General features: G+C 45.7%; 6 protein-coding genes and 1 long non-coding RNA gene across 12 annotated transcripts in view; 5 read left to right on the plus strand and 2 right to left on the minus strand.

Moving 5' to 3' along the window:
- The window catches only part of LOC114854776 (ephrin type-B receptor 1-like), a 52,764-nt gene extending 23,611 nt beyond the window's left edge, over window positions 1-29,153 (plus strand). Inside the window, exons 6-20 of the mRNA XM_029149465.3 lie at window positions 1,803-1,958; window positions 4,708-4,970; window positions 6,929-7,004; window positions 8,177-8,301; window positions 12,907-13,072; window positions 13,366-13,471; window positions 13,549-13,610; window positions 13,686-13,883; window positions 16,641-16,888; window positions 18,426-18,493; window positions 18,951-19,098; window positions 19,731-19,880; window positions 23,506-23,702; window positions 23,787-23,945; window positions 25,097-29,153. Coding sequence (XP_029005298.1) covers window positions 1,803-1,958; window positions 4,708-4,970; window positions 6,929-7,004; window positions 8,177-8,301; window positions 12,907-13,072; window positions 13,366-13,471; window positions 13,549-13,610; window positions 13,686-13,883; window positions 16,641-16,888; window positions 18,426-18,493; window positions 18,951-19,098; window positions 19,731-19,880; window positions 23,506-23,702; window positions 23,787-23,945; window positions 25,097-25,208 — 2,234 coding nt within the window. The 3' untranslated portion in view covers window positions 25,209-29,153. The remainder of the gene's footprint in view (window positions 1-1,802; window positions 1,959-4,707; window positions 4,971-6,928; window positions 7,005-8,176; window positions 8,302-12,906; window positions 13,073-13,365; window positions 13,472-13,548; window positions 13,611-13,685; window positions 13,884-16,640; window positions 16,889-18,425; window positions 18,494-18,950; window positions 19,099-19,730; window positions 19,881-23,505; window positions 23,703-23,786; window positions 23,946-25,096) is intronic.
- A 23,078-nt stretch (window positions 29,154-52,231) lies between these two features.
- Window positions 52,232-56,160, plus strand: si:ch211-262h13.5 (uncharacterized protein LOC571127 homolog). The gene is made up of 7 exons (XM_029149295.1): window positions 52,232-52,508; window positions 53,220-53,330; window positions 53,458-53,545; window positions 53,676-53,842; window positions 54,038-54,145; window positions 54,609-54,695; window positions 55,260-56,160. The coding sequence occupies exons 1-7, from the start codon at window positions 52,290-52,292 to the stop codon at window positions 55,725-55,727; spliced, it is 1,248 nt and encodes a 415-aa protein (XP_029005128.1). The 5' UTR covers window positions 52,232-52,289; the 3' UTR covers window positions 55,728-56,160.
- Window positions 56,161-56,914: 754 nt separating this feature from the next.
- On the plus strand, window positions 56,915-68,443 carry LOC114854268 (G-protein-signaling modulator 2-like). The gene is made up of 15 exons (XM_029148520.3): window positions 56,915-57,105; window positions 61,940-62,161; window positions 62,444-62,579; window positions 62,893-63,032; window positions 63,317-63,440; window positions 63,645-63,760; window positions 63,991-64,146; window positions 64,554-64,662; window positions 64,877-65,042; window positions 65,222-65,319; window positions 65,475-65,660; window positions 66,189-66,351; window positions 66,908-67,093; window positions 67,172-67,281; window positions 67,429-68,443. Exons 1-15 carry the CDS (start codon window positions 57,098-57,100, stop codon window positions 67,594-67,596), a joined length of 2,088 nt encoding a protein of 695 aa, XP_029004353.1. The 5' UTR covers window positions 56,915-57,097; the 3' UTR covers window positions 67,597-68,443.
- On the minus strand, window positions 68,068-81,129 carry mcoln3b (mucolipin TRP cation channel 3b). Its single transcript, XM_029148522.3, has 14 exons — window positions 80,995-81,129; window positions 79,759-79,952; window positions 79,521-79,688; window positions 79,160-79,313; window positions 79,006-79,081; window positions 78,833-78,929; window positions 70,351-70,450; window positions 70,081-70,193; window positions 69,629-69,778; window positions 69,412-69,513; window positions 69,067-69,189; window positions 68,771-68,977; window positions 68,570-68,700; window positions 68,068-68,494 (listed from the first exon to the last, which is right to left on the minus strand). Exons 1-14 carry the CDS (start codon window positions 81,005-81,007, stop codon window positions 68,455-68,457), a joined length of 1,668 nt encoding a protein of 555 aa, XP_029004355.1. The 5' UTR covers window positions 81,008-81,129; the 3' UTR covers window positions 68,068-68,454.
- Window positions 81,130-81,464: 335 nt separating this feature from the next.
- On the plus strand, window positions 81,465-93,970 carry dnai3 (dynein axonemal intermediate chain 3). Of its 6 annotated transcripts, none has more exons than XM_029149035.3 (23): window positions 81,465-81,572; window positions 82,395-82,471; window positions 82,539-82,577; window positions 83,900-84,084; window positions 84,516-84,620; window positions 84,964-85,092; window positions 85,192-85,391; window positions 85,683-85,799; window positions 85,982-86,178; window positions 86,716-86,834; window positions 87,385-87,474; window positions 87,547-87,627; window positions 88,704-88,823; window positions 89,800-89,873; window positions 89,978-90,110; window positions 90,230-90,326; window positions 91,699-91,820; window positions 91,920-91,980; window positions 92,278-92,408; window positions 92,632-92,839; window positions 92,961-93,052; window positions 93,269-93,358; window positions 93,793-93,970. In XM_029149035.3, the coding sequence occupies exons 2-23, from the start codon at window positions 82,417-82,419 to the stop codon at window positions 93,928-93,930; spliced, it is 2,583 nt and encodes an 860-aa protein (XP_029004868.1). In that variant the 5' UTR covers window positions 81,465-81,572; window positions 82,395-82,416; the 3' UTR covers window positions 93,931-93,970. The 6 variants fall into 6 exon arrangements, with proteins under 6 accessions (XP_029004868.1, XP_055364183.1, XP_029004870.1 ...); XM_029149037.3 differs by having other exon boundaries at window positions 81,491-81,572; window positions 82,400-82,471; XM_029149040.3 differs by having other exon boundaries at window positions 81,514-81,533; window positions 82,400-82,471.
- A 5,608-nt stretch (window positions 93,971-99,578) lies between these two features.
- Window positions 99,579-114,379, minus strand: syde2 (synapse defective 1, Rho GTPase, homolog 2 (C. elegans); the record flags this gene model as incomplete). The annotated part of the gene is made up of 5 exons (XM_029148133.2): window positions 99,579-102,729; window positions 104,563-104,794; window positions 105,064-105,245; window positions 110,524-110,650; window positions 113,216-114,379. Coding segments are annotated over 5 exons (2,361 nt in total), but the record flags the coding sequence as incomplete, so codon positions are not given.
- Window positions 114,380-118,879: 4,500 nt separating this feature from the next.
- On the plus strand, window positions 118,880-119,920 carry LOC114854641 (uncharacterized). Its single transcript, XR_003785807.2, has 2 exons — window positions 118,880-118,990; window positions 119,278-119,920. It is a non-coding gene; the product is annotated as an uncharacterized LOC114854641 (long non-coding RNA).
- The last annotated feature ends 5,240 nt before the right edge of the window (window positions 119,921-125,160 follow it).

Here is a 125,160-nt window from a genome sequence, read left to right on the forward strand (position 1 = left end):
TAGGCACATGGCACTGCAGCAATTTTAATAAGCACAGCTACACCACCTGACTGCTGGGATGCACTGCAGGATCCATTAACTTTCATTCAGAAACTCCTAAGGGTTTGCTTTTAAACAAGTACAACCACTGATTGTTGACAGGCGACATCATTTTAAAGGTTACTACTCCATATTTCTGCGAGGCCCAAATGCATTGACGTGCGTTTGTAGCGCAGCGTGAAAGAAAGAAAGAGAGCGAGAGATGACTGTACAGAAAGGTATTCATCCAGGGATAACTAAGATAAGTGATGGAGGGGTGAGCGAGAGGGGTTGCCATGGTGACACACCCCGTGTGTACGAGCAAGGTTGGTGAATAAATGACCTTGACGAGCCAGATGTCTATCCACCTATTCAGGACGCAAACACACAATCGAGCACAAAGAGGCGTAAGCCGCTGATGTGACTTCAAAGCGCCGAGACCGACAGGAGAGGAGGCCTTGTAATGTTTTATGAGTAAAGAAATGACTATAAAACAACAACATGGCTGTTTCTGATGCTTGTGGGACGCAGATCATCAGCCCCGTCCTGCATCTCTCAGCTCTGTTGACTGCTCCCTCTTGAGAATACGCAACCTGTCGCGGTGGAGCTGTGGAGGACGACCATTCACTCCCTTTTGAGTGTGAATCTCTTTGAAAAGAGCTTTTATAGATTTCTGCCATTTTCATACACATCTCATACACATCTGGCCTCCTGGTCTGGTTCCTGCACATCACACCTCATCTGTTCCTCCCTAGGTTTTAGTTTATCTAGTTCAGCCTGCAGCTAAATGATTTCTGTTAAGTGAATGAATAAATGGTGCTTTGCTTCCTCTCCCTATGACTCACTTTCACTCAGTAATATCATTCTGAAAAGTTTTCTTGTGTAATCTGCCGTACAGTACGTCTTCCCCCATAAATCTGTGGGACGTCTCCCAGCAACTAAAGCATGTAGGGGAAAGATAAGATAAAGAGATAAAGAGTTGCTTTTTAAGGCAATAAAACCCAATAGCGCCAAAAACTGCATGTTTTGTCTGTCTGTATTGCTGAATTAAACTCTTCTGGACCAGAACATGAAAGTTTCATCCTTCACAAATGTTGCATTCGTTGCTGGACTTAGTTTAAACCCAAACAGTAGCCACACTATTATGCAGGTCGCTGACATCATGTTCAGGCAAAGGTTGAGCTTTGCTGCTACTTATAAAAAATTCATGTCAAAATAAAAAATGCAGCACTACAGTACTTTAAAGCTGTAACAGCAGAGTTTTGAAGAGCTGAACGTGTTCGTTGGCTGTGGACCTGGCTGCATATTAACCAGAAGGTATCTCCATAGCAACAGATTGCTAATTCATCCTAATTTAATCTGCAACTGAGTGAACTGAGGCAAACGACACCAGGCGAAGTGTAACTGGACTGGATTTAACTGGTCCTGCTCCCGTCTGGATTCAGAACCCTCTCGGTTTTTACACACAGCAGATACAGAGAGCGAGAGGAGCGGCACCATAAGCTGCACCGCAGAGCGCGACAGGGAGTTGTGTGGACACGATAAATGTTTTGTGTATCCTGTCAGAACACGAAATCTCCGAAAATCCCCCTCTGGGCTTCTCCCGTCTCACAGCACCAATAATAACTCTAAAGCAAAGCTTACGAAATGTGTCCCGGTGAAGACGAAAGGCGGAGGGAAAAGACTGGAGCTTCTAAGTAAATTAGAGGTGGTTTGTGTGAGGAGGCAGTGACGTGTGAAGCGCCTTGTGCTTTAATGTGTTTCCCCTCTCTCTCTCTTTACAGCCTGTCCTCAGGGCACCTTTAAGTCCTCTCAGGGCGCAGGATTGTGTCAGCAGTGCCCTCCCAACAGCCGCTCCACCATCGAGGCCGCCACCCTCTGCGGCTGCCGCAACGGCTACTACCGCGGAGACATGGACCGGCCCGAGGACGTGTGCACCAGTGAGTCGGCCGCTAGCTTCACTTTCATACGCCCAGCTCCAACTGTCCAACACGGTCCCGTTCTCGCGTTCCATCGAAGTGAGCTTGTGTTTGGAGTGTAGAGGCCACATTGCTATGCAAGACGTGGCACAGACTTTGAGAAATGCTGCCTCTCAGTTCCACAGAGAAATTGTGTAAGTAGGTTGAGACATGAATCATTTTGGACCGTGTGTGTGTGTGTGTGTGTGTGTGTGTGTGTGTGTGTGTGTGTGTGTGTGGTGTGTGTGTGTCCTCGATACAAAATGTTTATGGAGGTTTACAAAGCTCTGGTTAATTCATAGGCAAAACAATATTTCAGCGCTTCCTTTTGTAGTGTGTAGTCGTGTTTGGGTCAGATTGGCGGCTGCTGTTTCCACAGGGAGGGAGGGCGGCGCGAGGATCTGCAGGAAGCACAGCTTTTCAAAAGATGCTCAGTTTAAAATGATTATCAGCGTTTCCTTGCCTTCCTACGCCCGTTTGCTGTGAACTCAGAGCGTCTGACTGTGTAAAATAATTTGTTTGTGCGAGTCAGATAGAAAGTAGGATTAAGTGAATATTTGTGTTTGTCTGTGTAATTATGAATGCACAGCGTCTGACAGGTCCTCTCTCTCCCAGTGGGGATGTTTATGCTACTTAGACTTTCAGCCCCCTACTGATTGTTAGCACTTTGATTGTGCAGCGTGGGTGTCTCTGAATGTCTCTTTGAGACACACACACACACACACACACACACACACACACACACACACACACACACACACACTCTCCACAGGGCCACCATGTCATCTCACATCACAAGTTGTGTGAATGTGTGTGAACAGTCACGAAGATGTGCACCCACAAGCTTTAACCTTGTGAAAACTGGGTGTACGTTAAAGGCTCACTACAGCGTCTAAAAAGCAGAGTTTCTCCTCACATCAAAGAGGTGACATGAGAGCAGAGAGGGTGAAGCAGCGAGAGAGGAACGGGCTGACTACAAAGAGGCCCGTCCTGTGGCTGCTGGTGAGCTGTTAGGTCACCTTTTGACTGAGAGAGACAGGGTTGGCTGGAGCTCAAAGTCCCACATCTGGACTAAAAATACTGCTTAGCAAGTGCATTTGGCAGCTTTGCTCTGTTTGATGACAGCGCGGCCTCGCAGACACGGTGGCAGGTGGGAGGCAGCGCTTCACCCTGCATCACAGGTAATGTTGATGAAACATGAATGTCCTGTCAGTGTGTCTGATTTTTCATTTCGGACCAAACACTCGCCATAGGTCCGTGATATTAACATTTCATTCAGCTTCTAATAAAACATGAGACGAGATGTGGTTGATTTGATGTTTCCTGTTCCACAGTCGATGAAAAAATGAAAACCCAGCTGCAGCTGCGCACTGGATAGAACCTGGATGAGAGAGAGAGCGAGAGAGAGAGAGATATTTGATTTTTCACAAGGCTTTATTAGTCAGTTTTAAATAAACCCATGACAAGAATAGTTTAAAAAATGACAATGACAGTGCAGGGTTAAAATGAAAAAAGATAGTCATTTTCAAAAAAGCTCAAAAAAAAACAAGAAAAAAAAACATAGCAGCATGGTGACAAACTTGTTAAAAAACGCCATCATTCAGTTCTCGGCTTATTTTGAGCAGTATTTTCTTTAACCTAAAAACTTCCTGGTTTGTGTAACCTCCTCCCGTCCGGCTGCACCTTCTCCACCCTCCTGTCCATCCTCTCCTCCATCCTGCTCCTCTCCTCCATAGGCGGCTGCACGGCCTCCTGCACCGGAGTGGAAGTCGCCCCCAGCTTTGTCTGGACAGGCTCTGACTAAATGTGCCTCTTTGCCACATCCAAAGCACTTCATAGTCTCTGACGTTATGAACAGAACGTAGTCGTAGTCATCAATTCTGAGCCTAAAGCCCAGATTCAGCTCTTCCTCCTTGTTGTTAAGGACCATGTAGACCTGACGCCTATGAGAAATTACGTGACGCAGTTCCCACTGTTTACAGCCCGATGGCAACTTTTTAATGGGAGACACTATTTTTCCGTGCCTGGACAGTTCTTTTCTCAACAGGTCGTCGCTGATGAAAGGAGGGACGTTGGACACCGTTACCTTTTTAGCAGGTTGCGTGAGAGGAGACACGGAGATGGAATCACCGTTGATAGTAATGCCGTGTTCGATGACTCTGTGGACTTTATCAACACTGTCCAGAAAAATCACCACCGCTCCGTTCATTCTCGCAGCTGATTTTAGGCTGAGCGGACCGACCACCGCAGCCACAGCAACCGCGCACTCGTCCACAGAAAAGCGAGAAGCAGCGGCGATCCTCAGGCCGTGCTTCCGCGTTAGCTCGGTTAGCATCATGCTAGCACCGGCCGGAAGTCTGCAGGAAAAAACCCTCAAAAACACCCCCGACCCTCGATATGTGCACACAAAAACAATAAACCAACCTTCACCGAGAACACCCTCATAAGCAAAAAGTAAATTATAACTCGAATGTACATCAAAAACCAGTTAATCGCCCTGTCGACACTCACGACTCTCACACGCCACCTCACTGAGAGAGAGAGAGAGAGAGAGAGAGAGAGAGGTGAGGTGTACGCTGCTGTACTGACTGTTATGGTTTCAAAGGCTGTTTTAGAGCCTTAACTCTGAGACCTGTTTGTGTTTCACATTGTGACCTGTTAAGTTCAGCTTTAGCCACAGCTGTGAGTCATGGTCCGCCTGCAGTCGCCTCCTCCTCTCGTCTCTCTCCAGGTGTCCCGTCGGCTCCTCGCAACGTGGTGTCGGTGGTCAACCAGACGTCGGTGCTGCTGGAGTGGCACTCGCCCCGTGACACCGGCCACCGCGAGGACCTGACGTACAACGTGCTGTGCCGCCGGTGCCACAGCAGCGAGCGGCGCGCGTGTCAGCCGTGCGACGACGGCGTGCTGTTCTTCCCTGGCAAGCGAGGACTGACGGAGACCCGCGTGGAGATCAGCAAGCTGCGGGCCCACACGTCCTACACCATCGACATCCAGGTTGGTCAGGGCCGTTCTGAAAGTGTGAGTGCTAGGAAAATAGATGTTTGCATTTTGAAAACTCTCTGATAGTTAATCACTAAAGGTTTCTAATGGAAATGCTGTGTGCGGAATAATAATTTAGCAGCTATGTCATCATTAATTAATAAACCACCCTGATGCAAGTTATTCAGTGAACTATTTCAATTATTAAAAGAATCAATTAATAAAGTTCAAATACAAATATGAGCAAGGCTCTAACGTCTCCCAGTCAGCAATTAGCAATCAAGCAAATCAGAAATATCAAAGACCAGGATCAGCCCATAAAAGATGAAAAATGTTGTCGTAATCAAGGAAACGGCCAAAACGTTCCATCAGGGCCTTCACATTGACTCTCAAATTAATCAATACGTCCTCGGAAAATATCACATCAGGTGATTAAAATCAGCGTTGAGTAAAACAAAGTGAGCGTGAGCTGATGAACAGCTCCTATAAAGGCACCTGATGAGGCTGGAAGGCGCCCTCGTCTCAGCAGCTGCTCCGTCGGAACCTGTCTTAATCTGCCGGCTCCGGGTTTCCGTCTGCGAAGCTGCTGACCACGACTCTGCCCGTCTCCTATTACAGGAGCCAGTGCTTCTGTCCAGGCCTCAGGCAGCTCCCTTTAGCCTCCGCTCAGTGCCCGTCCTGCTTATTCACCCTCACTGAGCTTCCTTCACGTTTCTCTTTGCCCGTATGTTCAGTAAACAACACGTGTTTGTGGTTCTAAACTGGGTCAGTGTCACACTTGCATGGCTCCGAAGCTGCACTGCATGTGGACATGTGCACTAGGACAGTATTTAGCCATTTGAAGTACGGCAGGAATACTTATGTGTATAAAACAGCTGTGTGATGTCAGCTTTGGTTTTAAATGCTGAAAAGTGCCTCATATTCAGGCTGTTGAACAGTTACGTAGTGTCTCCATCCATCATAAACCTTTTGTTTTAAAATCACAACAGTCCAAACAACAGTTTTTCTATTTCCATCAATTCAATTAACCCTGAACAAGACAAAATAATTCATAATTATGAATCATTTATTTATTTATTTATTTATTGTCTTTTCGACTTTGAAGAAAATATGAGAAAAGCAAAACCCCAAAACCAGCTAAAATACAGAAATCGAGTCTGGAGTATTCTGTGCTAATTAGCAGCTATTGTTTAATGATTTTGACTTTTAAGATGAATAAATGAGCTCATGACAAACAATGTGTGGCTGCTAATTGGCTGTTCTTTAAAGCACACTTACAAGGTCTACTTGGAAACGAAAACCTTTGTGAATGGTGTCTGGAAATGAACCTTCCCCTGAGCAGCATTTGCTCCAGTCCATAGTTCCCTCATATCGACACGTCGGCTGTGGATTCGTCCTCCTCCTTGAAGGCTGTGCACTTAAGCACAAGCCGTCTGATTCATTTCCTTTGGTTACGGGTGCGTTTTCTAAGCAGTCACACATGATTTTACTGTTCTACCTCATCATACTTACATCGGTGCCATTTCTTTAAGTTCCATTTGCAGACGCGTCTTTTAAAGCCAGTCGCCGAGGAACATTAATCTTAATCACCCTGCTACAGTACAGCAGCAACAGCTGCTCGTGACAGCTGTCACTGAAACAGACTTTTACTGCCCAGGAACGTGGCGCCCGCTTCACTTTCACCTTTAATTAATCACGAAACCTGCTCCGTAGAATCACCTGCAGTCGCTGAGCCGCTCGGAGCCGCAAAGTCACCAAAACAACGCTACTTATCTCACAGTTCATACTGCCAGACCAGGGATTGAACCAGCAACCTTCCCCTCGCCAGCTTCTTTACATGTGTTCGACCTGAGCACCCACTGCAATAGCAAATTACTCATGAGTGTCTATGATCTCATCCGTTTGAGGGGACGCGCGGCCCATGAGAATACCCATTAATGTTAACATAACGTGACATTTTATTTATCTCCCAGGCAATCAACGGAGTGTCCAACAAGAGCCCTTACCCCGCCCAGCAGCTGTCAATCAACATTACGACCAATCAGGCTGGTGAGTGAGCAGCGTCTCCAGGCTTCTGTGCATGTGTGCAGACAAACCCTGGGGTGCAGTGGATTATGTGAGGCAGGCATCACTTGGGGGCAAAGAAATTGAACCGTAGGCTTTTAATTCATAAAAGATGTCATGAGCCTGTCATCTCTTCTGCCTCTGCCTGCTTTTCCTTCTCTATTCCTGTTTATCCTGCACATCTATCCAGCTTTCATCCAGCGTTCCTCCTTCCTCCTACCTCTGTCTCCAGCAGTGTAATTCTTAGGGTCATAAAGTGAGCTGAGTTACTGCCATAACAATACTTTATAGACACAGACACTAGTAATATTTCCACCGCTTCCCAAATTTAAATTAAAATCTCTCATTTACTTCATCTATGAAGTGAAGCTCACTCCTATTTATTATTTTTGGTGCGACTGGGCGCAGAAACTCTGTTTTATGCTTGGAATTATTCTCAGGTTTACAACGCCGGCTGGGAGCAAAGGGGTTAAATTATGCAGCAGATGCTCAGTGCGTTTCATGGGGCCTGGTGATTTCAAACTCGCTGCACATACAGAGAAAATGTCAACTGTGGCAGGACTAAAAACACGGGCGGCGACGGCTGCAGTGGCTCAGGCTGTGGACTTGTGACTGCAGCTGAGGCGGGGTCACATGCTGAGGATTAGGGTCTCGGCGTTGTAGATATTGATTTGTCAAATAGGATCTCCATAAAATGACTATCGCCAGAATGAAACGGATCAGGAAAACATTAATATCCTTTAGCTTCCTTGCAAAACTCTCTCCTTTACATCAATTTCATCCCTATTACTGCTCAAGTATCAATCTTCCTGTCCTGATTCATTTCTCGGTCTCCGCTGTTCACAGCCAAGTTCAAGTATGATGAAAACCATCTCATAAAATGATCCCAGAAGCAAAAGCATGAAATACATTAGAGTCAAACATTTTTGCTTTCCTAAAAATATGGGTAAAACTCTATTGGAGACATAACTCTCGTCCCCCGTCACTGACAAGTACAGTAATTTGTTTTCATGAGCCTGGATGAGGAAACATTTTTCTCTTCTGGGTGTAAATAAACGTTGCCAATATGTCATTTCACACTTTATTTCCATATTTATGGTGCTTAAGCATGCTAGTGAATCTTTTAGCTGTGTAATTGATGGTGTGTGTTTTAACAGCTCCCTCGGCGGTACCCATAATGCACCAAGTGAGCTCCACCAGCCGCAGCTTCTCGTTGTCATGGCCGCCTCCTGAACAGCCCAACGGAATCATCCTGGACTACGAGATACGCTACTATGACAAGGTAGAGCGGGATGATGAATGTGTGCCTGTTTGCTGTTGTGGTCACGGACTGTAATACATTAGAGTTGGTAAAACCGGCAGATTTAATATCAACTACATCAAAGTCATCTGTTATGAGGACTGACACTGAAGAGCTGCTGCAGCTGCTTGACTTTCCTCGCTGAACTATCTCAAACACCGGCACCCAGTATTTCTTAGTATTTCTTAGTATTTCTTTGTATTTCTTAGTAATTCTAATTGCTATTTCTACAGCAGGTATATTTATGTCTAGTTTTACAAACCCTCCATTGAACACAGGGGTTTAGGTGAAAGTTGGATGTGTGTTATCAGCCACTCAATGAAACCTGAATCTTTTAAAATCACAAAACAAAAGCCAGTAATTGCGGCTCTGAAGCTCTGGGGAACCAGCAGCCGTGAGTCAGTGTGCGTGTTTAGAGTCAGTACTTTAATGTTCTGGCTGTGGTCCCTCCCGGCTACGAGGATCTCTCTGTGGACTTGATCGTGGCCTTGCTGCTGGTTGAGCGGCCCGTCTCTGGTGTCGCTGGTGCTAAGATTTGTAGACTGTCAGACACTGGGTTCTTCTTCTTGAAGAACTGGGTCGAAGGGCACCACAGAACATGATTAATGAGCATTATTGTTTAATTAAAATGACTCTGACTTAGTTACAAGTATTATCAATCTAGAAAAAAATGTCATTTGAATCTTTGTCCACGTTTTAAACATGAATGTTTTCTATCCTCTGATCGCCGTCAAATCAACTGCTAAACATTTAAGTGTGTCTAATTTTGTGCTGATCGTTCCTGTCGTTGTCTGAAGCTACACATAAAACTGTTGTGTTGTGGAGGAGTCACTTAATAAATGAGCCTAAAGTCGCATAAAATATAAAGTGTTCCTGCAGTGTCCATCAGGGCGTCGTGTCATAAATAAGCTTCATGGTAATGTTACTATATGTGCTATTGTTTATTATGGCTTATTAATTACGGTCACTGGTTTCATGTGTTGACATAAAGATCACATTCATTCTAGTTCATCAGCTGTGACATGGGGATTAATTGAAGAAAGAACCCTGTCAACGTGTTTCCTATTCGATTTTCTCTCGATCGTGCTTCACTACAGATTATTCATGTATTATTCGTTGTGCGACATTATTTCATAATGAGCTGAGATCGACCTTAGAACTGTGGTGCATATTTCATAGGACCTGCAGCGTCCTGACAGGGTTTTACTGTGATGGAGAGTCTCTCTTTATTCTAGCGAATATAAATTGTTCAGGTTATTTGTGCTCCATCTTTTTAGTGATTTAAGCAAATGCATATTAGCTGATATATTACGTTGACACAATGCAGAAGATGAGACCAGATATTTTATAGCTTTTTGACAGGAATGTAATCATAGCAGCAGTCCCAGTAATTTTCTTAATTATAATCGTGGCTGGTTGGTGCGGCTCTGACGTGTTCACTGCGGGGTCTTTATGAACATATTGTATGGATGAAAAATGCTAATATGCTCCTCTCCCTAAAGTCAGCATCTCTTCAATTCAATATTGTTTTAATTAGGAGACCAAATGACAACAACAATGCAACGCTGCACAGGCGACACACCCTTTAATGACAGGACCCTCCAGCAGAACCAGACCTGGGGCCCAATAGCTTCCAGCACAGACCGGTTCTGCAGGCGCTGACTGTAGCCGCACGCTCTATCTCGTCTTTGTAACACAATCAATGAGACGCAAAACACATTTCCAGAGTGAAATTTCAATTAAAAGCATATCTGTCACCCAAAGCTAAAGCTCTAAATGTGCTTCTCTCCTCTGGAGCAGAGCCAGCTGCTGGAGTTACAGATAGACTTTCACTGCAGACACATTTAACAACAAAGAACAAATCACCTACAAGGGATTTGTGTGAGATACTGTAAACCAAAGAGCCGACATGCCTCCCCGTCCACGGCCTACGCTCCGCTCACTACCCGCTTCCTGAGCTTTTTTTTAACAAAACTGAATAACGTGCTTTACCACAGCCAGTCTCCACCCCCTTTGTCTTTTTTAATACACACTGTCAGCGAGTCGTTGCAGAAACTCTCGACTACAAACTTTAAATGCTCTTATCTGTTCCCTTTGATGAAAACACTCAGGCTCTGTCCTATAGTCCACGACTCCAGAGGCTCTCACACATTCCAATTTTCCAGCACAGCGTACTATACTGTAATTGTCCTGTGCTGCACCAGGGGATGTGTGTTTATGTGTGTCATTTCTATAATTTTATTGTTTTATTTTGGCAGTCTTCTTTCTTTGCAGCGCCGGTGCAAAAACCTTGTCGCAGGTTACATAACATCTCGCCTTATGCCTGTGTTTTTCTTCTAAAATGGTCAGGACATGCATCCGGGGTCTAATGTGTTCAGTTTAATGAGCACTCGCATGTAACCATCCTCATTACTCTGCTCCTTTCATTCAGTCTGCTTCAAAGAAACCTTCCAGACTTCGATCCGCTCTCTATTAGCGAAGCGCATTCACACCATTGTTAGACTCGTACCTGAAAGCTTTTAGTCGTGCACTGAGACACGTCTGCGAGGTGTGACAATCACAGGGGTTCAGATTACACATTATAGGAAGCTGTCTGGGAAGCTGGATGCAGGATGCTGCATGTGACGGACGGAGGGCTGGGATTCGGCCGCCGCGTCTTGTTCCCGTGACTCTTAGTCATCGTGCATTTTCAGGAGAAGCCGAACAGACGGAACGGGGAGGAGGAAGTTAATGTAGAGGCTCTGGAGCAGTTAGAGCAGCTGGATGCGAGGACGGAGCGGGAAGCAGCTCACTCTGCTTCGCTGAGAGTCGTCCGGCCAAAGTCTGACAGTCACAGATAATGCACTTATCCAGTCAAACGCGGGGCAGCGCCGCCGCCGCCGCTCGGCCTTATTTGCTTCAACACTTGCTTTAATACGGTTAAACATGGAGGCCAATTAGGAGGCGCTATCATCAGCTGGCTATCCCCATTCTTCTCCTTTTATACGTGTTTTAAGGGGAGTCTGTATTTTACAGAGCAGTTAAGTGTCTAATTTTAGCCGCTGGCTTTAAGCGCGGACGTCCTCCAGGGGCAGTTTGATAAGAGTTTTTTTTACTAGCCAGCTGTGCTTCCCTCTCTGCTACTTTTTATTTCTCCTCCATGTATGGCTCCATCCTCTGCTTCACCCCCTCCCTCCCTTCCTCGACACTCTATAGATAATGAGGTTTTAATGTAGTAAATTTGATATGGTGCAGGGAGGCAGGATTTTCCCCATTACTTATCTCTTTCTACCAGACCTCCCCAGATAGACTGGCCCCTAACCTTTTCACTGTGGCGAGCATTGAGCCAATCCCCACCTCCACCCCCTCTCACACACACACACACACACACACACACATACACACACACACACACACACACACACACACACACACACACACACCTCCAGCTCTTAACCCACCCCCCAGCAAAACACCCCAGTGTGTGTGACCACTTCCAAATATATCTCTAATTGTCTTCCTGGTTTCAGTGCTGCAGACTCCATAGTTGTTGTCCATGTGGCATGTCCTAATTATCGCACAAGGATCAGCGGAGGCTGTCTCAGTTTTATGGTCATTATATTAACTGTAGTAAAAAAAGAGAGAGAGAGAGAGAGAGAGCGAGTGAGAGAGACTTCGAATGACACATAGTGCATCATAGTAACAAGCAGCAAAAGCAGAGCTTTAAAACCAGCAGGAGGGCGATGTGATGTTGGTGAGGCTCCTCATCTGACCCCCACTTTTCCCCCGTCCTCCCTCCTGAAGTCTCCACTTCATTACCGTCATCATCTCATCTTCTTTCCTCTATGCTCTGCCGCTGACCCCTGCACCCGCCCGCCCCTCCACCTTTCATCTTCACCGCGTGAGCCCCCCCCCTCCCTCCACCACCTCCACCTCCATGCCGTCCCCACGTCACGTCTGCTGTTCTCCCCGGTTCGTTTCATTTTTGCCACAGTGAAACCTTTTTTATCTGAAGAAAGCGGGGGATGAGGCAGCACAGAAGGGAGGTGTAGGAAGATAAAGGTAAAAGGTTGTAGCCCTGCGTTCGTAAGATAACGCTGCTCAGGAGGAGGACTAGACGGGTCTCGCGTAGATCTGTCTCTGTGGGCAATAGGTAATTAACTGCATTATCGCCGCATTTTAATTCCAGCCAAGGAATGAATGAGAAGAGGTGAGAAGGAAGAGCAAGGAGGCAAAGGCTGAGGTTGAGGCAGGAGAAATATGCTGGTGCTGGCGGCAAACAGGATGAATGGGGACTAGGAGACGGACGTCAGGGGGTCCAGGAAAAGACACATTTAAGGTGGAAATGGAGGCAGAGATTAAGGGGTGGTTCTTCTAATATAAGTCAAATCAAACTTAAGATGTCACAGTTACTCGGTCCTGTCAATGTGCCGGCGCCGTGACAGTCTGGAAATGGTAAATGTCTCCGTTTGGACGGGAAGTCTGGAGGAATTAATCTCGCCAACGCTGTGAACTAAAGAGTCCCTCTCTCTCCAGTCTCTGAACACGTCTCAGAGACTCTTGGACTAATGTGAAGCATATCCATCTCTCTTTGTGCCGTGCCCTCAGTCCCTGTCATCGGTGCTGAACAGCTCAGTGGTCCAAAGCGAGACGACCAACGTGGTTCTGGAGGCACTGAGGCCTGGAACCAGCTACGTGGTCCAGGTGAGAGCCCGCACCGTGGCCGGCTACGGCGCCTACAGCAAGGACATGCTCTTTCAAACGCTCACCGACGGTAAGTGTGCGAGTGGGCGGCTGGCGGGAGTGTGCAGAGGTGTGGGTGTGCGTTTTGTAGTAGAGAGGATGGAGAGAGCGAAAAATCTGGCTGTGCAGTAATTAATTTCTGTCCTACTTTATGTGTGTGTGAGTGCGTGCGGTTATGTAAAATGACTGTGTGTCTGCTGGAGACAGAGAGAATCTGTCAGGTGTACGTTTTCGCCTTTGACGGACGCCCAGTTGATGAAGGCCCAAAAATAAAAAGTAACACGTCTGCCTGGTTTCGCTTGGACCGCGTTTGTGTCTCTGCAGACGAGTACAAGTCCGAGCTGGGACAGCAGCTGTCTCTGATCGCAGGCTCCTTGGTGGGCGGGGTGTGCATCGTCTCACTGGTAGCCATCGCCATCATCTGCTCCAGGTGAGACGCGACGTCAAAGCTCACCTTCACCAAGCTGCAAATTAAATACTAAACTTGATTTTTTCCTGACGCTTTAGGAGAAGGCAGTTGAAGGAAAGCGTCTACGGGGACAAACTGCAGCAGTACAACGCAGGAGGAGGTACAACCCGCTAAGAACTTGTTTCCACGCTTAAAAACGTGATCTAAAACTGGTGACTTCCTGTTTTCTCCTCAGAGGTGACTTTGAGGCCCGACATGTTCAGCGGCCCCACGCCCACTGTGACGTTTCCCACCCTGTCCGAGGGTCACAGTTCGCCGGGGGTCAAGATCTACATCGACCCCTTCACCTACGAGGACCCGAACGAGGCCGTGCGAGAGTTCGCCAAGGAAATCGACCCGTCCTGCGTCAAAATAGAGGAAGTGATCGGATCGGGTGGGTGCCGTCACCAACAGAAAGCCTCCGACCCTCGCTTTGCCCTTTGTCTCTTGAGTTGTGAAGAACTCAAACACTGCTGTGCATTCAGCTCATAGTGTGTAACGCCTGCGCTGCTTCAAAAGGGAGCGCTGGAAAAGCAAACCTTGGTTTCTTTAATGAGACCAACTGTCACTTAAAGCGGCAGACACTCCACGATAAATTCATCAATGTCTTCAGCTGCGCCAGGCTTTTGTGTCAATGAGCGCGATCTGGAAACGCGCAATGCCAATTTATTATTTTTGCTTTATTTTCCCCCTTTGAAGTCAGGAGGGATGTTTTATTCATGCCGAAAACTTTCACAGGAATAAATTAAAAGTGTCTTCATGCATTCTCTTTGGCTAACGGAGCGCTGCACTGTAAAAATGCTGTGTGATGTTTGGCAAGTGGAGTCGGTTGGATCTGAAATAGTCCCAGGGCTTCCTCTGAGATTCTGTTTTTGGAGGGGAGGGGTTGCATTTCAGCTGTTGGATAAGAAAAAGGGGTATAGAGATGAATGCAAGGAAAGAAATAGGTCAAAGTTTTACATTCAACGTCATTTAACCTGCAACAGTTCAAATTTCAGAAGAAATTAGGTGATGGGACGCGTCTTTCAGCTGTTTCATGTTGATGGGTTACATTCCAGCCGTGAAGCGAGTCTATATTTCGCTGGGCTGCAGTCATAGTAATTGTCTTCTACCTCGGCTTGTATTTTGATGGCTCAGTGTATTTACTTTAGATTTTACAGCCTCGACAACCCACAACTTGTTTTCTTTGGACCGAAACCAATTAAACCCAAATGGCCGTGCAGCTCTGGGCGATAAAGGTCACGACCCAGATTCAGACACTCGCCCTGTGAGTGTGTGCTCTCGTCTTTGGTCTGTTGAGCCACTTTGAGCGGCTTTTCGTAATCCCTCTGTTTCTCGCTTTATTTCTCTCGAAGGAAGGTTTCTCACCTCAGCCAGAGGTGACAGAGGAGGGATGAAAATGAAGGAGAGAGAGAGAGAGAGAGACGGGAAATACGAGCCTGGGTGATATGAGGCGCTGTCAGACATTTCAGCCCTTAAACGCTCCAGTTCTCCTGCAATAAAAAGACAAAGTTTATCAGCAGCCTCTTCTATCTCTCCAACTTCAGAAGCTTCTGTCTTTGCTTCAGTCTACCGGCTTCACCTTTCTTAGTAATTCAGCCCCTCTGGAGCTTTAGACTGTTTGCATGTACTGTAGAGAAATGCTAAAACAAAGAACCAGGGGGGGGGGGGCGGTTGAACAACAGATTGAGGAAGGAAGATAAAAGAAGAGAGCCCCCTCCGGAGATCATAGAAATATCTCACCTTATTCTGCCTCTGTGAAGACGCCCCTCTCACACTGTAAGAAATGTCCTTTGTGCAACTGAAAATACGACCAGAATGAGCTGAGAAATGGATCATATTGTGTAGATTCGGGATTTGTATCATTATAGAATAACACCTTTACACACCGACCTCCTTTTCTGTACAATAATGTGATTCCATCTCGCCTTTCGTCCATTCATCCCTCCATCTTCTCCATCATCATTGACCCTTCTTCCATTCTACACCCTTACATCCCTCCTTCCTCCTCCTCTGCCCGCCGTCATCGCCTCCTCCTGCTCGGTCACATCACTGACACGTACGTGGTTTTTAATGAGCAGTGAGATGTGCAGCAGAGATCACAGTCAGACAGGACGCCGTACTCTGTCATCCAATTCCCCTCACTCATCCATTATTCACACTCGGGGGTGAGGACTTTTATTTTGATGTGATATTCGATTTTCATGTCCCAGGGCGGCGTATACAGTAGTTGCATTTATTCTGACAAAAGACAAGTGTCTTCAGAGGGACGGTGCTTTCTGTACATTAAACGGGTGAGTGAGATTGGAAGCAGTTCATTTTTCCGCCCTCGTCAGCAAATGCATAAAAAAACCAAGCAACTAAACGTAAGCAGTTTAGTTTAAAATGCTTTTACCTTCAGTCCTGCACTTTTTTTGATTTTCTGACCTCAGCTGTAGTTGACTGAGGAAAAAGCCATGCAGGAAGTGATGAAGTCACTGAGGTTTTGCCTGAGGACTGAACATTCCAAGCATTTAGTGCTGGACATGGACCTTGTTGAGGTGCCTGCGACGGAAGGAAGCAGGTTGTGGTGTGAGGGCTCAGTCCAGCCTTTTGCCAGGGGGCCGTTCTCTTCAGGGTGGGAGAGGTTGTCTGATCTCCCTGATCGCTTCAGGATCCCATTGACGTGCAGGTCCAGCAGCTATGGTAAATTGCTGCCAATCACCCTCTCAGCTGATGGAACGATATGTCTGTCTGCTGGTGACCTTGGTGGAGAACGCACCATTCCAAAGGGTGAAGGGTGCTGGGGGGGGGGGGGTCAACAGGTCCCGCCTGCCTTTTAAACAAGACTGTAACTAAGCGCTGGTTTGCAAAGTCAACTACATTAGCAACAATAATGACACGCTGCCTTTTGTCATGCATGTCACTGCCACCGCTGAGGGCCAGTATTGAGGGAAAACATTTTTGTTGTTGAGCCTTGGATCAGTGTGCCCTTGAGCAAAGCTTTTGGCCTCAATCTTCATCAGAGCTGCTCACAGACTATCAGTATGTGATTAATGTGCAGAGAGCAGCCACCAGAATTGTGTGTGTATGTGCTGGACACTCCCTGATCTGCTGCATCAAGTCCGCCATGCTTGTTTTTGTTCTAATCGGAGCCCTCGCTTCTTTGCAGGTGAGTTTGGGGAGGTGTACAAAGGCCGGCTGAAGCCCGTGGGGAAAAAAGAAATCCCTGTAGCAATCAAGACGCTGAAGGTGGGCTACTCTGAGAGACAAAGGCGGGACTTCCTGTCCGAGGCGTCGATCATGGGCCAGTTCGACCAACCCAACATCATCAGGCTGGAGGGCGTGGTCACCAAGAGCAGGCCGACGATGATCATCACAGAGTTCATGGAAAACGGAGCGCTCGACTCCTTTCTCAGGGTAAATAACACACAGCTCCATATGTTGTTGATTCTGCGCCAACTCTCATACCAATGCTGGTGTTTCCATGAGCGTCTGAGCACAGCTACCACCTATAGCCAGTTCTGGGAGAGAAACAGACTCCAGCTTCCTCCTTTCTTCTTCCTGTCTCCGCTCCTCCCTCCTCGTCCTCCAAGTCTGTCCGTCTGTCCGTCTCTTTTGATCCTGCCCTCCTTCCGAGGCGCCTCTAAAACAGAAGGAAAGGCTCTTTGATGTACAGTCCTTGCAGCGTGACCCCTTTGACTCACGCACGTGAACGCGGGGATCGATCTCGCGGTGTCGCTGTCCTGGCGTGACCATCTTGCAGGCACAAGATGCCAAGGATCAATGTGCGCTTGAGTGTCTGAGTGAGGGCTAGAAGCAGGTTCGCCTGCAGAGGATTAAGCCAGAGGAGCTTCAAACGCACGGTTTGATGCACAAAGTGAATTAAAAGGTACATGCACTCCTTCAGCTGCAAGTCTGTCAGCAGGGACGCTGGTGTTTGTATGAGGACGGTGTGAGATTACATAAAGGCAAATGTTTGGGTCTGATCATGACAGCGGGCCTCCAGCTCCTGTTTATGTGCTGTCGTACACATTAAGTGGTAACTGTGCATCCATTGTTCTGTAAATACAGCAGCTCCACTAATACGAGCCACTGCAGTTTGAGGATGAGATGTTTTTACTTCATGTGTTAGAGCTGAATCCATCGGAGACCATGACAAGATCAGATTAATCACTTCAGCATGGTTAACTATGCCGTTCTCTGAAGGGACCGGCATAATTAATTTTCCCGCTCGGTGCGAGGAAACAGTTTTTTTTTTACAGATCTGACTGGGCTCGATGTCAAAGTGACCTCTTGGCTCCAATAAACCTGCTCACACAGACTAAAAGACGTGGAGGTGCAGGCTCATACTGGCACTGATGTGACATTCACGGGCCTGTATTCACTTCAGGTGTATATAATATAAGTCTAAAGATGACAGCAGTTTACAGCTTCCTTCAAAAGACACTGTTTACTTCACATCCTGGACACAAGCCTCCGCTTGTTATATGGGAAAAGGAATGAGGTGAGACGTTCCACCCACAGTTCTGTGATTTTACAAGCATTTGGTCTGAAACGTAGTGATCCTTAAAACCGTTCACCCAGAGGCGCCTTAACACGGTAACGTTAGCGCTCTTTAAAGCGGTGGCTTGTAGTTTGTCACAACGTAGCAGTTTGAGGCTTGTCACACAGTGGAGGCAAGAACAAAATGTTCTCAGAAATCAAAAAAGGCCACTAAGAAATACAAAAACCTGTCCCTGGTTCTGTGGATTGGTGGATGCTGACAGTTTCGTTGCTTTGCAGATGTGAGTCGAAGCTAAAATCAGACCTTTGATGATCTAACGCTGCCTGAATGACTGCAGTTACAGCAGTGGGCTCTGATCTACAGCAGAACCCATTGACATTTATTGTTTGCCTTTGATTTACTCTCATGTGTTACATATTGGCCTCAACCCAAAGTGTCGCTCTGTTACAGCAGAATGACGGGCAGTTCCCTGTGATCCAGCTGGTTGGCATGCTGAGGGGCATCGCGTCTGGAATGAGGTACCGTCACACAAACACTGCACGTTTAGCATGAAAACACGCCAGAAGCTGTCTCGGACCTCATGGTGGTGGTGGAATCCAGCTGTTGAGCTGTAACGCCTGAACTTCCTCATCTCTTAACAACCTAATTTCTTGATAAATTCAACAAAACCTTACGCTCAGACAAACCTAAAGGTTTGTGGTGTTGTGTTTTGCAAATGTCCTCACAGACAGTTTCAAATAAAACTCATCCCTGCAACATGCAAACCCGATCCCATCACTTTATCGTCACAGGTATTTGATTGCGATGACGCACAGACGTGTTGATGCATCGTTTATCTTTTTAATCTTTTATCGGAGGCAGCTGCCGGTGATGATACAGCAGCGCACACACTAAACCCACTACTTTCTGCAGAGTCGATGCTGCTGGCGACACACAACGCCTGCATTCACACAATAAATCCTGCTGATGTTCCAGGTACCTGGCAGAGATGAGTTATGTGCACCGGGACCTGGCAGCTCGGAACATCTTGGTCAACAGCAACCTGGTGTGCAAGGTGTCTGACTTCGGCTTATCACGGTACCTGGAGGAGGACACCTCCGACCCCACTTACACCAGCTCACTGGTAGGAACACAACAAACTGCAAATGTGTGTAACCTGTCGCTGCTGTAGTCCTTGTGTTTGCAAAAGACGTCAAACTGACCCATGTAGAGGGAATTAATTAAATTTAATTAATTAAACATTCCCAGTGTTACATTTAAGTGTAGTAGCACTTAATGAGCCCAAAATAAAAGATGACCTGAAAACAATTTATCATGTTCGACTCGTCTTACTTGGATTATTGGTGTGATGTGGTTCATCCTCTGGGAACCATGAACAGGCATCAAGTCTGAGGTTGTTCACAAAGAACCCTTTTTACATCAAGTTTTGTTTTTCTCCTCATGAATGATCACGATACGTGAAACAGATGGACTGAACGCCGCCGTCTATTTAACCTGTCAAACATCTGTTCTCCCCCAACCTCCAGAGTGGAGTTTGGGAAAATTACTTATAACATTATCACTCTGGACGTTTCTACTACTGAAACAGGGTGATGCAGGAGATGATTCACTGACGTTAACATCTGTGTCCATAGTATAAAATGAAGCATAGACACAGTTATTGTGCCACTATGCTGTTAGTACGACCTTATTCTATTACTGCACTTACTGTACATTAAGAGAAAAAGAAAATCCATCTTTTCCTTTTTTAATCAGGGTGGTAAAATCCCAGTGCGGTGGACGGCTCCGGAGGCAATCGCCTACAGGAAGTTCACATCAGCTTCAGATGTGTGGAGCTATGGGATCGTCACCTGGGAGGTGATGTCATACGGAGAGAGGCCCTACTGGGACATGAGCAACCAAGACGTAAGTCAGCAGCAGGCTGTGGGGACGGTGACGGAGGAAGTGAAGGGAGGTCAATGAAAAGTCACTGCTGGTGCATACGTCAATAAGCGACTGTCTCATCGTCAAGGTTAAGCCCCTTCAAAATAAAATTAAGAATTAGAGAATTAATTAAAGGTGTAATTGCTGCTTGAGAGGAATAATTTTCAGCTGACAGGTTTCCGGAATGGGCTTTGATGAGTATGTTAGTTTCTTTAAGTCGCATGTTTGGACTTTTCTGCAGAGTGCGTGGGAGGATGTCTGTTTCATGTGTGTGGGGGTGTGGGTGTGTGTGTTCCTCACAGCGGGGAGCCTGCACATTGGAGGGGAAACACACAGGCAATGAGGACATCACTTTAAGTGTCAGAGACATGTTTGTTTCCTGGAATATCAGAACAAAGAGCATTAGGATGTTTTCCAGCTGACGTCTTCTCCAGGGATCGTTGTATTGTCTTGACAACTTTAATCCATTTACCTGCACAATACCATAAACTTGCTGCCACACTTCTATACCTCATTTATTCACATATATTGTCCTAGAGATGATATTGAAAACAAAAGTGCACAGTTTTCTGCTGTTGTTGTGTGTGTGACGCCCACTCCCTCATCCCTTCTTTAGGCTGAGGATTCAATTTTACTGTTTAAACCTAAAGGGGATCATGTACAGTACATGAAAAAGGAGGTTCCAGAAGATCGGATTTCTCAGTTTTATTTTTAGGTTTGCGTTCAGAGCAGGAATGTGATGCACAGATTATACTAAGTTTTGGCACTAAGTCCTACTTCAAAGCACAGAGACTCCAAATCCCAATTCTGGCTCCTCGAAACTATATATGTAACGGCTTTGACACTGAGCTGCAGAGAATTGTCTTCCCCTATTTTCAATTTGAACTTAAAACAAACAAAAAAAACCCCATTTTGTTGCAGCAGAGAATCTGACAATAAGCTGCTGATTGTGTTCAGCTGCGCTTCAGGTGAAATTAAAGTTATTATTCTTTCTGTAGGACTGCAGTGTTTTCCGACCAAAGCTGGTTTCCAGCAGCGTTAACCTGCTTAGGACCTCATTACCTTGAAATACGCGTGAGGTGCTCTCGGTCGTTGGCCGTTCCTCTGATGAGGAGTTAATCAGCGGTGGGACCACTCCCAGCTGTAGGACACGCTCACATTTAAAAGGAATAAAAGTAAAATATTTCCTCATTTTCATCTGCGAAACATCATTTCCCTGTCTCGCATTTGCATCACCTTTGCCAGTCTTCTCCCCAATTTTACGTTTCCCCCGTCTCCTCTATCGCCCCTGCTGTCTCTCTGCCCCCCCACCCCCACCCACACACACACACACACACCCCGCTCCTTAAAGTTGCTACCGAGCCACAGACGCAGCTTATGCAGCAGTAATGACAGAGACTCACTAAAACGACACCGACAGTTTTATAATGGCACAGACAACGTATAATGATGGTGAAAGTGTGTGTTACCACGGCAGCTAACGAGGGTCTGTTGGGGCATTAACTATGCATGAACCTCACACCTAATACGCGCACACACATGAACAGACACACGCACCGTTACAAAGAACATGGAATGGTGAAATTGTCAGCGGAGGCACCACAGGTGCCGCGTTCACCATGAATTAATCATGAAAGAGGCCTGTGATGTTTCACTACACTCGCTGCTGTTTTGATTGACAGCAATGCTTGGAAGGAATTTACGCTGCACAAAGCTGGAGAAGTGTGTCGGGGTCAAGTGGAGTTCAACCAGTGAACAGACGAGTCCCTAGCGCTGCATTAAAGCAGTGGAGGCATCGCAGCTTAGGTTGACTTATAAGTTCACTGACACAGTCTAAATGTAACAGAAATGGTCGCTTTGCTTTTCTTAGATTCACAGTCCTGTATTAAAATATATAATATATATCTATATTTTTAAAGTAAAATATTGTGAAAACGCTCAGTGAAGAAGTTCAGAATAAATCATGTTTTTTTTAGGTCGGTGATCTTTAAGCAAAGCATAATGGAAATAAAGGGGAGAGCAGATGGGAAAAGTCCAAAACCAGATGAAATTAAAACTGCAAAGGTGAAATGTGAAATCTATGACAGGAAGACACAATAGCAAATCTGATGGGTTGCAAAGTCAAGTAAAGGTGAGGTGGAGATGATGAGGAGCTGGTGTGAATGTTCGTAAAGGGCATGAAATGAGCCATTTGGACTCGAGGGGGAGAAACAGAATCTCCAGTGAAACAAGTGATATTAAAAGTATTATAAAAGTAAAGAACAAAAGCAGGAAGTCGCCTAGAGTTTGAAAAAATGAACTAAGTCAACGTAACATCAAGTTCAAATCTTAATATTGTATATCCACTTGGTTTAAATTAACCAAATGACAGACTAGTTATTAAAAATAAAAGGACAGGTACCATTTCATTAGGTGTGTAGTGAATACACAATACGTGGTTTTCAGGGTGGTGCCATAATGACGGCTGAGGAATCTTCTCTTATTGTAACCGTCATCATGTGTAACACTTGTTTGTTTTTTGAGGGACGTGTGTTGTTCACTAGTCAACCTCGACCAAGCTGCTTAAGATGGAGCATTGTTCAGCAGCTTCTTGTTGAGGGATCAGGGCAAACCAAACCACAATGTGGTTCCGAGCGGTCGTAATTGGACCTGGGGAGACATTAAGAAAACATCCAACTCATGGGGTGTTGGGGGTCATGAATAATTAGAAATAATGATCTCTGAACTCAGTGGCTCCATTCTTTGTTTATTCTTAAGGTGAAATAGAGGCTAGTTTTTCTTCAGGCGATGGAGTTTTTTATTCTGTGATGTTCAGGCTAATTACACTCGGCACCCGGAGGTATATCGCTGTGTTTAGTACAACCTGTCTGCAAAACAAAGTTCCCAAGTAAAAGTTTTCACAGGAAACAGCTGAGAAGCCTTTATCACACTCCAAACCTGCACCCACATAATCAGATCAAAGCAGTCGCTGTGTAAGACGACCTGCCTTGAACATCAGAGTCGGAGGCAGGCGTCGGAGGCGATGAGCATCTGCGTCTGAGCGACTGCGACGCCGGAGCCCTTAAATGGAATCATCCGCTAATCCAAGTTCTCATGTTTGTCTGCGGGTTTAAAAAAAGCTGAACGAGGCGCGGGGGTTTCTGCAGAAATGCATCAGGATCACAAAGGATCCGAAGAGAGGAACCGCCTGCCTGCAGGAAGCCACGCGTCAAACTGAACCGCAAACTGATCTGGACGCAGCTTTTGGCCTCATCACAGAAGCACCAGGTTGTGTTTAACAGGGTTTGGCCTCATTGTCAGATTAAATACTGAAGCCCCGTTCTCATTTCCTCCTGTGACTTGATGAAACAGTATCTCCTCCCCACTCTGTCGTACACGTGTAACTCTCTTATAGTTTTAGTCCATTATTTCATTGTGCGTTTGCCTGCTGTGAAGTCGTTGTCATCAGCGCTGGCAGTTTGCTTTGCGGTCCAAAATATAGGGCTTTAATTTAACCTGAGTGAACAGGCTACAGTAGTAAAGTAAAGTCAGTTCTACTCGATGCAAAGAAGTGGAGCTGGATCTTCGTCACCTCTTTACTAAACCTGATGTTCCTCCTCTGTCCCAGGTGATAAATGCTATAGAACAGGACTTCAGGCTGCCCGCGCCCATGGACTGCCCAGTGGTGCTGCACCAGCTGATGCTGGACTGTTGGCAGAAGGACAGGAACACTCGGCCAAAGTTCTCCGACATCGTCAGCATGTTGGACAAAATGATCCGCAACCCTGCGTCTCTCAAAGCCGGCATCAACAACGTGGCTCCCGGGTGAGCGCAGATTCCGGCGCCTCCTCCCTCTGCGTCGCGTCGGAGCCTCCCTTGTTTAAGGTGCTCTCTGTCCTCTGGCTGCAGGCCTTCCCACCACCCCCTGCTGGACCGAGGGGCTCCGGACCTGAGCAGGGTGAGCTCCGTGGAGGACTGGCTGGCGGCTCTGAAGATGACCCAGTACCGGGACTCGTTCCTGGGCTCCGGTTTCACCTCGCTGCCGCTCGTCACACAAATCACAGCTGAGTAAGTCTTCCCAATTAGCAGCTCCTCTCCTCCTTTGGTCCCTGTCTGCCTCTTCCTGTCTGCGTCTCACACAGCTCACCTGCCAAGTCTGCGTCCTGTTAGTTGGACGAGCGGCTCGGCAGCTGGTTTGTTGGCTGCTGGTCCGTGTGTACGCCTGTCTGGATCTCTGAATAATTTCTCTGGCCTCGTTACAGCTTTTCATTTTTATAAAATGATTTTACATGCTTGTCATCACTGAACATTATTATAAAAAAAAACAAAAAAACAATGTGATGTAAACAAATAAAGACACTGTTCTTCTGGCAGTGTTTGTGTTTTTCAAAACTTGGATCATATTTCCCACAATTCGTTGATCATGTGAATATAAAATACGAGCCCGGTGGCTCTGCTCATGGTCGGTTTCCTTTACTGTTAAATAAACCATCTGTCACTGTCAGGAAGACGTGCCTTCGTTTCTAATGAAGCCCGTAAAGCTGCTGCTGGATGAAAACTGTAAACTGACCGCCAGAGGTTTCCTGCCGTTACCCTTGAGCAAGGTACCAGCCTCCGTTTGGACGGGTCCCATGTGGACCCTCGCGGGCCTTTGGACTACTGAGCGGCTTCAGACGTTTTCACGCCATTCAATGGTTATTATGAGTGGTTTTCAGCCCATACGTATATGGCCAGTAGGTACCAACCTACCTATTGGCAACGGTGAATAGGTGCAGTAGGTCGTCGTCATTTATCCGTAAGGTTGATCACGGCTCGGATGATTTAACCAGCAGAGTCAGTGGGGGCGCTGTTGAGCGGTTTTTGTTCAGACAGTAGGATCGAAGTTTCTGATTTTGATTTATTAGCAAGCATAACTTCGCAAGTAGCTAGCTGTATTGTGTTAGCTAACCGGAACCGGAACCCCCACCCATTATCTAACCCTAACCACAATAACATCCATAGCCGGTGAACGTAGCAAATTAGCTAGCTGCTAGCTGTTAGCGAATAGGTAGAGCAGCCCCCTACTGGCCCGTACGAATGCGCTGATAAGTTCTGATCAGGCCATTCATTATGGGTGATAACATCCGAAGCAGGTGCACTATGCTGATGGTCCGTCATGTTGATGTGAGATGCGTTCTGATGATGCAGCCTCATACATGCGTCCCGTTCTGCTTTTCCAGGGATCTTCAGAGGATCGGAGTGTCTCTAGCCGGACACCAGAAGAAGATCCTCACCAGTGTTCAGTCCATGAGGCCCAACGTCGATGACCAGTCTCCTACCGAATCCGTGTAGTCACGCCAGCGTCAGTTCACTCTGCGTGTGAGCAGCCTTCAGTCTCCGGCCTCAGCACTCAGAACCACATTAGATGTTTGTGTAGTAGTCACACACATTTACCAAAAAGTAAACCCCAGAAGAAGAAACCGATAAAAGGCTAAAGAGGAAGATGTGACTGATGCAGAACTAGTGTCAGATCATGATAATTTCATGTGAGCGTAACTAATACAGATGCAGGAACGTGTCACACTCATGTGAATGGACTCAGACTGGACCCGAACCGCGACGAGCTGCAGAACCTCCCCAGCAGGTCGTGTTATTCTTCTCCACCACTCGAGTGTGTCGCTCCATTTGGTTCCAGTCGACGTTTTTGAATCCGTCTTCATATTGAAGAGTTTGTACATATTACAGGAGGTTTGTTTCCTGTTTCTTGATTTGCTTTCACTTGGACGACTGTCACTGGAGTATTTTGTGGTGTGATTCTCTTCCTCTGCCTGACTCATCACTGGAACTTTGAAGTTTCTGTGGACGGAAAAGATTTCCTAATTCATTTTTTTGTACTTTCCACCGTCTTACATATTTCATTCGGACAAAAGATCAGAACACTGCAACCAAGTGCCATCAAGAAGTCTTGTCCAGAGAAGAGGGAGCCTCACAGACTGAGTCTTCTGAATCAGCTGCTGAGACGCACCTGTTGTGGACGCACGGCGGCGGCCAGAGAATCTCAGAAGAAAGGAAAGGTATTCTGGTCCAATGTTCCTGTGATTTGGCTGCGACGCCTGAAGCCGCTGCCAGTCAGCCTCAGCGCGGAGCCTGAGCGAGGCTCCAGCCCACAGTTCTGTCTGTCCACAGCCTGCGTTCTGTCCACGGCTCGCGTTCTGTCCACAGCCTGCGTTCTGTCCACAGCTCGCGTTCTGTCCACAGCTCGCGTTCGTCCCAACAAACGCGTCCCATGTTCGTCAGGACTGCTGCCGTGGACGCTGCCGTCCAGACCCTGCAGCGCCGTCCTTTGTAATAATTCACGTTTCATCCGGACGTCATCGTTGTCAGCTCGTGTTTTGACAGTTGCATTTCCTGTTTGACATGAGCGATTAACGCTGCAGACGAGGCGGCGGCGTGACCTATGCAGTCACGTCTGCGGGACGCGACCTTTCCCGCGTCGGACCTTACGCAACCGCATCCATGATTGATGTCTCAGACAAGGAGAGACGCACATGCAGAAAAAGGCCTGATCTGCGAACTGTGGCACAAACGCTGGGATTTGTTTTATCCCAGTGCTGAGCAGATTATGAGCTGTGAAACAACAGCAGCTCAGACCTGCGCTCAGGCGCGTGCAGCCCGTTCTGAGGATTACCCGCCAGCGCCGCAATGAGATTGGATGCCGGGACTCTGATGTCCTCTGACGGCGCCGCGCCGCCGCTCTTCACTGCTGGGACGCCCCCAAAGTCTTTCCTTTATGAACGCTGAGACGTCCTGCAACTGTTTCCCACTTCCCACCTTTTTCTGGAATTGCATTCGTTGCCTGGCAACAATAGCTTATTGAGCATTTTATCAGGAAGCATTGAGATCAACTGGGAGCGCGTCAGTGGTTCCGAGGCATAATTCTTTTCTTGTAAATAGATTCTTGTGGAAAAGCTGCGCTGGCTGGAGGGTTTAATAACGAGTGTGCCTAAAAGCTCATATTCAATGTATGCAGAAGAAGTGAAATGCAGGCGGGCATCCCATAATGTTACGTAGCATCTCCAAGTGTGCTGTGTGTACTGTTTGCTGCACTTTGTCATTCTTCTGCTATTTAACCTGTTTCACGTGAGCTCAGACGTGTTGCTGTGAAGGCAGGAGCGAACCACAGCTCGTCTTGTATTTATACTGTGACGCCGTCCAAGCACAAATGGAGGGTCGGTCCCGACGGAGCGGGGCTTTCTCCACGTTAATGCGCAAAATTAGATCTTTTATTGGTAAATTATGCATTATATAAAAGCATTAATCCAAGATAAAGTGCTTTAAGAGTTCATGGAGCAAACAGCTTTTGATGTTGGTTTTTATCAAGTGCTTATTAAAGGTTTAATCCAGCCTAAATCCAGCTCCTCCACAGACACGCACTGCACTCGCAGAACCTCAACGAAGGAGATGATGTGTTGTGATTTTCATCCTTTTCTACTTGAAGTTTGTATATATATATAAGTATATATATTTGACTATGATGTTGAAACAGGACACTGTAGTTACTCCAGATGGAAAAAGCCTCTCAAAAAAATAGACGTCACATGCAATTGACCTGCATTGTAGAACAAAAATACTAAAAAATGAATACACAACTGATCTCAATACCCCAAAAATGCGAAGGGAGTCTTTGGATGCGTCTCCTCTGCTATAAAGTAAAATATTATTTCATTATTTCCCGGAAGACTCGACTCCTGTTGCTCTGCTGCGATTGATAGTGTAGAGGAAGTTGCAGATGAGGGCATGAGAAAGGGAATAGGTAATAAAAGGGCAGTAGGGGAAGGGGAGCGTGACGGAGGGCACGGAGGCAAAGCTTGACTCTGGTGTTTGCATTAAAATGAGGCTGGGTGTGGGGAGATTACGCTCTTTTTGTCTCTGTCCCCGCTGAACGCGTCTGTCCTCGTTCTGCAGATAATGCCGCTCTGCTTCCAGGCAGCGCATCCTCTCTCATCCTCTCTCTCCTCTGACTGAGGGGCGAGCGCGTCGGTCAGGCAGCTATTTTAGACGCTCGTCTCAGAAACCTTTCAGAAGTTGCATCTCTTACCGACACGCTGGCAACTCCTGCACGGCTCCACACAAAGGCCCAGTGTTGAGCTTGTTCACTGTGGGTTTTCAGCGCGTCGTGTCCAAAAGCGCTGAAAGAAACTGAACAGGCAGGGATGTGGTTTTAGCTGCTAGCCTCCGCTCCACTGAAAGAAACACACTCAAGCGTTTCTCGAGCTTCTCGTCTATTCATTTGCTTCCTCTTTAATTGCCTGCTTGTGTTGAGACGGACGCTTCTCAAATCACTGAATAGGTTTCTTTAAAAATATAGAGGTTCAAGGCGCCCAGATGCAGAAAGCAATTTACGATTTGTTGACTCTACTATTTTAGGCATCGCTGTGAAGCTAATGGTTAAGTGTGTGTGTGCTTGTGTTTTGGTTTGACAGTCGACGATGAGGTCACGGTTCCACATCGGGTCTCATCCTAAACGAGCAGGATGTTTTACAGTATTTAAACCTGATCTTTGGGTTCAGAGCAGCCCTCTTGTGTTTGTGCATAAAGTAAACGCCGTGAAACTGGTTCAGTGATGGATTCAACAGGCAGCTGCCGCCTTTCCCATGATGCGAGGGAGCGACACATGTGGAAGAAGCCAGTAGTTTGACCAGAGGTGGAATAGGAACGGACGTGTCCATGAGGTCACTGGTTACCTGTTACATTATATCCAGTGAGTGGAGTCACCACATACTGTACCTAAACTAAACATTGGCCTGAAAGCATCTGCATCGGGCTGAGAAGGAGCCCAGCATCATCTGTGTTTTTTATGTGAGTTTAAACTGATGCAAAAAGAGTTTCTTTTCAGTGTCTTGTCAAACAAGAATAAATGAAAAGGGTTTTCTTTTTTTAATTCCTTCCTTTCGTATTGCTTGCCATTCTTTGGGTATGTACTCTACGATTTCTCTTAAAAAAAACAATCAGTAATCAGTTGTCGTCTGCCTTTCTCTGTTAACTGCGATACTGTTATAGGTGTTACTGCTCGTATAGTCAGAGCACTGTAATGTATTATACTACTGTAACATAAAGGGAGTATGCGCACGCCTGTGCATTTTTGTGTGTGTGTGTGTAATATAGTGTGTGTGTGTGCGTGTGTGCTGTTCAGTGTACAGTAAAATGTTTGTACATGTGAGTTTGTAGCCGTTGACTTTCTGACTCTTACATTTACAATGCACACTGTTTGTCAATAAAGAAGACAAATCAATCAAAGTGATCTGTTTGTGTCAATCAATCGATGGACAGAACACCCACTTGTTACAGATCTGGAGCATCAGCAAATGTGGGTTTGACTACTAATAATAGCAGCAAACTCAGAGGTTTGTTGTGAAATGTTGCTGTGAGACATTAAAGAACTTCACATTCAATGCTGTTCTCAGAATAAGAGCCAAACTCTACACACTGAACTTGACAAATGCACAAACACAAACAAATCCATGAGTGTGAATGAACTGAATCCTCTGCAACAAAAGGAGCTGTCGGCCTGTGGCGTCTGCTGCACTGCATCATAACTGCAAGAGCTCAATTCATGCAAACAGACTAACAGAACAGGAGCCACCGCCAATGGCTAATGAGCGCCTTTAATACACAATGAGTGCAATAGGCACTCGTGGCAGCTAAGTGAGAATAAAAGCTGATTATGATGAACTGTGGCCTCGACTAATAGACGATGTGTCGTCTTCAGACTGAAGTAGTTGACGTTAACGTTCAGGTCACCTGTCGCTGCTCAGATTGAACAGGATGAAACTAAACACGATTCTCAGGACACAAAGAGATTGTATAAAAAAACCACGCTGAGGCCTCCAAACATTAAAACCAACTGTTTAAACCAAACCTTCATGTTCCTCCCGAAAGATCTTGTTTTGTCCAATGAACAGTCCAAGATTCAAACCAATATTGACTTCACCATCTTTGATAAATAATAAATCATTCGTTTCAGAAGCTGAAACCAGAATGTTTTGTGTAAAAAATGGATTTTACTGTTCAAAATAGTGCTCGCTTTTGTTTTCTGTCCGCTGTTTCAGCTCCAAATTACTCTTCCAAACAGTGGCAAATCATTGATGCCATGGAATTTAAAACAAATCTGTGCAGTTTCGTTGGTATTAACTACCAGTGAGTTGAGCTTCTGTCTGTGTCTCACTGTTCAGACTTTATAGAAGCATCAGATGAGGTAAAGTGAGCTGCGTGCGTGCGTGCGTGCGTGCGTGCGTGCGTGCGTGCGTGCGTGCGTGCCTCACCCTCTGCTTCGTGGGTTAATTACTGCACCCTTCCTAATAACAGGCAGGGTGGATGCTGGGTGTGGTGGCGTGAAGGAGTGAGTGACAGAAGGAGGTTAGGAGAGAGAGAGAGAGAAAGCCAGCATCCGGCATCATGTGTTTGTTACAGTGAGTCATCTTCACAACCTCAGCAACAAAAATCTGCCTTCCCTCCTCCTCCATCAACCCTCCCCTGGGTAAATAATCCACTGTCTGTTCTGAATGGACCACTGGTGTGAGGCCTTCTGCTTTTTGGACCCAGTTCTTTCTTTGCTTTTGTCTCATTTCATTAGAAGCCTCTGCACCACGTACTGTATCTGTACTTTTAGCGGGTGCTTATCTAATATGGAGCAGTCAGCAGCAGAGATCTCTGTCTGCCAGACTGCTAAAATAAATATGACACAGCGTTGGGAGATTTGCACAGATCGGAGCTAAGCCCTCTCGTGCTCTGAGCGTTCGGAGCTGCGCACACAGCAGCAGAAGAAGAAGAAGCGGCGAATGAGCTGCTCCTCCAGTAGCAAGAAGATCCCCCGCTCCTCAGCACCCCCCCCCCCCCCCCCCCCCCCCCCCCCCCCACACACACACACACACACACACACCTGTCGGTCAATGGGTCGGTACCCATGGCCTGGTTCCAGCATCTCTGCGGCTCCTCTCACTTGTCGTGGCTGCTTTTATTTCCATTTCGACCTTGTTTACTTGTTCTGTGAAGTGCCTGCTGATAAGCTGAAAGGTCTCATCACCTCGTTTGCTCTGCTCGGTCTCTTTTCTACCTGTCCTTAGTTTTGCTTACAGCGTCGTGGCATTGGATTCTCAGGAATAAAAGCTTTTTACTTTTGTCAGATGTGTTTTGTTAAGAGTTCTGATTCATGTTTTTAACGAGGAGAATGCAGCTGAAGACCGTGAGCCGTGCGTGGGCTTTTAGGGGTTATGACAGGCTTCTTCCGCCTTCTCTATAGACGTATCAGCCATTTTGTCAGAAACTGGTGGACAAAGAGATAAAAATTTTGGGACCATGAGGATGCACTCAAAGCACGAATGTCTGATAGTGTGTTGGTTGTAGCTCTGCAGGACTTCTACAGTAACTTAAGGAGTCACAGTAACAGGAAGAAAACAAGGAAGAAGTTCTAACATTCCAACGTCCTCAGAGCGGTGTCACATCTGAGGCAAAGGTTTGAGCTTTTATTCCGCCCTTTTAGGTACATTGCATTCATTTGTTCTGAATACAGGATGTGTGGTGTGAGGGGTCGTGAGCCTTTAACATCATACAAACAGGACAGGTCACCAGAAACCAGGAAGTTCCAGAGATGCCAGGGCTGTAAATGACTGCCTCGACCCAGGAGTCAGGACGTCAACGCGCTGTTTACGGAAAACCCGTGTCGTCCTTGACCTTTGAACTTTCATGAGACATAAATCACTCCTCGTTCAGCTCCATGTTAACAAGGCGGTTGATCATTATAAAACATGTTAAAGATGGATTTTCACGCTCGTTCCAGACGCTGAAGCAGGTTTTAGCTGAAGTTAATGGGACACAAAGTGTTGTGGCTCAGACGTGTGTGTTTGTGCAGCTCTGCAGGGGGCTTCGTGTCCATCTGAACAAAGCAGCACAGTTTGTGGGACGAGCCTTTAATGAGCACGTAGCGTTTTGTCTTGTGACTACAGTTCATGCGTTGATACTTTTTCAGGGCTTCGCTTCGAGCAGTGTCGTTTGAAGGAAATTGGGTCAAAAGTAACTTTCACAATCAACTGTTTTAACTTTTTCTGAACTTAAAATCCCCACAAAGTAGATTCAGAGATGAGACCGTTTTTAGCGTTGTGCAGATTCAATGCCGTTTGTTTAAAGACCTATCTAAATTTTTTTTTTTTATTTTAAAAGATGTACAGACTTTGTAGAGTCACAGCTCCTTGTTCACACGTCCGTCGTCCTCTTCTCGTTGCTCGTGTGCTGTTTACTTTCCTCTCCTACGTTTCCTTCAGCCCATTGTTCTTCCTGCCCTAAAGCCTCTGAGGTCTAAATTCAGCCAGTGCTTCTTGTGAAGGGATGACACCCTCAGAACTCTGTTTGGAGGAAGCAGCTTTGTCTAATCTTGTTTTTTATGGTCTGAAACCAACCGAAGCTGAGCAATGATACGATTCAAGTGCAGAAAACTATTTGACTGAAGGTTTAAATGTCAGCAAACTCACATCTCATCAGCCCAGCATCTCCACTAAAGGAAAGAAAACACTGATCCACCAACTTTGTTTTATTCTGTCTCATGGGTCCAAACAAATCTGAAGTCAAAATGAACCCTTTGAAGTGTTTAAAGAGTCAGTTCACTCAAATGCTTTTTCTCGCAGCCAAGCAGACAGTTTCAGTCTTGTTTTGAGAACTTATTATAAAGGAAGCTCATCAATATCTCATGAGACAAACACGATGAATGCTGAGGATTACAGTATGTACATATAAATTCCACAGAATCTGTGTATTGTGTTTCCAAAACCAAAAGAACACACAGGAAACATGATTAGCTTTAAGAACTTCATAATTGGAGCAGAATATTAAAATAAAATTAGACATAATTCTAGAGAAAAGACTAATTCTCTTTGAGCAGCGCTAGAAAACAGTGAAGATAATGAAGGCTTGCATCCATCCATCAGGAGCATTAAACGGCCCTTAGTTCATATGATAAGGTCTCTCTGTGTCGATGAGTGGCCTGTGAGAGACTTACATCCCTTCCCCTCCCCCGTTAGCATGTGTTAAACCCCCCCCCCCCCCCCCCCCCCCCCCCCCCAACCTTTGCCCCAGACCCTAAACCCTCAAACTAACGCTTAATTTTCAAAAAGCCCAATGAATTTGAAAGCTGACCTTGAACAGCACATCATAGGAAGAGACAGAGAGGCCGAAAAAAAGAGAGGGAGAGCCTTGATTTTGTATCGTCATAGCAACCGGGGACCGTAGCGAAATCTGGATCTCTCTTTTAATCTCTTTTTAAATCATCTTTGAAAAGACGGAATGGCTCTGTAACAATATCTGTGTGACAAGAGGAGAGAGACAGGCAGAAATTCAGAATATGAGACTGAATCTCCAACAACTGTGGCCTCATCTCACACACACACACACACACACACACACACACACACACACACACACACACACACACACACACTCAGCCTTCACTTCTCTCTGTAGTGTATAGATTTTTCCAGCGCTGTCCTTGTCTTCCGCTCTGCCACATTTCAGAATAGCAATCAGCCTGCCTCATTTGGCCCCTGTCTCCTCTCCTGCTCTCAAGTCAAAGCTCCCTCCCTGTTGATGCCGGAGCTTCCTCCACCGGCTAAATTAGATATTTAAGTGGTTATATGCATTGTTGCAACTCGACTGGTGAAAAGTCAAGAAAGAGGGAAAAATCCCTACAAGTTGAACTTGTAGGGATTGCATTTCACATCATCTCTTCTCCTCTCCCATGAATCCATCTCTCTCTCTCTCTCCCTCTCTCTCTCTCCCTCTCTCTCTCTCTCTCTCTCTCTCGTCATCTGTCTCTCTCTCTCTCTCTCTCTCTCTCTCTCTTCCTTCTCTCTCGTCTCTCTTCTTCTCCTTCTCCTTTTCTTTCCGCTCCTCGCCTCTCCGTCCTTCCAATACAATCTATCTCTCTCTCCTCTTGCTCTTCCTCTTTCCCACCGACCCTGCTCTCTCGTTCTCTGCCTTCCCTCTCGACCTCTGCTCTTCGTCGTCATGTTCTAACGGTCGATTCCGGGTCGTCTCGCGTCACTTCCACGGTGCGAAGCCGTACCATAGGTCGTCCTCCGTCGTCCTCTTCCTGCCTCTTCTAATCTTACTACTTTCAACGTCCCTCTCCCTCCTCTTCTTCCTCGTCTCTCTCTCTTTCTCCCGCTCGTCATTGTCCTTGTTCCTCCTTTTCTCTTCCCCCCCGTCTGCTCCCTGGCCAGACATGGGGGGGACTCTGCTCTTGTTTGGTGTCCCGGTTCTTTGTCTCTCTTTAAAGTTTCTCATCTTAGGCAGGGAGTCTCAGTCGAGCATCTCTCTCTCTCTCTCTCTCTATCTCTCGGCCTGTTTCCTATTTTTCTATAAACAGATGTCAAATCATCTTTGTGTTGTACAAATCTGGAATGTTTTTTTTTTCTTTTCGTTTTGCTGATATGAGCGTTGGTGTAACTTCTCCAGGGCACCGATACAGGAATGAATCGGTGTCTAATTCAACCAACATACGTACAATTTTGGGAAGTGATTAAAAATAGAAAAGCCGCATCTCTTTTCTGGCTGCGTATTTTTCTGGGGCGTCTCAGTTGCAGGACCGTTGCATCATGTAGGAGTGAGTTTTACTGCTGAGCTCACATTGACTCACGCGGCTGAGCTCAGGAGGCTGCTTTTAGTCATGTTCTGTCATAAACAGCTGATTGATTACTTGATTACCAGGAATTCTGTTGAATAGGACGCAGGCGTGAGTCAACAGGCTTCGCATTCAGGCTTTATCTCGTATCTGAGCTCCGCTGTCCCCTCGCTTCTGCTTCTTAGAACAAAGTCTCTCTCTACAGTGTCCTGATGTTATGCAGGCTGAGGCTGTGCAGCTGCCGTGCTGTCCCCAGCCTGGTTAATATTTCACACGGTTAGAAGCCAGAGCAGACGCCCCGTTTTCTCCCCTGAAAGGAAAGGCTTCTCCCCACTTAACCTCCAGCACTCAATCTCCATACTAACCAGCCCGGTCGCCGGTGACTCGATCAGACTGTGTCTGTCGTCGCTCCAATGCTTGTCTACACTTCACGAGGAACACATTGCGAATTACCTGCCACATTTTTCAGTGTCAACTTAGAGCTTCAGGACTGTTAAAGTAGATGTGGGGAGACGTATGTGTGATGGTTGACCTCCAACCAGACTGCTTTAAAAGCAGAGAATTCACACATTAAATAATCAAATAATCCGATTGTTAATCAGAAGCATGTGACATCCTGACAGGGTTTTATGGACCATGATACTGTAGGTCACAGTTTTTGTTTGCAGTTTTCTAAAACCCGTGAACCTGCAGCCGAATCATGAAGCCGTCAGAAGAAATGCCAGCGGTGGCAGGAAATGTGATTTTAGTCCAATTACAGTTTGTCATGAAACAAAGGTGTACGACAGGATGAGCTGGCCTTTAAACGACACCATGTTAAAGTCCAACTAATAGCACAATTAGAAAATAATATTAAAGTGACTTTTAAATGGAGACATGGGAGGAAAAGCTTAAATGTGGACGGCGGCTGCCAGGACAGAAATGATAAACTAAAGGAAATAAATCTGTGCATCACCTTTCATCAGGTTCTTACTCTGGGTTTGATGTGGACAACAAAACGTAATTAGACTGATGTAAATACAAACACAACGCAGCCCCGTAGCCGACAATGTCCTCAGGTCACCAGGCGCCAAACGACTCACACGCCTGAATGGCCCCAGCTTTGTCGGACCGAGCGAAGTCTAAGAGCTGCTAATTGGCGCCGTGTCTCAGCCCAGCGCCGCTCTACACCGCGTTCCACGCCCGCCAAGTCCAGCAGCCATGCATGGCCCAAAGCTGGCTCCCACTCACGCCTCCGATGCCAGAACCACCAACATTCACCCACAACTGGTCTGATGCTGGCAACGCAGCCAGGACTCAGGACGCTTGGCAGCCTCCACCGGAGGCGCCGCCCAGCGTGCCACAGGTTGAATTCAATCAGAGATCTGCTGAATGCTTTTATGACGCAAATCATTAACGACTGATGGATCGTCCTCCACGAACAAACCCCGTGCCTCCAGGTTTTCCTGCAAAGGCAGATGGTGGACGTGAAAGACAGATGGAAAATCACTTTCTCGCCGTTTATCACCTTCAGTGAAGCAGAGGATAAAATATCTGTGTGAAAAAGCAACATGTTCTTAATTGTTGTTCCCCATTAGAGAGATTTATGAGACGTAGCCTTCATGTACAGCAGCAGTAGCATTGGTACTGTAGACTTCAATTGTATTAGCAGTCATATCAGTCTGGAAATATTTAACTAGCAGCTCTAGTCCTGTATTCGAGAAGAAAAAATTTAAGTCATCATGATTCACACAATCCACTGAAATAAGCCTCTTATAAAACTAGGCCACATTAAATATAAATGTTTTTTGTCTTAATTAGGAGTCTGGGGACGTGGTGTGAAGGGTGAAGTAAGGTTCAGAGGTCAAACTAGAAGACAGCTCATCATCATAATCCTCTTCTTTGCTATTTATGATTTCTGGGATGGATTTGTGCGAGTCTCATTCAAATCTGAGAAGATAAACCATCAAAAACTAAAACGTGACTTAACACCTTTGAATTAGTTTCCATTAACTTTCCGTCCTGTTCCAGCTTTTATTTTTACCTTAATGCTTCACGTCCTTCTGTTGCTCCTGCTTTACTTGTGATTATTGGTTTGTGTTTTCACCCTCGTCCTTAAAAACAGTGCTACTGTGGAACACAGTGCTGGTGCCAGGTTTCCAGCCTCTGTGGAGCCACGTGCGTTCTTCTCAGTCTGTTCCACCCTGATCCGTGGGCTGTAACTGCTCTATTGTCGTACGTCTTGACCCTGAGCCTCGCTCCTTTTGCCTTGTGGGTAATGGGCGTCTGGGCCGCGCGTCATGTGCAGGGCTGCTTTGCAGCTGCTCACCCGTTCATCTCACCGCCTCAGCACCCGACCCCATGGTGCTCATCATTCACTATCAGCCCTCTTATCCTCACCCACTCTGTTCCCCACAGGCCCTGAGCCACTTCCTGTTGGAGCTCTGCTCCAGCCACTTGCTGGCAAATCCAAATATCCATCTAAATATTGTGCACATTAATTTTGAATTCTAAACAACCCGTTGTTTTTATCTGTGACAAGCGCCCACCCAGCGATGATGAACTCACTGATTCGATTACGTTGCTTAGATTAATACGCCGCCGCTGCAGACACGCACGTTATCGGCCGCAGGAATAATCAGCTGTCTCCAGCAATGTGGCAGATATATATGTGGATTTGTGCAGGATTTATGGCACTCATTTAGAGCCAGGTTTACAGTTGCAGGAGCTGGGGAGGAAAAGCAGAGCCCATGAAAAATAGCCTGTCAGTCTGTCTGCCCTGGGTGGAATCTGAAAAGCAGGAATCTGACAGTAAGAATGAAACATTAGGAGAAGTGTGAGATATTCTGCTCTGTCTCTCCTCATTATCGCTCCCTCTCTTTGCCTCTGTCTTTTGTCTCACTTTCTACCTTTCTCCACACCGGCTCTGCTCTCAGCCCTCTCAGTTTCTCTTTGTCTTGCTGTGACTGTGAGGCGAGGTTTTACTAATGCAGACGCAGGGGAGCGAGCGAAGCCTGCACAGACTGTGAACAGAGACGCCCTCCACTCGGAGCGCTGGTCATTCCCGCTCTCCTTGTCATTTCAAGTCTTTTTGTAAGTCTTTGAATATTTTGTAAGCACCTTTTTCTCTTTGTGCTCTTTTAGTGTCACAAGCTGTTTTGCATCTTTTTCTGATTGCTTGTCTTTTCGCAGTCGCTTTGAGTGTCTTTGCAGTCATTTGCATCTCTTTGTAGTCAATTTCTTTCTCTTGTTTGCAGCAGTTTTTATTTGGATATTTGTTTTGAGAGTCTTTGTCACCAGTTTGTGTCTCCTGGTTGTCATTTTGCATCTTTTTGTAGTCATTTGCATCCTATTGTGCAGCTTTTTTGTAGTTATTTCACTGAGTTTCCTGCAACTGGAAACCATAGCTCCAACACAGAGTTGCTTTAATAATGCACCTACAGAGTCAGGAGAAAACAGCATTTCACAGCCACACGTAGACACAGACAACTCATTCTCTATGACCCCCTTTATTTGAGTTCTAGTTAAATTTTCAGGGCATTCATATTGGCAAGGTGAGACTGAGATAATTTGACGGATCACAGCTGGACACAGTCTCAATCAGGATCAACTCATGCTCCTATTATTAGATTTCTATTCATATCTAACAGCCCCCGAGACAGAAGTTACCGGAAGGTGTGAACCATCCTGGGTCCTGCAGGAAGACGCATTTAACATTCATTTCTTTAATTAAACCTTTTTTATTCTTGAGTTTACTGCTCAGTAATAGATGAAACATATCACAGTAATCAGATGTGCAGCTGTAGCGAAGCGTGCGAGGTGCTGTCCATGGTGCTGACAGCTCCACAGCCTCGCTCGGCTGCCTTCATCCAGGTGTAGCACTCACAAAAGCACATTTTAACACCTTCTGCAAGCTTTTTGCTGATGTAATTGATCGTGTCATCTCTTGCCTCTCCCATCCCACTTTCTAAAACATGAGCTCTGCGCCTGCCAGCCTGACAGGGAGTCACGCCACGCAGCTAATTCAAAAGCCTGCTCCCGAACAAGATGAAAGATTGTATTTGTGCCAGTGACTTGAACCGATTGCCCCGATGCTGTGAGAACCGACGCTCCACAAGGCTTTTGTTGCAGTAAGATTTTGCAGGAAATTAGATGTGTGGTGCTCCTCTGCAAACCAGAAAGAACTGCAGCTTTTTAAGAAACCAAAATACTGCAAAGTGCACACACAAATACATGCATGCCTCGGTTTCTGCCTGTAGCACACACTCATCCATGTGTGCACATGCGCACACAAAACAGCACAGACAGAATAATAAAAATACCTCTGCACTCGTGCTGCGATGAGAGCTTGCAAGTGGAAAATAATGACATCTATTGGGAGTCAAGCATCTCTCTGTGCAACACACAGGAGTGCACATGTGCACAAAGACGTTGATAAATACACTAATTCTCCTGTGCAGATTATGAATATTAAACTGAATGGCTCCACCAGTCTTTTCAGCACAAGTAGGTTTATGCGTTTGGCAGGAGAATGACTGTTGCTGCAGTGGAAATTAACAGGAAGTCTCTGTATCACCTGTGGTACCTGATGCGCTGCCATGGCAGAGGCAGTTCTTGGCTCAGGATTCCAGTGTGGGATGAGTTGTACCAGTCTCTGAATCACGCGCCACGTCCACAAAAGGAATAAATCTGCCGTTATCACAAAGAAATACTGAATGTCAAAGCAGCCGAGTTGAGCGCAGGAGAAACATTCGATAATATGGTGTCGTGTATTTTTAATGGATTTTAATGGTCTCCATGTCAGCCTCCTCTCCCACAGGTGCCTTTAAAACAGCCAGGAAATAATCCCCACTGCAACGTAAAGATAAGCACTCACAGTGTGACATGTCATAGTCTCCTGATGCTGCGTGGAGCAGCAGAAGGTTGAGCAGTAAAGGCAGCATATGCTCGTCATTTACTGTAAAAGTCCTATTACCTGACAGGAAGACGGCACTTTTCGAGTTTGCAAATCATTGCACCTGAGAGACGAGGGCGTTTCCATTAATAGCGCGGTGGAAGGAAACTCAGTGCAGTGACTCAAGTGTTGAGATTCACTGGAGAATCTGATTATCGGCGCGAGCCGCGCATCGTGTGGCTTATAATTATTCAAGCTTTCCTCCCAAAAGGTCAAGAACAGGAGGAATTGCAGACATTAGGGATGTGAGTGAAAAACATCCCAGTGATGCATCTAGAGCAGTTCCAGCTCAGTGCAAACTGCGTGCAGCTAAGCTAAAGCAGCAGCAGACTGGAGCGCGAGGATCATGACAGTGGAAACAGCTGTTCAGAAGACGGTCGTCGTTCCAGTGATCCCATGAATGCGGGTTTAAATTTACATTCTTAGCGCTTTCTGCACTGCAGCATGTTTTTAACTGAGCCAACACAAAGGAGATGTGTTTGATGATGATATCATCACCTACAATTATGGGATGCGTCCATTAGCTACTGAATGGACACTGTGGAGAGATCGCTTCCTCACTAATTACACCACAAAGGGAAAAAGTTTGAAAAACAAGACTGAGAAAAAAACAATAACACAATTTGACTTCTGCGCCATGTTTTGCTCTTTTCTGACATATTTGTTTCTCCTGGACCACACATTTATTTACTGATTACTAATTAAGTAATCACACTTTGTGTTTATGAAGAAAATCACAACTGGGCTGCTTTTACCATATTAATTTTAGCAGCGGCTGCTGACATGCGAGGACGTTTCAAATTGTGACTTGTGAGGAGACGATCAAAGCGCTCTGTCGCGGTGGAGCTGTCCTTTAGCACTGACCTCAGTGATTGATGCAGCTGTTCCCGAGGGTCGTCTTATTCCAGTCGCCTTTCAAATCAAAGTAGCGGAGAACAGGACAGCGTTGAATGGTTGTAATCAGCTTCTCTTCCACTCTCTCCAAACCATTGTTTGAAACAGAATCACAGTGAAGGGGGAGACAGAGAGGAGCGCGGACCTGATTGGTTGTTAAAGCTGTGCCCAGCGTTTTGTTTGGCTTTGACAAGTTAGGACAGGACATGAATTGCTTTCCAGCTACTTGTTGATCGCGTTTCTTGCCGTGTAAATGCAGGATTGTGGACAGATTATAGCATTTATTGCAGCAGCGTTACCGACGCGTCCACTTACCTACTGTATGTTACTATTTACATCTGCTGCACTCTATCAGTCAGCTCCTACTGTTCCATTCACGCAGCAGAGCACAGACTGTGCTCTGACTCAGCAGACAGGAGCGGAACTGGATGTTAAAGTGACTAAACGCTAAATGCCAGCTCAGTAATGAGAAACTGTCTGAAGCTGTTGAAGGCGTCCATGGACCCAAGGCTCCGCTTTGATTAAGACACCTACCGGCTCCATCCAGCAAACACAAAACAGACTGTGCTCCAAAAACAGGTCCAGTTGTCAGGATGGGAGAACAATTCCTTCATGACGCCTTCGCTTTTAATCAGTTTACAAGTTTGTGAGTGACCACTTCTAACCATCACAATGACTGTTGATTCTGTTGTTCAAGACAGGGCAGGTTCAATGAACTCATCTGGACAACAGTTCAGTGTGAAGAATTAAACAGGAAACCCACTACACCACACAGGCAGGTTGGTGGAACTAGTAACAGGAAGTGTCACATTCATGCTTGTTTCCTGATCATTGACTCCACGTCTCGGGTTTTAGTAGATGAACTTGTCACTTGTCAGATTTGCATGTGTAAAGCACATTTCATGGTGTTTGGGTTCTGATTGGCTGCACCAGCTGCTTACGTGTATCCAGACACTGAGTAGATCTCTCCACTGTGGCTCCGACTGGCTCCCAGTTCACCTCAGACCAGTGCAAACACATCGCTGGCGGCTTCACAGCGACTGGGATTGAGCAGAACACGGTGCTGGCGCTGCAGCTGAGCTGTGCCGGGTCAGGTCGCACTCAGGCTGCAGATCATGTGCTGAAAGCGGGCGGACGCGGGTGAAGAGCTGCCTCCAGGACGCTGTCTGGGAATCTGTACGTGACCAAACACAGCAACTACTGTAGGTCTGTGCTCTCTCTCACTCATCATGCATCTTCATCAGCATCTCTGTTCTACTGTGTGTAGGCACTTACAAATCAGCTCCTCCGCTGGGGAATCTCCCAGTTGGACTTTTATATTTCTGTCAACATGTTTGTTTGTTTTTGTTTTGTTTTGGACGGTATTTGTAAATAAAGACTAAAACTGCCACAGGCTTCTATTGTCGCTCTGATTGGTCCCTTGTTTGTTGTTTGTATAATTCTTTTTTTACACATGAGCTTTTACAAACATAATCCACCTCTGGTCTCACACAACAAAGCTGGATGCTGTCGCGGACTTTGCTATTAACACCTGGGATGGGAAACACCGACGTCTTCGTGCCGCGTGGAGCGACCGCAGCTGACACTCAGTCATAAACAACGTTCTGCTGGTGCATCTAGTCTGCACTCAGTGAATGTGATGCTTTGTTCAGGATGATTCAACTGACTAAACTCAAAGTAATGTGTCCCTTGGTTTAATTATACATTGTGTCCTGTTTCGGTTTCAGTCCAATCAGAGCAGAATATTAAAGAGACACCGGTTGGCTTGTGGCGAACCCAGAGGCAAACTCCCACCCTGATCAGCACCAGGCGCTTTTATCAAAGCTGGTGGAGCTACTTTGATTCAGCAAACAACACAGACTCAGTAATGATGTTCTCAGTGGAGCACCCCCTCCAGAGTGATTGCGGGCCGTGTTTGTTGCTGTTGTTTTAGACGGATCAATCTCACCGCTGAATGGAGTGGACTCCTGCTGCCGCTGTTCAGCATTCCAATTATCCCCCAGTCAATTAGTCATGAACTCCAGAAGAAAACTCACGCCGAAAGATGCTTCTGCGTCAAATCTGCCTCTCCAGAGACGTGACGTGTAGCCTGTGACCCAGAGGCAAAAGGTCACGAGAGCGGACGATAGAGCTCCCGCTGGCGCCAGTGGGCTGGACTTCGCTCCTCTTCACAGAGGGTTGTTCTGGGAGACACGCACACACGCGGGCCTCGCACGGAGCTCGCATGCGACTGGAGTAGAAGAAGCTCATTAAGATCAAAGGCTGGTTGCTCTTAATTACTCAGTCGCTGCAGCGCCATCCTGCCCTCACGCACGCAAAGCAGAGAACTAATTAAACTGGTTATTTTTGAACCTGGGTTGCATTTTCCCTGTGTTTGTGTGAGCCTCCCTCACTGGTCACTGCAGCCTGTCTTCATACTGGGGAGCAAAGCTGCTGGATGATCCAGTGACTCACGAAACGTATGAAAACAAAGCAAGCAAGTCAGAAAACCCAGAGTCAGAAACTAGAGCTGTGACCCAGGAGGCGTGAGCTGATGCTGCAGTGTCGCTTTGCATCAATGAATATGAAAGCGGAGGCGTTTTCCTGTAAGACGGACGTTATTTGACCAGTCCTACGTGATCCAGACTTTGTTTTGCTTCTCTAAAGGCTGTGTGAAATGCATTGCGCGGCCTTTACGAAGCCAGCGCCCGTGCTCTTGGCTGAAACGGCGTTCATATCACTAGGCTGCAGGTTATTTCTGAGTGATTGCTTCTCACAGCGGTCGACTGCAACAATCTGCTCCAGACTGAGCTAGAAGCCCTGACAACTGAACAAATCCGCAGCTTTTGTTGGATTCCTTTAAATTAGCATGTGAAGCAACACCCCTGTGGTCCGGGGAGTCAGGTAAATGTCGCTCAGCTTGCGACGTGGTGTCACAGCACAGCTCCGGAGCAGAACTGGGCAAAGCCGGCTCTGCTGAGTAGCTTTAAAAGTCACCGATAGAGAGAGAAGGAGAGAGCAGAGGCTGTGGGGCCTCACATTAACCATGAATGGGAAAATAAATGAACTGCAAGACTTGGAAAGAGTTCCAGTGTCTCTAAATCACATCAGGTGCACAGGCTTCTTGAGACACTGTTTATCCTGCAGCTTTGGGAGGAGATTTGAATTCCGCCCGAGGAGAGAAACTGACAAGAGCCCGAGCAACTCGACGAAACTGGACCGGAGCCGGAGTAGAAAACAAGGAGGGCGTCAGAACACCTGTGGCCCAGAGAGAGCGGGACACGGCGCCAAGATATTAAAGAGTGTGTGTGGTGGGAACGCTTCACGTTGGCCTGTAGGTAGTCGTGTTACACAACGCTCACAGGACTCGTTCGTGAGAGAAAAGAGCAGCAACCGAAACACAGTGTCTTTAAAATGCAAGAAAAACGGCCTATTTACGCGTCACACACTGCTGATAAAATGTATCATGGGCAACACACTCATTCGTCCCCGGAGACGAGTAAAATCCTGTCTAAGCCCCAAGATTTGTCAAACTACTGCTAGAGACACGCCTGTGGATGTGTGACAACGAGTAACTGTGTGTGTGTGTGTGTGTGTGTGTGTGTGTGTGTGTGTGTGTGTGTGTGTGTGTGTGTGTGTGTGTGTGTGTGTGTGTGTGTGTGCGCACGTGTATAAAAAAAACACTTTTTTACATGAAATACAATCGTGAAGTGCCACTGGGAGGCGAAATCGTATTAGATCAGGTCTTTTGCACATGAATGGGACTGGAATCAAGTCATCGCTCATCCCGGGTGATTTGCCCCAAACAGCAGTGTGGATTTAAAGCCTGCTTCCTTTTGTTCATTAAAGCCTCTGTAACATAAGATGCGTGAATCTGATTATGCCGTATCAAAAACAGTCCCTCAACACCCAAACAAGCGCGTGTGTGTTTGTTCTCTCCAACAAAGGCCGTTCTCCGGCGCAGTCACCGCGCTGCGTGTGTGTGGCATGCAGATGACACACCTGCCACTTCAAAGCTCCAGCCAGATGTGGGAGCGCAGCGAGTGGCGACGCGGGGCCCGGTGGGAGGCCCCAACACCGCTCCGCCGCATTATTTACACCTGATTATGTGCAGATGAACCCAGCGCCGGCGTCTTCACCACTGGACTCGATTCCTTCCATTTTACCGCTGCTCATCAAACAAATCTTCATTCCTCCCCTCCTTCAGTCGTGTTTGCATTAGGTGGGAGGCTGTTTGGTTCAGCGGGGCTCCGGGCTCACACCCAGTCTCTGCTCACACAGTTGGGGGCTTTGTGCGCCCGCCATCCACCCCCCACCGCCTCCTGGCGGCGCCGCCGCTGCTAATAAAAGTAGCTTCATTCATTCAGTAAAACAACTAAATAGAAACGCTGCCTGTGAACATGAGCCAGGCTGTGATTACGCTGCCGTCGCAGCATGACTGGGCAGGCAGCTGATTAGTACAGCAGCGTATTTCTAGGATACGAGGTCGCATGTGCAGCGGTGCCGGCGCATTGGAAGCCGTGCACGTCTGCCGCCGCTGCAGCTCCTCATGAATTCACTTCGAGATTCTGGGTCACTTTTATTTGCACAGTATTGTGTTCCCATTTTGTGCAGGCGTCTGGCTCGCTCCTCAGCTCAGGCAGCGACAGCTGAGGGGGTTTTTGCTGCACAGCCGTTCTCTGCTGCGATTTGCTGCTTTGCAGCAGTTCTGGAAGGCGAAGCTCTGATGCAATGACTTCTTATATTTATGTGATCTCTTCCATTTCTGTGCAGGACTCATGTTGTGTTGCCGTGTTAATTAAGATTACAGGGAGCTGCTTCTTTGCCCACTGGACCATCTCGTCCCCCCTCTTCCTGACCAACACCCTTCTCATCCTGCTTCTCTGCCACAGTCACATATTCAGTTTTAATAGCACAAACCACTTCCCATTTCAGGGTTGATAAAGCTGCACCGTTCCCCTCATGAGCCACTGCAGTGTGTGTGTGTGTGTGTGTGTGTGTGTGTGTTTGTGTGTGTGTGTGTGTGTGTGTGTGTGTGTGTGTGTGTGTGTGTGTGTGTGTATGTGTGTGTGTGTGTGTGTGTGTGTGTGTGTGTGTGTGTGTGTGTGTGTGTGTGTGTGTGTGTGTGTGTGTGTGTGTGTGTGTGTGTTTTCTTTTATCCTTTTATTCCTACTATTATGGTTTGAGGGCATCACTCTGCATTTTCTCCCCTGCAGCATTTGAACAAAGTGTTGGAACATCTGTGATTAAAGTGTTGAGATGACAACATCAGCATGTTCCTCACGCCGTTCATGTGAACTGGAACAATGGTTTCAGTGATTTTGCAGCAGTGCTGAGCACAGACGAGCCACATGACGCTGTCACGCTTAAATGTAAATCTGTCATATCTGGGGTCTATGTGAGCGCGGCGGTGAAGGTGCACAGTCTCATTTGGACTCAAACAACAACAGTGTTTTCATTTCTGCTCCATGCATTATAATACTGTCAGCCAAAGGGTCTTATCCATTCAAGTGAAGGGAAGCAGACAGGTATTAACGTGGAGGAAAGGGAATGACATGAACCACATGCACAGAATAGCACACACACGCGCACACACACGCGCGCGCACACACACACACACACCCATACACACACACACACACACACACACACACTTGCTCACACATGCATGCACGCACGCACAAACACACACGCACACACACACACTCACACACACACACAAACACACGCTCGCTCGCTCACGCACGCACCCACACACACACTCACTCACGCACGCATGCGCGCACACACACACATGCACACACATGCACACACACACACGCACACACACACACACACACACACACACACACACACACACACACACACACACGTCGCCCAGACTTTCCTTGTTTCACTCATTCTTTGGCTGGCATTTCCTGGGGTTGCTCTCTCTGCAGGAGCTTTTCACACCTCCTCTCTCCCTGGCTGTGAGCAGCACTGATCTGATGGGCAGAGAGTGTGCAATCAGGCAGATAGTTGGTCAGAGGCAGCCAAGCAAAGAGTGGTAGTCAGACAAAGAGACAGACTGTGTGGGAGTGATGCCAGGACCTGAATTTTTATTTTACCCTAACCAGCCGTCCTCATTCAGACACAGAGCCACAATCAATCCGGCTGAAGTGAGGGAAACATCTTGGGTCTGATCTGGAATGGAACCAGCAAACCTTATGCGCACATGTGTTAAAAACACAATACTGCAGATCCAAAAACAACATGACAAAATAAAACCCATGCAAAAACAGGAAGAGAATTACTGGGTTCAGCCTGTTGCTGCACCGATTTAAAAACAGCTACTGGTTGTCAACATCAACTCATCTGTCAAAAACTATACACAGTAAATACAGGTACATGTTGTTTTTCCCCATGATGATCTCACTTCACACCTAGCTCCAAATGTGACCTTTTGACCCTCACACTGCCCCATCAGATGTCCCTCCAGCTCTCCTGCTTCCTCTGAACACTGATGGTTGCAGCAGTGTTTGTTCCGTGCTGGTTGGTCCCTCTTCAGCTCTTCCAGACAATTTGAAAGGTAAAAAATATTAAATCTTGTTACAGTAGCAGTAATAAAAAAATCATTCTCACAACAAGATCCTTCAAGCAACAGATGTCAACTTTCATCAGCCTGGTATAAGTTGAGTCGCTGGGGTGTCATATCAATTAGAGATAAATACCTGCAGAATTGTAATTCTTTAAAAAGAAAATGTCACAGAATATGACTATGAAGCACGCAACAGCCGTCTGCACAGCGGTTGGCTGCTGAGAGACACCCGTTCAGCATGAAAACAGAAAAAAGACTCAATATTTGATGGACATTAAAGAGCGGAAAAAGAAACCGGCTAAGTGATTTTCAAATACTGGGCTGAGACTACGGTGGATCGCAGCGAGATTAAAAGATTACCCAGGAAGTGAGAAAGGTAATTGAAATGGCAGCGTGCCAAGGGCGCCTCAAGTCTGAGGTACTGTATATAACCAAACGGAGAGCGATCAGTGGCTCGTTGAAAGACGAGGCGCGTTCAGCGATCGTACAGAATATCTGCAGCTTGCGACGCTATTGTGCAGCTTTAGTTGTTTAAACCACAGATGAAACAAGAACATTTACATGTGCGACTTAAAATAACTCTGCCTAAAACAAACCCTGCGTTTACTGGACACTGGAGCAGATGGACATGAAAGAAATAGAGGTGTTGATTCTAGAGATGTCAGCTGCTGAAAAACGCTTGTTCACCAGGAAGCTGAGCTCAGGTGGCGCACGCGCGCACACGCAGTACCATATATAAACTATACATCACCACGCACGCGTTGTCACACGCACCCACATGCACCCACACGGGCACTGAGGCCTCCGGCGTCCTCCGTGCGCAGGCGCCTCCTCCAGGTGAGGCCGTGCTGCTTTTAAGTGCTGACATCAAAGGCACCTGGATGAAGCGGCTTCAGTGCAGGAGAAGTTGGCACCAGTTTGAAACCCAGTCATTTAGACAAGGTCGCACACTGACTCCATGACTTCTCCACAACCTCAGTCTCTCATGCAAATGAACACACAAAGGAAAGTATGCTTATATATGGACAAACACAAGCTCCTCTCCGCCTCCACTTATTATGCATGTGTATTTTATCCTTTGAGCTCGACCTGGCGGCGGGCAGCAGGTGACTGGTTGTGACACGGCTCAGAGAGGCCCACGGAGGTGAAACGAGGAGTGGCGAATGCATCGTGATCGCCGGAGTTTGAAGTGCCCCACACTTCAATCACGTTCAGTGATTGAACCAGTCTCTCACACTGTGCATCATCATCGCAGCTCTGCGTCTCTATAATACACCCTGGCACGGCTGTTCCCCTGCATTTTCCCTCCCTCTCAAACTCGTGCATGCTCATATATGTTATTTGTTCCAAGTGTCCCTGTGAACGACAAACCCATTATTATTTATTTACCCGATATTTACTTGTGCGGCTGCATGTGTTTGTGGTGAATATGACTGGTGTGAAACCATCAATTGCATCTAGATTCTGCTACTGTGAAGCTTCCTAGCGACAGTATTCTGGTTTTCCAGCACACAGGGTGAGGATGATTAAATGGTTGGACCTCCAGACCAGCCTCCACCAACTCCAAGATGGGTAAAGTTGGAAATGCAGCAGCTACTAGAAAATCTGTTTTTTAAGCATTAGAGTAAATATTGGATTTGAAATATGGTCATCAAGAGGCCACCACAGGATTTCAGTGGTACCAATTAAAAATTAAATTAAAAGATTTGTATTTTCATTCATCTGACAGTAAAGCATGAATTTTACATTTTAAAATATTGACAGAATGAATGTGGAAGGATGTTATAATTGGATAATATTAACCATCAAATACATAGTAAGTTTTAAAATGTGTAATATTATAAAAAGAAGAAAAAACACTGGAGCATTTCTACATTAGTTTGACATGACAGAGTCTTAGACCATGGTATTGATCAGGGACTTACAGTTTTCAAGTTCATGAGTTTGCAGGTGCAGACTCTGAACCAGTTTTCAGCCAGTGAAGCGAGGCTAAATGTTCGAGGTGAGCGATCCACTCTCTCAGACCACTTCTTGTGACAGGACGTACTCTGATTGAAGCCCGGTGTATCTATTATGGGCTCTCACTGAACAAAGCCTGTAGTATTGATTTTCTCATGGTGTGGTCACATAGTTCCATACAATTGATCCAGTTCTCACAACTGTGTGTGTTACAGTGCCGTGCAAACATTCTGTCCTGGTTCCTTGCACCCTGGCGCACATCCTTCTCCTGCCTCCTGCTCTGTTTGCTGTCTCCCTCTGCTTCACATACTGGAAACTGGGACGATATCAGTGAAGCCCGTTATATTGTATCTGTGCTAAATATGGTGATTAAATTTTAGAGAGTCTGATTTCCTGTAGGGACGAACCCAAAAAAGTCAGACATTGCTGGAGAGCCTAGACATTCTGACATATTCACACTTATTGGATATATGCTGCTCTCTAATACGGCGTAACATGCTTTTTTTAGGCTTCAGGAAAGAGGAGAACGTTTGTAATTGAGGTCATAGTGGAGTGGAGTGTGCTATGAATGTTTCACTAGTAGTAATAGTCATATTGTAGTATAGCTGTGTAACTATATGCTGTATATGAGGCATTTTAAATATGAGCATTTGTTGTCGGCCTGTTACAAGAATAGTGAACATTAGTGTATTATTGTGCAGAAAAAGATTTTTTTATTCTTGTTAACAAAATACACACTTGCCCCTGAACTGTATGAATAATGTTTCAGTGTGGGTGTCCTGCTCCTGTTTACTCCCTGCAGCTGCAGAAGGAGAAGTGAATACTCATGAAATTACAGTTAGCGACTGACTCTGACTTATGACGGGTGTATGTGACAAGTACCACAGAACACAGCAATCGGCTGTGGCAGCGTTGCCAACATGAGCCCTCGGATCGACCGATTACAGGGTTTTGCGTCACTTTTCAAGTCTTAGTGTAGGAAGCAGGTTTTTGTGCAGCGAAGGAAAGGTTTGAAACCAAATACTGTAAATGCTGGAATGGAATGAATTCTCCCCTCTTTCACTTCCGTCTGTATCTCAGTGCCTCCACTTCTCTGTGCAGGCTGCGACCAACACGATAAGAAAGAACCCGAGCAGCATCACATGAGAGGAAGATAGTGACAAGACAGATGAAAAGCAAACAGGCGGACAAAGAAATTGTGCATATGTGAATGAAACCGCATGAGATGAAGATAAAGGGAGTCATTTGGTAAAGATAAAGGCTGTCTGCCATCTTGTAATTGTGTCCTATTCAGTCGCACGAATCTGCGAGTGATGCACAAAGTGATGATAAAAGACAAAATGTAAACAGAGACAAATCAGGTAGAATGTGGCGCGAGAGGAAAACGAGGAGAAATGGCTCCTTAAAAGTGCAGTGCAGCAAAGAGCCCAGCTTCTTCGCGCTCCCACTGACAGGCCGTGTTACACAGGGGGAGATTCCTGACACTAATTCTCCTAGAAATGTGTTCTCGCTCGTGGACGTTTCTGTAGAACAGCATTTATCCACACTGGGCTGAAATTCTCCACTTTAAACAATCCTAATGAACTTCCCTGAAAGAGATCTGGACGCTCAGAGTGGAACTGCCCCGTCCGGTCAAACCTTTCAAGACCATTTAAAGCGTGTTACACCGAAACCCGTCCCCTCAATCGCCGCCGCTGCACAAAGAGGCAGCGGACGCAGCGGAAGCCCCGGTGGCGGCGGCCTCATCCTATCTGGACCCGGGCATCGAGCTCTCTGCGAGCGAGCAGAAGGGGAGATTACTCTGTGCTCACATCAAAGGAGGTTTGTCTAACTTGGGTCTGGTGTTGTGCTGGTGGAGCGAGTCCTTGGAGCAGCCCCGGCGTTCTTATCTCTCCCCCACAGACTCTTTCTGCTGCAACACAACTGGCTGCTGGTAACGCTGACGCTGACACGCACGGTCAGACGCGCACACAGATGGACATTCTCATGTATGAAGACGCACGCAGTGACTCACACAGTCACATAATAACACACGGCATCCAAGCAGCTCCTTTTTTTCTGATATTAGCAAAATTTGTTCTGCTGAGTGAGTCTCTCTGCCTGCTCCATCCCCTGGTGAGAGCCGAACCTGGTTCTGTGAATAAAATGGATTAAATGATAATCCCCGACCAGATGCTTGCACAAGGATCCCACTGTACATGAATTCTGATTTGAACACCAAGTTTCATACCGCACCAAGGATCACAAGGATCAGCTGGTGCAGAGGTCAGAGTATAGAAACAGGTGTCATCAGCGATCAACAGGCATCAGATGGAGCAGTGGATCAGCCGCTGACAGGTCCGAGTGGAACGACGAAGGACGAGGACGAAGCACTGTCTGCAACAGTCTGAATTAAAGAGTGAATTCTGTCCGAATTATTATTTTCAGACTTTGGTTTTTGTGTGTTTTTGTGTCTGGATTAACAGGACAGTTCATGTTATTGAATGAGCCTTTTATTAGCTTTACACTTGTAGATTATTCATTATTTACTCACTGATGAGGACAGTTCTGAATGGTTTTCCTAATTAAGGATGTTGCTGTTCACTTCCATAATGACGTGTGTCTGTGATACACGGTCATAGAAAGCTGCTGTGTTTCCAACTGTGTGCTAGTCATTTGAGGTTGCAGATTGTTTTAATCTCATCACAGACAATGGAACAAATCTGCCTGCCTCCAAAGACTGTGAACACTGCCTACAACTCTCCTAGTTACGGTGTTTACTGGTTGAACGTCATAAAAACATATAATTGCATTTTAGTTACACCGGATTCATTGCTGTAACAAAAAAACTGCTGAATTAATACATTTACACATGCAAATTAAGTTAAAGTCTCCTGTATTTTCCAGTGAAATTAAGAAGCGTCCCAAAGCCCTAAAACAGCAGCAACACGACGCTGATAATAATTAGCCATATATCACAGAATCATTAACCCAGATCTGGTGGATGAGCAGTTCTAGCGGAGCTCCTCCAGTCCAGCTCACCAGACCCACAGCGACACGCTGTGGCGAGATGCTGATAATACAACTACAAACTGGTACAAAAGGTACTTAATGGGTTAATTCCATACATTACACCCGCACTTTGATCTGGATGAAAATCTCTTGTGGACTGAGAAACCTCCAGTCGAGTATATGAACAAAAAGGAATAATGTGGAACTGACTGGGTTTGTGTTTGACAGCCGACTGGGCCCTCAGTTCAGATCAATCACTGGGGCATTCATTCACAAATATCAGCTCTCCGATCCTCAAATAAACTTTGTCCTTGGCTCCATTTCAACATCTCTCTCTCCTGTTTTGATTCCAAAAGTCACGTCCTCAGCTAAAAGCAAACACAAGCCACAGGCGTCGCCTTAAAGCGGCTGTGTGTGAGGTTCTGCTGTGCCATGGAGAACGCGTGTGCTCTGCTGCTGCCGCTCTCCTTGCTGTCCGTGGTGCACGGCGAGGGCCTGGCGCCCGGGCCCATCGAACTGGCTCCGATCCCCTGCAACGACAAAGCCGTGGAGAAGCTGTCGCGTCTGGGCGTGACCTACATCAACGAAGACCGCTCGGACGGCTACAAGTTTGCCCTGAACCGCATCGCCAACGTGCACCTCCACGCGCAGGTCAGACATGAGGGCTGTTCTGCAGGTGGTTGTGGGAGAGCGCTTCATGTTTTATAGAAGAACTTCGTTCCTGACACACAAACGCTGTGAAAAGGAGTCACAGGGATAGACAGGGGAAGCTTTAAGGCCTGAAAGGAATAGGAATGATTAGGTTTGTGTATTATTGTTAGAAATTAAACTTCTAATCTGAAACACATTTTTACACATTAGAAATAATAATACAATTAATGATGTTATAATGGATCCCAGAGGCCAGTTTAGGAACCAGTGGACCAGAACACAGATAAAAACAACTAAATATGATCAGCTCATATCACTGAAGAGCATAGTTATGTTATGAGATGAGAAGTCGTCCTATTTCGCGCCTCGTGAAAAAGGCCTTTGGGTCCAGGTCATTTCAGTCTCAATCGCCTTTCGCACCAGGCTTCATGAACGTCATGCTGTTCGCCGCCGAAGGCCGTGAGATAGGACGGCGTTTAAGAGGCTCGGCTCAGTTTCATGACCTGAAAAGGCTGTAAGTGTTGACGTTCGTTTGTGCTCCGGCTCAAATCCATGTCGCACAAAAGGCACCGAGCAGTTTCTAAATGGCTCCTTAAAGGTTTAACTGAAATGAAGCTGAGTTACAGACTTAGTCTCAGGTGCAGGTTTCATCAGCGCTGGGTCACACGCATCCTCTCCTCATGTTTGTATGTTTGCCTTGTGCACGTACAGGGACCAGCAGGCAACGTGTATTACCTGGACCTGGACGTCCTGGAGACCAAGTGTCACATACGCAGCCCGAAACCATGGAAACGCTGTGACGTCAGGCCCTTCATGGAAACAGTAGGACACATGTTGTTTGCCTTGTTCCATAGATTAAACCTGCGACATGCTCTCACGTGGCGAGAATTGTTCTAAGTCTAAAACAGACAAGATCGACCTGCAGCAACCGCTCCTGTGCTCATTTCAGCAAATCTCTGGTAACTGCAACACCACCATTCTCCACACACCGGAGGGCTACTCCTACCTGTACAGCTACGAATGCACGCTGGTGCCAGGTACCAACACGATCAACAGCTTGACAGTAGTTACTGATGCAATAGCTCCTCAATACAGCACTTTTTTATTATTGTACATCAGGGCACTGAGGAAATGCTGATTGACTGTTTTCCACGCTGGTTCTCACAGATCCTCCAGAGAAGCTGCAGCAGACCTGTCCGACCTGCCCGCTGCTGCTGCCTGTAGACAACCCAGAGGCCGTGAACGCTGCTCAGGTCACGCTGGCATCCTATAAGAGGAAGTCCACACTAGGAGCAGGACTTGGAATCAACAGGATCACCAGAGCTGCAACGCAGGTGTCGCACAATGAACACCCTGACTTCATCTCACAATACGTTGAGCTATTTTATTCATCATTACACAGACCCTCTGGGTTTACATGTGCAGACTGCGTCAGTCCAGTGAGGGCCTTTTAGGTCCTGGGACATGTTTGTGCTCTACATCCCTCTGAACTAAGTATCACAGCCTGAAAATGTATGGTGTTTTTTCAGGCCGCGCCGGTGAGAGCCAGTTTTGTGGAGTACACGGTCCAGCAGTGTCCAGAGGGAGTGACAGAACGCGGCACCTGCCAGCGACTGACAGCCGACTCTGACACGGAGGTACTGCTGCTTTTAAACCGCACGGTATCCAGACACGTATCAGCTGTACCCACAACGTGGCCTCTGGGGTCCAAACAGTCCATTATGTACAGACTTGATGTTTTATTTTTTTTGAACAACAGTGTCTCATTTAGCAAATCAATCACTTCCAGAGAATGACACCAAATTTTTGTTGTTTAAAAGATTTCAATCAACATTGATGAACCACCACCTTGTTTACAGCCACTGCAGTATCTGATATGCTGTTTAATGTCACGACAGAGCAATTTTAGCAATTTTCTTTAAAGCAACTGCTTTTCCCATAAACTCGACAGACGACCTCTCCCTTCTTCATTAGACTGAATTAGTATTTCTTTCTGCTTTTCTATTTTTTCCTCTCTGCCTGCTCTGGTGTGTTGCTTCTTTCCCTTGCGTCTCCTCCGTATCCTAAAAGAAATGACTAAAGTGTGTCATCATCTCTCAGGTCGCAGGCTTCTGTACAGGATCAGTGCTTGGAGACAAGCGCGTACATCCTGAAGTGCAGGTGTCTTGTGAGATGTTCAAAGTCCAGGTATGGAAATCATATTTGTAAGGAAATAAGCCATAGCTATTAATTCTTAGCTGGCTGGAAGGATTTCTTTATTAGTACTAATACTGCAGATGTTTATTTTTAAGAGTTTTCTTGCTCTTTCATGCCAAATCGTACAAAATAACCTAGACATTTGAAATTAACAGTCACTAAAATGTAGAGTGGACTGCAAGTTGGCAACAACACGGCCGACATTGCGACCTCCATTGATGAATGTGTTTTTCTTCACATTTTACTGAAGAACCTCTAAAATGATAATTTAGCTTCCTGGCTGTGCACCACTGGCCATGTAATTATTTTGTCATATCTCTGTGATGTTGCATTTGTGTCTTCAAATGTCTGTTGCATCTGTGTACGTCTCGACTTTCTATATTTGTGTGATTCCAAATTGTACGGTTCTGTGCTATAATTATGTTGTCTTCTCAATCCTTTTCTCGAACTGTGGCATGTAATGTTATACTGCATGACTGATTCTCTATTTACTGCTGTTGGAGTGACTCCATAAAACAGCAGCTTTGCTGTGACTCTGTCTCCGTGTGACTCCAGAACGTTGACGTGCTCAGACCGGTTCAGCCGCAGGGTCACGACCTCCCTCTGAAGCCCGCGAGACCCACCTTCCCTCATCTGATCGACGACCCGGGAAACGCTCCGCGGCCGGTTCCTTCTGACCCCGCGCAGACCCCCGCCGTTCAGCCAGCGCCAGTTGACCCCGCACCCTTTCAACCTCGCCAGGTCGACCCACCCGTTGCAGTTAAACCCTCCAGGCCCCTCAGCTCCTCGTCCAGTGAGGAACAGCAGCCCGCGAGCGGCCTCGATTCATCATCAGAAGAAATTGGAGGCCCGGCGGCGCTGCGTCCCCCGTTTAACTTCCGCTACCAGAGGCGTGAGCGCAGGAAACGGCAGGCCTTGAACGAGACCGCACCCTCTCACAACCCTGTATTCCTGTCTGATTTTCCCGGTGGATCCTCTCCTTTCCGCTCCTGTCCGGGTCCTGCTCGATACACCACAGCTTAGCGGGTGCTGCTCGGGACTGCGTTTGTCAGCAAGAAGAAAAAGAACAGCAAGAAAAATCAGCAAGAATATTAGCTAATTAAAAGATGATGTGTATTTTCACTAGCCTAAATCATGACCTAATAACCTCTCTGGTGCAATGTCTCCTAAAGCAAGTGGCTTTAAATATTTAGGCAATGTGAATAAATCTTGAGTTTTCTCGTTTAACCTACTTAAAACATACATGCTTGAGTTGGTTTCAAACTTTTTGGTAGCGCATAGAGTTAGTATTAATGTTCAGTTCATTTTCAAAATATAAATTTGCTACTAACCTTTCAGCTTAAGTAAAATAGTTCTTTATATCATCAAATCTGTTTCTAGACATTTTGTGTTTTAGGGAATTAATAAAGAATCACTTCACAATTTCTTGACAATGAAATAAACTTCACAAATTGTGTGTAAGTGGTAAGTGCCTTCTTGAGATTAACTATAAGTGTTTGGGTCTGTGCTCCAAGGTAACACCATAGTCCTTAAGCCCACTCAAGGGGAATTCTTGGCTCGGGCTTTTATATAACTCAAATCTGTGTTTACATGATCCCGGAGTAATAATAATAAATCTAAATAGAAACTGACACTACAACAATAAACAGCGGCGATGTTAAAGGATAATCATCATTTACATGGTTTCAGGCTTTGCACAAAAAGCAGCCGCCGATCACAAGCAGAGCAGGTTCAGTTACTGATGTACAAACTGATAAATCCAGAGATGAACCACGTCTAGGACCCAGAAAACCCCACAGCAATATGTCTTCATTTAGAACAGTGAGGTTCCTCTGAGAACAGAGAAGACCGATGATATGAAAGATGAGTGCCTTAAAAATACTCCTGTTAGAAAAGAAACTGCTTACTACTGCACAGCTCACATATAGTGTAGAATAAGTACATTTTGATTTAGTTTATTTTGGGTGATATGTGAGAGGTGTGTGAATCTGCAGCATTAAAATGATGCTAATGCGCTTGCTTTGATTTTCGTTAGGAATTTCTGCAGAGGTTCCTGTGGCGACTCGTCCATACGCCAGGGGGCGGGAGACGCTTTCACGTGACGGCAGCAAAATCGCTGCTGCTGAATTAAATCAACTTGCTCACCACATAATGATGTGAAGCAAGACTTTAGTCCAAAGGTGGGAGCCCGCAACGTTACTCCGCCCCTCAAACGTCTCCTTTAAAGCTCCCTTAAAATGTTTTGTTTTCTTTCTGTTTCAGTCACACGCGTGCACGTAGGGGCGTCAACATTTCCGAAGACTCGTGAAGGCAGCAGCGGTTCAATCCCAACTGGAGTGAAGACGTTCAGCGCGAGCCGAGGAGTGGCTCCAGCCCGAGTCAACCTTTGACGGATGGACGAGTGAGTAGTCGATGAACTCTGCACAGCTGTCTGGAAACACAACTTAGGGAGAGTTAGTGAACTCAGCTCCTCCAGATGGAGCCCGGTTTGTGACGTTGTCGCGTACTGTACTTCGGGGTTTGAGGTAGGTGCAGTGATTGCTGGAAAAGTTTCGGGCTCGCGCTCCTGTGTTACCTGTTATCGTTCGTTAGCTAGCTGGCTAACTCGCTAGCTAAACGCGCCTAGTTTGCTCTGTGTAGAACCGTTTTGTCTTGTTTCGACGGCGTCTTTAACAGTAAAGTCTGGCTTAATTATCTGTCGCTTAGTCGCATAGACGAGCATGTGACGGCATGTTTGTGATCTAATGAGTCACTTCCAGCTGTGTGGGACACTAACGTTATTTCCCGAACAGCAGCATCACTCTGTCGATTGTGTCACAGTGTCTGAATGATGACTTGATAAAACACAACTCAAGTTTCCCTATTTTTCACTACTAACGGGGTCCTGGACACGAAAACCATACAGTAAGTAAACATAACTTTAACTGGACATTCATCTAGGTTAAGTTATCTGAAGGTTGAGTCAACTGGATTAATGCTTCTTTTTTCCAGTTGGCATGCCTTTAACTTAAGTTAACTTTAAGTGAAGGTTAACATCAGTTAAAGTTTACAAACAAACAAACAAACACAGAAGAGACTTTAAATCGAGTAAAATAGAAACTAAAGCCTAAAAAAAGATCAGATAAAGCAAGACAGAGGAATATTCCAGAGAGGTTGTTTTTTTGTTTAGGTACCTCAGATGAATTGAGACATATTCTGACCAATATCTATGTCTAAGTTAGTTTTTAAATGGTATCATTACAGTGAACTTTGTGTGTCTAAATCCTCACGCGAGGTGATTTCAGATTGGTATTACTCACTTTACTTGTTGGAGCACACTCTACTACGAGGGCAATAATTACAGGACACCACAGGGATGGCGTTGCAGCTTAGTTAAAACTGCTTGTGAGGCTCTTTTCCCATGCAGGGTTTGGGCTAAGTCTCTAATGATGGCTTCTCGTGAGCGCACTTCAAAGGAGAAGATGGTTATCACTTTAGAGAGCATCGTTTAATTGGAGAGGGACTGGTTGGGCATATTCATATTGGAATGCTTATGGTTGAGCAGCCACATATGACTAAGTATGTTTGTCTGTGCATAGAGCTGTTTATTACTTGTTCTTTTATGACCCTAGTTCCCATTAAGGTATATTTTCTTTTTTTGTAAAAACCAAGTAACAGTACTTAAAGTTCGACAGTGACTGTAAGAACCTACACACTTGTTCTCTCATTTTTGTGAACTTAGCACATTCCTACTGTGCCACTTACTGCCGTCGTGTTAAAGGGAAACAGAGCTCCCTCTTCTGCAGCTCAGACTTTTCAGGCAAGCTGAAACGCACTCCCTTGTTTTGGTCACAGCTCTGTTATTGCTATGTTAATTGCTATGTTAATTCAGGGCTTAGAGAAATTGTGAATGACACATAATTACTCCAGTATATTTCGCAAAAGTGCAACTCACCAGGTCTACACTACGAAGAGCCAGAAAAGATAGTTTTGTGACGCTCAAGCATTTAGATTTATACACATAAACCAAAGGTGAAAATGCAAATCTTCTTTTTTTTAAATACTCACATCTCCATTGTGCTTTACTGTCTTGTTGAGCTGTTACATAGTGCAACTAACAGTGAGGTGAAAACCTGATGAGTTTAAACATTGGAATGGTAAATAAATGTGCCAGTATTTCCCTTTAGTGGTGTAAGATCCTCAACTGTACTTTGTAAGTGCCTTGAGATGACTTTTATTGTGAAGTAGCAGCTCACCTTAAGCCTGTGTACAGAAGACAATAATCGTAAGTGTTGAGAGTGGATAAACGGTTGCATGGTCTGTTAAATCTCAGGTTTCTGTTGTAACCTCTTGTGGGGTTTTGGCACAGACGGTATACTGTAGGTCTTCCCTGTGCGGTTTAACAGTACTGGGTGTGTTTTCTTGGCACACAGCCTAAAGTTTTCGTCTGGTTGTGAGTACTTGGCATTTTTGGAATGGATGTAAGTCGATATCCTACTGAATACTGTCTATGTTTTGGACAAAGTTTATTAACTTATTAAAAAGTCACATACTGCTCCTTTACCCCGAAATGCTTGTGGACCTTTCTAACCTGAGGATACCAGAAATATAAAACTTTACTACAGTATAATTAAAAAAAATTCTTAAAAACATTTCTTAAATTTGTTTCAGCTCTTATTTAAATGTGTTTTATAATGCTAATCACATAATCAGTGTAATTACTAAAATATTTGAATATTTTTAGTGAACTGCCGAACAGCTACATCATCCCTAACACATAACAAGTGAGTGTCATTGTTTAATAGAATTCATGCATGGCAGTTTGGTTTCTAAAAGAGTTTTGCACATGGAATTGTCTATATTTCATGTTGGTCCACTGTGTTGACAGGGATGATCCACTGTCTCTGTTAAAACCTATTAGCTGATGTATGGTATGTATTGCATACAAGCCTAGTTAGGTCATTGTACCAACAGTCGCTTTCCTTGTGTAAATTTCACGCATTAACAGGTGGCCACATATTCTTATGCAGTAATGGAAATCTATTTTCTAAATGGGAGATAGCTGTATATATTTGTTTTTACAATGTTTGGATGGAAAAGCTGCACTTAGGACAATTTGAAACTTTGTCTGAGATTGTCTGAGAAAACGCACTCAAATATAATTATCCAATTTTTAAAAGGCTTGAACCACTTCCATGTGTGCTGAGGATGCTTTTTTCCACCATTTGTCTTGTTTTCTGTCATAGTTACAAAGCACTTTAGAGGTGGTGTGATGTGTTTTTTTTTTGTTTTTTTTAGTTTTCATCGTTCTGCTGTCAACGTTGGAGTTGACCCAAGAATTATGTAAATCTATGAATCCATAGACGGTCTTATAAAAATGAGATATTTATGATGCTCATATCATATGAATCATATGCCAAAAATAGCATAGTACCATTTTATAACTCATCAGTAAATTGTCTGAACTTTTAAGCATTTTCTAGGTACTCCAGTATTATTGATATGACAAAGTATCTGTCCATCTTGACTTCCTGTTGCTAAATGCTTATTTCATGGAGTGTTGCACAAATAGCCTTAGGGTTTACTAGAGCCACTTAAAGTGGCTATAATTACCACAGAGATCTGGCCTAATTGAAAGTGACAGACACCATCAGGTGGCTTAGACTTGCACGTTACAAATGACTAAGTGATAGAGAAATACAACAATGAGGTAAACATGACAGCAGAGCAAACTGCTTGTTTCAATCATTCGTGTTTGATAACCTGCTGCTAATCTGTCCTCACTGAAATAAAACGCATCACGCTGGCATCTGACCACTGAGGTCGATGTTAACACTGAGCGGATTAAATCCTTTGTTTTGCTGTTCCCACAAGTTAGCGCAATGCTGTGAGAGACGGTTGGATATCCAAGGGAACTGTGCCTTCTTCTATTTTTGTGTTTTTGTGGTTTGTAGTGGCTGCACACGTTATGTGTTTGCACGTGAAGGAAAAGAAGGGCGTTGTGCTGAAAGAGCTTTGTTTGCTCCAGGAAGTAATTGAGAATCTTGAAATGTCTGTCGTGTCAAACTGCCTTGAGTGCATCAGAATGGGAAGAGGCAACAGGTATGTTGTGAGTACCTTGACTGAAGCTAATGAATAGTTCTGCAGAACTAGAAAGATAGCAACCCTATTGGACCTGCTGTCCAGAGAATATAGGTTATGTTTAACTAAAAAGGACCTTAATCCCAACATTTAAGTAGCACTGGTGAAGGTTTAGAAAGAAAGACTGAGGAAGTTCTCTTTGTTGATGGTTGACAATGAAACGCAGATTAAATATAGAAATAAAATTTTTATTTTTCCTCAGTTTGGATAATATAAAAATTTAATATTTTAGGTTATCTTATTAAACCACTACAGTTCATCAAAAGTGACTCATTTCCAGCTGGAAGCAGCAGTAGACTGCTATCTACCAATTGCTCCTCATTGGGTTCTCGTATTCTAAATGACAAACACACTTCAGTGTGTGCTAGTATAGTCATTTGTTTCCAATATCTTTTTATTTTATCTAGAGATGGGCAGCATAAAACAATGCAGCATTCAGTGTCAGATGCCGTAAGTTCTTTGATGTCTGGTTTTGTGACACAGCCCTAAGAAAGTTAATCCTGTGCATCCATGCATAGCTGGATTTTCATTATGTAATCCTATGAACACTCTGGTGTAATCTTTTATTCTCTTTTGGTTTATGGTGTCAAAAAAGCATAATTCTTTTTTGCAGCGAGGGTGTGGCGGTTATAAAGTTGGAGTTCTTACCACAGACACATCTGAGTTTACTTTGCGTTCACGGTTAAATGTGAGGCACATATTTTCATTCCAGGGTAATTTTAGAGCTTTTTGGCCTCACTGCTCACAACAGAAAGGAAATGCTCCATCCTGTTTTAGATTTATAGTTCATGTGTCTGGTATCCCAGTGTCTGGATCACACTCTGATAGGCATTTTCCATGTGTATGTTTCTGTTGTGAGAATTTATCTTGAAAGAAGCAATGCAATCCTTATCAAGAGTCTTTGTTTAAGTGGTTTAATATACAAGAACACTCTTTGATACACTGGTTCGGTGATAGTGTTTTCCTACTAACTGTAAAAAAGGAAATAGACTTGTTATAGAATTTCAGTGTTTGTTTACAATGCATTGGTCAAATTCAGTCTGTGATTTCAATTGGAATTCTGATTTATATATTTGTTTATTGCCATTCTTCACATGTATTACTTTTCCCTGCAGGATGGAAGCATCATGTTTGGACTTGGCTCTGGAAGGCGAGCGTCTCTGTAAGGCTGGTGACTATCATGCTGGTGTCTCTTTCCTTGAGTCCGCCATTCAAGTTGGAACAGAGGATCTCCAGATCCTCAGTGCCATCTACAGCCAGCTGGGAAATGCCTATTTCCACCTTCAGGAGTATAACAAAGCCCTGGAGTACCATCGACATGACCTGACCCTTACCAGGTAATTACTTACAAAGCATTAGTATTAATCGACTGGGTGACCTTAGAGCATCTTCTGCACCTTACTGGTGTTAATATTTACCCGATTCAACACTAATCTCTCTACCAATATGTTCTGACCACATACTTAAATGTTCCCCATCACATTACATTACCAGACTTACCAAGACCACACTACAGCTATAAATCTCTTATTTGCCTCTTGGGTTTTTATGCTGATACTTAATAATCTACTAATATATTTTTTTAATTAATAAATTTATTTATTTATTTTAATTTTCAGAACAATCGGAGATGAACTGGGTGAGGCCAAAGCCAGTGGCAATCTTGGGAACACATTAAAACTTTTAGGACGCTATGATGAAGCTGTGGTTTGTTGCCAGAGACATTTGGATATTACAAGAGCTATATATGATAAGGTGGGTCAGATTAGTTTATTATCTTGCGTATATGTTTTTATTCTTTTAGATTCATTCAAAAAACGCCCCATTTAGTTCGATTAGAATTGTTGGTTCCAAATTAGTTTAAAGTCATGCCACATAACATGATCTGTTACCACAGAACAGCTCGGCTTGGCACGCTGACTGCAGAGCGTCGGTGTACCGTAATCTATAATTGTTAGCCAGCTTTCATGCAAACAAGCAAGTCTGGTGTCAGGGTATTTTAAGTGTGTAATTACAAATGTGGTGACTGTGATTTCCTCCTTCTGAAAATCTTGTGTGCGTGCTGTAGGTTGGGCAGGCTCGGGCACTGTATAATTTCGGGAATGTTTACCATGCCAAGGGCAAGAGCATCTGCTGGACTGGAGCAGAGCCAGGAGAGTTCCCTGAGGATGCCAGGATAGCCTTGAGGAAAGCTGCTCAGTACTATGAGTAAGTTGGTATCAATGGTTACCTGTGCAGTAACTATCAGTCCTGTTCTCTTTTAATTTGAAATACCTTGGAAATTACACAAATGGATATCTGACTATAGTGTCTGATCCTTAGCTGAAGGTTTACAGGTTTAACTCACTGATGTATGTGTGTTTTATAAGGTGCTAAACATAAGAAGACAAAATGTGCTAAATAAACTGGTTGGTGATGTAATATTTATAGTAATACCACAGTAAGGTTCTATTTGACCTCTATTAAATTGCTATTATAAAAACCCTTTCTAGAGCAAACCTGTGTCTGGTGAAGGATTTAGGAGATCGGGCAGCCCAGGGTCGGACCTATGGCAACCTTGGTAACACTTACTACTTGCTGGGTGACTTTGAACCCGCAGTAGCTGCTCATGATAAGGTAGGAGAAAGTCCAGTACAGTCATGCGCAAACTGTCCTAATATTTAAAAGCTCTGCCACAGTATATGCAGATACCCAACATGCAAGAAATATTTCTTACCCTAAACTTGTTTTGGGTGAAGGCTGTGTTCCCTACCCCAATTATCTCAAGATATTTCCTGTTAATCCTGACCTGACATTACTCTGCACCCTACTGTTTGGCAGCGTCTTCTCATTGCTAAAGAGTTTGGGGATAAGTCCGCTGAGAGGAGGGCACACTGTAATCTTGGCAATGCTCACATATTCCTCAGCCAGTTTGACGTGGCAGCTGGTCATTACAAGTGAGTAAACTTTATGTCCCTTTACCAGGGGTGGCTGAGATTGGGATTTTTGTGATGCTCATCAAGAAGTTGTGAAACATTTTTCTAACTGTTGTCAGTGAATTATTATTAGTGGTTTTAATGCATTTTCTTAATACTTAAGTCATTCAAATGGCAATGAAAGGGATAGGGAGTAGGTGATAATCATCCTCTTACACCCACACTAAACATTTTTCCATTTCTCCCCACAGGAGGACTCTGCAGCTGGCCAGACTTTTGAAGGACAGAGCAGTGGAAGCCCAAGCCTGTTACAGTCTTGGTAACACCTACACACTTCTGCAGGACTATGAGAGAGCCATTGATTATCACCTCAAACATCTGGTCATCGCTCAGGACCTCAATGACCGGTATCAGCCATTTGTTGACAGCTTTCCTTCTAAACTGTCTTTGCAGTTCATGTGGGTGGTCACTGAACAAATCACAAGCTAAAATGTAATGGTGTTAGTACCAACACTCCAAGCTGAAGTGAGTGTTCATCATTGGAGTGTTCAAGATCATTTACAGGATACAATACAAGCAACAATCACCAGTTGCAGATGCAATTGTAATTAGAAAATTGTGAAAATGCTTGTGTTCAGACATAAACTGTAAAATAAGCTCCAACTTGGAAGTGTTTGTCTGCATCGTTCCATACCAAATCTTTGGCATGGCAACACGTTAAAGTCTGTCAAGTCAAGGGTGATGAATGCCCCACATAGTCTTGCACAATCTCAACTGAAGTTGCTCAGCCTGTTTTTCCTCTGTATTACTACAGGGTTGGTGAAGGAAGAGCATACTGGAGTCTAGGAAATGCCCATACTGCCCTGGGGAATCATGAGCAAGCCATGTACTTTGCTGAGAGACATTTGGAAATTGCCAAAGAGGTGACTGTTTACTGTTTACCCTTCTCCTCAGAGTCCAATCAGTGGCTGCTCTCGCGCAACACCACCACCTACTGGTTGCATAGAGCATGACAATAGTTGGGTCTATTGATGTTGAGATTTTATATGTATTAATTTATGAAGAATGTGTGAAGTGTCATACTCACATTTCTTTCTTACTTTCTCTTCATTACTTTTTTTTTTGGCAACGATGCAGACTGGAGACAAAAGTGGCGAGGTCACAGCCAGAATGAACTTGTCAGACCTACGACTGGTGGTGGGCCTGAAATCCAACTCCAACATCTACCCTAACATCTTTCGCAACACAAACACTAATAGCTCACCTCTGCCAGGGACCTACCAGGGTTATACCAATTTCTCAGGTAAAGTCGATACCACAGGAAGAATTTTTAGCAAATGCAGTTGGACGTATGAATTTATTTAGTGCATTTGTATTGAAATATTTTTACACACAGGCAGTTGAAATATGTGCTTTTAAAAAGCTCTTTGTTGTTATAGTTTGTCATTTTAAATTTAGCCAAATTAAAAAATCTTCATGCAGGAGTCAAGACTACATTAAGATGGAAAAGCAGTGCAGAAAAACTAGAACCGAGTAAGAATCCTGAAAAAAATCAACCTGAAGAATCTTCAGCACATCCAGTAAGTTTACACACATTTAAAGGGTGCAGTGTGTGGGTTTGTTGGTCTCTCACTCCTCTCAGTAAATGAAATAAACCCAGTAAATGTTGCTCCTTCAATTTACAAAACTTGAATTAGCCCTGATATTCAGGTGACCAGTCTGCATTCATCTTTAGGACTGGGGAGGGGATGTATTCCCTGAGTCTTCTAAGAACAACACAATCAAAGCTTCTACTAAGCTGTTCCTCTTCCATCGGCTAAAAAGCAAAAAGCAGAAGAACAACAAGTCCTCTCTTAAAGATCAGCATGAAAACCACACAGAGCTCCCAACTGCTGGGTTGGATAGCCCAGTGTCTTCTAAGGTATTTACAGTTAATTGTCCTCATTCCTCATCAAAACTCAAAAGCCAATAACAGGCGATGCATCCTGAAACCCCTAAAACATAGGTACAACACTTTTCAGTCGTCCTTTTCCCCACAGCTTTCTTTTGTGTGTTTTAAAGAGTGGTCTCGCAGGTTGTTCAGGCTCAACTGATATTCAAGACTAAATAAACATGTCTGGATTTCAGAAGCTGACAGTTGAGTAAACTACAGTATGTAAATTTAAGCTGGTGTTTGCTTGTGTAGCCTCTGGAACCATCAGAACTGGCTGGTGCTCTGTTTTAGTCGTAGCTTAGAGGGGCCGGAGGGAAAGCACTTCAGAGGGCCAGCCAACAAAATGAACCACAGCTTCAGGAAAAGTGTTGAGCAAAACAATTTACACCAAAGATTAAATCTACTGTATGAAGCGGTGGTCTGGGTACAGGAAAGAAACTCAGGTCTTGATTATATACATTACACATATTGACCTTTTGACCTTTCTCTTTTTCTAATACTTTTTTTATACTTCAGACTGTACCACAGGACACTGTAGGAGAGGACAACTTTTTCGACCTCCTGTCTCGTTTCCAAGGCAGTAGGATGGACGACCAAAGGTGCTCCCTACAGCATGGTCATAGCCATGTCCCTGACAAATCCTCTCCCTCCTCAACCCCACCTGTAGCTGAAAAGAAATGTGAGTCAGCCCCTTGTTTGCATTCACACCAAAAGCTGTACCATTCTTTTTAACTTTTGAAAATTGGTGGAAATTTTAAAAAGAAATTGTACTTAAATGAGGTTTTTGTCCTTCTTTCATGCACAATAAGGCAGTTATTCATCATCCCTGACAATATGGTGGGATTATAAATCATTTTCCAATAGTACTAGTGGCACCAATGGCATCTTTTACTACTCATGGTGTGAATGCAGCATGTCCACACAGTTGTCCTGTACATGTTAAATGTTGTGATTAATCCTGCGTCGTTGGTATCTGTCAAAATCAGACATGTGAGCTTTTTATTTAAACACCTTGTTTCATCATTCACTTATCACAGCAGGTGCCGCAGACCTCCTTCATACTCTATCTATCGGTTTACGCCTGGATAGAAGTTTCAAGTTGTCAAATCCTGCATGACTGATAAAAGCTTATTTTTAACTGGAAATGTCCAAGTCTATACAACGATTGATTTCCTTTTCTGTGTGTGAAGTTAAAAGACAGACATGGTAAACTCAATAATCATACGTGTTTCTAGCCCTTGTGGAGTGCGAAGTACCATCCCAGGATCATGGTCATTTCCTGGAGCTGCTGGCCAGCTCCCAGGCCCGTCGCCTGGACGACCAACGAGTCAGCCTGAACCATTTTCCTGGCTTACGTCTCAGCACCTCCAACCCGCTTCATACACCCTCCACCTCCAGCCCCGATCAAGTTCCCACAAAAGGTGATGACATAAAACAAGTTTAATTCTCTTCTCCATTGTGATTGCTCACATGTTAACTAATGCTTTTTTTCACCCCAGCCCCCAGTGCAGATACACATCACACACCCTCCCTATACAAGCGCCTCGAAGCAAGCGCTGAGCAGCCAGAGGGGGATGAGGTCTTCTTTGACATGCTAGTTAAGTGCCAGGTGAGAGAAATAGTTGGTATATTTCATCATGCCAAATTACTGTAAATCCTGCCATCCAAAGGATTTTCTGCATTGATAGTATATCAGTGCTTATTTATTCAAAAATAAACAAAGTGTAAAATAAATTGTATTTCCCACATTGTTTAGGGCTCCAGACTTAATGACCAGAGATGTGCTGCTCCATCCTTAACAACAAAGGGACCAACCGTTCCAGATGAAGATTTTTTAAGTCTCATTTTGCGTTCCCAATCCAACAGGATGGAGGAGCAGCGAGTGTTGATGCCAAGTGGAGCTGCTCAAACCAAACCAGACTGACTATGCAGAACATCATTTGGTCATTTTGGCACCAAATAAACTAACAGAGGTTTCCTGTCCCTTAAAGGGATCTTTTTAGGCCACATGATCTTGGATTCCTGCCATATGCGTGATTATTGTGAGGCAGCCATAAATACAAAAGATGCTATAAGGAACTGACGTCTCAAAGCCGGACAGTGACTGTACCTTCTGAAGACATAAAGAATTGTATTCATTGTATTCAGCTTGTTGCCTGAGTCTCAGGGTACGCTACACTTGTTGTAGTGCCCCCTGCTGCCTATTTTTATCAGAGACCTCAATATCAGTGGCGTTCGCCTATCTGAGCTGAGTTTTAGTTATTGCTTGAACATGCAAACTTATGGGGCAAAGAGATGGACAAACATTCAAGTCTCATATTACAGGTTCTAAATTAAGTAAACTGGAACACCACATGACTTGTTTTGCTAATATATAACTTTAAATATTTGACTGGGGCATTTGTGTCTGGATTTATCCCAGACTCCTTGAACTAAATCTCATCAATGGATAAAACACAAAAACTCTGAAGGAAGATTTATTTTTTTTTTTGCTTCATAAATGGACTGTTACACCTTTTTACAAGATTTTACTATTGAGGTTTGAAAATGATTATATTATATTCTCCTGGTGTGGAGAAATAAAAGCTTTAACTTGTACTGTAGTTCATTGTCTCTAATATAAGACATGGTCCTCACAGGTGACAAGCATAAACACTATAGTTTTACATGTAAAGTCAAATGTATACACTTTCTATTCTAAATAATATAAAATCTGGAGATGTTTTAAAGAAAACGTCCTTCTTTCTAAATCCTTCCTGAGGATAACTTAAGTCTTCTCCTTTTATGACTCTGAAGTCACCGTCGTCTGATTATCCCTGCACCTGAAAGAGATACTGACTTAACTTGGATGCACGTTAGTGACACTTGTTCAGTAGCATCGAGTGGATCAGACCTACCTGCTGACACAGCAGTTTAAGAAACAGCTGCTGTTCCTGTCAGGTCTGTACGCCCAAGAGTTAGGGAGGTCCTTACACTCTAAATAGAATTTTTGCAGCTCTGATGTTGGTAATCCGCTGTCCTGTTGTTTCTAGATAAAAAAATTAGACATTATTCATTGTACAGATGAAAATCACCAGTAATATTCAGTCATATTTTACCTTAATTGTTTCGTAGGTGTCTGTGATGATGGTGATGAATAGGCTTAGTACCATGTATATGAAGAGTGAGACAAAGGAATAGAGGTAAATTCTGCTGAAGATCCACACCAGGCTGCTTTTCTGCTTCATGTCTTTAAAGGTGGGAAACATGTCGTCTCCATTGACCAAGGAGAACAAACACTCTGACACCGTGTTCAAGGTACGGAACTAAAACAACAGGAGTAACAGAACTGTGTTAAATAAACTTATGACTCAGTTCAATCCAGCACACTTGTTATTTACAGTACCATACTTACCTTCTCATGATATGGACCAAGGACTATCCAGCCACAAAAGCAGTAACTCAGATAAATGATTCCAGCGCAGCAGAGGAAACGGATAACGTTCGGGAAAGCTGCCCTCAGTGTGACGATGAGAATCTGAAAACAGACACAGAATATATTGTAATGAATCAGAAAGCTGTCCAGCATATGAAAATCACGAGTGAGTGAGTTCTCATAGCAGTAAAACTCCAAGCTAGCTGCACTTCTAACTGTACTGATCAAATACAAAGGAAATGCTACAGCTTCTAGCTTTTCTTCAAATCTGTATATCGCTCCACAAAAACAGTCTCAAGCCGCAGACACACATGATCGTCTTACATTATACTTCCTAAAGAAGCCCATGTAGCGGAGAACCCCGATCCAAAGAAACATGGTCCCAGTCCCAAGGAAGATGCTGCACACGTCATAGGTTGTTAACATCTAATACAAACAGGTAATATGTGTTAAACAGGGACTAAATAGTTCAATGTGCACACGGGTGCTTTGTAATCGCAGTGAAGTGAATGACAATGATTAGCCTGGGCCCTTCCAGTACCTTAGTTTGGATGCCGATCTTCAGGATGGAGCCAATGATGGTTAATGTGTCACTGAGTATGATTAGCATGTACCAACCGTTGACAAACTCCAGCCGGTCTGATGCAGGAACTTCCTTACTGCAGGAGGCTTCGCAGTAGTGTGTGTACTCCTGTTCAAAACAGAAGTAAAAATAAAAGAAGCAATCTGAAAAATCAGCCCAGTTCTGAGCTACAGTACAGTGGAGGGAGCATCGTGCTTTAGAGCCTCTAGCCAGCTTCTTTTTGTGACGAGTTCTAAAGTTACCAAGGTACAGTATCCTACAGGATAATGCCGGTCTTTCACTGAAGACAACTTAATGTCGCTGAGCCATTTCAGTTCTGTGGACACGGATGTGCAGGAAACCCGTTTCCTGCCACAGACATAATTACTACGTGGGGGAGCAGAAGAGCTTCCCGCATTTCAGTTACTTACAATCTGCAGCCGGATTCCGCTGATCACCGAGCGCATGCAGAGCACGAAGGAGGTGATGCACGCCACGATGATGAGACTGTCAAACATCACAGTCCAATATATGCCAATATAAGCTGGGGAGCAGAGAAAATAAAGTTACCCCTGTTGAAAAAGGCCTGATACAAGTCTCAGGCTTTGAAAATGGCTGTAATGAATCCTGCAAGTCATTTACAGCCTTAAAGCAATACAGGTGATTCATCTCCACTCTGGTAAACAAGGCAGCGGGCTTACATGCTCCAGTTACTTTCCATTCTCTGCATTCATTGATGTCAACATCATTTTCCAGGTCGATCTTTATCCTGCCGCTGTGAACTTGGTTGTTGTATGTGATCTACAGCATTAACCAGAAAAACACATTTCAGGAAAGGTAAAGGCATCATCAATGATCACGCTGCCCAACATTCATACTGCCAGGCCCTCGAGCTACACTTTAATTGGCTAAATAGCAGGGGATGTTTGCTCATTGTCCTTAATTAACCGTTATCATTAAATTAAGCTTCTAACTGTTATGGGAAAAATTGTCTCTTCCTTATTTCTATGTGTCTTCCTTACTTCTATGCAGTTATTATATGATTTATGACTTATGTTCTGCAATTAATATCTTATGTTTTGTCTTACTGTATGCATTTGACATTTCACCTAGATTGTTCAATGGTTGTCTCTGCCTGATAGACTCTCAACTCTAGCTCCCAAACCCAAGGTCGGGGAGTTGTGTCTCTGTCTGTTGAGACTTGGTGCTCCTTTCTCACAGATAGTTGGACGTCAGCGATGCAGGTGTGAGAATGTAAATATCTTCACACACACTGCGACAGGGAGGAGATGGTGCATGTAATTTGATTGGGTTAGAAAGACATTCCACCCTTGTCGGACAGAGAAGCTAAAAGGCAGAAGCAACTTTAGGATCGTGGGCTCTTTGCATCACACCTTCGTGGTGTGTGCACTGATCTCCCCAGCTGGTTTTTGGTTTGTTGATGTGCACGATCAACATCCATGCTTTTTATTTGCTTTCCCCATTATTTTTATTTTCTTTATTATTTCAATAAATTGCACAAAAGGACAACTCTCTCTCATCTACTTCTTTATGGAAAATTTCCACCACAGAAATTGGCGTTGTCGGCAGGATCCCGCGGCAGGTCGTCTGGACGGTGTGACCAGGGACGATAGTCCTGAGGACTAGGGTCGCTCAGCCTCCAAACCTCTACAGACATTCAGAGCTGGGAGGACTGCTCACCCGTCTGGATCGCCTCTGACGAGATCCACGAACTCAGATTCAAACTCAAATCCTAATTTGGCTCGGCTCGGTGAGAGAGATTCCTTTTGATTCGGGAAAAAACAAAAAGATTGGAACTTTTATTTTTAATTTAGCTGAAACATTTCAATTGGTTGAAAAAAAAAGAAAACGGGTTTGAAATTGGTTTCAGGTATTCGGGTAAAAAATTAATTAGGTCAAAGTCTGCCCTGGTGGTCGAGACGGTGGTTGCTAAGGGTTGGCTCGTGGGACCGAGCTTGTTTTGTCTGTACTGAGGATACAGACCAGTGTGCAGATCTGAGCGCAGTCCAAAGGGTGTGGACAAGGAAATAAAAGACGGCTTCTGTAAGACGGAGCGCGTTTGCAGGGGGAAGTGGTTTTGAGATACGAGGGACCCGGGTCTTAGAGGGGCCTGACGGTGAGGGACCACTTCCGAGAACCCTGTCGCTGATCTGAGCGGTTCCCTTTCTACGGAGACGTCCGTGGAAGAGAAATTTCGAAAAAAGGTTCCGGCCGGAACACATAAAAATCTAAGGCAGAAAACCGCTGGACTCTGAAAGATGGGTTCGGGGCGATCTAAGTCTCCACCACCAGACTGCAGCATTACAAAAGTAAAGGTAATTAAAAGTAAAAAGTAAATATGGTTATTAGTGCGTTTCATGTTTCCATGAGTGGGAAACTGGTTATGGGTTCAAAAGGAGAATCACTTAGTGTAAAAGACATATGCACCTTTAAAAGAAAAGTTAGATACAAAAGAAAAGATCTGAAAAAGCAAAACTATCAAAACTAAAGCCCTAAAAGAAACAAAAGAGAGATGAGAGTAACAGAAAAAAAAGGAGATAACAACTCTGGGGAAGAATTGTTTGCACTCTGCCACACACACACACCACACACACCACACACACACACCACACACACATACCACACACACACATATCATGTCAAGAGCAAATGCTCCCATTGTTTCTGCTCTCTATTCTAATGCAGAACTGAGCGCGATGAGGGTAAATCCGGATCTGGACTCCTTTCCCACCATCAGGAGAAGAACCGAAGGAGAAGAAGCGCCGACCAACAACCAGAACAGGGTGGAAGCTCTGACACCACAGCAGCTGGAGGACACAGACCACAGCATGAAGGCCTCAGCGACTCCCACAACGTCTGCAGCCATCACGTTCTGGGCTCATCAGATGAACCAGCTACTACAAGCCCTACACCAGCATGAAAGGACTGTGTCTGAAGCTTCTGAAGCCGTGAAAGTGTCATACACGCGTGTGTGTCTGACACAGACACCTGCTTATGACAATCAGCAAAGGAAAACAAGGACAGAGCAACAGCAGAGAAGACGTGCTCTGACACAGACACTGGTTGAAACAACAGGAGAGGCTTCAGACGTGATCGGCCCAAAAGAGCTGCATCTGAGGATCCAGGAAAGGTCTGTCATCGAGAAACAACTGTCCCATTGAAAGGCTTCACCCGCTGGCGCTCACATCAGACTGATGGTTGGGGAAGGAGGAAGGTGACGGTTCCTTTTCACGTGACGTACAAGACGGTACCGCAAACACAAACACACACATTCATACACGCAATGAAGAAACACGCTTACAGCTGATACACGCTCAAATTCATGTTCATGCTTATCTGCTTGCAATGAAGAATCGCTTTTTGCTCAAAAAAAAAAATCCCACAGAGTGATTTTAAAAATATGACAAACAGCTAAATGACAACTGCTGCATGACTTTACAGTCTGATGGGTTTAAACTATTTTAACTTGCAACAAATTCAGTAATAAAATCCTTCATGTTTCTAAAAATACTTGTGCACAATATAGGTTTGTCTGGCCAGACTAGAAGACTGTAGAAAACAAAACCAGACCATAGGAAGACTCAAACTGACTGAAACAGACTATTAATGACTATTAAAGGGAAGACGACTATTAGAGAGAAGTAATAATAATTACTGTACGTACCAGATTATTAAAGAAAAACTTATTCTTTCACTGTCATGTGCAACATCTGACAGCAAGACACCTTAACATTCATTTTTGCTTTTAAACTTATGCCCAGTTAAATTTTTAGGAAGACATCTGATGTGTAGTTTAGGTATTTGATTGATTTCCACTCCAGACGGAGTGCAGGTTACATCTACAGACATTCTAAATAATCCCTCTTTTGTTGGTGTTAACTTCAGCTCAGCTGTGCTCCTATCATTGGCTGCTGAGGGGGGGCTGTAACTGAGGCCCTCACACAGGCTGCTTCACAGCTTGTTTATGATTTCACACACACACACTCAAACTGACCTCAACTTCCCTCTTTTGGGATGAACACAGGTCTGCGCTTGCGATTTCTTTTACTAACGAACAAAAAAGGTTTTTGATGTTTATTCTACAGCTCCACACGTCCCTCTGTGAAAACATGATGGAGACAGATGCAGGACGTGGGTCCTTTCGTGAACAGATGTCAACGGGGTAGAGACTGGTGAACGACTTCTGACCCCATGTGACGTATTCACCTACTTTGCATACTTTTAGAAAACTTCTTTTTATTCTGCCTGTTATGTGCAGCAAACAGTGAACTTGGTACCTCCACATTCTAATGACACACTACATGCTTTTGTTTTTATTTTCATTTTTCAGAGGACGCTCTGACCCAACACTCAGCCTTACAGGAAGCCCTGCTTCCCTGTGGCTCACACACAGACATGATGTAGGTTCAATCAGAGGATGTGAACCAGTGGTCATCACACCTAAATCTGACCACAGACCATGTAAACAACAACACCCTCTTAAAGGAGCCATAGATGGTGTTACTGCAGACACCACTAAGCTACTGAAACATTGGATGCTACAGGCCACAAAGAGAGCCTGTCTAAATTACACTTTGTTCAGACAAAGGTTATTTTCTGGGTCATTGTAATTACAGCTGATGGCAAATCCATCTCACCCAACAGAGTTAAAGCAATTTGAAACCTGCCTAAACCGTGCACGTAAAAACAGCTGATGTTTTTTCTAGGTCTTTGTTCTTATTGTAGGACCTTCAGTCCTAACTTTACTGTCTTTGAGGCCCCACTCAGGGTTCTGATGCAGACATCTTCATCGTCCACTTCTTGTCTCACGTGAACGTCTGAGGCTGAACAGGCGTTCACCGACCTCAAACTTGCTCTTCAGTCGGCTCCTACTTTGGGTCTACCTGACCCTATGCGACCTTTCACCCAAACAGTGGATGAGAAATCAGGTTGTATGACCTCTGTCCTTTTACAGGATCACGGAGGACGTCCGCGCCCTGTAGCCTATTTCTCTGCTAAGCTTGACCCAGTCGCTGCGGGGCTCCCGATGCCTCCGAGCAGTGGCTGCGGCAGAGAAAGCCGTGCTGGCATCACGTGACATTGTTGGCTATTCTGGTGTCACCCTGCTGGTTCCTCATGCCGTGTCTTTGATCCTTCTGGAACAAAAAAAACATCACATCTTTCTACAGCCCGATGGCTTAGATACAACACCATCTTACTGGAAATGCCAAACATTACTGTCAAAAGGTGCAATGTGCTTAATCCAGCCACTTTGTTTCCAGGCCCTGACGATGGCGAGCCTCACAACTGTGTTTCGGTGTTGAACCAGGTCTGCACTCCGCGCCCAGATCTGTCGGAGGTGCCAATTCCTAACTGTGACCTCGTTCTCTTTGTTGATGGCTCCGCCTCTAGAGACCCTGCTTCGGGCCGCTGTCAGGTTGGATATGCAGTCTGCACCTCTCATACTGTTTTACAGTCTGGCGCTTTGCCAGGACATTACTCTGCTCAGGCTGCGGAGTTGATCGCACTGACCGAAGCCTGTAAATTGGCTGAAGGGAAGTCTGCTACTATCTACACAGACTCCAGATACGCTTTTGGCGTCACACATGACTTTGGTGCTCTGTGGAAACACAGAAAGTTTTTGAAATCTGATGGCAAACCTATCTTGCATCATGATAAGGTTGCTGATCTGCTCGACGCAATTCTGTTACCAGCTGCAATTGCTGTATGTAAGTGCCCCGCACACACTGGGGGCACTGATCCCATCTCTGCTGGAAACACACGTGCTGATGCTGCTGCGAAGGCAGCTGCTCGACATTCCCTTCCCTTTGCTCCCTGCCTCTTATCCTCCACCTCTACCCAACCTCCCTCTCCTCCCTCTGCTCTCCCTGATCTTCAGACATTCTCTACCCCACAGGAACGCAAGCTCTGGCTGACGAATGGCGCCACCAGTAGCCATGGCGTTTGGTATGGGCCCGACGGCGAACCTTGCCTGCCTAAACACTTTTTCCCTCATTTCGCGAAGTTGACACATGGATTAGACCATGTATCAAAGGGGGGAATGTTAGATGCTCTTACAAAACATTGGTACACTAAGGGATTTTCAATCTATGCGCAAAAATACTGTGAAGCATGTATGACATGCGCCCAACACAACCCAGGTAAGACGACTGCCAAACCACTGGCAGCTCACCCACCACCGGAACAGGCGTTTGACCATTTAATGCTGGACTTCATCGAACTAACGCCGGCAGGAGGTAAAAAGTATTGTTTAGTGATTGTTGATATGTGGTCAAAATGGGTGGAGGCCTTCCCAGCTAAACATGCTAACAGCCATGCAGTTACCAAAGCCTTGCTGACAGAAATAATTCCCAGATGGGGAATTCCATCTAAAATCAGCAGTGACAACGGCTCACACTTCGCAAACCAAGCCCTCGAGGAAGTGGGAAAGTTTCTGAACATCGACATCAGAAAGCACTGCTCTTACCACCCTCAAAGCGGAGGGGCGGTAGAGAGAAAGAATGGCACTTTGAAAAACAAACTGGCTAAATGCTGCTCAGAGACTGGTCTCAAGTGGACTCAGGCTCTTCCCATTGTGCTCTCATACATGAGAATGAGGAGAAGGATGAGAACAAACCTCAGCCCGTATGAGATCCTATTTGGTAGACCCCTATGATGGGACTCCACCCTGAGACCGAGACTAGGATTTTACCACCTACTGAAATGTGCGAAGACGCAATGCTACAGTACTGTAAGAACTTATCCTCTGTTCTGTCCCAAATCTCCAAGCAGGTGAAAGCGGCTCTGCCCAAACAGGCGACAGAACCACTGCACATCATTCAACCAGGAGACTGGGTGATCATTAAGGAGCTTCGCAGGAAGCACTGGAACTCAAAGCGGTGGCAAGGTCCCTTCCAGGTCCTTCTGACGACCAACACGGCTGTGAAGATCGCAGAAAGAGCGACTTGGATCCACTCCAGCCACTGCAGGAAGGTCCCGGATCCGACAGACGACCCTCCATCTATATCTACACCACACGAGAAACCACCACTGACGAAAAGAACTGAGAAGGTCGACCCTCGCTGTGCTCACACATGCACTGAGGCGAGGCTGCGTTGACCGTTCAGCTAAAGGTGTGAGCCAAGCGCCGCCTGAAGCTGCGCCGGTGAATCACACTATCAGACCATACATCTACACACACGTTCCTGAGAAAACACACACACGAGCAGCCTTGAGTTGCCGACGCTGGACGACGTGTAGACTCTTCACATCACGGGAGTGACAGTGACTCAGACGACATTGGGAGGAAACCTGGCGGTGATAACGAATCCCAAGTGTCTCTGTGATCAGCTGATCACAACCTGAAGAACCCCAACAAACTGTCAATACTTCAACACACAGGTTGGAAACAATCTAACGCTACTGTTCAATAAGAAGAAGCAGATTGTTACAGACATCAATTGTAACCTTGTTGTGTTAGACATTTTATGTTACTCTGATTATTGCCTTGATCATATGATGTTTCTATGTAACTTTACACACTACTTTTGAATGAGAAAATTTCACAACAACAACAACAACGACACTGAGTTTAAATATCCTGAAGTTGACTTGGTGTTTAATTTGCTCACAATCACTTTATTCACTGCTACAATTAGTTTTATCCTTCATTTACAGATGAAAGACAACACAAGCGGCAATATGCATCATCATTCTGGTTAAATCCCTGAATCTCCTATTCGCTCTAGACGCAAATGTACAATTAAAGATCCGAAAGCATTAAATCTATCTTAAGAATATATGAAACAGAACCCCACCGGAAACGTATGGCTATCATACATTAATTGTCTTTATTACATTACTATTGAATGGCCGTAGACACGTTGTTAGCAGAGAAAAGAGGCGTTTGTGTTATGTTTGGAGACGCATGTTGTACTTACATCCTGAATAACACTGATTCTAATGGTATTGTGGCGAAGGCGCTACACGGCCTTCAGAATCTCAGCTAACTCTGGTATAGGTTCTTTCCCTTGGAATTGGCTAGACGAAATGTCTGGAAAATGGAAATCTGTCCTCATGTCCACAGCTGTTTCCTTTATAATTGAGATGGCTGTGATTCTCTTGTTTGGTTTTTGCGTTATCCCACTGGTTAAAGGTCTCATCATGCGTGCGACCTCAGCAACACTCTCGTATCAAATGACACAATGAACTATGTTCAAAAACCCCAACTCTAATTCACGTAATGACTTTGACGATGGCTATCTGATCACAAAATATAATCTGGTACAAATATGATTATGGACTTATTTTCTTCACATGCTCATACAGAGGTTATTCTTGTTTAACTACCCACCAAAACAGCTCCCAACCTTTTGTCCCTAAGTTACTTGCATTTTATATGAAGGTGTATTTTTGAATTTTGACTTAATACACTTACTGTTTCATTCGTAAGGGTTGTTACTACAAAATGCAATGTTTGAAAAATTTTATTATTTTAGTGTTTGATTAATGTGTAATCAAAAGGGGGGAGTGTTATGGGAAAAATTGTCTCTTCCTTATTTCTATGTGTCTTCCTTACTTCTATGCAGTTATTATATGATTTATGACTTATGTTCTGCAATTAATATCTTATGTTTTGTCTTACTGTATGCATTTGACATTTCACCTAGATTGTTCAATGGTTGTCTCTGCCTGATAGACTCTCAACTCTAGCTCCCAAACCCAAGGTCGGGGAGTTGTGTCTCTGTCTGTTGAGACTTGGTGCTCCTTTCTCACAGATAGTTGGACGTCAGCGATGCAGGTGTGAGAATGTAAATATCTTCACACACACTGCGACAGGGAGGAGATGGTGCATGTAATTTGATTGGGTTAGAAAGACATTCCACCCTTGTCGGACAGAGAAGCTAAAAGGCAGAAGCAACTTTAGGATCGTGGGCTCTTTGCATCACACCTTCGTGGTGTGTGCACTGATCTCCCCAGCTGGTTTTTGGTTTGTTGATGTGCACGATCAACATCCATGCTTTTTATTTGCTTTCCCCATTATTTTTATTTTCTTTATTATTTCAATAAATTGCACAAAAGGACAACTCTCTCTCATCTACTTCTTTATGGAAAATTTCCACCACACTAACAGGCACTTTGTCCTTCAGTCAGCAGTAGAATGATGGGATGTGCGTTACATACAGTAACGGTGAAGTCGTAGCAGTCTGGCAGCTCTCGATGTTTCACAGTCTGTAAATTTATGGCCTTCAGAACAAACGTAACCTTGACAGAGAGCATCCTGGAAGACAAGTGGAGGCACAGGAACTATTTCACACACAACCGAGACAGAAAAGATTGTTACAGCAACGACAAACCTTTTAAAATGCAGCTCAAAATGTGGAATCGCTTTCTGCAGCGACGGACGATACGTTGGATAAACCTCATGACATTCTGTGACACAAACAAACAGAGAGAGTGTGAACCCAGCAGTGACATATCAGAAAATGGTCTAATTAAATAAATACTTGCCAGTTTTTATTTGGGCATCGATCACCACCGTCTCGTTTCCAGGAGAGATCGCCGCCTCCCTGTAAAACTCCTGGCACAGTGACAGCGGCGCGTAGGCGTCGCCAGTTCTCCGATATTCATGATTTCCCACTGTGATGTTGTGCAGGAGTCCATACTACAAATAAAGCACTCAAAAGTCATCACGTGGCCATATAGTCATGTAAAGTTATGAACTTCCAACAATGATTTACTGCAGCACAAAAGCAAAACAGAAAATCTTTTGTGTCACATGATTCAACAGTCAAATTAGTTCCAGCAAATTACAGATTTGTGTGTTTGTTGCAAGACAGACGATAATAGGACAAACTCAGAATTTACTCACCTGTTCAACAATGTAACTGATGTGATCGTAAACATCTTCCTGTCTGTAAACAGCATATGTGTCCCTGTCTCCATCAACGTAGTCTTTCAGGAAGAGGTGCTTGAATGTCATCAGGTTCTCTTCCTTGAATGTGACGACCATCTGGTTGCTCAGCCCAAATATCACCAACTGAGACATGCATTTGTTGTCAGGCAGGACATGAGGCTCAATGAAAGATCAGATCATGTTATTTTCCTACCTGGGCGGTGATAAAGAAAATTTTGAAGAGTTGCAATATGAGCTTCCATGGTTTTTGTCCAGCGCTACGCTTCTCACATGGGTTCATGAAGAAATATTTGATCTTCCGTCTGAGATGCTCCACATTGACCGGGTGCTGCTGATCACAGGTACTGGGTTCACTGGCCTCATGCAAATCAGCGACCACCTCCATCTCTAAAAACATGTCCAAGAAATAAGCATAACTCACAAAAAAAACGCCACTCCAACATCTCTGTAATCAAAAAACGACAAAAAACAAAAGTCACCACTCTCAGTTGTACCGTTGTTACTTCTGTATTCTTTCTTTCTGTGTCACTTTGGTGATAAGAAGTGAAACATGACCGGCATTCAGGTTGCAGGAGCAATAACAAAGCCATAAACCGGCAGTGTCACGGTATCAGTACAGCAACTGTGCTGCACTTCTGGAAGGTGGGAGTGTAGTGATTACAGATGGAGTCAGATGGTTTTGGCAAGAAAAACCAAATGCTCCCATGTCCAATGTTTTTTTAGATCCTTTAGCTTCCTCACAGGTAAACTATAAACTACATTTACCACAGTTTGTAACACTTGACAGCTCCTTATGTTGACTGATTTGAACTCAAGTAGCAGTGGAAGAAAGCTCGTTCCTGTGACGACCTGGCGTTAACCTAAAATTGCTTGAGGGAAAATAAAAATAACTAAACCACTAGCTTCCTGCTCTACAGGAGTCACACACCCAGCAGCACATGACCACAACTACACTCATGAACACATATGAACACATGCTGAGGAAGCTGAACTGCTTCCTGTGAAATATGCACGCATAGACTTTTAATCAAGATATAATATCTGCATAAACTTTTATTACAATGGCATGAGAGCTAATACTTTGTAGTTGTCTAGTTTGTTGACAAATACCATTATTAAGAAAAAACAATACAACAAGCTGCTCCGCTGAAATCAAATATCCTCCACATTTAGGTCTCTAATAAACATTTAAACGTTTGCGCGTTTAAATGTTTATTTCAAATATATATGTTTGTTTCAGATTTGTTGCAGAACTGAACCACTACACTTACGCATATTCGCCTGTCCTGTGAAATAACACTCACGACTCAAAAACAAATTGAAAAAATCCACTTATCATCGCGGTATATTAAATACTTACTATTCTGTAAATGCAAGCCTGTGGAGAAAAAAAAGATAAACACTAGAATCTAACTAATAGGCTACTTACCCATCTCCTGCATCCTAATTACGTCCAGCTGTCGCTGTCGTATACACACTATAGACACTAGGTTGTTCCTTCCTGATTATTTGTGTAAACGTGCGGAGGATGACTAAAGTAAATAAACTTACTGTATAGCCTCGATTTAACATTTTTCATCAACAGGGGATTTGACGTAACTTTTATCTTTTCATCATTTTAGGAATTCAAGGCGAGACCACAATAAAGTCTTTGACTGAAGACTGAGAAGTGTGATTATCTAATTATGATGATTAATAATATATATAATAATATATTTTAATAAAAAATCAATGCATTCTTCCTTCTTAAAACACAATATAGCGTTTCTATCGTTCATCATTTCATAAACAATCTTTTACTTTTGTCTCTTTTTTACAGAAACTGAGTAATGAAAACAAAGCCGCTCTCTTGAAAGTGCTATGTTAAAACTGGATTCTGATTGGCTGCTGCGTTCGTCGCTCAAAACGCGTCACAGTCTTGTAGCCCATAGCAACCAAACACTCCCATGGACGAACCCTGAGTCGAGAGTGAGGAACACTTTCAAGCTACTACGGTTTAAGCTACTGGTAACGGTTGTGTTTGTAGTTTATACGTGTAAACACGTTGACCTGGTCTGTTTGCGGCAAATTGTGATTTTAGCTAAAGTAAAGCTGCTAAATTATAACTAGCTAATATTACTGTAACAACTACTTGTTCTGGTCGAACGACGGATTACTGTTTATTTTACCAAATCATAAGGTAATAAAAATAAAACTAAGAGTGTGTTAACATTAATGATGATGATGATGATGATGATGATGATGATGATGATGATGATGATAATGATTTGTGATGTTATAGAAACAACTTTGAAACACAAGATTTGCTAGCCAAGCTAGTAAGCTGCAGTACTTTAGCACAATTCATTTCAAAGTTAATATTCATTCACAATTTGTATTTCATCTATTTCAATTTCACTCAAAATAACTCAAATACTCTGGCTTTGGGATTCCTTCTCTACCCCAGTACAAAATCAGTAAGGTTTTCAATGATTTGCATTAGTTAATGCATTTATTTGAATGTACAGTAACACTCTGAAAGGCAATTCTGCTAAAGTAGTTTCGAGATCTCAATAGTGAGCATGACCTGTATTAGCAGTTATATCATTTTTAACAGCTAAAGCCAGTCTAGATAAGAAAAATCCCTGAACGGCTTTACAGTTTTATTATCGTCCACAAGATGTCACCCTTTCTTTTAAAAATGACATGCCCCGTTTATAAACTGTGTCCACTTTGTGAGTTTTAGTCTCATTGACACACAGACAAAACTGGTCACGGATAAAAATTTGTAATTAAAAAAAATATATAAAAACTATATGTTGTTTGTGCTTGAATAATCATTTGTTTTAGTGTAGTTTTTCTCCAAGCAAGAATGGCTCCCAAGAAAAAGAAAACGTCCACAGGAAGTGCAGGCAATAAAGGAAGAGGTGAGTGTCTGAATATTATGTAAATACACAATAAATAAAGTGTTGAACTGACTTTGACTTCCTTCAGGGAAGGAGATTCTGACACCCACACCTGTGGAACAACCTGGTAAGTACGAATTCAACTTACAAATGCAATTTACTGCAATTCTATGACAAATGACAGTAATATAATATAATATAATATAATATAATATAATATAATATAATATAATATAATATAATATAATATAATATAATATAATATAATATAATATAATACTAATTTTAGAGTGAGAGATTTCATTAAATTGTTTTTTAACAAATGCATAAGCCTTTTATTCAAGTCTGACTTTAAAAATGAAGTTCTGACTAGTCTTACTTTGAAGTAGTATATGTAACACTCTGAACGTCTGAATGAGGAGCCTGGAAATGCATTCCTCTGAAATGATCTTGGGTGTACTGTTGCATAGCCTTTAGTTATATTCAGCTACAGGTTTCAGTTGTTGTGGTTTGGTTTGGTTTGGTTTCAGGTGGCTTCTGTTTCATGTTCAATAAATCAATCTATGTCAGCTTTGGTCGACATCAGTGGCTGTAGTGTATCGCCTAAGTGATGTTCACATGTGAGCTGGTCATCATCGCTCAGTTACCTACTCATTCATCTATGGCACCTGTTTGTACAGGGACATGTGTGAGAGAAAGGAGAGCCAACTCATTTAAGTTAAAGTGATTTCACTAGCGCTGCTTACGACTGCCCTTTAATTGCATTCTTGTGGGTTATGGAACATTTCACATTACACCGTCTTTGCCTTTGTAAATATTCCCCATCGATACAAATGCCACGGTTGACACATAACGCTGTGAAATGAGGGGTGTGAGTTTCCACTACAATGATTTGGCGTGAAGCCTAAGTGGTGTGAGATGAAAAGGTTGACACACCCAGCTGGGAAGTGGTTACTTAAGCTGCGCTTGAGCATTCCCAGCGTCCCCTCAGCAACCTTGTGGAAAGACTTTGAAGAGAGAGACCGCAAGCAGGATGAAAACTGTTATTATGCACAGCTCTGTTTACCGTAGCGTGTCCTGGACTCAGCCTGGCCCTCGATGTGGGGGCGTCTGCATAGATTGTTTATTAAGAAAAACTCTGTTGTGGTGAGGCTGCAGTGGTAGGGCTTTATACAGTTTACAGGAGGTTTAGCTGCCCGTAACGCTATTCAGGTCTAGAGTTCAAGCATTATTGATCTGCCTGTCAGACAGAAATACATGCATCCTTAAAAGCATTTGGATGTTGTGTGGAGGCTGTACACAATGACTACATGACACAAGCTGAGTATGTTTTTATTCCGGCAACACAAATAAAATCCTAAAATCAGATATAATAGATGTTTGTGCCTTTCGTATGTTCAGAAAGCGTTTCAGTCCATTTGCTCAGTTTTGTATTGATTTCTCACCAAGATCACCCAGAAGATATCTTCCCCATAGTCCTGACATCAGCCACCCAGGAGCTCTTCGGTTGCCGTGCTGATGAGGACGTTACGAGGGAGAGCCCCTTCAAGCTGCTGAAAAAAGACAGCATCGTACAGGACATTAAAACCAGAGCCGCAGTGTCCGATTTCAGCCCTGTGAAGCAAACTGTGCTGGTGAGGCTGAGGTATTGCACAGATCACTCAGACAACACCCCCAAGATACTGATTATACGAGCATCCCATGTCAAGCACTGTGGGAATGGAGAGAGTAACCAGTTTATCTTCTGCTTCTCCCAGTCTTAACTAGATTAAACGTATGGAAGCCAACGCTCTACTTAATGCATTCATTCACCTTCTATTTCAGAGCATTACTCTAATCAGCTGTGAGGTCACCCTGGGGAACCCACCCACACCAAACCATTCTAAGCCTCGGTCAAGGCTTTTTTATGTGGATACGGCCAAGACCTCATTGCTACCAATGTGTCCGTCCACACGTTGCTTCCCGATAGTCAAAGCACTTCTACATTGTTTATCAGTGGTTGGCAGAATAAATGCAAATGTGTTGCATTTATTTAGTCTAAATGCTGTCTCCCTACTGTTGGCAGGATTACCCAGAGGACGAGATCCTTCTTGTTTTCGACCGAGAGTTCACATATGGCCAACGCTTCTATCTGGTTCTGACACCAAAGGCCAAGGATGGAATTCTCTGTGTAAGAGGAGGCTAATTCTCATTACGGCAGCAAGGTTCACATCATAAGGTTTATTTTATTTGTTCGTGCTACAGTAATAATCTCGGTAGTTTTAAGTCTGCACTGAGACCATAAACAGTACCAGCATAGGGCCAGTTTTTTAAAGATGTGTTATTTAATTCATTTTTATTTCTCCTTATACAATATTTCTCACCTATCAGCAAAAGTATCAACGCGCATTCATTAGAATGACCGATGTTGCTTTAATATCTGGCACATTTGTGACACTTAAGACCCAAAACAATTTTGCTAAGTAATCGCCTGCTGTATTCTCTCTGTTCTCTCTTCTTCCAATGTTGTGCAGCCCCCACAGCCTGAAACGCTAGAAGTGTTGGAAAACAGAATCAATAACACCCCAGAACCAAAGCGATGGATTTCTCTTGGCAGTGAGAAGGAAATTGATGAGGAATGTGTCAAAGAGACGCGGGACAAGGTGCTGCAGCATACAACGCCAACAGGCTTAGAAAATAATACAGCCACAAACTCTGCCCGTCTGTATTTACCTCCCATTGTTCCTTCTTTTTGCCATCAGCTGCTATACAAGTTCTCCAGGGTGCGGAGGAAGTTCGGGGCACCGGTGTGTTTCTCTGACCGCAGCGCTGCAGACGCTAAGGGTGGCTACCTGGAGTGTGCTTCCTATCAAGACAGCAGATTCAGCATCAAGCAAATGCAGAGGGACTGCGGGATGCAGGCTGTGCCTGGACTGCAGAGCAGCAGTGCTCAGACACAGTGGTGGGTCAGGAAATCAGTACCCCCCCACACACACGCACGCACACACACGCACGCACGCACGCACGCACGCACGCACGCACGCACGCACGCACGCACACACACACACCAGATCGAACCTGAAACCTAACTCCAATAATACAGTGAATCATTATTGTATAAAATAATAGGTTGTGTTTAATACAGCGGTTTTTGACTGTATATTTATTCTTATTCTTTATTGCAATCACTTAAGCTTTTTATTGTGTTTTGGTGAATAGGTTTTGTTTACATATGTTGGGGGTCTTCTTACAGGATTGTTCAGAGGAATGTCTTTACGCAGTACAAGGCAAGAGAATTAAGTAAGGTGGAAATAGAAAACATCCTCCAGACTGAGTCTCTGAAGAATTTCCTCAACTCAGTGACCTTCAGGTAAAACTTCATATCCTGATAACTTGTGTTTTCAAAAATCAAAATCAACAGAACAGTAAGATCTCCAACCAGTAAGCGATTTTCAAAACCTCTTCAGTCTCCATTTTAAGGGAGCAGAGAAATACATAGTGACAGTGAAGGTTTATCCTTTCTTATAGATGTTTTGCCTTATTGTTTTGCAGACTTTTGAAGGCCCTTCAAGAGGAAGAGGTTATGAAAGTGTTTGTTGATGACTGCAAGGCTTTGGGAACAGAGAGTGAAGCTGGTGACTGGTCTGGGAATGTTTCTGAAGGCTTAATGCTTTATCAGGCCTTCAGCAACCAGAATTATACAGCAGACAGAAAGGTCAGCTGTATCAACTGGCACCCAACCATCTTTGGTAAAGTACAAACTCTCAAGCGAATAAAACATTGTCAGCTGATAGTTTCAAATTTGTATCACATTTCTTTCTCACTCAGGGAAAATTATGTTTGCATCAGATGCTGTTGTTATTTTATTGTTACTCAGTTCTGTCAGTGTAGTACAGTGTAGCCGGCACCCACTGCACTGAGGCTTGATGTGGCTGCTTTGTTGAACAGCAGAGCCTGCGGTTTTCAGCATGTAATAGCATTTGGTTTGGAAATGTCTACAAAGCGGTGTTGATGGAATGTGCTGGAAATAAGTTTAACTAAAATAAATTATATTAATCTTCCTGTCAGCTATTGAAAAATCATTATTTTCCATCAGCAACACTTTGTTATGCTGCCTAGATGTCATCACAGAGATCAGGATTCCAGCAAGATCTAGACAAACACAATCTTTGCCAAACGTACGATCAGTGGGAATATGTTTTTAAAGTAGGGATCAAAGTTGATCCATGAAGACGTGTCTTCTCCTTCTGCTGCCTCGCTGACAGTGTGTGTTTTTGATGTGGTAGGTGTGATAGCGGTGGCTTTGACAAGGAGAAAGGTGGAGCAGTTGAACGAGTCCGCTGTGTCGGACACTGGAGCTTCACTCATTGTCTTCTACAGCTTCTCTGACCCGTCTCATTGCCAGGTATGAAAACTGTGGCGCTCTGTGTTTGAGGCACAAGTCTGACTTTGTTTGACCTGCCATTTAACAACATCATTAAGCTGAGGAACAATCTGAGAGGCTCTATTGATCTGAACCAGGCACAAGTAACATGAGTTGTGCGTGACGCATGCTGCATATGTCATGCTTTGGTTTCATTGTCCACCGCAGCTGCATCAAAGTAGCCAAAGATACTTAATAGAGGAAATATATGAGATAAATATGTCTATTCACACAGATTAAAATCTTTTATTTCAGACATGCAGTTAATTATAAGGTGTGTGGATTTTAATGTGGAGCTGATAAATGATTGCTTGGTAATTCCCCCCAGCCCCCTGAGCCTTCTCTCCCCTCACGCTTGATGAAATGGAATCTCCTGTATGCACTTGGCTTTGCGGATTAAAAGCTGAACTTTGTAAGATGAGACTAGAATAAATAAATACTCGGGATGGCAGGCACCCAATATGTGGAAAATTGTGCTTTGAAATATAATATATGTGCCCTGTGTCTGTGGGTTTTCTGTGTTTTTTTGCAGTTGCTGCTGGAGTGTCCAGATGACATTTTTGCTTTTGAGTTCTGCCCCTCGGATCCCAATGTTATCGTTGGCGGCTGCACGAACGGCCAGGTGCTCAGTCTTAGCTCTCAACCACACCAACATCTGCCTCTAATGTTGATCTCATACTTCTTCCTGTCTCAGGTTGTCTTGTGGGACATTTCTGCTCACATCTCACACTTGGAGGGAACACAGTCAAGTGGTAAAACGGTCTCTGAAACCTTTGTAAGTATTCCCACTCTAATCTGCATGACGTGAACACAGCGTAGATTGTGCTCTTTGTCCTTCTTTGGTCCCTGATAGTGTGAGCTACGTCTCTTCAGCTCCGGGCCTCAGTTCATCGTGGCATGTGGCATATTAAAGACAGACTGTACTCCTCAGTGACGCTGTGTGACAGAAGGAGATGATGATACGCTGACTCCTGTGTTCTATCCTCATCCTCACCCTTTCATTAGATGGGAATGCAGAGGTCTAATGGTCCTTTTCAAGCCAACCACAGCTGTCAAAACTAGTTCAACAAATGTACGAATGCCAGGAGTAAATATCAAAGCAAGTTTATATCGTTGCTTGACCTCAAGAAATCTCAGGAAATGTTGTTGAAATGATCCAACAACAACAACATAAATATGCTTGGCTGAATACAGATGCTTAACGATTTTGTTTTAAGGGTACATGATCCATGATTAAACGATACTGTATAAGAGAGAGGACATGACAAAGTCAGTCCAATCACATATAAGACAACAACACAACAAACTACGTAAAAGCGACTCTAATCTGTTAAAACAACGAGGCCTCCTCTGATATCACTGATAGACACATATGCCCCCATCATACTGCCCTCATTGGTTTCCATTCCATCCCCATTTCCCTCTGTTCTCCTCTTTGTCCTTGTTTGTGCTTCATTCTCCTGAGTCAACAGCATCAGCCCACATACTCCAGCTGTGACACAAGCCTCCCATCTACCATCAGTTTGCCTCCACAGGAGATAACACAAGCAAATCAGATCATTGCTTTCCCCCAGTGTTTGCAGTGTAAACAGGGGAAGTTGTACCAGCTAAAAGGCTTTACTTCAACATTGCGTGCTGTGAAAGCCTCACTACGCCAGCACCTGGTGGGAGATTATCACATGAACCAAGATTTACCATCCTCCTGTAAAGACTTATCTTCTCTTCCCACCATTTTCTGTAATAAAAACAAGCCACCCACGCAACTACGGTCTTTGTATTTAGATTGAACTATCTTTCTGCACTGTCCTGTACTATAACCTGCTGTGCTTTTTGTGTTCGACCTCACGCCAGGAGCTCGATGACAAGAAGGAGAATAAGACCCCTGTTGTGCGCTACTGTGCAGTTTCTGCCTTAGAGAGCGGCCACAAAGCACCAATTACTGATGTCAAATGGCTGCCACCGACGTTTGAGGTACTGTACGCAGGGCTGAAAGGCCCAAGGGGTTGGCAAGAACGCAGAAGCCAAGGTTATTTCCAAACACTTCTGGGAACAGTAGAAGCTGGAGTCTCCACGAGATTAATAATTATATCATTTGGCCAAATATTTTGTGTAACTTCAGTGCAGTGTTTTCGGCTGAGCGTTGTTTATCGTCTCATTTTTAAGCCTCTTTGTCATATCTAATGTAAACACAGTTAACAGCATTCCACAGAGAACCAGATTAGGATTTTATCTTTACACACAGTCCCTAACCGATAAAAGCCTACTGTAATGCATTAAGTGCCAGCTCTGTTACTGACCTATGAGTTCTAGTTTTGATTTTTATCCAACCTTGGTTAAAAGGCATTTAAAGGTACAGTACCAGTGTGGGAAACGAGGTCAGGTACAGTGAGTCAGGGCCATCAGGCCGCTGAGGCTGCATCGATTACAGCATTTACCCTGGAGCCACACTGACACGTACAGGACGCTGTCAGAGGGGACCACAGTGAACAAACAGAGCCGTCCAGACCCGCTGAAGTTACTGCCACACAGCAGCCCATTCATCACATGTTGTTTACTGGTACTAGTTTTTGTTGCTGACAGCTGAAAACAATTACTTCTGTATTTGTTCTGTTTTGCCCCCTGATACTGACTCAGCAAAGAATTGACCTGAAGCAATAACTTTCCTGGTGCACAACACTGTAAAAGATGATAACAATCCACCACACAGTCCCACACACAGTATTCTAGTGGTCAGGTCTTCGGGAAATCCAGTTTCCAGCTGGCTCCCATCCCTCATCTTGATTTAGTTAGTTGTTCTAATGGGTTAGAGGCACTAGCACTTATCTGGATAAAACACTGGCAATCACCAAAGTGCCCTCCTGGGGAATATTAGAATTCCCTACATATTCCCGGAACCGTAATCACTTAGATGAGCTGACGTGGACATGATTTATGTGTGTGTGATTAGGTGACCAGGACGGGCTCACCAGTGGAGAACAGGAACCACGCCTCTGTTCAGTTTGTCACCTGCTCCCCTGACTGGTATGTACAGAACGCAGCATCTTTACACTCTCTTCCTCCAACATTACGTTTGGCAGCTCTTACATTTGCTTTGCTTCGGCCTGCGTCTCCCTGTTTATGTGAAGCTCGATACTGTTCTGGGATGTGCGAGTCAAACAGCTGAGCCAATCGGCGTCAGACAGGAAGCAGCAGACGACACCTTACGCTGTCCCTGACAGATTCAAGCACTTGGACTGGACATGGAAACCGCTGTTCAGGGTGAGAGGTTGAGGGTGTAGGATAAGACTCAATCATTACTATAGATAAAGGAATTAATAAGATGCTATGTGCAATATGTGTGTATAAATGTATTATTTTCTCTTCCTACCAATTATCAGGTTTCCTTGCCAAAAATCAACACCACTGGAGAATATGCTCCTCTGAAGTTCAACTTTGAGCCTTACACCCGTGAGAGCACAACAGATGGAGGCACAGGTGAGAGTTTGCCCTTGGGGCTGGTCATGTTATAGCATTGTGGGTAAGAGACAAACGCCCCAGCCATCCGTGCTGCTACCTGTTGACCTGCCATGAGCTTGTCCACCTCCTCTGTTCCGTCTGCTCTGCTCACATCCTCCCTGCGACTGATGGACTGGTGTCCCAGAAGGTAAAGTGATGTAGCAGTGCAGGTACATGAGACGGGGGGAATGTTGCATTCTGCTGTGGATGGCTGCGTACCGTGATCAGCAGTGCAGGGTTGACCCGGCCCACAGACCGTCTCCCTCCTCTCTCCTCTGGTTTCATGGCACTTTATTAAGTGATTCTTCCAAAACAGCACCCTCACAGCCCCAGTGCATTAGTCTTACTTACTGTCAGCTCTTTGCAATATGCTGCTCAGGCTCCTCAGAGGCCGGAGGACGATAGTGTGTGTCCTGGCTGGTCAAGAAAAGACCTGTCTTTGTCTGGCGATAAAAACAGCTTCTGTGCTGTTTATAGAATTTATAGTCATTAAATAAGACAATAAATCAGTTGTTTTGACTGTTATTAAGGTTTTGTTAATCTCATAGCGGTGCTTACTTTAGCTCTTTGACTGAGTTTACTCCCCCAGAAAGGCCCCATCTCTGCAACAGTCCCACGTGATGTGATCAGACCAGAGTCGAGCAGCAGCACCGTGTGAGACAATGTGGACATTTGTAGCTGTGTCGTATCATCTGCCACATATCTTAACACACATCTTAACTGGGGAAAGTGGATTTGGAGGACGTGTGATTGAGTAATCTGATCTGACCTTCAGGAGCTAATCTAACAGAGTCTGAGCCTTGATTGGGAGCGCCCCACTGATAAGGGGGTGTGAACGGATAGTCCTGCACTGTCCCTGACAGACAGTTGGGCCTTTATGATGGAAAGGCTTCTTCCAGCCTCGCCTATCTCAACCCTCCCACCCTTCTCCCTTACTATCTCCCCGCTCGGCGCGTCCCACACTCCCACCTCCACCTTTTGTCCCATTCTTCTCCGATCCCCTCACGTCCCTTTTTACCAGCCCATTCACCTGAGCAGAACCCCTCTGCACGGACTTCTCTTTAGCCTTTCTGTCGTCTTGTTCATGGTCAGATTACAGTGCAACCTGCAACTGTTTCAGTCGCTATCAATTTTTTATGTTAAATGAATACTAGATGTTTTTAATATTTTTTAAAGCATTTCAGGGAAACTTTTCTATGCAAACTAACACATGAGTTTGTGTAAACATTTCTTATTTACATTTGTGAATTTCTTGATTGGATGAAAAGGATTAGATAAGGATCAACACAAAAATATGAATGCATAGTTGAAGGTTTACCCTTTTTTGACTCTCCTCTCGATTCTCTGATAGACAAGGCTGATGAAAACGAAGCAGACTCAGACATCCCAGACTTCAGCCAGCTCAGTGCACACTCGGCCAGAACACTCCCAGCTCTGGCAGATGTCAATACTAAGCTCTACATAGGAACAGAGGTGAACGTTCTGATTCTTGTCTCACTGTGCACAGCAGTAACAGTTCTTTCCACTTATGAAGCTACAACCTCATAATGAACTGCGTATTTTTACTGCCAGGACTGTGAGATCATCTACACTGACTGGAAGCTGGTGAAGGACGACTCTGGACGGATGCACAGTAAGTACAAACACAACCATAACCTGCTTGTAAAGGTTCCAGTGGTTTGTTCTCAATTTATTTGAACTGAACGCACTAGACATATTCATTTACAATTACTTCCACTTTGGTTTAACAACGACAACTGTAAACCAGGCTAATGGTGTGGAGGCCATTCTGGTTGAAGCAGTCAGTGGATTTACGAGGGTTTACGCAGGGTTAACGGCTTTTTGTCCAGCTTTGGCTTGTTGCCTTATAAAAGCTAGTTAGTGTCAAATCAAAGAGTTCCCCTCACCCCTTGTCTCTCCTTTCTTCCAGGTTCCAAGCCTCTCCACTGTTGTAACATCCATCACGGGATGGTGAATACAGTCCAACGATCACCCTTCTTCAAAGACATCATTTTAACAATAGGAGGCTGGAACTTTGCCATCTGGAAGGAGGGAGTCATGGTAACAACATCCTGTAGCTTCACGTACACTAGCTGCCAACACAGTACGGCGTCCAACAAGCAAAATATAGCCACAAACAAAACGTTGTAGCCACAAAAAAAGTGATTTTAGACATGCACCATCATTTCATTGTTTTGCTTTCTAATGTATGTTCATGGATGGTACTTACAGTAATTAATAGACCACATTTATTTTATTTTTAATCCACTGACTCTGACTGTAGGATGGACCCATCGTCCTGTCACAAGGTTTTGAGCAGGTGTGCACTGTGGGCTGCTGGTCCTTGTCGCGGCCAGCTGTTTTCTTCATTGGGAAAGAGAACGGTAGTATTGAGGTGTGGAACCTGCTGGAAAAGACCAATGAGCCGGTCCACGTCCAAGCACATGCCACCAACGACACCATTTCCTCCATCACTCCCTGGGTCGCCTCTCGTGAGCTCTTTATCCTTCAGAAAAATGTTTTAAGAGCACCTACAGATCATTTGTTTTTCAGGGGAGGCGCCTTATACTACATTACAGGGGCTCACACGGACTGTTTCTGTTTCCCTTACAGCCAAGCAGCACTTTCTGGCTGTGAGTGACTGCCTTGGAATAGTCCGTGTTTTTGAAATCCCTAAAAAACTTTACATTCCCTCCAGGAATGAGGTAAGACAGTGTGAAAGCACCTACGTTCCCACTCAGTCATGGAACTGAGATGTTTGTTGGCAAAATAACTAGGAATGTGCTGTCAATCAAGGCTGTAAAACTGAGACACGCTAACACTAGTTTAATGACAGCAACTTTAATATCTGGGATATTTTGCAGCTTTACTTTTCTGACCAACGTTCACCACAGTTACTAACTAAGACTTTATGTTTGCAGGCTTTGAGCATGAAGAAATACTTTGAACATGGGGAGGAAGGGCTGAAGGACTTTTTAAAGAAGAAGGAGCAGTGGGATAAGCAGAACGCGGTGAGATGTGGTTTAAACAGGAAAGACAAACTGCCAGCTGGATTAATGTGACCATCGATGAATGTTCTGTGGACGGCCATGAATGAGGCCTTGATGCTCAGCGTACATAAGGACTCATAGATGCCTGTATTGACCCAGTTACACATAAGGACACCAGTTTCAAGTTGATAATGGCATTGCTGGTTTAGGCCCTCTGCACTACAGTATCTCCTTCATTGTCTCTCTCCTCATGTTTAATTCACCCAGATCGTTATTCGATCCTCAGCTGTGGGGATAGTAGTGTATGTGTTCAAAAACGCGTCTTATGGGATGGACGTGTGTAACCCGATCTGCTCCGTCCAGCGGTTCTGGGCCCGTACTGCTGTTCACCTAGCGCCTTTACTCTGAGGATGAGTCTGACAGTGCTGCGTTGTTTTCCACACATTTGTCCCCAGGAGCTGGACAAGCCAGACGCCGCCACGCTGGAGTCTGAGGAGCTGACAGTGAAGGAGTACAGCGATTACCTGACGCTGCAGGAGAGCATCCTGAAAGGCAGAGGCCTGATGCCAGCCGCCGTCACGCAGCATCACTAACTGCATGTTACATTAAAGCTTGGGTGGATTTGATAAAACACCAGTAATGATGTCTGTGTTTCCTGTGTAATGGTTTTTAAACATGATCCCCAGTAAAAGAATGAACCTCTCAGTGAATTGATTCTGCCATCGACATCCAGCCTGTCCTTGGGTCGGGGCTTCAGGGTCATCACCCATCTGTGATCTAGTTTCAGGGTAATGTCATCCATTAGCGTTCTGTCCACCATCGCTCCCCGAAGACACAGTTTGAGAACCATTATGGGTTTGACCTTGGCTGCGAGTTATTTTAAGGCAGTTTACTTTGGCCATTTCTGAGGGAACCAGCTAAAGACACAGACTCCAGAAAAAAACAACAACAACTCACAAGATGTGAGTTCAAATGCAAGGATTCAGAAATTAAACACATTTGAACTCCTTCTTGAGCCTGTGTGTTTAGCTGGTTCATGCTGAATGAGCTTGACAACGATAAAATAAAACTGTGTGCTGTCTGATATAACCATAAAACCCAACACTGAGCTGATACAGGCCAAAAAGCTTCATGAAGCTGAAGGAAGAAGAGACAAATAGAGACTTGGTGCTTAGATGGTTTTTACATGGTGACCCTGCTTTTATTTTTAATGTGTCCTAATCAAGCAGGTGGTGGAAATGAAAGCAGAAAAGCACCGCTGGTTTACAGCAGCTGCTAACTGAGGGTCCCTCTGATAAGAAGCTGTAACTGTGTGGTAAAGGATTCAGCCTGTTGCTTTGGCCCAATGACTTAATGCTTCTGTGTCCCCGCTGGGTTCGACCACCACCCAGCACTCATGTTGTTATTTACTCGCCATCAAGTAATCAAATAAAGTTTGTTTTGCACCTGAATTATTCATGTTGCTCACTGTTTTCCATAATCAAATTCCTGTCACTTTGTCCACAACATTTATGAGCACACGGTTTCCATTGCACTCGCTTGTAATGAGTCTCTCCCGCCCTCTGGGCTCCATTAGTTTCGCTCCTTCATGGGGAATAAAATGAGGACGTCTCAGAGTGCTGGGTCCACATCAGGTCAAGTTGGCTCAGCCAACCCATAGTCACAACTGACAGCCGGTACCCTGCTAAAAAAAGAGGCTGCAGGGGCAGAGGGGGGGTGCTGCATAATATAGGGGCAGCTGTCTATTGCAAGGTTTTCACACTGTGTCCACGATGCCTCAAAAGGGAAGAGGGAGTTAAAGGAAAAAGTGAACAACAGAAACACACATGGTTGAAAGTTTAGGAGGAGGGTGCAGAAGGAAGGAAAGAAAGAAAGAAAGAAAGAAAGAAAGAAAGAAAGAAAGAAAGAAAGAAAGAAAGAAAGAAAGAAAGAAAGAAAGAAAGAAAGAAAGAAAGAAAGAAAGAAAGAAAGAAAGAAAGAAAGAAAGAAAGAAAGAAAGAAAGAAAGAAAGAAAGAAAGAAAGAAAGAAAGAAAGAAAGAAGAATTCGAGAGCAAGAGATGAAAAACGGAGCCCTTAACACAGAGAAGTGAGGTCGACTTCACTCTGGCCATGACTCATTCACGTGGACGGTCCTGTCACAGGGTGGAGGGGTGGAGGAGGGTGAAGAATGGGCCGATGCATAGGGGCAGGCGTCCATATGGCCCCTGAGGCATCAGCGGGGCCTGTGACAAAGGAGGCTGCGCTCCCTCTAAGCGCTGGGTTCCTGTTCTGGTAGCTTCTCTGCACAGCCTCTCACGTTCTCCCAGGCGGCCTCAGGAATGTGCTTTCTGCCAGGCAGCACATACTGGGAGGCTTCAGCCTCGCTGCTTGGTTAATATTTTAAGGACTGAAGCAAAGAATGTTGAAGGGGCGTCAATGCTGCTGCTGCCGTTTGAAATTCCACAGACTCGTGAAGTGACGCTTCCTCTTTAATGCTGCTCGACAATGGAAAGCGTGGACGCGATCCCAGCTTCCGCCGCTGGTATTCATCACCCCACACTTCTTACCTAAGAATCTGAGATTTCCCTAATGTAAAGAGCTCTTTATTTACGGGAAATCCAAACAGGATGGATTGGCTGCAGCCGCATTTTTATCACCAGTTCTTTAAGGTTTTAAGCCAGTTCTGGGGAAACAATGTGAGCAGGTGCTGAGCTATAAATCTGGCCTGGCGAATGAAGCCATTGCCTTGGCTTTGTTCTGGCCGGCCTCTTCGCTTCTCCTGCTGGGGAGGGTGGTAGGTGGGTGGGGTGGAGCCCGCAATGGGGCTCAATTCATTTCACACAGTCAACTGGTTTGGAGCGCAGCTGCAGATGGAGATGTCGGACGTCTGGCAAGCACAAGCTGCAGGCTGTGAAAGTTAGGAACAAACTAATCTGCACCTTTCTTCTCATCACAGAAGAGTCTCTGATTGTCTGCATTTTTCTCCTGTTATGTCATCAGACTATGGATTTGACTATATTTAACTATGAAGCAGACGTTCAAACCTCAGAAGCCAGGGGCGGCTTTCATTAGTTGACCCCTGACCTCATAGGAGCTCAAGTGACTGGAGCAGTGCAGTGGAATGTTTCCTCATTTTCAGATTTTAAAGCCGTCAAAACAGTCTCCTCTTCATTTCACTACAATCTCAGTGGCATCTGTGTGAGCGGAGGTGACGTACACAAACAATTAAAGAAGACCTCCACTCCAAATTCTTTGCACCAGTGAAAGTCTTAAGTGGTGAGGAGACACGAGGCCACGGTGACCTTTGACCTTCAAAATCTAATCTCTGCATCTTTGACTCCAACTGAACATTTGCCCTGAAATTAAAGCCACTCCCTTGAGACGCTCATGTGATATTGGGTTCAAAGGATGACAGGTTAACCTCTGGGGATCATGAATGTCACAACTTCATGACAGTCCATTAAAAACTCATGGAAACAAAGGCCTGGATCTAAGTGGCAGAATGGGTGACGGTGCTGACATCCCATTAGTGGCTAACGTTACAACAGAACATTACATTAGATTCTCCCTCGCTGTGCTCACCAGCATGAACCATTACTGCTCCATGGGGTTCTGAACCACCTCAACACAAAGCTCCTCAGCCTTTTTACATAGAGCAACGTGATTTCAGGCCGGATGCAGGATGCAGTCCTGTCATCGAGACTCTCAGCATTTGGAAAAGCCCCGTCACGTTTCACGTCTGGGATCTGACAGTCAGGGGAGGTTTGGAGAGAAATCAATCCAATTCATGATCTTTTTGTGAGTAAAATTGCAGCTTATTAGTCTGAGGAGGACACGACTAGCAGTTTGTATCACCTGAAGCAGCGTGTTTTAGCGCTGACAGCTGACGAGTGCTCCGCTGACAGGAACCAGGCGAATGCAGCCAAATACCAGCCGCACCGCCTCGCTTCCTGTCCGAGGAACAAAGCTATCGCCCCATTGGCATCAGGGGGATGTTAGGGCCGAATCTGCACCAAAGAGCAGCACCTGCGCGTTTATCAGCCCAGCGAAGCCCAGCTTCTCCCATTGAATCTGACCACACCTGCTCTGGAGCCTCCTTTTCAGGCTCACCTTTCACATTTTTCCCTCCTATCAAGCGCAGCGAACCTTCACCCTCATCCTGTCCTCACGCTGAAAGGAGATTGCTGTCCTCTGGAGGAGTGGGAGGGAGACGTGATGAGCAGCTTACCTCTAGGACGGATTAGCCTTATTAAAATGAAATAGTCTAGTCCTGAGTGACAGGCCAATGGAGGTGGAGCAGGGAAGCGGCCGGGAGGACAGAGGAGAGGCTGCGTTGTGTGAGGCCCGGCCCCCGAGGATCTGAAGCGCCGCTGCTCTGTGTTCTGGCTTCCCTCCATTCTTCACTTTCACCTCTCCTCATCTTCTGCCCCCTCGGCCCTAGGCCGCGCTCTCATCACCGCCGCAGTGCAGAACAGGCGGATCCGTCAGCGGCGTATCGAGGGATCTCCTCAGAGGCCCTCAGATGAGCTGCCAAGAACAGGGGCTGGACTGCAGCGACACAAAGGAGCAGAAAAAACACATCAAAAGCGCGGTAAAATGTGTCTAATGGACCCACGGGGCTCTGTGGGTTGGGAACGGGCGTCCGGGGTCACTTCATAAGGATTCCCAGCTCACACTCTACACTCACATCCAAACATTTCCACATTGGTTTCGTTGTATTGATGGAGTTTGCTAAAAGCATGGAATATAGAAAATGACACACTGTTTGGGTTTGTTTCAGATTGCATAGATTCATCCTGCAGCAGAGGTGATGCTCTGAGTGGAACATCAGCTTTACGACGCTCCATCACTCAGCGCTTCACGCTGACCAGACCTTTAGCCTTTATTGCAGTAGTTCAAATGATACTGCGCTGGATGAAAAAGCCTGAGACAAAGGCTGCGTTTGTGCGGACGGCTCCTTGACTTGGAGCCACGACACCGACTCAAAGGTCAACAGAGATTACGGGAACGGAGGAGAGAGACGGGGGAAGCGTTCACATGCAGGTGGTGTCGAGGACGTTTCCCTAAGGAGACCACATCTCTTCTTCTGCCCAAATTAGAAGCGAGCACAGGTTCAGCCGGGTTCGCGCTGACAGGCCTCATATCAAGGGGCGACGCTGTCTATGCAAACACGCGCCGTGTTATTATGTCTACCTCCGTTTTCATGTGGGATTTCACTGCCGCCTTAATTGGGAGAGCTTTGCAAGTCAAACATGGACGAAGGACTTTTAAAATGGGAACTTGTGAAAATATTTTCCCAGATGTTTAAAGGTGAAACTCACTGAGTGGATCCTTAAAACCCTGTTTCAAGTTACACCACATTCACATTTAATCTTGATGCAAATGGACGTTTTCCTCTTCACTTCACTTCACTGGGGACATGAAACGGGGCTGGAGGGTGCAGTCAGGTTCAGTCTGTGCATAAAAGCATCATTATTCTTCGAGCCATAAAACATCAGGTGAACCTACAGAAGTGACATCAAACCAGGCTGAAAGCGTTTGGTGCTGAAAGCCCTGCGGCCGCTCCGACTCCTCACGTCTGCTGCCAGAGATGCGTATCGCCTCAGCTGGAGCCGCACACATGTTTCATCACATTAAAATGACATTTAACTCTTACCTTCAGCGAGCACTCCTCCAAGTTTAGGCCCATTTCATGCGTAACTGTGTAACTCGGTGGTTGCTTTTCGGAGCCACGGTGAAAGTGCAGCCTTCCAGGAGCGGAGTTTATTGGACGGCTAAATGCAGCTGCTTCCTGGGAATGTCCCTGCAGCTCAAAGTCATTCCGGGAGAGTCCCGGCAGCCAACAAGGGCAATTCCCTGGCTTATTTGTCTGCACTCGCGGAGGCTGGGTTACAGTGCTCCCACACCAGCAGACGACTCCACCAGGAGACAGCGAGTCCAGTTTCCTGGTGTTAAGGTCATCTGGTTTGGTTTTCAATAAGGAAAACAAAGACGTCTTCAGAGGTTTTTGGAAAAGTTGGGGCTGCGGCGTTGAGTCATTTGCCACATACAGATAAACAGACACACAAAAGGCTTCATCGCTTTGTCCTCGTAGGGGTCACGGCCTGGTGCAGCCGAGCCTCATTCTGGCGTTCAACGCGTCTACGGGTTCTAAGGAGAACCCACAGACAGCCCACAGGACCGGGCCGACCTCTACACCGCCCACGAGAGTTCATCCTGATGGACCCTTCAGTGAACCCTATCACACACAGACGCTACATGTGAACTGTAAAATAATATACTTTATTATTATGACCGTACGTTTCTCAGGACTGATACAAAGCAGTTTGCCGTTTTGCTTAGTGACGCTTTGCAGGCGACGACTCGTCTCCAAAGGACAGAGAGGAGCAGACAGACACGTTACAGCAATGCAATTTCATCTCAAAATTTCATTTCAAGTCATTGAAAAGGCAGCCAGAAGCTGTTTGTGCTTTTGATGCCTGAGGGTTTGAAAGGAGCCGAGGAGCAGAATTCTGCTGTGTTTCACATAAATGTTAGATGCTGAACTGGGTTAAGACATTTTCATCCATTTGCTCCTGAAATAAGGACATTTTTAGACTAATTCATAGTTTAAGCTTCTAGGTTTTAGGAACCTGCTCCTGTACTTTGTCTCATAAGAAACAACCAAACCCTGGTCTATGGATTCTGAACATCTCTGTCTGCGTCTGCGTCCTCTGAAGAAGCGGAGCGATGTAATCGTGTGACAAGCGAACATCACCAAGTCACCACATAAATATCAAAGGGCAGATGAGAAAGAGCCGTGTTTAAGTCTGTAAAGCTTCTGACCATGCGACGTTCAGGACCCTTAAAAAACACACACACACCAAAAATCATGAACACAGCTTAGTCCACCAGAGACACGAAGCATTCTCAAATATATACACAATATAACAAAAATAACAGCATCACGTTTTTCTGCGAGAGCGCACAAAAGTTCATGAAGTTGTATCATTAGTCCAGCACATTTAAATGTGTACAGGTAGCTCGAAGGGAGGCAAAGCAACTATTGCTACAATTTCACACTACGAGGTCATTGGAAGTATTTAAATACGCCACTGAATGAAAAGCTGTAAAAATAATATACTCCGAATACATTTATATAATTATGTACATATACATATAGGTTAAATACTGCTCATTCTGAATCCCTGCCCTTTGTCCACTCAGGCAGCTGCTGTGGCCGAGTCGTACTGAAGCTCCCGCGACGGCTTCCGCCGCCGCTTTTGACAAGTTGTGCTTCACATTTGGGTTGCGCTTAATTCACGGTTTTGCCACAAGCCGGAAGAAGCGAAGAGGTGACGGCGTGGTGGGCGTGTGAAGAAATCAATGAACGCGCTGAGACGCTTCACTTCTTCTGCCAAGGCAGTGAAAGAGTCTGCGACGCCATTGACTCCACATATTAGACAGTGTGAATTGAGCCGTGAATTGAGAACTTTTCTACCTTCAAACAGAGCTGAGCTGAACTTTTCCCCGTTTTCAGCCTCCACACTGTGATAATGATTAGATGTTAACGTGGTATCAGTCGTCTCATCTCACTCTTGGCAGGAAGGAGCGTGGGTGTATTTCCCGAGATGTCAAATGTGTCTTTAAGTCTAAATTGAATATGACGCCACATGAAATACGTGTTGGCCCTTTTTTGAGTTGGAGGCTCGAGATGAACTTTATCTCAACTCCACATCTGCAATCTTAGATAAGAGTTTCTTCCTCTTATATCCAGCTCTGACAGGTGTGTGTGTGTGTGTGTGCGTGTGTGTGTGTGTGTGTGTGTGTGTGTGTGTGTGTGTGCGTGTGCGTGAGTGTGTGTGTGTGTGTGTGCGTGCGTGTGCGCGTTTCAACCCACTGCAGCTTCTTCTCCCTCGGTTCAGAGTATTTCTCTACCCCATCCACTGTAATGACGAGCGACGCTGAGCCTGCCTCATAAGTGCATTACTGTTGTACAACATTTAGTGTTTCGTACCTCACTAGAGAAGCTCTCTGCTGCCTTAAACAGAGAATCCACCCTGAAACACAACAAACTCCACTTATGGCTCAATGTCTACTCATCAATTTCTAAAAAAGCAAGAAGAAGCTCAAAAAAGCAATAAAAGTTTTGTTTCCTTTGCACATTTTTACTAATTAAATTGCTGTGCATTTTTGTTGGGAACCGGTCCTTCTTGAGGGGCTGAACGATGCCAGACTCCTCGTACCTCTGAGCAGATGTGGGCGATGACCAGAAGGGCTTCAGACGCTGCCAGTACTTAGTGGGAACGCTCTGCTATGAACACTTTTACAACTGGTTTACTGAAATTCACAGCAGGGGGTGCATTTTATTCCAGGGTGGATTCTCATCTTGACGTACCACCTTCACACAATTAAGGCACCTTAATACCCCTGAGGGGTCAATGGGTTCTTCTAATAAGAAGAGAAGCAACATTAACAACATGAAACACTGAATCAGACTGAAATAACAACACAAAGACGAGTCGACGTAATCAAAGCAGAATAAAAACATTAGGAATGTGTGTGGGTAAGATGCAAATGCTGGAAGTGCCCTGTTGCATTAGTACTCATCTCGTCATCTTTACAGCAGCACTGTAGGCCACGTTGCCACGGTGACATCACTGGATCACCTTGGAAACACGAGGCTCTATCATGAAGCACCTCGATCAGTGAAAGTCTCCCCTCGAACCTCATCGGGCTTCAGGACCGCGTGTGAGAGGATGAGTGCGGACTAGGAGTCAGTAGCCGACGTTGAGCTTGTTCTTGTTGAGCTCTCGCTCCAGGTTCCCGATCAGCGTGTCGATGCTCTCCTGCAGGTCTCTCAGGTTGACCCTGTTGCCCAGCACGGGGCTGATGTCCTGGATCTTCATGTAGGCCTGGTAGGTGTGCTCTTTGGGCAGCCGCGGGGGCAGGATGTGCTCACACGGCCTCTCGTCCTTCTCGTCCTTTAACGGCCGCCTGTCGTCGCGCTGTTCCTGCTCCTCGTTCTCCTTCTCCATCAGCGCCTCGTCCTTCGGAAGCGGCTCCTGCTCAGCAGGATTCGGGCTCGTGGCCTCCTGGCCCCCGTCGCCCTCTGCGTCCTCTGGCTTCTCCTGCACTTCCTCGGCTGCTTCCGCGTCCTCCGAGGGCACGTCGTCGTAGTCCGCCTCCTCTTTGCTCGGAGGCAGAGTCATTTCCGAATGGAAGTAGCTGTCGCCGCAGCCGCTCCAGTCCCCAGCGTAGCGGTTGCTGGGGCTGTCCAGGCGTCCCGCTTTGGGCCTCAGAACACCCGCCATCTCTGCCTCAGTGAAGTTCAGGACCTGTGGGCGCTCTTTTCTCCGTCGTATGGGCGCCGACACGTCCAGCGAGGCTGCAGGAGTCTGGGGTCCGGAGAACTGGGCATACAGGTCCACAACTGGGGGAGAGACAGAGACCCAGTTAATACGAGTTATTCGGTCTATTGCAAATCATATTAAGGAATAGATTGATATTTGCTTTGCTTAAAGTTAAATGAGGAGTGAGCCAAGATGATCCCACTGATGATGCTCACATCACTAACCATCCCATGTGCAGTGTGTGACGTCAGCTAACCAGGCTTTTAACTTTCAGCTAAGATGAAGCCCTGATCTTATGAAAGAGTCATGACTCCAACACAAGCAGCACAGGCCAGTTACCTGTCTGTCTGACCGTTTACCTGCACCTCGCCCTCCCTCACTCGACTAGAGAGGAAGAAAAACAGCAGTACTGCAATGAAAAACAGGGTGAGCGCCTCAACCGCAGCACCAGCATCTCAGACCTCAGCTCATCCCATGATGAATTATGAATGACGCGGGCGCTTCATTCAGCAGGAGTGGCTTCGCAGGCATGTACAGTAGGAGCCGCATGCCTGAGACTGCAGCAATTATCACCTCAAACAAACACAACTTATCCTCCTGCACAGACACTGTATTATTTAATTTCAGACATGATTCAACAGTGACTGACGGAGCTGAAGGTAGGAAGCAGCTCACTCAACTTTCTACATATACATTTTTTCTTCTTCACGGCCTCACACTCACCCAAAGACGTGCACACTTGAGGCCTGAGCAACAATGCCTTGAAGGGCTGGCTACGGGAGTGTGAGAGGCGTGAAGAGGCAGCTGAAAATATCCCATAATGACTGTGAAATGTTAGGGTGATGCTTCAGGGGCCGAGGGCTAAGGTTAAGCCTGGAATGCCTTTAATTACAGTCCAGGCGCCCTGTGCTCCGAGCTGGGGAAGCAGACAGCACGGAGGTGTTGCTGAGGATGTAAACAAAGGCTTGGACCTGGTCTCAGAGCTCTGTCAGAGTCATTATAGGTCATTACAGGCGCTGGCGGGTGACATCAGCTGCAGACGGGAGTCTACCATGACCGTAGCATTTCCTCAGGCTACAACCTCCCCCTCCAACTGGCGACGGTGCATTTCAAATATGTCAAAACTCTCATCACTTTCCATTTCGTCCGCAGCTGCTGCAGAGCAGGGTGGAGGGTGCTCAGCTCCCGTGGTTTACGCAGAGCCGGCGCAGCGTGGGAGTCGAGGATGTAGTTAAGTTTAGAGGCCGGCAGCTCGTCCTCAGCAGTTAAAGCTGCAGGTTACATTTTGCATGGGTGGGTGACGCTGCTCGGGCATTTTGAAAAATTGATGCCTGGAGACACATTGAACTAAAACGCTGCCTGAGTTTGCACACTGAAAACCTTAAGCACCCCAGAAGGAAACTGACTTCTTTAGATGAGGCTGGAGCTTTATTGCACTAATGGATCTTCATGATAGTATCTGTGTCAGTTTTAGACTTTCTCTGCCCTAAAGCAGCTACTCACACTGACTAGAGATGGAAATTTAAGCCACATATCAAGAGCATTTCGACTCAGCGGCTGTGACCAACACATTCTCCAGCGCCTGCAGCTCCTTCCTGAATTATCTCTGGATTCCTTCATATCTCACACTGAGCAGACAGCTGCAGTGGGCAGGGAGCAGCTGTGGGCAGACAGGTGACCTGAGCTGAGCCAGCCTAGTCCTGGTTGGCCATTTATCTCGAGACGGGACGGGGGCCGTGAATGTGTGGTTTACACTGAGCTTATTGGCCTGGCTCTGACAGACCCAGCCTGTCATGATGAAGCACTCCCAGTTTCACAACAGACGGGGGCCAGTGGCTTCTCGCTAGATTTTATGGCAGCAGAGGAGCCTGTAGCAGAGCTTCATGTGCAGAACAGACAGAAGCCTCCATCACCTGGCCACAGCTGCAGCAGGTAGTGCAGCACCTCGATGTGCTTTTTGAAGTGCAGGGCGCTGGCCAGCTCCTCGGAGTCGATGAAGACGCGGTTGGAGTGCGAGGACGCCTCCTGGCGCTGGCTGAGCAGCACCGGGCCGAAGCACACGGCCAGGTTCTGGCAGGTCATCTTGTTGACGTCCTGGTAGGAGGCGACGAGCTTCAAGTGGTCGAGAAGCTTCTTCAGCGTCACCTGATTCGTACACACACACATACGAATGATTAGAGCTGCACTCATTCATCATACATTTGTATATCAACATATATCTATTGATAAAAAAGAAAACAAATGTTTGTGTTGCTGACTAGCTGATTTTCATCGCGTCCGTCTAATAACATCTTTAAAACAGGTGACGAAGCACCATTACGCTTCTCGAGGTGAAACCGCGGGGAGTGGACGCAGCGCGCAGCGCACCACTAATGCCGCCCACGTAACAGCAGTGATCCGTTATCGCGCCTCACCCTCTCCACCTCCGGCAGGTGCTCCAGCAGCCCCACGGTGTGCTCGGCGTCGGCCTGCTCGTTCTCGCAGCCCGCCGCCCCCATGCGCAGCGGCCGGGCGCCCATGGACTCCAGCACGGCCTCGTACAGCTGCTTGGTGATCAGCGGGTGGGGCAGCTCCCGCAGGTAGTCCTTCAACACGCCTGCACAAAAGCAAGGTTGTCACTGAGCCTCGTTTCCCACACTGGGAGCTGAGGAGCAGCCCCGTCTCACTGGCAGCTTATAAAATACCTGACAAATCACGCTCGGTGTTTCTCTATCGAGCATCGCCGCTGCCAGATAAAAAGCTTTTATTCCCCCCGGCACGCCTGCCTGGCAGCGGCGGCGGCGCCATTGTTTCCCACGGCGTCTGCAGAGAGGCCTGATGGAGCTGGGTGTGACCGGAGCCGGGGGGGGGGGAGGGGGTGACGGCGCGTTCACACCTGTGACTTCAGCCTCACGCAGCTCAGACAAAGGCGACGGGGGAAACGTGAAATCAACACTGTCCGTCGCCACTGACACATCGCTGGCGCGTCCTTTCATCACAGGCGAGCGGGGAGGAAGACAGCATAAATGCGGGAATAAGAAGGGCTCCCGGCAGCGTGACAGCGCTTTGTGGCCGGTGTCTGCATGGAGCTGGACCGGTTTTCAGCGTTCACTCGGAGGTGCCGTCACCACCTCCTAACGCAGATTCACAAGTATAATAGCTGTATTTCCACGTGTGTTTACAGTCACACAAGGCTCGGTGTTGCTTGAGACCAGCGGCTCCTGGCACCTGTGAGCCCATAGGGCGCCCCCTGCTGCTGCTGCACTAATAGCCCTGCGTGAGCAAACTGTCCGGGCACCGCTTCAGACACATCGGCGCAGCGTGATGCTGCCGAGGACTCATCGAGCTGCGACGCATGCTGATACTGCAGTTTCCTCCATCCACCGTGTCTGCTGTTGGGTTAAAAGCAGCCTGTCCCTCCGTCCTGGCGTCTTGGCAGCTTTACAGCCAACACGTGGGGTGCCAGAGATCAGCAAGCGCTTGTGTTGGCAGAGCAAACGTGAGAATATGACTCCGCCATCACATGCACGTCTACTCTGACGCGGACTCCGCAGCTGCTACCTAATAAGTGTTTTGATGATCACCTTCCACCTTCATTGGCTCAATATAACATTTAATGAGATGTTTGTTATTATGACTTTGGTAATAATTATCTAGTGCATAGCTGACGTGCTTCAGGGACAATAAGGAACTAGCTGGAGATTTGCTGGAGGCAGGATAATCACGTTAATCACTATCTATGCCAGACACCATCCTTTCCCTTGACATTCCCAAAGCGGTAACAAAATACCCACTATAGCCTGAATTAGGACGCTGTCGTAGCTTCCTTCCCCCCCCCTCGCAGGACTGCCGCTCACCCACCCAAGGTGTTCTTCCTCTTCGCCACTTGCCTTCTATTTACAGCAAACTGCAATAAGATTCACTGTAAATCCACCCACATCCCCTTAGGCCCATTAAGGAGAACGGAGGGCGCAACGTATCGCGCTCACATTTTAATCCCACTAAGTCCACGCTCTGCTTCAAGGGAGACTGAGGATTAACTCTGGGCTGTTTTTTTTTAAACGTGTATGTTTTCCATGACAACGGCGTGGACACAAAAGTTGCATTCAGATGCTGCATGATTAGGTGACGACAAACTGAAACATCCTGCCTCGCTCCTGGACGGCCGCCCGGGGTCAGAGCCTTCGCATCCAGGATCAGAGTGAAAGCACCAACTAAATCTACTCCAACGTTACGCTGTGACGTCTCAGATAAGCGCGACGTTCACTGCCATGACATTCAGCACAAACAGACCATCGTCTGGCACCATTACATGCACAGAATACCTGCACAATACCTGAACTCAAAATAAAACACACCGTCTCTATATTCTCAACTACGGCCTGAGTTACTATTACAGTAAGTGAACAAACAAAAAAAATGAGTGTTTGTGCTAACATACAACACAATCTGAGAGCGGTGTAGGAACAGGCTGCCTGTCAGCGCGCTGTAAAGGAAACGCCCGCTGCTGACAGGCAGCGCAGCGCAGCGACAGCTCCAGTCAGACGTGGACGCAGCTGCAGGCAGGCTCCTTATTAAAACCTCCTACGAGGCCGTTCCACTGAAGGCGTCCCCGGATCGCGGCGAGGCAGCGGGGCCCGTCTGCAGCGGCTTGTTCCTGGGTCTGATTTACATTCTTGAGCGCTTCCGTTGTCTCTCATCTGTTTGTCTGGATGATATGAAACGCGGTATGATGAGGACTCGCTCGCCCTGAAGCGTCCGCAGACGCGGCTGATTCTCCAGGCAGATTACGCAGAAATGCTTTGTGAGCATCCTGCAGCTTCCCGGTGTCAATCTTCAGCGAGGCAATAATAATCTGGTTGCTCCGTCGAAGGGGAACAGGCCGCCTGGAAGCAAAAACGCAGCCTGGTGTGTTCTCCTATCTCAGCCAAAGCAAAGTCACAGCTTGTTGTTGTTTAGAGGGAACTCGGCTGTATGTTTGACCCTGTGACCTCCCCCGCGCCGTGAGGCGGACGCTGCAGACGCAACAACGCGCTGCTGTCACTCGTGGGTCCAGAGACTCTTCACGTGTAAAAACACACGCGCGCTGCGGCTCCTCCTCTCCGCGTACGTGCATGTGCGCACGCGTTGTACGCCGACACAAGGAGAGCGCAGCCATTGAGGTAAATCATTAGCCTCCTATGAGTCAGCGCTAGTGTTTGCTTTTGTGCCTTAGCCCCCAAACGCACAAAGGCTCGGTGAAACATGAACGCACACACATTTAGACGCAAGGTCGCGGCTCGGGGCTGAGCAGGTGTGTTCCCCTGGAGTTGTGTCACTGTCTGTCACAGCCAAGCTCACGACAGGCGCACAACGGGTCTGTTCCCTCATGTTTAAAGTGAAACACTTCAAACAGCGACTTTGTAAGTGCAGCATAAACAATAAAGGACTCAGGTGACAGCAGCTTAAAGCTTTTTCATGTAAATATTTCCACTAATCAATTCAGACATGTAAATGTGCCACCACGCACTACAAGGCACACAATGCACTGGGGCACAGCTCTACCTTTGACCTCTTGTTCAAACAAAGCGGAAGGTCATTCCTCTTGTCAGCGCTGCAGTCAACGCCTCGCCTGGAGAACAAACAGGGGTTTGTCCCCCCCCCCTCACGCACCCACAGCACTGGAGGGGGGAGGGGGGCTGTGCGTGTCGCTGCCTCGTCTGGTGGCACCGTAAACCTTTACACCCCGGTCACCAACATTTCCACACCGCTCCTGGAGCTAAAAGGGGCGACGCTCAGATGCTAAGTCTGGAAGCGGCCGCGCTCCCGCGAGGTCTCACAGAAAAACGCCGGCCACACGCATCCGACTCCCCGGAACCGCAGCCGTTAGGAAATATTCTGACACCCACACATGCCTGGGGCTCTGTGTAAACTGGTTGCCTGCTTCCCTGACCGGCCCAGGGTTCAGCTGATCCCCCATGCGTGAGCCAAATACCATCTGTGTTTGTTCGCCAACAAAGGGGGCACTTGTTAATGACTTTCCATGTCTTCGCCGGAGCAGCGCTGAGGGCGGGGGTGAAGTAGGGAAGTAGGCTACGGAAAAGCGGAGCACAGGCCGCCAGCGAGGATCCACAACCAGCTGATCCATCACTGGATCACTTCAGACGCTCTGCTGTCGTACCAAGGTTGAGCTGATGGCTTAAACAGTCAATAAACCGATGCATGATTACGCATCACCGCCTGCTCATTTAACACATACTCAGGTACAGAGAGCTCTGCTTGTTCACAGAAAGTCTAATGGCCGGGTTAATTAATGAGCCATTGGATCGACTGCTGCCGCTGAAGCTCTTGGCCCTTTTCCGCAGCACGTTGATGACTTTTCCGGGTCATTTGAGCGAACCGTGATTGGAAACACAGGTCTGTGGTTTGAAACAATGCAAGGCCACGCACTGAGTGTGTTTTGTAAGCTTTGGCTTGAACTCTGAACCCCCTGGATAATCCCTTTCACTACCTCCACTACCCGTGTGACACACAGCTCTTAGCTCATCCGCTTGCTGTTCACTTATTAGCCTGCGGCCTGACTTCACGCTGCAGACGCTGCTCGGGAATCCAATGGTTAGCATAATGTTTACGCAGCAAAGGCCACTGAAACGTATTCATGGACTCAACCTCTGCAGCGCTGACCATGAGTCCTGCATATGTCCCCTCTGTTCCTGTCCTCCTCCACCCGCTCGGGCTCCATCTGCAGCAGCAACTCGCTTGGCGGGGCAAATTTAGGCAGCGAGCAAAAACCAACAATCCGCTGTGGTGTTGGGCCTTTTATTCTAACCCGCTCGACTGTTAAGTGTGGTTTTTGCCCTGCCATGCAAATGCATGTGGATCAAAGCAGGCATCATAGGACGACGCCTATACGGGGCCTCTTCGCAAAACTAACAGCAGCCCCTACAATGCCCAGGGGTTTCATGGAAGGAAGAAAATCATGACCCAGTCGTTTTCTACCACTTTTGCCGACAGCCCCTAAAATCTGTTGAGAGAAATCATTACTCGGTACAATCCCACAGTTGTTTCAGCAAGCTGTGAGAAAGTCACTGTTTCCATTTTTAATATTTACACACGCAGGAATCTGAAAGACTGGCTTTGAGTAAAGACACGAGTTACACATTCAGCGAAAAACAAACCTGTGGAGTCGAAACTAAACTTTGATCCAGAAGCGACAGTAAGGAGCAAGTCTCAACCACAGACCTGAGGGGGAAGGAATGACCTGAATGTACAGCACGGTGATGGCGCTGCGTTTGTGCGTGTGGGCCCTTCCCTCCGGCACCGGCCGATACAGGTATGTCGACTGCTGGAATGCTTTTACTACACACACACACACACACACACACACACACACACACACACACACACACACACACACACACACACACACACACACACACACACACACGCGGCCTATCTGCAGCGGACACACCAGTCCAGACATGCTCACTGGGGATCAATAATAAACCCAGACTCCAACTGAGTAATGTCATGTTTAAACACATGACTGAAGCAAACTGCGGTGCTTTGCCTTTTTAATTCAGTCACTCATCGGTCTCCGTCTGGTTAAATGACTTCTCTATTGATGCTGCTTTGTTCGGCATGAAGACAAATTACAGCTGACTAATTGATTGGGTATTTTCATTATTTAAACATTTCAAGGTATTTTTTGATCTTAGATGAAATCATAGATACATAAATGGTTAATCCACTTTATTTGACCTTCTCTGTTCAGTCACTTTCAAACTTTGTGTGCTCAGTGTAGGTGTTTTGCAGGTCCAAGAAGTGAAATGCTGTTTGGACTCCATTAATTCCTAATGACACAGAGTAGTGACACTACTCTGTGTCATTAGGATACATATTGTGTTTCGACTCACCTGTGATGACGTTGATATCGGGGTACGTGTTTTCACAGAGCTCCACAGCGTGACTGTCTCTCTCGAACGCCTCCCGTAGCTCCTTCTTCACAGCCGCAGACCCACAAAGACGGTAGAGACCCACAACCTGGAAGCACAAACACACACACACGTACATCAAACAGCTGAGAGGTCAAAATCTTTACAAACGTAATTGATTACTCCAACAACGAGCTGGACAAGAAACACACAGCAAGCGACATTTAATCACCATTAGCTGCTCGTTGGACTATTAGCAGAAAAGCACTACAGCAGTAAAACCTTTCATTAGGTGTTTATTTCTGTATTGTGTGTCAAATACATGTAACTTTGTATAAAGCAGCATTTGGGTTCACTTTCAATGCGTTTGTACGAGAATTTCATTCCTTGTTTAAAAAACAAACATGTGCTCTGTGTTACTGGGAGATGAGATCAATCTGCCACGTTGTTGTGACTGAGTTCTTCTACAGACTCAGAGCAGTTGGCAGTAAAACGGTCATGTTTCTTTACCTAAGCCTCCAGAGTGTGACCTGAAGCAACATGACAATTTCCTCGAGACATCTGAGACCTGAAACTCACCAGCGCCCTCCTTGTTATGCTGGGATTAGGCCCGGCTACAGACATTACAGACATACCATAATTTCTCCTACATGTGTCTGTCTGGTATGTGGCATGGCAGACCAACTAGCGTGGTTGCCCCGGCAACGTGTTAAGTCAGTGGGCTGTGAATGGCGGGTTGGGTCCGGTTCCACACAAACACACCCGTACAGTCTCTCTCTCTCACACACACACACACACACACACACACACACACACACACACACACACACACACACACACACACACACACACACACACGTGGCGTTTCCGGGCTCCAGTGAAGGAGCGCTACAACGTCTCCCCATCCGACCACGCCGAGCATTTGTGAGCTCTCCTCGTTGAGTTGAGCAGTGTTTTCAAAACCTCACACGAGTGGGAGAGAGGAGGACAGATTAGGCAGGGATTTGGCTTTGTGTGAGAGTAAACAGAAGTCATTGGGCACAATGAACAACAAGTCCATTCAGACAAAAAAAAAAAAAAAGAGTCTCTCTCTTTTGGGGAGAGCCGAGCGCGGGCCGGGAGCAGCTTTTAGCAAAACGAGGGCTTGCACTTATGCACTGTGGCTGCTGGGCAACACAACACCAGCACCAGCCAAGGTCTATAGGCACAACCATAACCACAGAACGCAGAGAGTTCCCTCAGCGGGGAGGTGGAAGCTGGGACCAACGACTCAATCAGTTTGTGTGGGATCAGATTAACTCTATAGAACCGTGAGGAAAGTGTATTTGACTACACGGATGCTTTTAAAGGGTCAATTCAGTCCTCCAAGCATTATACAACAACAACGGCCTGTTTCGCCTTTTAAACAAGCATTCACCCTTTTCTCTTATACAGGAGGAACTAGGTTACTGGGATAGTTTGCTTTCAAATGGGCACATCTCCGACACAGACGTTATCTACAGCCTTTCAAATACAACCACAATCATCCCAGTCTTAAGAGCTCAGCGAAGCCCCCAGGACACGCAAATCCTAGAGTCTCCATCAAAGACACACTGCTACGCGTCTAGCTGTGCGTGCTTCAGTGACACAACCCGCAAATTCCTCTGGGATCCGGTGTCAACACGTCCTAACCCTCGTCTGCCTGCAACCTGGGGGGCACTTTTACTTGATCACAGAGTGATTCCCTCAGAAAAGTCAACTCTGAAATGAACGGCAAAACGGGGGGTGGGAGAGTGATCCGGACGCTGCGAGGAACCCGTGACGGACGGGTGGAGAGTCAGGGGCGAAGAAGGAGACAGAAACAGATAAAACAAGGCAGAGGGAACAACACGAACGGAAACTCGAGGGATGAGACTGAACCACAGCACATGCATGGCATCCCATTAAGATGGATTTATTTAAAACTTTCCTTTTTCATTCACTAACAGACCATTCACTACTTTTCTTCTCTTGTACTTTACGGTGAACTGTTACAACTAGACACAAGTGTCAGCTTTGATGGACAGGCTCCTTGGAGAGGCTTAATGTTTGCCTAGTGGCCCCAGGCACCCGTCGCCCCTGGCATGCCCTGTCCTCCCCCACTCCTCCCCCACTCCTCCCTCATCCCCCTCAACAGTGATCAGTCAGTGACCAGACACTTTTACTGCCACTGTCTCAGATCTAATTAGGAGAAACGCCGCTGCCTCCCTCTCCTCTCCCTAGGCTTCAAAGAATGCATGAAATGTGGAGGGGAGAGCCACGGACAAGGGGTGGTCACATGATCCGCTCCCCTCGTTGTCACCAACACCAGCCTCTTAACTCCAGCTCTTTCTCCTGTCTGAATGCAAGCGCCGGTCGCCTCAGGAGGCCTCGGTGACACGGTGAACGTGGTGCATCTCCTGTATCCGTTGTGCTCACGCCACTCACGCAGCATCATTATCGGCTGCAGGGCAGCGTCTCATGGTGTACGGAGCTGAAAGGATGCACTGGAGGTTGAATTAGTTCTCATACAAAACGCCTTACATAAGCTGCCTCTTCAAATGAGTTCCCATCTGTTTTCCATTTACAGAATAAGCTTTTATGCGTGTGTGCTGTGTATACAGGCCTTCAAACCTATGCTCTATGTTTTTAGAGGCACTCATGGGACAGGACTCACCTGGCAGCCTCTCTTCTCGATCTCATTGATGCACTTGCTTATGAGCAGCGGCACCATCAGTCCCGTGTTCTCCCTCTCCACCACCTTCCAAGCCTCCACACCGAACACCTGGGGCTCCCTGTCTCCGTCGGGCCCGCCGTCCAGAGAGTTCTGCCACTGCTCCATCAGGCTCAGCTTGACGTAGATCAGCCCGCGCGGCTCCAGCTTCACGGCCAGCTGGTGGGAGCGCGTCACCCGGAAGAGCGCGGGCAGCACCACCGTGCCGTGGCAGCACACGCGGTTGCGCCTCGGCGTGGGCTCCCAGCTGAACACCACCAGCTTCAGGTGCTGGGCGTTTTCCAGCTCGATGTTGAAGGTGTGGTCCATGTCCAGGAAGGTTGTTCGGCATGTGAGGAGAGCGGTTCGAGCCTTATTAACCGAGTCCACTTGGATGGCACAGTAAACATCTCGAGAGTCAATGCGAGGGGGTTTGAGGTCCTCGGCGCCGTAGAAGTGCAGGCTCATGAGTCCGGAGATGTACTGGCTGCACTTGGGCTGCTCTGTGAAGCTGTAATGGCGGAAAGCGTCAATGTCCAGCTCAGAGCCATTGGTTTTGGAGCTGCCGCCTCCTTCCGTGTCCTTGCCTTTCCCTCCCTTCCCCTCTGCAGAGCCGTGCTTGCCAGATTTGGCCACCAGCTCCGGTGAGTCCCCATCACTGAGGTAGCCACCTTTGCTGGCAGACTTTGAGCTGCCGTTACTCTTTTTCTTGCTAAAGCTGTGCTGGGTGGACACGCTGCTGTCCAGGTGGTAGCGGGAAATCACGTTTCGACTCGCATGGCCGCCTCCAGACGCCGCTAATCGAGGAGGTCCTGAAGTCTGGAGGACAGCGTCAGACCCGTTGCCGTTGTTTCGTGGAGAATGAGCTCTTGGCTCTAACTGGTTGCTAGTCAGGGTTCCCTTGACGCTGAGTTTCCGGCTGAGCTCCGGAAGCTTCTTCATCTTCATGGAGATCTTCCTGACAGTGCGTGGGGACTTGATCTTGTCTGGGAAGGACCAGGTGATGGAGCTGCTCTTCTTGGTTGGGTTTGGGCTCGAGGGTGGGGAGAAGCCAGCAGCATTATGCAGATCAGGGCCATCTACAGAAAAGCAAGGAAAAATACGATTGAAAGTGGAGTCCAGAATATTTTAAACTTGGAACAAAGTCTCTGTTATGACTTGTTATTTTGGAAAATCCACTTTATTCATATGATTACAAGTAACTGTTTAGATGTTAGTTAAACACACAGATGTTGAGTTAAGACAAACAGGACTGAGAGACTTGAGGGTAGATGAGCCCTGAATTACAGTCTTCCACACATCATCAAGTGATTAGATTTACATGCAACCCAGTAATCCACTGGCAGATACACTGGGCAAGCAAGGCGTCACATAAACACGCCGCTACACAAGCTCAGTGTATAGATACAATGATTCACCAAACTGAGGGGTTTGTTGGCTAAGAATTTTCCATGCGGCCGCTTCACTTGACGGCGTTATGTCGTGCTGCAGAGAAATCAAAGACCTTAAAGTTGAAATCTGTCCACTTTGGATGAAAGATGAAAACTTTGCACACCAGACTTTTAAGTGACTGGATCCTTTACTGTAGCGGCTAAAACTGGGGTAAAATAGATTGTGTTTGTTCAAGCACTGGCCACGTTGTACTGCAAAAGTGCACAGATTTGTACTGTATATAAAGTCTCACTCTGCATATCAGGACTAAAACCATGCAATGAGGTCCAAGAAATCCCTCCAGACCCCCACAATAACACATTTGGTGAGACACAAACCAGGACAAAGGTGTAAAGACTTTTCTAAATCGTTGAGCGTTCCAATGAGCACAATGGATTCAGTAAATGTGAAAAGGAATAAGTCTGGAACCACCAAGACTCTTTCTGGAGTTGACCATTTGGCCACAGAGTATTCAAACAATACAGAGGTCTGGGAGGTGACCAAGAACACAACGAGGGGGAAACCTGGAAGAAGGACAAGCACCTCAGTAACACGACAGTCAAACAACACAAGGGAAAAACCATTACGCACAAGCCACAGCCAGCGTGGAGTTTGCCAGACAGCAGTTAAAAGCCTCTGAGAGCACGAGAACAAAGATTCCAGTGGTCACCCTTTTAGTAGGATAATGATCTAATGCAACAGCCAAGACGATGCTGGAGAAGCTTCAGGACGACCGACTCACTGTCCTGAGGTGGCCCAAAATAAGTCCACATTTAAACTCGATGGAACATATGTGGAGGCACTTCCCGGCTCAATCTGAGGAGCTCCAGAAGATTTGGATCCAAATAAATCTGACCATCAGCTTCTTTAGATATAAAATACTTTCAAAACACATGATTATATTGTACTATGACTGATTTAGATGTGTCACTTCAAATTGAAACGCATTATCTGACTGAATCGGCTAATTATTTGCTCTGAATAGTCCTCGGAAACAAAGAGTGATTCTGTCTGTAAGAGAGATAGAAAGTAGAACGAACAGAGAGAGAGCTTGACCCTGCCAACATCACCAGCTCTATTTTCAGAGGGGACCTGCTGTCCTATTCTGGGGTGAGGGCCCACATGCAAAAAGAGTGAGGCGGAGGAGGTGCAACAGGATGGAGAGAAGGGTAAGATGGGGGGCAGGAGCAGGGCAGGGTGTAGCCAGCAGATGGGGGACAAAGGCACCCCTTGTCCAGGCTCTGAGAGGTCTGGATGGTCGACTGGAGGGTTGGCAAGCCGCTTGGTGAATGTACAAATGAACACGGCTGTTCTCCCACATTCCTCACCAAACCATGTTTAGCCTCCTCTCCCCTCTGGCTGAGTACCCTTCCTTGTCACGGCTTCCTGCCAATAATAGACACAGAGGAGCACTGAGAAGGGGAAAGTGGGTGGAGGGCACTGGAGGTGCGAATGCACCAAAAACATCTGGGGAGTGGGTCACGTACACAGCAACCCTCAACACGTCTCAAGTAAGGCTTTTAGTTGGAAACACATCTAAAACTCGTATTCCAGATCTGCATCTTTGAAGTTTCTACCAGAATTAAGGCCCAGTAGGGTTGAAACTGGAATTGACCTTGTCCCTAACGTTCTTCAGCATATATTCAATACGTGCTGTAAGAAAACCGTCTTATTGAAAGGTCATAAACCTTTGCTCCTAACAGACCGTCGCTCTTAGAAGACTGTTTACCTCAGCACTTTGCCCTGAGGCTGATGTGTGAGCCGTAGCAAAGACAACACAGGCAGGTATCACCGGCACCACAACAGAAGGCTGGTGTGCAGCCCAGAAACATGAGATGAAATAGAGCTGAGGGACAACGCGTCTTAGCCCACGTTTCATTTAATGTCTTCAGGTTAAGGTTCCGTCCTGCTCTCCTCCCATTTATTCGATCAGCAAGTTGAACTGGGGCGACGTCCACTAGCCTGAGACACCTCTAACGACTTTGGCTTTGTTACTGACTGTAACTTCACACACACACACACATGCAGCTGTGACCCTGTAGCCTTTGGCCTTGCGGCAGCAGCCAGCACAGTAATGTGACGCCTCACTCGCTGAGGTTCAGGGGCGACAGTTTGACACCCAACCCTCCAGGGCCATGTTTCAGGGTCAAAGGGCAAAAGGTCTGGATTCCTCTGAGCGACACCTGAGCTACATGAATGTGTCCACCCCCAGGACCATATTACTGTAACACAAAGAGTTAATATGCATACATGAGGACACACATGGCCTCCTTGAACCTGCAGCTCTCCTCAGGCGTCTGCCCACCGAAGCCTCTTAACAAAGCCCAGGAATTTATTACGCTTTCCACAATGCACCAACCCAACAGGTGCAGGAGGAGCATGCAACTATCAAATATGCCCACTATTTGTTTTTACCATCTCCAATCATGAGCCAAATTGCTACTGCAACCAATGCCAAGATGTAAATAATAGCTGGACAATGTGAAACACTGTTGGGCCTGTGAGAATGAAGGCCGTGTGTTTGTGTGTGAGGCAAACACTGAGCGCACTCTGATAAGCCTCGAAGGGAGACAGTAATCTACTGTCCCTGATTGCCCCTGTAAAACCACTTGTAGTGAGTAGTGTCTGAAAAAAATGTCTGCCCGGTGTGTTTGCTAAATAAAAAAGTCCAGGGTGTGCTCACAAACAAGCAGATTGTAAAAAAAAGACTAACTGGCAAACTGGTGTGTTCCTACGCTTGGTGACCAGGATGCTTCTTATTGCTTCTCCTGTAAATCATCCTCTCAGGGGCTACAGAAGTCCGGCCGTTCCAATATAACGTCTACAAAACACCTACTAATATATCTAAGCATGCAGGCATGACATGACCCCCAGCCATCGCTGACCTCATGTACCTTAGCTACTGCTGCTGTAGGTCCACCAGCCTGGTAACTGGACTAGTCCTGCAGAAATGCATCTGCGGTGAGTACTTCTTACCGGTAACTGATTAAAATCAGGCAGGATAATGCATTATTATGTGTTATGCATAATACATTACCCTTCAGAACAATGACTAGAACGATTTACAGCGACTCTGGGAATGAAATGAACAACAGATCAGAAAGAAAGAGCCCTGAGAAAAGTATGTCCTCCCGACTGTTCATCCATTGCCAAGGAATCTGGTGTGGTTTAGAAGTGCTGCTCTCACATTGTTGCTCTTCCGAGTGGTTTGACTTCCTCTACGTTCCTCTGGCCATGCAATATTCAGCCTAGATTAAATTCCAGGTTTAAAGTCAGAGCTTGAACTCTCATGTAACTGTAGCAGCGAGAGGACCACAACAAAACAACCCCCAGTCTGATCCCACTATGAGCACTGGCCAAGTCAGACTCCCCAAACAGGCGCTAAAATGGGGAACAAGAGATTCGGAACGCACCGAGCTCGCCACCCCCGAAGTCCATCAATCATTTTTCTCCATACAAACAGAGCTTTCAGATGGGCAAAAAGTCAGTCAATAGGCAGCACATGAGGAGTCTGGAGTGTATCCGGTGAAGCAAAAAGAGTCACTCAGCCGAACAGAGAGAAACTATAGTTGGTAGAGTCATCTACATCTGCGCGGCTTCATTAATTCAGCAGACGCTCTTAGTCGTGCTCAATCAATGAAAGGCCTGTCAGATGTTAACCCCAGAGATAGAACGGAGTGTGTATGGGCTCATTTTTATAAAGAGTTAGAAACAGGAGACAGAAGCAATGGGGCACAAATAGTGGACTAGGGCCATTACTCAGTAGAAGGTGGAGGTACATTTACAAAGCAGAGACGGCCAAGTGAGTTTTAGTTGGATGTAGGTTTTCCTTCTCAGCCATTTGGGTACAAACCATTATAGCTCTAAGTTTAATCTTCTTACCCAACACAGTTTAAAATAAAGACTGACTCTGTCTCTCATCTATTTCCCGTCTTTACGCTGAGCTCAAGGACAGCCTGATGTTCTTTTTCAGTTAAAATAAAGCTGCGTCTGCGTCCATCCTGACACGAAGCCGCTCTGTTTTGTTGCGAGACGGTGCCGCCAAACCGCAGGAATCAATTGCAAAGTCAACAGGCAGCTGAGAGCGAGGCCATTATAGAGCAGGAGGGAAAAGAAAAAGGAAACAAGAACAGCGCTGCTCCCTCATCTCATTTTCTACCTGCCAGTGAAGCCACACCATCACAGACCTGATGGAACATGTGGCCATAAAGTGGTCCAACGTGTATGAAGACAACGGGGAAGACGCACCAAAGCCTTACACCGGCAATGCCCAGTTCCTGCCGGCGGAGGAGCAACCGTCTGACTCAGGTTGGTGGAAAATGTACCCAATGGTTCAGCTTTTGAAGCTGGTAATGAGGTAATTGGTTCATTAAGAACTTTACTGTCCATTCACACTAAATTAACTTGAGAATGTTCAGCTTTTGAAAATTAGTTTAGTAATATCCATGAACAGCAAGGTAAAAAAAAGCAAAACACACAATATAAACCTAAAAGTCTCAGAAAAGAAACAAAACTAAATACAGACATTTGTGGGACTTTTATTTTGCCATATTTGAAGAGTGTCTTAATGTCACTGTCATTCGACTCCCATTCAGATGAAGATTCAGACAAGCCGTCTCTGTCTGCCAAGAAACGTCGAGTAGAGACTTTCCAGCAGAAGGAGAAAAGGAAAAGGGACTTGGGGCAAGCTACCTCCGACAAGAACTTTGTTGAGGAGGAAAAAAGGATCCTCAGGCAAAAGATTGAGTGAGACACAAACTGCTTGACACAAGGAAAAATAGGAACTTTTAACGGCATTAGCATGACATTCAAGCAGGTTGTATGCTGTAAACATACACAACTGTTTTACATAGTCAGGCGTGATGATATATTTTATTATTATAGTATTTCTTTTGTTTCCAAATGACTGTCAATGACTTCAAAGTATTTTTAAACTTAGTAATACAGTCTGACAGATGTGTCTATGTCTTAACATTAAGGGTAAATGATACCATTTACAACGTGATACGTGCACTGAAGACAGCATTACCAAAACAGACAGGTCTGGTCCCGACTTGCTGTCACTTTGGTTTCACTTCCACTAGTGTAGTTTGGACAACAGAGCAACAGAGAACATGTTAATTGTGTCTAATTTATTATTCATGGACCTTTAGTGATCGTTGTCAGACATAGCAGATGTCGTTAAACGAGGAGCTGCTGGTCGTCCTGGTGACACAATAAAGTAAAAGGTGGCGCTGATTTGTCCCTGTCTTGTGTACTTGATATAACATGTTAATGTGTAGATGTGGGGCTTTTGCCTGTGTTTGTGATGTGGTTTGTGTTGTCTGATCACCACTGACATGTGAGTTATGATACTACAGTGGCTTTTCCTCAGTGTTTTCCCAGTGTGGCTGCTTCCTTCTTGTGGCCGCTAGATGGCGTCTGTAAGCTACACTAGAATTCAGTCACTTCATGTGAATGGTGATTTTAGTAATTGTTGTGCATCCGAATCACAACCAGGGTCAGTGTCTGTGAGTAGTGTTCTTTTAGACAGGTGGTGCTGATGTTTGACTTGGAAGTTTGTCTCATCTCTGACTCTTCAGTTTAATGTACTATTAGTAAACCAAACCAAATTCCTATGTTTTTTTAGTTTTGATGAAGCTGAATATTAGAGCGTAATTCTTCCAGCAGGTCTGTCTATTCAGTGTAAACAACTGTATACAGAGTCTTTATAGGTCTGTATAAGCAATAAAAGAAATTTAATGGACAAAGTTATTCTCTCAGATCTTCTTAGACGCTTGTGCAGCCGTTGCTGTCCACACCACACCAACAAGCTCCATCATGATTGTACTGACCCGGATTCAAATCCAAAAAATGTTTTTATCACGAGGGGCCGTGTAATAAATCAAACATTTCCCAGAATTCATTCGTCAGATTCCCTTGTCCACTGTAGTAGGCAGGATACCTATCCAAAGCAAGAAAGAGGAAAAGCGTTTCCATTTTGCCACAGTTTTGTGATCAGTGGAATTCCAGGCCTATCTGTCATCGTGAGTTGACATGAAATAGTGGTAAATATGCTTCTGATAAAATTCCAGCACTCAGGTATGTGCCTGGCCTTGTCTGAAATACGTAGATGGTCCTGCACGGCAGCAGGGGGGTGATTTTATCAGCCGTATTTACAAACTGCTGCTTGTGTTCTGACTCTGAGTAATGACCAGTGAGGTCACAGGCATCAGTGTTTAAAGATTCCTCATGTTGCTGAGACTGACATTGATTGTTGCATAGTTTGTTTTGTTCTACTGGATTGCATCTGTTGCTGATAATGATTGACTGAGCTGCCTCACTACAGATTCTGCTGCACGTCACTCATGACTATCCTGATCTTTGTTTATTATAACAGATCATGCTGGTCTTATTTTGAGCCGGTACAACGTGGTCAGCAAGCTTCTACATCTCAGTTTGGCTACGACAAAATTTGCTATCTGACCTTGTCATGCAGCACGTTGCAGCTTGTCTGTAAACAGCTTTTGCTTAAATTGCTAAATTCAGAAAGCTGGTTCCATGTCAATACAGTCGACGGCTTGTTGACTTCTCACTCCTTCTGGGGTGGTTTCTACAGGCAAACAGTTGCTTTTCACACCACAAACCTGGACCATCACGGGAAGCAGATGTTTTTGGGAAATCTCTGGAGCTAGAGACGAATGCGTATCTCATGCCTGGATTCCAGTTTAGACGCAGAGTAAACAAAGTTATCAACGTGAATTAGTATTGTAGTAAAACTTGGCTCTGAGTATCCACCGGCCAGCACGGTTTCTTCTTTCTGGACCTCGTATAAGCATGAAGTGGAATTTTCCAAATGATGGGTCGACTGTAATCTAATATTGTAATTTACAGTAACATTGTGGTCCCGACTGCAGCTGAATATTTCCACAATTTCCTCTTCTCTGACGTTGACTTGCAGATCCTGAGTCTCGTATCACCCAATAGCTTCTGCGGAATAACTGTAGTTTCTCTGACAAGCAAAAAACACAGTCTTTAACTGGTGAGACAGTCATCCTTTAATACAAGCGCAATGGAGACACTGAGCATAATAATGGAGAGGTTTATAGCAGAGCAGTTTATTATACTCCATTGGTTTTATCTAAATAATAATTAGGGAGTGATTTTCTGTGTATATAGACTCTCACTTTATCTCTCATTTCCTTTCCCTATACTGTGTATTTATAATCCACATAGAAGAAGTGGGCCAGCTAACCATTTTCAAACTGGATACTGAGAGGGAGAAAAGTGGATGGAGCCCAGTAGCCAGAGACACAGTCTGACCTGCTGTCAGAGGTTGTCTGTGGATACTGACGTGGAGCAGACACCACCACCGCCGTGTGTTCTCCCAGCTCTAAACAAGAAGAGAAGTCTATTAACCTGGCGGCTGCTCATGGACTGGTTGCTTTTGAAAGACAGCAGCCGAAGAGATGGTCACAAATCTAATCCTTAATCAGTTTAATAAAAAGCCTTGTGTGCTGGATACAAATTCATTTTCCTCCAGCTTTGTGCTGCTCTGCTTGCATCTTTATGCAACACTCATGTTTCAATAAGCCTGAGCAAACACACGTTCAGGTTATTATCAGCTATCTCAGTCAGGCTTCTACCTAATGAGATAAGAGCTTATCTTGAATCCGGAGTAGAAGAAATGATGTTTGCTCACATTGACTGAACTATCCAATAGTTCTGTTTACATCAATTAATCCCATGAAATTGCCCCTTTTCATATGATAAAGCTGTTAGGTGCACTGTGAGTTGTGTGTTTGCTTCCACACAATTGCAGCAGAACGTTAGTTCGTCTTTTTATTCAATCTAGTTTGTAAATGTCCACTCTTTTAGCATTAAATGCAGTTAAGCACCTCTGTCTGCAATATGAAAATTAACTTCTCTGTGTTTTTAGATGGGGAAAATGAAAACATATTGTTCAAAACCACCGTTTTAACTAGAGACTGTTGTAAATGCAAACGCTGAGATACACAATGCTTGTTGTTCTTCAATATGTTTTCTCCAACGTGAAATATGACTGAATGGCCATAAAAGTAATGGGTCCCTGTGGAATGTGAGGCAGCAGCGCCTTGGCAACACAACTCCAACAGATCATTCATCCTAATTCATACCATGAAAAAGGCTTGTGTCCGAGGACGTAAATTTAGCCGTGGTGTGTGCTGAGAACAAGGGAAGGCCCATAAACCGGTTGGTGCAGGGAGGGAGCGGGAGGGAACAATGGCACCCATCAGGAGGAGAGACCCAACAGCTGCACAACCACGTCGCCTCTCGCCCACGTGCACCCGCGTACGCACACATGCAGCGGCCGCCTGCGTCTGCGCCTGCGTCTGCGCCTGCGTCGCGCGCTCTGACTCCCGGTCGTGCACTCTCTGGGCAGGACATCTGACAGGGGGCCGGCTGAGCAGATGTTCTGCCAGTGTCTTCACAAAGGCACGAGTGAAAAGGGGCGACAGAAGGGAGACAAACTGTCCCCTCTTCCCTCGCGTCAGCACAACAGCAGCGCTTATTTTGTACTCATTTAAAGGCCTAATAGCAAAATTGAATGTAATTATCATTTTGGTTTATTCAGCTTTCACGACGCTGCGTACCGGTGCAAATGTTCCAGTGGATTTATTAGAACCACCAAAAGGAGCCCGACGTGAAACGCTATTAGAAATGATGCAACTGGGTTATTATTACAGAAGCATCAGTGTAGGAGTTTCATTGTTCCTGGCAGAGCTCGTGGCCGCCTATTCAGGTTAATCCCAACATTCCCAACCAGGAGGTATTCAGGGAGAACCTGTAGTAGCTCAGCAAACGCTAAACACACAAGTTGTGACTTGATGGACAACTACACATTAACAAGCACAAATAGGATTAGGAATGAATGAGGTGATTTTTATGGCACAAAAAGCCTCCAGCTGGTGATGTTACGACACTGCAAGACGCAGCAGCTTAAAAGAAATGGAGGAACGTCACAAGCGTCCAACTCACAGCAGTCCTGAAATGTAAAAATGCCTCAACTTTCAGTTCCAGGCGCATCACAACGTGAATGTACTTTTTCTTGTCTGAAATCTAGCGGTAGCGTCCTGTGATGAGTCTCCAGCTCCTCCGGCCTCGTTGCAGAAACACTGGCCCCTTTTCCCCCTCTTTCCCACATAGATGCACTCTGCAGGTTTTGACCTGTAAATAACTGCCCAGACAGGGTCTAGTCAGTCCGTCGGGGAGGCAGGCCGAGGCGTCAGGGCCTGCGCGGCTCCTGCAGAGCAATAACAGATGCTTATCATGTTTTACTGAGGCTAGTGGCGGTGGTGGTGGGGGGGGGGGCACGACCCGTTGGATGAATGGCCCTGACAATAAATGGCCTCAATCATGGGCAGACATTGTACCTTAATAAAGGCACAGCTTTGCCATCCAGGAGGGTTATAATGGATTCAGTGTGTGTGTGTGTGTGTGTGTGTGTGTGTGTGTGTGTGTGTGTGTGTGTGTCCAGAGCGAATGTGCACTCTCGCACCCACTGCAGCTTTTCAGCAGCTCGTCCTCTTGCACATTCCAAGTAGAGGCAACAGCAAACAAATGACTTAGGGTTAAAGCAAAGTATTTCATTCCTTTCTCCACTGGGTCGGCCCGTCTCGTGGCTCCAGTTCGGCCCGTCTCATGGCTCCAGTTCGGCCCGTCTTGTGGTCCCGGTTCGGCCCGTCTCATGGCCCCGGGTCGGCCGCCGAGTGGGGACAAGGGTTGCACACAAGGTCAAAGTACTCCAGTAATCAGCAGCGATCTGTCTGGTGTGAAGCTCTGCGCTGGTGTTGACATAAAAAATGGCCTTCGTGTGTGTAGTAATGAAGATGAACTTATCCGGCTCATTTGTGCTAACACATTATTTAGGGCTGGGAGGTTATTACCATCCTCTGCATTGTTTCTTTCCCCTGAGACGTCATTTGTTTTTCTGACATTTGCTCAAATGCCTTCACAGCAACCAGTAAAGCTGGTGGTGACATCCAGGGTCACTGCTCTACAACTCAATGCAATTCACAGTTCAGGGACAAGGTGGTGCTTAGTATAATAGTGAGGCATTCTGGGTGCATGAGATATCAATTTATAAATTTGATAAATAATTTATAAATTGACACCAATGTAGTGTAATTGTTATAGTTCTAAACTTTATACGAATATATTTTTGTGGTTCCAAATTACAAAACACATTTAGTTTATTCGATATTTACTTTAATTTTTTTTGTTTCAGTTTAATGCAACTTTTGCAACTTTAGCCCATAGTCCTTGAACTTTGAGCCATGAAAATATGCCAGACATCTGAGCTGCAAACACGAAGAGAAGGTGAGGCGCTAAAGAGAAGCGGAGAGGGAGGAGGGCAAAGCGTGGAGCAGAGAGAGGGAGGGAGGGAGGGAGAGGGAGAGGGAGAGAGAGGGAGAGAGAGGGAGAGAGAGGGAGAGGGAGAGGAGAGGGAGAGAGAGAGA

The sequence above is a fragment of the Betta splendens genome, chromosome 4, assembly GCF_900634795.4.
Source record: "Betta splendens chromosome 4, fBetSpl5.4, whole genome shotgun sequence".
NCBI classification, from domain to species: Eukaryota; Metazoa; Chordata; class Actinopteri; order Anabantiformes; family Osphronemidae; genus Betta; species Betta splendens.

What these genes read in the sequence shown, in the direction of transcription:
- dnai3 (XM_029149035.3), top strand. Translation starts at nt 82,417, where the DNA reads ATGGCTCCCAAGAAAAAGAAAACGTCCACAGGAAGTGCAGGCAATAAA. An exon ending in CACACCTGTGGAACAACCTG is followed by an intron (nt 82,578 to 83,899) that starts GTAAGTACGAAT and finishes TTTCTCACCAAG; the next exon opens with ATCACCCAGAAGATATCTTC. An exon ending in CTGACCCGTCTCATTGCCAG is followed by an intron (nt 86,835 to 87,384) that starts GTATGAAAACTG and finishes GTTTTTTTGCAG; the next exon opens with TTGCTGCTGGAGTGTCCAGA.
- si:ch211-262h13.5 (XM_029149295.1), top strand. Translation starts at nt 52,290, where the DNA reads ATGGAGAACGCGTGTGCTCTGCTGCTGCCGCTCTCCTTGCTGTCCGTG. An exon ending in TCAGGCCCTTCATGGAAACA is followed by an intron (nt 53,331 to 53,457) that starts GTAGGACACATG and finishes TGCTCATTTCAG; the next exon opens with CAAATCTCTGGTAACTGCAA. An exon ending in CGAATGCACGCTGGTGCCAG is followed by an intron (nt 53,546 to 53,675) that starts GTACCAACACGA and finishes TGGTTCTCACAG; the next exon opens with ATCCTCCAGAGAAGCTGCAG.
- LOC114854268 (XM_029148520.3), top strand. An exon ending in AAGAATCTTCAGCACATCCA is followed by an intron (nt 65,320 to 65,474) that starts GTAAGTTTACAC and finishes ATTCATCTTTAG; the next exon opens with GACTGGGGAGGGGATGTATT. An exon ending in ACCTGTAGCTGAAAAGAAAT is followed by an intron (nt 66,352 to 66,907) that starts GTGAGTCAGCCC and finishes ACGTGTTTCTAG; the next exon opens with CCCTTGTGGAGTGCGAAGTA.
- mcoln3b (XM_029148522.3), bottom strand. An exon ending in GCGGAATCCGGCTGCAGATT is followed by an intron (nt 69,779 to 70,080) that starts GTAAGTAACTGA and finishes TGTTTTGAACAG; the next exon opens with GAGTACACACACTACTGCGA. An exon ending in GCTTCTTTAGGAAGTATAAT is followed by an intron (nt 69,190 to 69,411) that starts GTAAGACGATCA and finishes GTCTGTTTTCAG; the next exon opens with ATTCTCATCGTCACACTGAG.